Source organism: Ranitomeya imitator, chromosome 2 (genome assembly GCF_032444005.1).
Source record: "Ranitomeya imitator isolate aRanImi1 chromosome 2, aRanImi1.pri, whole genome shotgun sequence".
Classification (NCBI taxonomy): domain Eukaryota; kingdom Metazoa; phylum Chordata; class Amphibia; order Anura; family Dendrobatidae; genus Ranitomeya; species Ranitomeya imitator.
Genome location: NC_091283.1, coordinates 503,434,523 through 503,565,450, shown reverse-complemented (window position 1 = coordinate 503,565,450; position 130,928 = coordinate 503,434,523). Strand labels below are relative to the sequence as shown.

The window sequence follows — 130,928 nt, the reverse complement described above, 5'->3', positions numbered from 1 at the left end:
ATTAACGGAAAAATAAAAAAACCGTTATGGCTCTGGGAAGGAGGGGAGCGAAAAACGAACATGGAAAATCCCAAAGTCATGAAGGAGTTAACGGATCCATCGAGGCAGTTGTTGTCTGAATTTAAGGCTAAGTGCACACGTTGTGTATGAGTCTTTGCCGCGTTTTTTTTTTCGCAGCGAAAATGCATACACAACCCATGTTAAAAAAATAATTTAAAAAAATCGTTATATTCTTACCTTCTGGCGTCCCGTGCAGCCTTCCCGATGCTCCGTTTCCAGTGATGCTTTGCGAGACAATGACCTGTGATGACGTAGCGGTCTCGCTACGGGTTATTGTCGCAATGCATCACTGGGAACGGGAGCATCGGGAAGGCTGCAGGGACGCCAGAAGGTAAGAATATCACGATTTTTTATTTTTATTATTACTTTTTAACATTATATATCTTTTTACTATATTGATGCTGCATAGGCAGCATCAATAGTAAAAAGAGAGCGAGAGAGAATTTCCCCGACTGGAAATTCTTCCGCGCGTGCTCAGTTTCAAAAGACAGAACCCGCAGCTGGATTCCGGCTTTTGACAGTCAGCATCCATAGGCTTCCATTATAGCCAACGACAGACAGCGCAGGATCAGATTTTCTGACGTACACAAAAAAAAATTTCTATGTGTGTTGTCTCCACCCGACGGACAGCGATTTTACAACGGATCCAGCACATGACGGATGAAAAGGAAGGCCATCCGTCACAATCCGTAACTAATACAAGTCTATGAGAAAAAAACGGATCCAGGAGAAACATTTGCTGGATCAGTTTTTTTCTTTCTTTCACAAAACGACGGATTTTGACGGAAACAAAAAGACGGAAGTGTGAAAGAGGCCTTAGAAGGACTCAGCTAGTCAGTTTTTAATCATGTGATTAAAAGAGGAAAATAATTAGCTAGGTAGAAAGTCAAAATGAGCAATTGTAAGTACACAGTGCTATATAATATAATGATTACAATCTATTAAGGAGGGGGTAAAAACTTTAATGGGAGCACTTCTTTAAAGAGACTGCCAGTACATCATAGCGTGCCCAAACATTTAAGTGCACCTTCCCACCTTCTTGGTCTGCATCCATCTTTGCCCCTTTTCTGGCTCTACGGAGCCAAAGAAGAAGAGTTGAGATAGTGGGGGAAAAAAGCAGGTGGGAACATGTATTTAAATGATTGACGTCAACGTGATGCACCAAGCGCTAGTCCTTTGTTTCACCAGTTATTCTGTGCTGAAAGAGTCCATTTAAAACTGCGGTTAGCTAATAAGTGAGTTGGCCAAGAGCTACACTGACCTGTAACTTTTTTCTCATCATCATCATAGTTACTGGAGGTCAACAACTGCCCAAAGATGAGAGCAGGAACATAAACTTTCTCCACTTTGTGCTCCACAACAGGAATACCCTTCCCGTTATTCCATACACTGACTGTGTTATTCTCACTGTAAGCCACAGAAAAAAAAAATTGCAGTAATGAACATTATTGTAATTACAACGTTGTGCAGATAAGAGGCCACAAATTACAAGTTACTTACGGGTCAATTGTGACCTTGATGCATGACATTGTTGCATCCCTTTGTTTGTTATCAGCGGCATTTACTGGAGAGAGAAGGAACAAAAAAAGTTATAGCTACAGAAAATGAACGCATCATTTTAATAAAGAATTAGTGTTGCCATTTTGAACATATTAAGAGGGGTTGTTCCTTTTCAAATATAATTTATCGCTTGTTGCATTCTATTTTAACCCTTTAATGACCACCAATACGCATAAAAACGGCAGTCGTTAAGGGGTCTTTCAAAACGACGATTGGGATTAAGAGAATAACGCCACCCCACATGTGGAATTACTGCCAGTGACAGCTGACACCCCTGCTGTATCGGCCCGGTTGGTTTTGGAGCTGATTAAATCCTTAACCCCTTAATCACCACCAATACGTCTTTTAACTGACCTGAGATATAAGAGAATAGTCTCCCCATACAGATGACAATCCAGCATCTGTTGGTTGTACACTATAGCTGACAACTTGCTGTATCAGCCACGATCAGTATTTGCACCGTCCAAATCTGTTTAACCCCTTAGATGCTGCTGTCAATAGTGACTACATCATTATAAATGGTCAACAGAGTGTGGGGGCTTCTTCTTTATCCCAATTGGTGCCCTTATATCATGATTTTGCGGTCCTGATGTTTGCCATGGCAATTCATGACCAAATAGCGGCCTTAGAGTCTGACGGCTATAGTAATCTGTTTAGAAGTTAGCAACATTTAGGTGGTAAAAATACACATTTTCATTTCTGTCATGCCACTTTGCATTAATTCCTGTAAAGCACCTGAAGGGTTAATAAACTACCTGACAGCAGTTTTCAATATGTTTAGGGGTGCGGTTTTTAAAATGGTATCACGTTTGGGGGTTTCCCAATATATGGGACCCCTAAAGTTACTTCAAACATGGATAAGTCACTAAAAAAATAAATGTGGTAAATTTCTTTGAAAAAATGAAAAATTGCTGCTACATTTTTAAACCTCCTACAATGCTAACAAAATAAAATAACATTTTACAAATGGTGCTGATGTAAAGCAGACATGTGGGAAATGTTATTTATTAATGGTTTGCTGTTGTATGACTATCTGGATTAAAGGGATAATCATTCAAATTTAGAAAATTGCTAATTTTTTAACATTTTCCTCAAATTTTTTATATTTTTTATAAATAAACACAAAAAATGTTGAACTAAATTTACCATTATCATAAAGTATAATGTGTCACGAAAAAACAATCTCAAAATCACTGGGATTTGTTGAAGCGTTGCAGAGTTATTACCACATAAAGTGACACTGGTCAGATTTCAAAAATTTGGCTCGGTCACTAAGGGGTTAAATACCGTTCTAAATCGCAACAGCAGTATCTAAGTGGTTAAAAGACCCCCTATGGCAGGACTGACCACTCACGGGTGTCGATTGTTGCCATGGTACACTTAGGTCATCTGATTACCTCAAGGTACGGTGGGGTCCGAGATTCAGCTATAAGCAGGAACTCACCGGCTGCCAGTGACTCACTGACCAGTCTCCAATAACTGGAGGAAAGACTAATGTACCGTATATACTCGAGTATAAGCCGACCCGAGTATAAGCCGACCCCCCTAATTTTGCCACAAAAAACTGGGAAAACTTATTGACTCCAGTATAAGCCTAGGGTAGAAAATGCAGCATTTACCGGTGAATTTCAAAAATAAAAATAGATGCTCCATACCATTCATTATTGCCCCATAGATGCTCCATATACAACTGTGCTATATAGAATGCTCTGCACCTTTGATTATGGCCCCATAGGTGCTCCTTATAATGCTGTGCCCCATTTATGCTCTGCACCTTTATGGCCCCATAGGTGCTCCTTATAATGCTGTGCCCCATATATGCTCTGCACCTTTATGGCCCCATAGGTGCTCCTTATAATGCTGTGCCCCATATATGCTCTGCACCTTTATGGCCCCATAGGTGCTCCTTATAATGCTGTGCCCCATATATGCTCTGCACCTTTATGGCCCCATAGGTGCTCCTTATAATGCTGTGCCCCTTATATGTTCTGCACCTTTATGGCCCCATAGATGCTCCTTATAATGCTGTGCCCCATATATGCTCTGCACCTTTATGGCCCCATAGGTGCTCCTTATAATGCTGTGCCCCATATATGCTCTGCACCTTTATGGCCCCATAGGTGCTCCTTATAATGCTGTGCCCCATATATGCTCTGCACCTTTATGGCCCCATAGGTGCTCCTTATAATGCTGTGCCCCATATATGCTCTGCACCTTTATGGCCCCATAGGTGCTCCTTATAATGCTGTGCCCCTTATATGCTCTGCACCTTTATGGCCCCATAGGTGCTCCTTATAATGCTGTACCCCATATATGCTCTGCACCTTTATGGCCCCATAGGTGCTCCTTATAATGCTGTGCCCCATATATGCTCTGCACCTTTATGGCCCCATAGGTGCTCCTTATAATGCTGTGCCCCTTATATGCTCTGCACCTTTATGGCCCCATAGGTGCTCCTTATAATGCTGTGCCCCATATATGCTCTGCACCTTTATGGCCCCATAGGTGCTCCTTATAATGCTGTGCCCCTTATATGCTCTGCACCTTTATGGCCCCATAGGTGCTCCTTATAATGCTGTGCCCCATATATGCTCTGCACCTTTATGGCCCCATAGGTGCTCCTTATAATGCTGTGCCCCTTATATGCTCTGCACCTTTATGGCCCCATAGGTGCTCCTTATAATGCTGTGCCCCATATATGCTCTGCACCTTTATGGCCCCATAGGTGCTCCTTATAATGCTGTGCCCCATATATGCTCTGCACCTTTATGGCCCCATAGGTGCTCCTTATAATGCTGTGCCCCATATATGCTCTGCACCTTTATGGCCCCATAGGTGCTCCTTAGAATGCTGCTGGTGTTGCCATAAAAAAAAAAAATGGCCACGGGGCTGCATCCGGGTCCTGCAGGGAGGTGGCTTACCGGCGCCTGCTCTGAGCAGGGAAGCCTCCAGAAGTGCACGTCAGATCGCTGATCTGACAGTGCACATCATGGTAAAACAGTATTTTAGTGAAAAAAATTTATTTTTTCACATCTGAATTATATAAAGTTTTGTGAATCCCCTGTGGGTTAAGTGTGCTCAGCACAACCCTACAATAACTCCTTGAGGGGTTGCATAAATGGGGACACTTGTAGTTTTCTGCTGTTTTGGCATGTTCCAGGAGCTCTGCAAATGCGACATGGCATTCACAATCAAGTCTAGACAAATTTACGCTCCAAAAATCAAATAGCGTTCTTTCCTTTCGAGTCCTGCCATGTGCCCAAAAAGCAGTCCCAGGCTAGGATCGAGTACCGATGTATGCCAGGCACCGACAAAACCCCACGGATTAGCGCAATCGCCGATCGTATCGATCGCAGGGCACAGTGGCAGCATTACTGCGCTGTGACCTGCTGTACCAGCCTGGATCGGTGCTGCAATAGCACCGATCGTAGGCCAGAGCCTAGTGCAGGCCCAGCAGGAGCTGATTGGCGCGATTGATGCTATCAACGATCGTGCCAATCACAGGGCACAGCGGCGGTCACATTGTGACTGCTGTGTGCCCTGCCTAGGATCGGAGGGATCCTAGGCAGTTGCCATGGTCACCAGGGCCTGCAAGGATTGGTGGGATCGATGTTATCATTTCATCCCACCAATGTCACCTCACAGCAGCGGTGTGACCGCTCTGTAACCTGTGTCACCTGCAGGTGACCTGTCTGACCGCTCTGCAGGGGTCCCCACTCTAGCTGAGGACTCCTGCAGAGCGGTCACACAGCCAGATCTACTCTTGCTGGGCCTTGTGGTGCTACTGAAGCCTGTAACACCACAATCCCTGCATCAGTGCATTAGAAAAGAAAGAAGACAGAAGAAAAGGGACTACAAATGTAAGTGTTATCAGCCCCTACCCGATCTCTCTTCACCCCCCCAATCCCCCTTCCCCCTCTTTTTTACCCCCCTCCATCCCTCTTTGCGCCGCCTCCATGTGCACGTTTAGCAGCCGCTGAGTGTTGATTGGTGACGCAGTTCACCGATCAACACTCGTGCTCGCTTTTTTTTCCCCATCAGCCCCCTTTGCCCAATTCCGTACACCCATCCCGCAGCTGCCAAACTTTGATAAGTGACGCAGTTCCCTTATCAGAGCTTGTGCCTGCCGTTTTCCTTTTTTTTTTTCACCACACCTGTGCGCACACCCAGCAGCCGCCGAACTTTGATAAGTGACGCGGTTCACTAAGGCTAGGTTCACATTGCGTTAGGGCAATCCGTTAAGCGCATAGCGCTAGTGGATTGCACTAACGCAAATGTTTATTTTAGGGCTGCGTTCGCCGTCCCCGCTAGCGCAGATCCCCGATCTGAGCTAGCGAGGGACAGACCTCGGACGCAGCAAGCAGCGTCCGAGGTCCGTCACAAAAGAACGGCACATCGCTAGCGCATGCCGAAAATGGCATGCGCTAGAGGCAGAAATCACATTGGTGTCAATGGGTGCGCTAACGGACCCGTTGCACGGCGTTAATTGCGACATTTTCGCCGTGCAACGCAGTCCGTTAGCGTTAACCCATTAACGCAATGTGAACCTAGCCTTAGAGCTCTAATGCCTGCCTTTTTTCAGGTGGAGTTAAAAGCCTTCCTCTAGCACAGTGGTGTTGTAGTCCCTTACTGCCTATGGCTTCAGATAAGGTCCTCACAGTTCTTCTCTCTGTACCCCATATAGGATAGGGCAATACCTGCATGACAGGTAACTCGAGCCTTTTTACAGGGACTCTAGCACGCCCCGGGGTCTATGTGTTACTGTGTCTTCAGGTGTGTGTGGTTTACAGGTAACTTGCAGTTCAGCTGTCCTGCCAGTCTCTGCTGTAAGTCGTAGAGTTCCTTACAACCTCGGTGGTCCAGCTACCGATTATCTGCGCTTCAGAAGGAGGCAGCCTGCTCGTAGCTGGTCTCCCCTGATGTTACTCTCCTGCACGCTCACTGAACGATGTTGTCCTTCTATATGTCTCTTCCTTCAGGTGCTGCAGTACTTCAGACTACAGGCCCCTTCAGACGTTCTGACCCTCTAGGTCCGTCTGCTCTCTTTGGTCCCTCTGACAATCTGAACCCTCTTTCCCTCCAAACCACAATATATATAGGGGAGTCACCTATGAAATAGGATCAAAAGCTCCCCCTTGTGGCCTGGAGTGTGAACATGTGTGCATTGTGATTACCTGATGAGAGTTATCCTTCATCGCTTCCAGGCGTAACATCACTCTCCCAGTGAGGAAAGCAATGCTACTATAACGACCAGGACCCTGGGGCGCCACAAGAGCTCAATGGAAGTCTACGAGAGCCAGAACGAAGCTCTCGTAGAGCTGTATTGAAAAGTGACTTCCATGTCACTTTTCGCAAGATAGTAAGGAGCGACGCTGGAAACAGATAAAGGCGCAGGTAGGCGGGTATACAACAAGGGACTTACATTTGCGGTACCATTCCAGCAATGCAATAATAATTTAGCAAAAAAAAAAAACACGCTAGAATGGTGCTTTAAACATACTGCAGAAACTGACAAATTATATTTGAAATGGAACAGCCCCTTTAAAGGTTGGGCAGACTGAGCATGTTGTGCTCATGTAATCCATAGCTCTTTATACATCTGAGTTGTAGGCTTAGAGGCCTCTGTTCCAGTTAGACACTTCTGACTAGCTCTGCATACAGGATCCTCTTCAAGCAAAATGTCTGACATTATGACAGAACTAAACAGATCCCACTCGGGTCCGTTGGTTCTGGCACACTGTTTCCGTTTTAAACAATAAACATATGAACAAAGACTTCAGGTGAAAAATAAGTGGACTGAGCAACCGACCTGTCTTATAAAGTGTCACCAATAGAGAAATAATTATTGTGCAAATTACAAGGAAACTCACCTAAGATTTCATCAAAGATCTTATACAAGCCAGGGACAAATGTCACATCTCTGCAGTTTAGTCCCTCCTCTTCATCATACACCCACATTTGCTGTAAGACATAAAACAGATTTCAGTACTTTCAGGATCAGGAATCTGGCATAGCAGGGCTAATTCTAACAACAGCCAAACAATTAAGATCATTTGCTTCCATTTACAGCAATATTATCAAAACAATGTTAAGAAAACCATTCTTCTACATTCAGCTTCATAGTTGGCAGAACATCTAGTTAACACGAGGCGACGTGCTACCAACAGAGATCATTTTTAGTGTCTGGATAAAAGATGCTATCAAATGAGTTTACTTCTTTGTTGGAAAGGTTAACATTTCTGGAAAATAAAATGACAGGACCATTGGTTCAACAAATCATCCTGTAACATAGTAATAGTCTTAAGTGGGTTTACCAAGATAAAAAAAAAAAAAAAAAAAAAATTAAAAATCAAGGCTTATGGCTACTTTCACGCATCAGGTTGTTTGCATCAGGCACAATCCGGCGAATGTTGGAAAAACCAGATTCAGCACAGATTGTGAAAAACTGATGCGATGGATCTGGCTAGCATATCTATATTATTGGATAAAAAAAAAAAAATTGGAGCATGCTCAGTTTAAAAAAAACAGAATCCGGCGCCGGAATCTGTCATTTTCCTGATCCGGCACCCATAGGCTTCCACTCAAACAGCCGGAAGCGCTGGATCCGGCGCTTACGGCTTTTTCGCCAGAGATTAAAAAAAAAAAAAAAAACTTACACCCTGAAGCTAAGGGTACCGTCACACTATAACATTTCGATCGCTACGACGGTACGATTCGTGACGTTCCAGCAATATCGTTACGATATCGCTGTGTCTGACACGCAGCAGCGATCAGGGATCCTGCTGAGAATCGTACGTCGTAGCAGATCGTTTAGAACTTTCTTTCATCGCTGGATCTCCCGCTTTCATCGCTAGATCGGTGTGTGTGACACCGATCTAGCGATGCGATCCAGCGATGCGTTCGCTTGTAACCAGGGTAAACATCAGGTAACTAAGCGCAGGACCGCGATGTTACCCGATGTTTACCCTGGTTACAAGCGTTAAACTAAAAAAAAAAAACAGCACATACTTACATTCTGGTGTCCGTCAGGTCCCTTGCCGTCTCTGCTTCCCGCACTGTGACTGCCGGCCGTAAAGTGAAAGCAGAGCACAGCGGCTGTGCTTTCACTTTACGGCCGGCAGTCAGTGAATGCGGGAAGGGACCTGACGGACACCAGAATGTAAGTATGTGCTGTTTTTTTTTTTTTTAGTTTAACGCTTGTAACCAGGGTAAACATCGGGTAACTAAGCGCGGTCCTGCGCTTAGTTACCCGATGTTTACCCTGGTTACCCAGGGACCTCGGCATAGTTGGTCGCTGGAGAGCTGTCTGTGTGACAGCTCCCCAGCGACCACACTACGATTTACCTACGATCACGGCCAGGTCATATCGCTGGTCGTGATCGTAGGTAAATCGTATAGTGTGACGGTACCCTAAAGGTACCGTCACATTAAGCGATGCTGCGGCGATATAGACAACAATGCCGATCGCTGCAGCGTCGCTGTTTAGTCGTTGTGTGGTCGCTGGAGAGCTGTCACACAGACAGCTCTCCAGCGACCAACGATGCCGAAGTCCCCGGGTAACCAGGGTAAACATCAGGTTACTAAGCGCAGGGCCGCGCTTAGTGACCCGATGTTTACCCTGGTTAAAATTGTAAATGTAAAAAAAAAAAAAAAAAAAAAAAACAAACAAACAAACAAAAAACACTACATACTTACATTCCGGTGTCTGTCGCGTCCCCCGGCGTCTGCTTCCCTGCACTGTGTAAGCGCTGGCCGTAAAGCAGAGTGGTGACGTCACCGCTGTGCTCTGCTTAACGGCCAGCCGGCGCTGACACAGTGCAGGGAAGCTGACGCCGGGGGACGCGACAGACACCGGAATGTAGGTATGTGGTGTTTTTTTTTTTACATTTACAATGGTAACCAGGGTAAATATCGGGTTACTAAGCGCGGCCCTGCACTTAGTAACCCGATGTTTACCCTGGTTACAAGTGAACACATCGCTGGATCGGTGTCACACACGCCGATTCAGCGATGTCAGCGGGTGATCCAGCGACGAAATAAAGTTCTGGCCTTCTAGCTCCGACCAGCGATGTCACAGCAGGATCCTGATCGCTGCTGCGTGTCAAACACAACGATATCGTTATCCAGGACGCTGCAACATCACGGATCGCTATCGCTCTAAAGTTGCTCAGTGTGAAGGTACCTCAAGTCCTGTGAAAGACTGGAATCTGTGAGAGCACTGAGCTGTGAATACACATCTTTACAGGTATTTTTTTTCTTTCAAAACTTGGATAAAAATGTTTCTAAAATGTCTATTGACTGACGCTGTGAATACATATCTTTACAACTATTTTCTTTTCCAAACTTAGGTAATTCTAATGAGCACAATGCACCATGACCATGCCGTAAGTGATAGAGAAGACAGAAAGCCTGACATTATTTTGGATTATAATGCCACAAAGGGAGCAGATGATACTTTAGACCAAGCAATATCAACATATACACGCAAACGCAAAACCAATCGGTGGCCAATGATTTTATTTTATAACATACTGGACGTTTCTGCATACAATGCATTTGTCTTATGGAGAGAAATCGACCCCGATTGGAACCGGAATAAGCTGCATAAAAGAAGATTATTTCTTGAGGAATTGGGCAAATCCCTGGTTAGGCCATATATTGAGAGCAGAAAAGTGACCCCCAGAAGTGAAGGAGCAACAGCCATTGTAAAAAGTGTCCAGCATGCTCAAGAAAGACTCCACATCCACGGCCTCCACCAGCACAGCTACCAGCAAAAAAAGGAAGAGATGCAGCTTCTGTCCATCTTCCTGTGACAATAAGACTAATCTGACATGTGCTGGATGTTCAAAATATCTGTGTAAAGCACATGTGTCTTATTATTGTGTTCAGTGTAAAAAAACGCATGAACATGATCAATTTTTCTTTTTTCATTCTAAAAAGTTGAAGTTATTATGATTTTTCATTTGTTGATTTATAAATATTGTTTTCAAAAAGTTAAATTTCATGTTTTAGTAATAGTAATGTAAAGCTTCTTTGTTATTTGTGTGCAGAATGCCAACAATCAAAGATAATTGTAAAAAGCCTGTGTAACCTTTTTATGAAAAAAAAATAAAGTTAACATTTTTCATTTGTTTATGATCAACCATGTTCACATACAGTATAATAATGAAAAAAGTATTCAAATAAAACACTTAGAGTAGCTAAAAATCAAGAATTAATAGGTCGGGTCATATTGACTCGGGAACAGTACAAGTGTATAGCAAATGCGAACAGAACAGCAGGGTTAAGTTTAGCCGGATTGAACCTGACAGCGAAAACCTGATGTGTGAAAGTAGCCTATAAAATACTTTACGCGCCCAGTACAGACTAAGTAGTGCCCCTCCTCCATAGCCTGGATCTCCCCACCAATTAGCTGTTTGCAGTGCTGGATATACACAGTAAGAACCACCACTCCCATCAGACTGCTTAGTGGTTGCTGCCATGTACAACAGCGGCTCCTATCCAATAGGCAATAGGTGTCGATCAACAGTATCAGGCAGCAACCTCATAGTGGTGCAGCAGCAGTGTCCCCCTTTGTACATAGTTCACACCTGGCCTTTTCGAGCAAAGATTTAGTGGAGAGGGTTCTGGGCATCAGACCCCCCACAGATCCGATGTTACAAAGTTATCCCCATACACTACCCGTATTACAATGGTGGAAAACCCACATACAAGGTACTTTCTAGGCGTCAAAATTGCCTTGCCCACTGTTTCATTTAGCATGCAGTTGTGTCTAAAAAAAACAAAAAACAAGTGGTGCTGCCCAACCCCTTTAATATACTGTATGACATTTCTGCAGGGAAATAGTGTAAATACTGATAGTCAATATACTTAAAACCTTGGACCAAACAAATCCTGTTCCTCTGTAGGGTACAATGGACATAGACAAACACCCAGGGCAAAACTTGACCACTTCATGAGAATGAAGACTGGGCTCTTTATTCTCACCTGAGTTAAAGGCTCTACAGAGCCAATGTAGGTGTCAGGACGGAGCAAAATATGCTCCAATTGAGTCTTCTTTTGGTAAATTCTCTCAACAGACAGGCGCTTGTTGTCAGCTTTCTTCACTTTATTCACTGGCTTATTGTCAAAGAGGGGCTGGAAGAGAAAACAGAATCGCCATAAACAAAGGAACAGGTAACATGCAGAGTTTACCTACTGCTGTACATACCAGCAACACACACAAACCCTCCATAAAAGCAGACTAATATTGTCCCTTCTAGCACATGACCGCTATGTGACAGCGCTGAGAGCAGACTGTGCCATCCAGGAGGAAAGTACATATATTTTTGCTGCCCATTGGTGTTCTTAATAAGGAGCTGTCCAGTAGTCAACAAGCCAACTTGCAGTTAAACTTTGGCTACTGTCATTTTTTTTTTTTATTGACACGCTGCCATTTTCTAAATTATGTGAACTAAGGGACTTGCACATTATCATGACCACAAGGATTGTGGAGTCTAGTCAAACCGCAGAATCCTCAATTTCCCTGACTGCGACTTCACAGCACTGGTCACCAGGATTGTGGGGTCTGTAAGCCAAACCTCCGACTCCTCAACTTCCATGACACCGACTCCACAGCCCTGCTGGTCACTACTGAGGATGTACATAAAGTGCAGCACAGATTAATCTCAACTAAAAGCCAAGATCCTTAGATCAGGAATAGAACAGACACATTTATAGGACATTTCATAACTTTCCCAAATTCTTATAAAAATCATTTACGGAACATCCTGCATGGAACTACTGAACCCAATTTATTATATATTTAGATATTTTAGGAGTCAATTCATTTTATACAGACACCAACGCAACCTCAATGGACACCGACTCCACAGTCCTGATGACCACAATATCAAAAAAGTCGTTATCCATGTGACTGTGAGCCCTTCCAGTTGTGTATCAAGTCCTTTTCAGCCATGTAGGTATGATGTGGGCACTAGCTTACACTGTTTTGTGGGTACTCTATTTATTGGTGGTATATGGTTTGGTGTCAAAATAACAGACCAAAATATCACTACTGTATTTAAAGGGAATCAGTCAGTAAGATCAACCCTCCTAAGTAATCTACACGGACTAGTAGGTAATAGGAAGCTGAATAAAATGATATATTGACGTTAGTGATCTGATGTTTTATTCCAAAGAAATACATTTTTCCTACATGTAAATGACCTCTTCCAGGCTATGGGGAGGATGTTGCCTGGAAGACAACTCTGCCTCCAGAGATTATTTTACAAGGGGGAGTTGCCAGTGTGAGACAAGTAACTAACACAGAACAGGAGAAATGGAATGTCTTTTTGCAAACATTTTTTGCAGCTCTCTGAGCTCTGCTGTATTGCAACAATATTACAGCCGTGTCTGTCAGATTAAATCTCAAGCTGAGGGGAACCTGCAGATGTGTCAGGTATAACCACACAATAACTCACGTTAGCCCTGGGAACTTGAGTGCCAACACAGTTTGAATGGCGCAGGCACTTGAGTAATGCTTAGGTGTTCTTATTTAATGCGTCCAAACATAAGGAATGAGAAGGGGGTTGTCCAAGTAGCAGACAATCCTTTAAGGGCTATGTGCACACATAGAATGGTCCACCGCGGATTTTTCCGCAGCGGATTTGATAAACCTGCAGGGCAAAACCGCTGCGTTTTTGCTGCAGATTTATCGCAGATTTACCGCTGTTTTTCTGCGGTTTTCCATAGGAGCAGGTGTAAAACCGCTGCGGAATCCGCAGAAAGAAGTGACATGCTGCGGAATGTAAACCGCTGCATTTCTGTGCTTTTTTTTCCGCAGCATGTGCACAGCGTTTTTTGTTTCCCATAGGTTTACATTGTAATGTAAACTCATAGGAAACTGCTGCGGATCCGCAGCGTTTTCCGAATCGTGTGCACAAGCTGTGGGGGTTTCTTTTTGCCACGCTTTTAGAAAAAACAGAGCGGTTATATGTTGTGCAGATATTCTAATATTGATGACCTATCCTTAGCATAGGTCATTATGTGAGTGGTAGCATGATAGCCAGGACTTGCACTCGTCAGCAGGACTCATAGATTTGCTGCCTTTTTACCACAGTGCCAGATATTTGGTAGTGGCTGTGCTTGGTATTGCATTCACTCTTTTTCACTCGAATATGACTGTACTCCAGAATCTGACAAAGGAGTCAGAAAATGTACAGTGTTGTACCAAGTGTAAGACCATAGGTATTGATATTCATGACCTATCCTAAAGATGTGTTCTGTGACAAGAAACACTATTAACCCCTCTGTGACCTTAGACGTACTATCCCGTCGAGGTGCCCTGGGCTTATCTGACCCTGGACGGGATAGTACGTCATAGCCGATCGGCCGCGCTCACGGGGGGAGCGCGGCCGATCGCGGCCGGGTGTCAGCTGCTTATCGCAGCTGACATCCGGCACTATGTGCCAGGAGCGGTCACGGACCGCCCCCGGCACATTAACCCCCGGCACACCGCGATCAAAGATGATCGCGATGTGCCGGCGGTGCAGGGAAGCACCGCGCAGGGAGGGGGCTCCCTGCGGGCTTCCCTGAGCCCCCCGCAGCAACGCGATGTGATCGCGTTGCTGCGAGGGTCTCACCTCCCTCCCTGCTCCCTCCAGCCCCGGATCCAAGATGGCCGCGGATCCGGGTCCTGCAGGGAGGGAGGTGGCTTCACAGAGCCTGCTTAGAGCAGGCACTGTGAAGCAGCCTGCACTCCTATCAGATCAGTGATCTGACAGAGTGCTGTGCAAACTGTCAGATCACTGATCTGTGATGTCCCCCCCTGGGACAAAGTAAAAAAGTAAAAAAAAAATTTTCCAAATGTGTAAAAAAAAAAAAAAAAAAATATTCCAAAATAATGAAAAAAAAAAAAAAATATTATTCCCATAAATACATTTCTTCATCTAAATAAAAAAAAAAAAAACAATAAAAGTACACATATTTAGTATCGCCGCGTCCGTAACGACCCGACCTATAAAACTGTCCCACTAGTTAACCCCTTCAGTAAACACCGTAAGAAAAAAAAAAAAAAACGAGGCAAAAAACAACGCTTTATTATCATACCGCCGAACAAAAAGTGGAATAACACGCGATCAAAAGGACAGATATAAATAGCCATGGTACCGCTGAAAACGTCATATTGTCCCGCAAAAAAAGAGCCGCCATACAGCATCATCAGCAAAAAAATAAAAAAGTTATAGTCCTGAGAATAAAGCGATGCAAAAATAATTATTTTTTCTGTAAAATAGTTTTTATCGTATAAAAGCACCAAACCATAAAAAAATGATATAAATGAGGTATCGCTGTAATCGTACTGACCCGAAGAATAAAACTGATTTATCAATTTTACCAAACGCGGAACGGTATAAACGCCTCCCCCAATAGAAATTCATGAATAGCTGGCTTTTGGTCATTCTTCCTCACAAAAATCGGAATAAAAAGCGATAAAAAAATGTCACGTGCCCAAAAATGTTTTCAATAAAAACGTCAACTCGTCCCGCAAAAAACAAGACCTCACATGACTCTGTGGACCAAAATATGGAAAAATTATAGCTCTCAAAATGTGGTATTGCAAAAAATATTTTTTGCAATAAAAAGGGTCTTTCAGTGTGTGACGGCTGCCAATCATAAAAATCCGCTAAAAAACTCGCTATAAAAGTAAATCAAACCCCCCTTCATCACCCCCTTAGTTAGGGAAAAATAAAAAAAAATGTATTTATTTCCATTTTCCCATTAGGGCTAGGGTTAGGGCTAGGGTTAGGGCTAGGGCTAGGGTTAGGGCTAGGGTTAGGATTAGGGTTAGGGCTAGGGTTAGGGCTAGGGCTACAGTTTGGGTTGGGGCTAAAGTTAGGGTTAGGGTTTAGATTACATTTACAGTTGGGAATAGGGTTGGGATTAGGGTTAGGGGTGTGTCAGGGTTAGAGGTGTGGTTAGGGTTACCGTTGGAATTAGGGTTAGGGGTGTGTTTAGATTAGGGTTTCAGTTATAATTGGGGGGTTTCCACTGTTTCGGCACATCAGGGGCTCTCCAAACACGACATGGCGTCCGATCTCAATTCCAGCCAATTCTGCGTTGAAAAAGTAAAACAGTGCTCCTTCCCTTCCGAGCTCTCCTGTGTGCCCAAACAGGGGTTTACCCCAACATATGGGGTATCAGCGTACTCAGGACAAATTGGACAACAACTTTTGTGGACCAATTTCTCCTGTTACCCTTGGGAAAATACAAAACTGGGGGCTAAAATATAATTTTAGTGGAAAAAAAAATATTTTTTATTTGCATGGCTCTGCGTTATAAACTGTAGTGAAATACTTGGGGGTTCAAAGCTCTCACAACACATCAAGATGAGTTCCTTAGGGGGTCTATTTTCCAAAATGGTGTCACTTGTGGGGGGTTTCTACTGTTTAGGTACATTAGGGGCTCTGCAAACGCAATGTGACGCCTGCAGACCATTCCATCTAAGTCTGCATTCCAAATGGCGCTCCTTCCCTTCCGAACCCTCCCATGCGCCCAAACGGTGGTTCCCCCCCACATATGGGGTATCAGCGTACTCAGGACAAATTGGACAACAACTTTTGGGGTCCAATTTCTCCTGTTACCCTAGGGAAAATACAAAACTGGGGGCTAAAAAATAATTTTTGTGGGAAAAAAATTTTGTTTTATTTTTATGGCTCTGCATTATAAACTTCTGTGAAGCCCTTGGTGGGTCAAAGTGCTCACCACACATCCAGATAAGTTCCTTAGGGGGTCTACTTTCCAAAATGGTGTCACTTGTGGGGGGTTTCAATGTTTAGGCACATCAGTGGCTCTTCAAACGCAACATGGCGTCCCATCTCAATTCCTGTCACTTTTGCATTGAAAAGTCAAACGGCGCTCCTTCCCTTCCGAGCTCTCCCATGCGCCCAAACAGTGGTTTACTGCCACATATGGGGTATCAGCGTACTCAGGACAAATTGGACAACAACTTTTTGGGTCCAATTTCTCCTGTTACCCTTGGTAAAATAAAACAAATTGGAGCTGAAGTAAATTTTTTGTGTAAAAAAGTTAAATGTTCATTTTTATTTAAACATTCCAAAAATTCCTATTAAACACCTGAAGGGTTAATAAACTTCTTGAATGTGGTTTTGAGCACCTTGAGGGGTGCAGTTTTTAGAATGGTGTCACACTTGGGCATTTTCTATCATATAGACCCCTCAAAATGACTTCAAATGAGACGTGGTCCCTAAAAAAAAATGGTGTTGTAAAAATGAGAAATTGCTGGTCAACTTTTAACCCTTATAACTCCCTAACAAAAAAAAAAATTGGTTCCAAAATTATGCTGATGTAAAGGAGACATGTGGGAAATGTTACTTATTAAGTATTTTGTGTGACATATCTCTGTGATTTAATTGCATAAAAATTCAAAGTTTGAAAATTGCGAAATTTTCAAAATTTTCGCCAAATTTCCGTTTTTTTCACAAATAAACGCAGGTACTATCAAAGAAATTTTACCACTATCATGAAGTACAATATGTCACGAGAAAACAATGTCAGAATCACCAGGATCCGTTGAAGCGTTTCGGAGTTATAACCTCATAAAGGGACAGTGGTCAGAATTGTAATAATTGGCCTGGTCATTAACGTGCAAACCACCCTTGGGGGTAAAGGGGTTAAAGAAGTTGTCCTCTACTTGGACAATCCCTTCTCAATCTAATTATTTGGCCCTGATGAAATAGAAAAAAAAAAAGCTTATTTGCCCATCCGTGCCTGCACCCTTCCTGCAGCGTTGGCATTTGTTCTCCTGTGCTGTAGTTCTGACACCGGCACCCAATCAGCGCTGGCGTCACTGTCCCCGCCTCCTGTTGAATTGAACATGAAGAGGAAGTCCAAGATCAGTTGCAGTCCAGGCTTCTTCTGCATGCTCAATCCATACAGAGATGACAGCGATGATTGGGCACCGGCATCACAAGTCACAACAGCAGCACGGGAGCCCCAGGAAGAGAGTGCCAGCACCACAGGAAGGGCGCCAGCACGGGAGGAGAGTATAAGCTTTTTTTATTTATCGGGGCCAAACATTTAGATCAAGGGGTTTCCAAGTAGTGGACAACCCATTTAAAGCCTTGTTTTCTGTGCACATTTGTCACAAAGCCTGGGCTTCCTAACTCCAGTAAAGTGAATGAGAAGCCTGAAGGGTCATGCGCACACAGCTTATTTTTGGTTTGCAGATTTAAATGTGCAGCAAGTCAACTCTTCCAGCAATTTTGCTGAAAATTGCACTTATACTCGAGTGCAGGAAAATTTGCACCAAAAACAGAGAAAAAAAAAAGTGCCTGCGATGCAACATGATCACATGTATAAATGTGAATTACTGTATTTGATGTTATAAAATGTGTCTCAAAATGGCACTGGCAGCTACATCTTCCTAGAGAGAAAAAATGTTTTTGTCTCCCCCAAGATGGTGCCATGGCATCCAGTGGATCGCCGACAGATGCTACTGCGCAGGGAGGCCAGCGCCATGGAGTGAAGACAATTGTTTACTTCTCTAGCAAAATTGCTCACTTTTTAATGAATTTATAGCATCAAATAAAAGAATTAAATGCAAATTACACATTTGTTCATGCTGCAGTGCAGGCATTTTTTTTTTACTATATATAATATTCATTATGTAAACTAGGGGGCAGGTCAGTGAGAGATCAGTGATCTGTCAGAAGTCATACTGATGTAAATAGCTAATGGGAGCACCACTATCATTAACTCAAAACTGAAAATGAAGATCACACAACAACAAGACGGATTTCATCAACCCAGGTATCATTGTGATCAGTATAACAGCGCCGACCTGACAATGTCTGTAGGTTACTGGGCACAATCCTGCTGACAGGTTCCATTAAAGTACAATGGTTCAGTCTCTCAGTGTAAGTACAGCTTCACTGCAGAACTACAACTCTTCCCACAAGTTCAGCTAATACCACAGCAATGCTGCAGAGGAGTCACTCAGGAGAGCAGGACCCCAGAAACAAGCCCATGACCACACATGAGAATACACTTTTAGGCACCACACCTGACCGGTACTGAGCATTCTGGGAGCTCTAGTTCCACATCTACCCCCATCTGGCCGGTACTGAGCATTCTGGGAGCTGTAGTTCCACATCTATCCCCATCTGACCGGTACTGAGCATTCTGGGAGCTGTAGTTCCACATATACCCCCATCTGACCGGTACTGAGCATTCTGGGAGCTGTAGTTCCACATCTACCCCCATCTGACCGGTACTGAGCATTCTGGGAGCTGTAGTTCCACATATACCCCCATCTGGCCGGTACTGAGCATTCTGGGAGCTGTAGTTCCACATATACCCCCATCTGACCGGTACTGAGCATTCTGGGAGCTGTAGTTCCACATCTATCCCCATCTGGCCGGTACTGAGCATTCTGGGAGCTGTAGTTCCACATCTATCCCCATCTGGCCGGTACTGAGCATTCTGGGAGCTGTAGTTCCACATCTACCCCCATCTGACAGGTACTGAGCATTCTGGGAGCTGTAGTTCCACATCTACCCCCATCTGACCGGTACCGAGCATTCTGGGAGCTGTAGTTCCACATCTATCCCCATCTGACCGGTACTGAGCATTCTGGGAGCTGTAGTTCCACATCTATCCCCATCTGACCGGTACCGAGCATTCTGGGAGCTGTAGTTCCACATCTATCCCCATCTGACCGGTACCGAGCATTCTGGGAGCTCTAGTTCCACATCTATCCCCATCTGACCGGTACTGAGCATTCTGGGAGCTGTAGTTCCACATCTATCCCCATCTGGCCGGTACTGAGCATTCTGGGAGCTGTAGTTCCACATCTACCCCCATCTGACAGGTACTGAGCATTCTGGGAGCTGTAGTTCCACATCTACCCCCATCTGACCGGTACCGAGCATTCTGGGAGCTGTAGTTCCACATCTATCCCCATCTGACCGGTACTGAGCATTCTGGGAGCTGTAGTTCCACATCTACCTCCATCTGACCGGTACTGAGCATTCTGGAAGCTGTAGTTCCACATCTACCCCCATCTGACAGGTACTGAGCATTCTGGGAGCTGTAGTTCCACACCTGCTGAGTACTATTACTCCTATGTGACGCAGTTCCATGACTGACTGTCAGTGTATGCTGGAACACATCATGCAGCGTTCCCACACTGAAATGATTTCCTCAGCTGTGAGCATGCTGGTACATGTAGTCCCACACCGGCGAAGTCTCTCATGGCTGTGCACATAGTGACAGGCGTGTACGGGCTCCAGTGTAATAAAACAGAAATTCGTGTAGTTTCTCGGTCACAGAGCGGAGGGCATACTCACTTTAAGTGGTTCAGACTCCATCTTTTAACGTTAACCGACACAGACGATGGCGACAAGACTCCGGCTCTTCGCCCACAGCGCGCTCCTTTCGTTCCTCGCAGAGAGATACTGGGATCGGACCGTTGCGAGTAACAACTTCAAACCTGAGAAACCGCCAAAAACCTTCCACCAATCCGCGGCCAGGCCGGGATTGAATTCTCCAATCATATGACATGAGGGCGGAGCTCGTATGAATGCACCAATCATGATAAGAGCGGGCCTCCGTAGTCTGACGTAATCTTCCTTATTTTTAGGAAATAAAAAAAAAATCGCTTAAGAATTAGGTAGCCAATCAGAGGACAAATTGGGTGATGGGCGGAACTTTTGATTGAAGGAGGACCGGGCCAATATAAAGCGGGGAATAGAACTGTTTTGCATTAGTTCTGCAGCCGCAGTGGCTTCTGGGTAATACGCGAAAGCTCGTGCTCGCGCACGCGCACTACAATGGCTGGCTTATTCAGGACAGGTGTATGCACTGAGGTCACGTGGCTAAAATAAGCGTGTATGGTCCGAGTAATTTCGCACACTGAGCTCATATTCATCTGCGAGGAAAACAGACGACGAGTGCGCTGTGATAAATAATCGGATTGCACTCTGGCTGACTGAGGCTCTCTGCGCATGTGCAATTACTTTCATTCTCAGCTGAAGTCGGACGGAGAAACTGCTGTGATTGTACGAGGCTGAAGTTGGTTTCTTATTCGTTAGTTTCTTATTCGGCATTTTTTTCTTTTCTGTTTTTTATAGGTTTAACAACAAAAAATAATCATCACAATAATAAAAGACGATGCAGCGAGGAGCCCTGATGTGAATACGCTTAAAAACGGCAACAAAAACAATAAAACTGGCACAAAAATGGGCATCAAAGTGGGCACCAAAGAGCGCTGAAGAAAGGGTTAAATGCCTTTGGGCCACTGATCTCACACTGCAGACATATGGAACAGGGCGCCCCACATCCAAACCAGTTATTTCCAGCCTGGCCCAAATGGGTTCTGGGCATCAGAACTGGCATCAGAGGGCAGACAGTAAATTTTGGGCATTTGAATAAGTAACTGATGTTTTTAAGGGGTTAAATGCCTTTGGGCCACAGATCTGACATTTAAAATACACAGAAAGTGATGCCCTGCATCAAACCAAGGTTCTTCCAGCCTGGCCCAAATGCGTTCTGGGCACCAGAATTGGCATCAAACTGGGCAAACAGCCAATTTTCGCAAATTTGAATAAGTAACTGATGTTTTGAAGGGGTTAAATGCCTTTGGGCCACTGATCAGACACTTAAAATACACAGATATTGATGCCCTGCATCAAACCCAGGTCCCTTCAGCCTGGCCTAAATGGGTACTGGGCACCAGAACTGGCATCAAAGTGGGCAAAGAGCCCATTTTCACAGATTTGAATAAGTAACTGATGCTTTTAAGGGGTTAAATGCATTTGAGCCACTGATATGACACTTAAAATTCTCAGACAGTGATGCCCTGCACCAAACCCAGGTCCCTCCAGCCTGACCCAAATGGGTTCTGGGCACCAGAACTGGCATCAAAGTGGGCAAAGAGCCCATTTTCACAGATTTGAATAAGTAACTGATGTTTTTAAGGGGTTAAATGCCTTTGGGTCACTGATCTGACACTTCAAATACACAGAAAGTGATGCCCTGCATCAAACCCAGGTCCCTCCAGCATGGCCCAAATGGGTTCTGGGCACCAGAACTGGCATCAAAGTGGGCAAACAGCCCATTTTCACAGATTTGAATAAGTAACTGTTATTTTTAAGGGGTTAAATGCCTTTGGGCCACTGATACGACACTTAAAATACACAGAAAGTGATGCCCTGCATCAAACCAAGGTTCTTCCAGCCTGGCCCAAATGCGTTCTGGGCACCAGAATTGGCATCAAACTGGGCAAACAGCCCATTTTCGCAGATTTGAATAAGTAACTGATGTTTTTAAGGGGGTTAAATGCCTTTGGGCCACTGATCTGACACTTAAAATACAGAGATATTGATGCCCTGCATCAAACCCATGTCCCTACAGCCTGGCCTAAATGCGTTCTGGGCACCAGAACTGGCATCAAAGTGGGCAAACAGCCCATTTTCACAGATTTGAATAAGTAACTGATGTTTTTAAGGGGTTAAATGCCTTTGGGCCACTGATCTGACACTTAAAATTCACAGACAGTGATGCCCTGCATCAAACCCACGTCCCTTTAGCCTGGCCCACATGGGTTCTGGGCACCAGATCTAGCATCAAAGTGGGCAAACTGCCCTTTTTCACAGATTTGAATAACTGATGTTTTGAAGGGGTTAAATGCCTTTGAGCCACTTATACCACAATGCATATGTCAGGAAATAGGAAGAAGTCCTGATTACTTCAATTACGCATACAGCGCTCTGAGCTGCAAATTCCTCTGCCTGCCAGCACAAGGCTGGAATTCTAAGCCACTCTTTCTCCCTCCTCCCACCATACAGCCGTAATGTAAGACGAGCCTGCCAGCTTCATTGAAGAATTTATATGGCTCTGTGCTGCTGTCACGATAATGCCAAAATATGTCATATTGTGAATGTAGTTTCAGAAGGACATGGTGAACTACACACACACACTCACAATTCAGCTGCAACCCCTTGCTCTCCCGCCCCTCCTCTTCCCCCCTCAGCTTCACTCCTACCCGAAACAAAGCCTATGATAGAGACTGGGCAACCTGATACTAATGGTGGGCAGGGTGTGGCTTTAAATTGCAGGTGACCAATCCTGCAAAGCCACCCGCTGTCCCTCCCCTCTCATTCAGGAATGCCTTTGTCTGAGACCTTGGAATAATGCATATCATTAACCAGCCCTTTAGTGATGTCACAAGCTCAGAAGTATAAGTCACTATACTCTTAGACCAGCCTTCAGTCTTGTCCGGGAAGCGATCTAACACAGCTTGGCAAAGCTGTTCCATGCATCTGGATGTATTTATCCTCCTAAGCCACAGGCCAGCCAAGATGATACCATGACATAACCTGTAAGTTCTCTTTTCAAGACTGAAGGCTGGTCTAAGAGTATAGTGACTTATACTTCTGAGCTTGTGACATCACTAAAGGACTGGTTAATGATATGCACTGATCGGATAGTTCTTTACTTTATTCCAAGGTCTCAGACAAAGGCATTCCTGAATGAGAGGGGAGGGACAACGGGTGGCTTTGCAGGATTGGTCACCTGCAGTTTAAAGCCACACCCTGCCCACCATTAGTATCAGGTTGCCCAGTCTCTATCATAGGCTTTGTTTCGGGTAGGAGTGAAGCTGAGGGGGGGGGGGAGTCAGGAGAGCAAGGGGTCGCAGCTGAATTGTGAGTGTGTGTGTGTAGTTTGCCATGTCCTTCTGAAACTACATTCACAGTATGACATTTTTTGGCATTACCGTGACAGCAGCACAGGGCCATATAAATTCTTCAATGAAGCTGGCAGTCTCATCTTACATTACGGCTGTATAGTGGGAGGAGGGAGAAAGAGTGGCTTAGAATTCCAGCCTTGTGCTGGCAAGCAGAGGAAATTGCAGCTCAGAGCGCTGTATGTGTAATTGAAGTAATCAGGACTTCTTCCTATTTTCTGACATATGCACTGTGGTATCAGTGGCTCAAAGACATTTAACCCCTTAAAAACATAAGTTACTTATTCAAATCAGTGAAAATGGGCTGTTTGCCCATTTTGATGCCAGTTCTGGTGCCCAGAACCCATTTGGGCCAAGCTGGCGGGACCTGGGTTTGATGCAGGGCATCACTGTTTGTGTATTTTAAGTGTCAGATCTGTGGCCCAAAGGCATTTAACTCCTTAAAACATCAGTTACTTATTCAAATATGCGAAAATGGTCTGTTTGCCCAGTTTGATGGCAATTTTGGTGCCCAGAACGTATTTGGGCCAGGCTGGAAGTACCTTGTTTTGATGCAGGGCATCACTTTCTGTGTATTTTAAGTGTCGTATCAGTGGCCCAAAGGCATTTAACCCCTTCAAAACATCAGTTACTTATTCAAATCTGCGAAAAAGGGCTGTTTGCCCACTTTGATGCGAGTGCTGATGCCCAGAACCCATTTGGGCCAGGCTGGAAGAACCTTGGTTTGATGCAGGGCATCACTTTCTATGTATTTTAAGTGTCGTATCAGTGGCCCAAAGGCATTTAACCCCTTAAAAACATCAGTTACTTATTCAAATCAGTGAAAATGGGCTGTTTGCCCACTTTGATGCCAGTTCTGATGCTCAGAACTCATTTGGGTCAGGCTGAAGAGAACTGTTTTTCATGTGGGGCTCCCTGTTCTATATGTATGCACTGTGGTATCAGTGGCCCAATGGCATTTAACCCCTTAAAAACATCAGTTACTTATTCAAATCTGCGAAAATGGGCTGTTTTCCCACTTTGATGCCAGTGCTGATGCCCAGAACCCATTTGGGTCAGGATGAAAGAACCTTGGTTTGATGCAGGGCATCACTTTCTATGTATTTTAAGTGTCGTATCAGTGGCCCAAAGGCATTTAACCCCTTAAAAACATCAGTTACTTATTCAAATCTGTGAAAATGGGCTGTTTGCCCACTTTGATGCCAGTTCTGGTGCCCAGAACCCAGTTGGGCCAGGCTGATGGGACCTGGGTTTGATGCAGGGCATTACTATCTGTGTATTTTAAGTGTCGTTTCAGTGGCCCAAATGCATTTAACCCCTTAAAAACATCAGTTACTTATTCAAATCTGTGAAAATGGGCTGTTTGCCCACTTTGATGCCAGTTCTGGTGCCCAGAACCCATTTGGGCCAGGCTGAAGGGATGTGGGTTTGATGCAGGGCATCACTTTCTGTGTATTTGAAGTGTCAGATCAGTGGCCCAAAGGCATTTAGCCCCTTAAAAACATCAGTTACTTATTCAAATTGCCAAAATTGACTGTCTGCCCTCTTTGATGCCAGTTCTGATGCCCAGAACCCATTTGGGCCAGGCTGGAAATAACTGGTTTGGATGTGGGGCGCCCTGTTCTATATGTCTGCAGTGTGAGATCAGTGGCCCAAAGGCATTTAACCCTTTCTTCAGCGCTCTTTGGTGCCCACTTTGATGCCCATTTTTGTGCCAGTTTTATTGTTTTTGTAGCCGTTTTTAAGCGTATTCACAACAGGGCTCCTCGCTGCATTGTCTTTTATTATTGTGATGATTATTTTTTGTTGTTAAACCTATAAAAAACAGAAAAGTAAAAAATGCCGAATAAGAAACTGACGAATAAGAAACCAACTTCAGGTCTGAATAAGAAACTGAACGAATAAGAAACCAACTTCAGCCTCGTTGTGATTGTCCTCTATTAAAACTCAGCAATGGGTGACGGCCACATGCACACATTGAGTATTTGGTGAGTTTTTTACCTCAGTATTTGTAAGCCAAAGCCAGGAGTGGAACAATCAGAGGAAAAGTATAAGGCCGGCGTCACACACAGCGTAAAACAATACGGTCCGTATATTACGGCCGTAATACGCTGAAAAGTCCCGAAAATAGTGGTCCGTAGCTCCTCCGTAGGCAGGGTGTGTCAGTGTTTTTTGCGCATGGCATCCTCCGTATGTAATCCGTATGGCATCCGTACTGCGTGGTTTTCTCGCAGGCTTGCAAAACCAACATACCGCTATAGAAGTGATCCATGTGTCCCCAAAAAAAAAATATATATATATACTGTCTATATATATATCAGTAGACACTTATATGTATATATATTAATATTTATTCCAGCACTATACAGCTTGAAAGCCGGTAATTCAATTACCGGCTTTTTCTTTCTCCTTCCTAAACCCGACATGATTTGAGACATGGTTTACATACAGTAAACCATGTCTTCTCTCCATTTTTTTTGCAGATTCCACACTACTAATGTCAGTAGTCAAAACCAAAAACGAAAACAGAAGCAGCAACCAGTCCAAAATAATGCAAAAATTACAACAAACTTTATTGATCATAAGAACAGGTAAAAAATAACGGAGAGATAAAACAATCCCCGTACTACACGTAGCATGCACACATACTATGGGCAGGTGATAGGTGCCAGTAATATTGTACAAACTACCCTGTGGATACAGTACACTAAACGTTATAAGCTATGCACAAGTCACCGCATATGATTACATGTATAGCGACCCATAAGGTACAGGAAATGGCGACAATGCATAGTATCATGTATACATACCGGGCAGAGTACACAGATAACACGTGTCCAAAGGCACCGCACACCTGACCCCCTCGACGCGCGTTTCGGCTACTGCCTTTCTCAAGGGGTAATGTCAGTAGTGTGTATCTGCAAAATTTGGCCGTTCTATCTACTAAATTAAAGGGTTAAATGGCGGAAAAAATTGGCGTGGGCTCCCGCACAATTTTCTCCGCCAGAGTAGTAAAGCCAGTGACTGAGGGCAGATATTAATAGCCTGGAGAGGGTCCATGGTTATTGGCCCCCCCCCTGGCTAAAAACACCTGCCCCTAGCCACCCCAGAAAAGGCACATCTGGAAGATGCGCCCATTCTGGCACTTGGCCACTCTCTTCCCATTCCCGTGTAGCGGTGGGATATGGGGTAATGAAGGGTTAATGCCACCTTGCTATTGTAAGGTGACATTAAGCCAAATTAATAATGGAGAGGCGTCAATTATGACACCTATCCATTATTAATCCAATTGTAGTAAAGGGTTAAATAAAACACAAACACATTATTTAAAATTATTTTAATGAAATAAAAACAATGGTTGTTGGAGTATTTTATTCTACGCCCAATCCAGTCACTGAAGACCATCGTTCTGTAACAAAAAAAACATAATAAACCAACAATATCCTTACCCTCCGCAGATCTGTAACGTCCAACGATGTAAATCCATCTGAAGGGGTTAAAATAATTTGCATCCACGAGCTTTGCTAATGCAATGATGCTCATGGCTGCAAAAACCCCGGAAAATGAAGGTAAAGTAGGTCAATGACCTATATTTACCTTCATTTGCGGTGAGGCGCCCTCTGCTGGCTGTTCCTAGATCGTGGGAACTTTCCTAGAAAGCTCCCAGGCTCGAGTTCATATGAGGACAACCAGCATAGGGCGCCTCTTATGAACTCGAGCCTGGGAGCTTTCTAGGAAAGTTCCCACGATCTAGAAACATCCAGCAGAGGGCGCCTCACCGCAAATGAAGGTAAATATAGGTCATTGACCTACTTTACCTTCTTTTTCCGGGGTTTTTGCAGCCATGAGCATCATTGCATTAGCAAAGCTCGTGGATGCAAATTATTTTAACCCCTTCAGATGGATTTACATCTTTGGACGTTACAGATCTGCGGAGGGTAAGGATATTGTTGGTTTATTATGTTTTTTTTGTTACAGAACGAGGGTCTTCAGTGACTGGATTGGGCGTAGAATAAAATACTCCAACAACCATTGTTTTTATTTCATTAAAATAATTTTAAATAATGTGTTTGTGTTTTATTTAACCCTTTACTACAATTGGATTAATAATGGATAGGTGTCATAATTGATGCCTCTCCATTATTAATTTGGCTTAATGTCACCTTACAATAGCAAGGTGGCATTAACCCTTCATTACCCCATATCCCACCGCTACACGGGAATGGGAAGAGAGTGGCCAAGTGCCAGAATAGGCGCATCTTCCAGATGTGCCTTTTTCTGGGGTGGCTGGGGGCAGGTGTTTTTAGCCAGGGGGGGGCCAATAACCATGGACCCTCTCCAGGCTATTAATATCTGCCCTCAGTCACTGGCTTTACTACTCTGGCGGAGAAAATTGTGCGGGAACCCACGCCAATTTTTTCCGCCATTTAACCCTTTAATTTAGTAGATAGAACGGCCAAATTTTGCAGATACACACTACTAACATTAGTAGTGTGGAATCTGCAAAAAAAATGGGGATATGAGATGGTTTACTGTATGTAAACCAGGTCTCATATCATGTCGGGTTTAGGAAGGAGAAAGAAAAAGCCGGTAATTGAATTACCGGCTTTCAAGCTGTCTAGCGCTGGAATAAATATTAATATATATACATATATGTGTCTCACTGACATATATATATATATATACCTATTCTATGTGTACACATTTATTCTACCTATTGGACTGTAAGCTGTCAGTGTGATTTTACTGTACACCGCACTGAATTACCGGCTTTTCTCTCTAACACCGCTGCGTATTTCTCGCAAGTCACACTGCTTGTCCGTGTGTAATCCGTATTTTTCACGCTTCCATAGACTTTCATTGGCGTATTTCTTGCGCAGTACGGTGACAAACGCAGCATGCTGCGATTTTGTACGGCCGTAGAAAGCCGTATAATACTGATCAGTTTAATACGGCAGATAGGAGCAGGGGCATAGAGAATAATTGTGCCGTATGTTTTGCGAGTTTTACGGACGTAGTTTCTGCGCTCTTACGTCCGTAAAACTCGCAAGTGTGACGCTGGCCTAATAGAAACATATGCACCACTTCTGTATTTATCTCCCACTCCTGGTTTTGGCTTACAGGTACTAAGGTAAAAAACTGAATGTGGCCTGATAAAAAAAAAATAAAATCACACGGCACTGGGACCATACGTGTGCAATCCAATATAAAAAACACACCAATGTCCTTTGATAACCCGGCAATTCCCTGCCATGTTCTGTCAAATCACTGCAGGAGCGGACAGGATAGAAGAGATGGATTACATACAGTAAATACATATAGAATAGGTAGATATATAGATGTCTATGACAAATACAATTAGTACAGTGTGTGTGCAAATTACTAGACATGTATTTAATTAACGACCGGAGGTAGTTTCATTTTTGCGTTTTCGTTTTTCGCTCCCCTCCTTCCCAGAGCCATAACTTTTTTTATTTTTCCTTCAACATGGCCATTTGAGGGCTTGTTTTTTTGCGGGACGAGTTGTACTTTTGAACGACACCATTGGTTTTACCATGTTGTGTACTCGAAAGCGGGGAAAAAAATTCCAAGTGCGGTGAAATTGCAAAAAAGTGCAATATAGTAACATAGTAACATAGTTAGTAAGGCCGAAAAAAGACATTTGTCCATCCAGTTCAGCCTATATTCCATCATAATAAATATCCAGATCTACGTCCTTCTACAGAACCTAATAATTGTATGATACAATATTGTTCTGCTCCAGGAAGACATCCAGGCCTCTCTTGAACCCCTCGACTGAGTTCGCCATCACCACCTCCTCAGGCAAGCAATTCCAGATTCTCACTGCCCTAACAGTAAAGAATCCTCTTCTATGTTGGTGGAAAAACCTTCTCTCCTCCAGACGCAAAGAATGCCCCCTTGTGCCCGTCACCTTCCTTGGTATAAACAGATCCTCAGCGAGATATTTGTATTGTCCCCTTATATACTTATACATGGTTATTAGATCGCCCCTCAGTCGTCTTTTTTCTAGACTAAATAATCCTAATTTCGCTAATCTATCTGGGTATTGTAGTTCTCCCATCCCCTTTATTAATTTTGTTGCCCTCCTTTGTACTCTCTCTAGTTCCATTATATCCTTCCTGAGCACTGGTGCCCAAAACTGGACACAGTACTCCATGTGCGGTCTAACTAGGGATTTGTACAGAGGCAGTATAATGCTCTCATCATGTGTATCCAGACCTCTTTTAATGCACCCCATGATCTTGTTTGCCTTGGCAGCTGCTGCCTGGCACTGGCTGCTCCAGGTAAGTTTATCATTAACTAGGATCCCCAAGTCCTTCTCCCTGTCAGATTTACCCAGTGGTTTCCCGTTCAGTGTGTAATGGTGATATTGATTCCCTCTTCCCATGTGTATAACCTTACATTTATCATTGTTAAACCTCATCTGCCACCTTTCAGCCCAAGTTTCCACACTTGTTTCTTGTTTTGCCTTTTTACTAGGTTCAGCAAATGCTAAAACTGACCTGCCATTATGATTCTACAGGTCATCACGATTTCATAGACACCAAACATGTTTAGGTTTTTTTTTTATCTAAGTGGTGAAAAATAAATTCCAAACTTTGCTTAAAAAAATAAAATTGTGCCATTTTCCAATACCCGTAGCGTCTCCATTTTTCATGATCTGGGGTTGTATGACGCCTTTTGTTTTGCGTGCCAAGCTGATGTTTTTAATGATACCACTTTTGTGCAGATACGTTCTTTTGATCGCCCATTATTGCATTTTAATGCAATGTTGCGGCGAACAAAAAAACGTAATTCTGGCATTTTTACTGTTTTTGTCGCTACGCCATTTAGCGATCAGGTTAATCCTTTTTTTTAATTGATAGATCAGGCAATTCTAAACTCGACGATACCAAATATGTGTATATTTGATTTTTTTTTATTGTTTTATTTTGAATGGGGCAAAAGGGGGTGATTTGAACTTTAATATTTTTCTTATTTTTTTATATTTTTTAAAACATTTTTTTTTAACTTTTGGCATGCTTCAATAGTCTAAGCCGAAGGCTGGGGCAGATGTTTAACTCCTTTACCCCCGAAGGTGGTTTGCACGTTAATCACCGGGCCAATTTTTGCAATTTTGACCAGTGTCACTTTATGAGGTTATAACTCTGGAACGCTTCAACGGATCCCGCTGATTCTAAGTTTGTTTTTTTTCAGGACATATTGTACTTCATGATGGTGGTAAAATTTCTTTGGTATGACTTCCATTATTTGTGAAAAAAAAAATGGAAATTTGCAAACTTTGGAAAATTTCGTAATTTTCCAACTTTGAATTTTCATACCCTTAAATCACAGAGATATGTCGCACAAAATAGTTAATAAATAACATTTCCCACATGTGTACTTTACATCAGCACAATTTTGGAACCCAATTTTTTTTCGTTAGGAAGTTAGAAGAGTTAAAAGTTGACCAGCGATTTTTCATTTTTCCAGCAAAATTTACAAAACCATTTTTTCTAGAGACCATATAACACATTTGAAGTCACTTTGAGGGGTCTATGTGATAGAAGATACCCGAAAGTGACACCATTCTAAAAACTGCACCCCTCAAGGTGCTCAAAACCACATTCAAGAAGTTTATTAACCCTTCAGGTGCTTCACAGGATTTTTTTGAAAAAAAAAATAACATTTAACTTTCTTTCACAAAAAATTCAGATCCATTTTTTTATTTTTCAAGGGAAACAGGAAAAAATGGACCCCAAAATTTGTTGTGTAATTTTTCCTGAGCATACCAATACCCTATATGAGGGGGGAAAAAAATACTGTTTTTGTGCACGGCAGAGCTCGGAATAGAAGGAGTGCTATTTGACTTTTTGAATGCAAAATATGCTGGAACAATTGGTGGACGCCATATCGCGTTTTGAGAGCCTCTGATGTGCCTAAACAGTGAAAATCTCCTACAAGTGACACCATTTTGGAAACTAGATCCCTCAGGGAACTGACCTAGATGTGTGGTGAGCACATTGAACCCTCAGGTGCTTCACAGAAGTTTATAACGTTGAGCTGTGAAAATTAAAAATAACAAATTTTATCCACAAATATGTTTTCAGCACAAAATATTGCATTTTAATAAGGGTAACAGGAGACATAGCATCATACAATTTGTTGGGCAATTTCTCCTGAGTATGCCGATACCCCATATGAGCATATGAGGGAGAAAAACACTGTTTTTGGAGAGCCTCTGAAATGCCTCAACAGTGAAAATCCCCCACAAGTGACAAAATTTTGAAAACTAGACCCCTCAGGGAATTTATATAGATGTGTGGTGAGCACATTGAACCCTCAGGTGCTTTGCAGACGTTTATAACGTTAAGCCGCAAAATAAAAAAAATAAAAAATAAATTTTTTTCCCACAAATATGTTTTTAGCGCAAAATTTTGCATTTTAATAAAGATAACAGGAGAAACTGCACCATACAATTTGTTGTACAATTTCTCATGAGGTTGTCCATACCTCATATGTGGGGAAATACTTCTTTTGAGGCACAGTGCAAATCTCAGAAGGGAAGAGGTGCCATATTGGAGTTCAGATTTTGCAGAATGGTTTGAGGGTGCCATGTCACATTGGCAGAGCCCCTGAGGTGCCAGAACAACAGAAACCCCCTATATGTGGCCTCATTTTACAAACTACACTCACCAATGAATTCATCTAGGGGTGCAGTGATCATACTTACATCGCATGTGCCTCACAAAGTTTTATACCACTGAAGAAAGAATAAATTGGATTTTTACCACTAAAATGTTATTTTAGATCCAAGCTTTTAATTTTTCTAAAGGCTAATAGGAAATTTTTCTTAAAGCAAACTGAGGTCCATTTTTCCTGAGTGCGCCAATACCCTACATGTAATCGGGAAATATTTTTCAGGCACAGTGTAAAGCTCAGAAGGCAAGGAGTGCCAGATGTTACGGTTTGCAAGTGCTATGACCCACTGGGAGAGCCCATGAGGTGCCAGAACAGCAGAACCCCCCATAAGTTACCCCATTTTACAAACTACACTTCTCAATGAATTCGACTATGTGTGCATGATCATGTTGACACCATTGGTGTGTCACAGAATTTTATACCATTGGGCAGTGAAGACAAAATAACTACATTTTTGCCACCAAAATTTAGTTTTAGCCAAAGATTTTACATTTTCACACTAGTGGGTAAAAATGGCGCAGTAATTTGTCCCACAATTTCTACTGAACGTGACAATACCCCATATGTGGCTGTACAGTACTACTTAGCCATACGGAGAGACTCAAGAGGAACGGAGCGCTATTTGCCTCCTAGAGTGCAGATTTTCCTAGAACAGTTTGCGGACTCCATATACAGAGCACCTAATTGATAGGAAAGCAGAATCACCCCTCAAGTGACCCCATTTGGGAAACTATACCACATGGTGAATTTATCTACAGGTGTAGTGACGATTTTGACTCCATGGGTATTTTCCAGAAACAAGAAGCAATGAATGTTGCCGAGTGAAAATTGCAAACTGTTGTTGTAATGACTGTATGCTGTAGTAACCAGTACGTTGCAATCACCAGTACGTTATGCCCAACTTGGTTATGCCCAACCTGTACTTCTGGAGGTTTGCACATGTAAGTTAGGTGGGCTCTCATTGCTTCAGAAATCCCAAACGTGGGGCTCAGAAGGGAAGGGTTTCATTTGGATTTGGGAGCAGAGAATTTGCTGAATTTCTTTTGGGGGGGGCGAGGGCCATTTTGCTTTTCCAGAACCTTTGTACTACCAGTAACGTGGAAGCCCCCTATATTTCCATTGACAAATGACGGACCTGAGTGAAGGCTTGCTTTCTTGTGGATTTAGTTGAAGATTTTATTGGAAACATTTTACATAACGTTTGTGATCACATTTATCCAGCGCTCTATGCTGAGCACTTACTTTGGAGTTTCTATCTAAATCTCTGATTGACGTGATTCGGATGAAACCCCCGAGGGATCCGTTCACAATAATGAGGCAGCAGAGTTACTCTGGACTCTGTCTGGGCTCTGTTGAGTGGTGCCCTTTTTTTCAGAGGTGCACAAAACTGTGGCCGATAGCACTTTTATGCACTCTTAATAAATAGACTGAAACAGCTGGATCACAGGTCAGACAGCGTCTACAGTGCCTCCATCTGCCTCATTATAGGGAATCTGCCGCGAGGGGTTCCGTGTGAATCACATATTTCAGAGATTTGCACAGAAACCCTGGTATAAATGCTCAGCGCAGAGCGCAGGGTAATTGTGCACCGAGCCTTACTGCGATCTTTGGGAGGTAGAATGAACAACTCAACAGTAGGTGAAAAATTTATTTTATTTTTTTTACGCCGTTCCTCTTGTGGTAAAAGTAATTAGACGCTTTTATTCTTCGGATTGGTGCGATTGCAACTATACCAGATTTATATTGCTTTTTTACGTTTGGCTGCTGTCGCACACTAAAACACGCTTTTTTTTCAAAGACTAATTTTTGTACCGCCTTATTTTTAAAGCTATAATTTTTCCATATTTCAGCCGACTGAGTTATGTCACAGCTTGTTTTTTTGCAGGACAAGTTTACGTTATTATTGGTACCATTTTCAGGCTCATGACATTTTTTGATCGCTTTCTATTCTGATTTTTGGTAGGCAGAATATCATTTTTTATGTTTTGGCACTTTTACACAATAAAAACTATTTTATAGAAAAAATTATTGTCTTTACATTGCTTTATTCTGAAAGCTATAACTTTTTATTTTTTGGCTGATGGAGCTGTGTGGCAGCTTGTGTTTTGCGGGACAAGATGAAGCTGTCAGCAATACCATTTTTACTTACGTTTGGCTTTTTGATCGCATTTTATTGGACTTTTTGTTTGGCGGTAGATGATGAAGCATAGTTTTTTGTCTCGTTTTTATGCACTGAGCATGATCTAACTAACTTCCTAGTGCCTGGTAACCCGAATGTTGTCATGAGGACATCGGGCCACCATGGCAATAATCAGAACCCCATTATAACGTTGTTGGGTCTCCAATTCAAGGGCAGAGGGGCTTTCTTCTCTCTGCCTGCCTGCTAAATGCTGAGATAGCAGCAACAGCAGCATTTAGGGGGTTAAAGTGCTGGAATCAACTGACACCTGGTGGCGATCACGAGCACAGCCTCTGTGCAACAAAATCGCCTACATGTATCCGTATGTCCCAGGTTGCTAAGTACCAGGCAACCTCAAAGTATGGATACGCCTAAGGTCGTAAAGGGGTTAATGACCATTCGCAGTTTCGCTGTATCATCCATGTTGTACACAGTAGTCGTGGTAGAGGGCCTTATTTTCCAATCTTTCTCCAATTCAATTCTTTTTTTTAACCCCTTAATCCCATATGACGTACTATCCCGTCAAGGTGACCTGGGACTTAATCCCCAGTGACAGGATAGTACGTCATATGCGATCGGCCGCACTCACGGGGGGAGCGCGGCCGATTGCGGCCGGGTGTCAGCTAACTATCGCAGCTGACATCCAGCACTATGTGCCAGGAGCGGTCACGGACTGCCCCTGGCACATTAACCCCCAGCACACTGCGATCAAACATGATCGCGGTGTTCTGGCGGCATAGGGAAGCATCGCGCAGGGAGGGGGCTCCCTGCATGCTTCCCTGAGAACCTCGGAGCAACGCGATGTGATCACTTTGCTCTGAGGGTCTCCTACCTCCTTCTCCCTGCAGGCCCCGGATCCCTGCGGCTACATCCGGGTCCTGCAGGAAGGTGGCTTACCAGCGCCTGCTCAGAGCAAACGCTGGTAAGCCTGCAGCCCTGCATGTCAGGTCGCTGATCTGACACAGTGCTGTGCAAAGTGTCAGATCAGCAATCTGTCACTATAACATGATGCCCCCCTGGTGCAATGTTATAAAGTAAAAAAAAAAAATACTCACATTTGTAAAAAAAAAAAAAACCTAAATAAAGAAAAAAAAATATATATAGTTCCCATAAATTTCTTTATCTAAATAATAAAAAAAACAATAAAAGTACACATATTTAGTATCGCCGCGTCCGTAACGACCCCACCTATAAAACTGTCCTACTAGTTAACCCCTTCAGTGAACGCGGTAAAAAACAAATAAAAAACGAGGCAAAAAACAACGCTGTATTCTCATACCGCCGAACAAAAAGTGGAATAACACGCGATCAAAAAGACGGATATAAATAACCATGGTACCTCTGAAAACGTCATCTTGTCCCGCAAAAAACGAGCTGCCATACAGCATCATCAGCGAAAAAATAAGTGCTCAGAATAAAGCGATACAAAAATAATCATTTTTTCTATAAAATAGTTTTTATCGTATAAAAGCGGCAAAACATAAAAAAATGATATAAATGAGGTATCGCTGTAATCGTACTGACCCGAAGAATAAAACTGCTTTATCAATTTTACCAAATGTTGAACGGTATAAACGCCCCCCAAAAAAGAAATGAATGAATAGCTGGTTTTTCGTCATTCGGCCTCACAAAAATCGGAATAAAAAGCGATCAAAAAGTCACGTGCCTGAAAATCTTACCAATAAAACGTCAACTCGTCCCACAAAAAACAAGACCTCACATGACTCTGTGGACCAAAATATGGAAAAATTATAGCTCTCAAAATGTGGAGACGCAAAAACTATTTATTGCAATAAAAAGCGTCTTTTAGTCTGTGACGGCTGGCAATCATAAAAATCCGCTAAAAAACCCGCTATAAATAGTAAATGAAACCCCCCTTCATCACCCCCTTAGTTAGGGAATAATAAAAAAATTAAAAAAATGTATTTATTTCCATTTTCCCATTAGGGTTAGTGCTAGGGTTGGGGCTAGGGTTAGGATTAGGGTTAGGATTAGGGCTAGGTTTATGGTTAGAGGTAGGGTTAGGGGTAGGGTTAGAGCTAGGGTTGGGGCTAGGGTTTCAGTTAGAATTGGGGGTTTCCACTGTTTAGGCACATCAGGGGCTCTCCAAATGTGACATGGCGTCCCATCTCAATTCCCTTCCGAGCTCTTCCATGCGCCCAAACAGGGGTTTAACCAAACATATGGGGTATCAGCGTACTCAAGACAAATTGGACAACAACTTTTGGGGTCCAATATCTCTTGTTACCCTTGGGAAATTAAAATTTTGGGGGGCTAAAAAAAAACATTTTTTGTGGGAAAAAAAGATTTTTTATTTTCACGGCTTTGCGTTATAAACTGTAGTGAAACACTTGGGGGTTCAAAGTTCTCACAACACATCTAGATAAGTTCCATAGGGGGTCTAGTTTCCAATATGGAGTCACTTGTGGGGGTTTTCTACTGTTTGCAAACGCAATGTGACGCCTGCAGACCAATCCATCTAAGTCTGCATTCCATTCCGAGCTCTGCCATGCACCCAAATGGTGGTCCTTCCCCCCCACATATGGGGTATCAGTGTACTCAGGACAAATTGGACAACAACTTTTGGGGTCCAATATCTCCTGTTACCCTTGGGAAAATACAAAACTTGGGGATAAAAATAATTTTGTGGGAAAAAAAATGATTTTTTATTTTCACTGCTCTGCGTTATAAACTGTAGTGAAACGCTTGGGGGTTCAAAGTTCTCACAACACCTCTAGATAAGTTCCTTGAGGGGTCTAGTTTCTAATATGGGGTCACTTGTGGGGGGTTTCTACTGTTTAGGTACATTAGGGGCTCTGCAAATGCAACATGGCATCCCATCTCAATTCCAGTCAATTTTGCATTGAAAAGTCAAATAGCGATCCTTCCCTTCCGAGCTCTGCCATGCGCTCAAACAGTGGTTTACCCCCACATATGGGGTATCGGCATACTCAGGACAAATTCTACAACAGCTTAGGGGGTCTACTTTCCAAAATTGTGTCACTTTTGGGGGGTTTCAATGTTTAGACACATCAGTGGCTCTCCAAACGCAACATGGCGTCCCATCTCAATTCCTGTCAATTTTGCATTAAAAAGTCAAACGGCGCTCCTTCCCTTCCGAGCTCTGCCATGCACCCAAACAGTGGTTTACCCCCCCCTCATATATGGGGTATCAGTGTACTCAGGACAAATTGCACAACAACTTTTGGGGTCCAATTTCTTCTCTTACCCTTGGGAAAATAAAAAATTGGGGGCGAAAAGATCATTTTTGTGAAAAAATATTATTTTTTATTTTTACGGCTCTGCATTATAAACTTCTGTGAAGCACTTGGTGGGTCAAAGTGCTCACCACACATCTAGATAAGTTCCTTAGGGGGTCTACTTTCCAAAATGGTGTCACTTGTGGGGAGTTTCAATGTTTAGGCACATCAGGGGCTCTCCAAACGCAACATGGAGTCCCATCTCAATTCCAGTCAATTTTGCATTGAAAAGTCAAATAGCACTCCTTCCCTTCCGAGCTCTGCCATGCGCCCAAACAGTGGTTTACCCCCACATATGGGGTATCGGCGTACTCAGGACAAATTGTACAACAGCTTTTGGGGTCCATTTTCTCCTGTTACCCTTGGTAAAATAAATCAAATTGGAGCTCAAGTAAATTTTGTGTGAAAAAAAGTTAAATGTTCATTTTTATTTAAACATTCCCAAAATTCCTGTGAAACACCTGAAGGGTTAATAAACTTCTTGAATGCGGTTTTGAGCACCTTGAGGGGTACAGTTTTTAGAATGGTGTCACACTTGGTTATTTTCTATTATATAGACCCCTCAAAATGACTTAAAATGAGATGTGGTCCCTAAAAATAAATGGTGTTGTAAAAATGAGAAATTGCTGGTCAACTTTTAACCCTTATAACTCCCTAAAAAAAAAATTGGTTCAAAAATTGTGCTGATGTAAAGTAGACCTGTGGGAAATGTTACTTATCAAGTATTTTGTGTGACATATCTCTGTGATTTAATGGCATACAAATTTAAAGTTGGAAAATTGCGAAATTTTCACCAAATTTCCATTTTTTTTCACAAATAAACGCAAGTTTTATCGAAGAAATTTTACCACTATCATGAAGTACAATATATCATGAGAAACATTGTCAGAATCATCAGGATCCGTGGTCAGAATTGTAAAAATTGGCCCGGGCATTAACGTGCAAACCACCCTTGGGATTTAAGGGGTTTAATCGTCCAAATTTTTTTCACAGGGCAAGTCAAGTTCTTGCTTTGTCCCATCTTGTTGTATTTCTCTCTGTCAAATGTCAGTAACATCTGATGGAAATGAGGGCTCCTTCTGTGCACATACATCTCTTCTACAGTCCACAACATGATAGCTTCTATGCATGGATTCATTGACAGATTCTCTCTCTTTGTACAATGTTTTAAAAAATGTAAAAGTCCCAATCTTATACAATTTAAACTCACAATCTTTTAACAATTGTCAAATCATTTATTCTGAGGCCCTTAATTTTTGGCAGTTCAATGCAAGAACTGCCAAAAATTAGTAAGATGTAAGATTTAGGCTATGTGCACACGTTCAGGATTTCTCGCAGAAAATTCCTGAGAATTCCGGACATTTTCTGCAAGAAATCCGCAAGAAAACCGCATGCGTTTTTGCTGCGATTTTGCAGCGGTTTTGACACGTGTTTTGACGCGTTTTTGCCGCGGTTTTTTCCAGACACTTCCCAATGCATTTTGGAGTGGGAAATCCGCAAAAAAACGGAAAATTAATGAACATGCTGCGGTTTTTACGGCGATGCGTTTTTTTCGCGGACAAAAACGCATCATGTGCACAAAACATGCAGAATTCATGCTAAATGATGGGATGCTTATTGTATGCGTTTTTTTGCGGTTTTATAGCGTTTTTATCGGGAAAAACCGCGAAAAAACCGCAATGTGTGCACACAGCCTTAGTGTGCCTCCTTCATAAATTAAGCAAGATGTGTCTAACCATGTTACATTCACCACATGCTCAGATAAGTACCAAAGCAAAATGTTAAAATTACATTTACCGGTGGACATTTTTTTCAGCATTGAAAGCAATGAGAAAGTGCAAAAACACTATGTCTTATCATAGCCTCAGGGGTGGAGGAGGCATTTTTTTTCTGTCTTTTTTAATTTGCCTTATATAGTGGGTATGGAAAGTATTCAGACCTTTTTAACTTTTTCACTCTTTGTTTCATTACATCCATTTGGTAAATTCAAAAAAGTTCATTTTTTTTCTCATTAATGTACACTCTGCACCCCATCTTGACTGGAAAAAAACAGAAATGTAGTAATTTTTGCAAATTTCTTAAAAATAAGAACTGAAATTCAGACCGTTTGCTCAGTATTGAGTAGAAACTGTTATGACCTGGTGGTCAGGACAATAATGGACCTGGTGGTTAAGAGCACACGGAATGACCTGATAGTTACTGATAATAAAGGACGAGCTCTGGGACGTGGGAACTCTGCTGACCGCAATCCCTAATCCTATCAAACACACTAGAAATAGCCGTGGATTGCGCCTAACGCTCCCTATGCAACTCGGCACAGCCTAAGGAACTAGCTAGCCCTGAAGATAGAAAAATAAAGCCTACCTTTAGCAAAGTGAGGCCCGACTTACTGAACAGACCGAGGATAGGAAAGGTTACTTTGCGGTCATCACAAAAACCTACAAAAAGACCACGCAGAGTGCGCAAAAAAGACCCTCCACACCGACTCACGGTGCGGAGGCGCTCCCTCTGCGTCCCAGAGCTTCCAGCGAGCAAGACAACAATAAAAAATAGCAAGCTGGACAGAAAAATAGCAAACCAAAGAAATACAAGCTGGAACTTAGCTTCTGCTGGGAAGACAGGTCACAAGAACGATCCAGGAGTGCACTAGACCAGTACTGGAACATTGACAGGTGGCATGGAGCAAAGATCTAAGTGGAGTTAAATAGAGCAGCCAGCTAACGAATTAACCTCGTCACCTGTGGAAGGAAACTCAGAAACACCCACCAGAGGAAGTCCATGGACAGAACCAGCCGAAGTACCATTCATGACCACAGGAGGGAGCCCGACAACAGAATTCACAACAGTACCCCCCTTGAGGAGGGGTCACCGAACCCTCACCAGAGCCCCCAGGCCGACCAGGATGAGCCAAATGAAAGGCACGAACCAGATCGGCAGCATGAACATCAGAGGCAAAAACCCAGGAATTATCTTCCTGACCATAACCCTTCCACTTGACCAGGTACTGGAGTTTCCGTCTCGAAACACGAGAATCCAAAATCTTCTCCACCACATACTCCAACTCCCCCACAACCAACACCGGGGCAGGAGGATCAACGGATGGAACCACAGGCGCCACGTATCTCCGCAATAACGACCTATGGAACACATTATGGATGGCAAAAGAAGCAGGAAGGGCCAAACGAAATGACACAGGATTGATAACCTCAGAAATCTTATACGGACCAATGAAATGAGGCTTAAACTTAGGAGAGGAAACCTTCATAGGAACATAACGAGACGACAACCAAACCAAATCCCCAACACGAAGTCGGGGACCCACACAGCGCCGGCGGTTAGCGAAACGTTGAGCCTTCTCCTGGGACAATGTCAAATTGTCCACCACATGAGTCCAAATCTGCTGCAACCTATCCACCACAGTATCTACACCAGGACAGTCCGAAGACTCAACCTGCCCTGAAGAGAAACGAGGATGGAAACCAGAATTGCAGAAAAACGGCGAAACCAAAGTAGCCGAGCTGGCCCGATTATTAAGGGCGAACTCAGCCAACGGCAAAAAGGACACCCGATCATCCTGATCAGCAGAAACAAAGCATCTCAGATATGTTTCCAAAGTTTGATTAGTTCGTTCGGTTTGGCCATTTGTCTGAGGATGGAAAGCCGAGGAAAAAGACAAATCAATGCCCATCCTAGCACAAAAGGATCGCCAAAACCTCAAAACAAACTGGGAACCTCTGTCAGAAACGATGTTCTCCGGGATACCATGTAAACGAACCACATGCTGGAAAAATAATGGCACCAAATCAGAGGAGGAAGGCAATTTAGACAAAGGTACCAAATGGACCATGTTAGAAAAGCGATCACAAACCACCCAAATGACCGACATCTTTTGAGAGACGGGGAGATCCGAAATAAAATCCATAGAAATATGCGTCCAGGGCCTCTTCGGGACCGGCAAGGGCAAAAGCAACCCACTGGCACGAGAACAGCAGGGCTTAGCCCGAGCACAAGTCCCACAGAACTGCACAAAAGAACGCACATCCCATGACAAAGACGGCCACCAGAAGGATCTAGCCACCAAATCTCTGGTACCAAAGATTCCATGATTCCCTAGCCAACACTGAACAATGAATCTCAGAGATAACTCTACTAGTCCATCTATCAGGGACAAACAGTTTCTCCGCTGGGCAACGGTCAGGTCTATCAGCCTGAAATTTTTGCAGCACCCGCCGCAAATCAGGGGAGATGGCAGACAAAATTACCCCCTCTTTGAGAATACCCGCCGGCTCAGGAACACCCGGAGAGTCAGGCACAAAACTCCTTGACAGGGCATCAGCCTTCACATTCTTAGAGCCCGGAAGGTACGAAACCACAAAATCAAAACGGGAGAAAAATAACGACCATCGAGCCTGTCTCGGATTCAACCGTTTGGCAGACTCAAGATAAGTCAAATTCTTGTGATCTGTCAAGACCACCACGCGATGCTTGGCTCCTTCCAGCCAATGACGCCACTCCTCGAATGCCCACTTCATGGCCAACAACTCACAATTACCAACATCATAGTTACGCTCAGCAGGTGAAAACTTTCTAGAAAAGAAAGCACATGGCTTCATCACCGAGCCATCAGAACTTCTTTGTGACAAAACAGCCCCTGCTCCAATCTCAGAAGCATCAACCTCGACCTGAAACGGGAGCGAAACATCTGGCTGGCACAACACAGGGGCAGAAGAAAAACGACGCTTCAACTCCTGAAAAGCCTCTACAGCCGCAGAAGACCAATTGACCACATCAGCACCCTTCTTGGTCAAATCAGTCAACGGTTTAGCAACAGTAGAAAAATTAGCGATGAAGCGCCGATAAAAATTAGCAAAGCCCAGGAACTTTTGCAGGCTCTTCACAGATGTCGGCTGAGTCCAATCGTAAATGGCCTGGACTTTAACGGGGTCCATCTCGATAGTAGAAGGGGAAAAAATTAACCCCCAAAAATGAAACCTTCTGAACTCCAAAGAGACACTTTGACCCCTTCACAAACAAGGAATTCGCATGAAGGACCTGGAACACCATTCTGACCTGCTTGACATGAGACTCCCAATCATCCGAAAAGACCAAAATATCATCCAAATACACAATCAGGAATTTATCCAGGTACTCTCAGAAGATGTCATGCATAAAGGACTGAAATACTGATGGAGCATTGGAAAGCCAGAATGGCATAACCAGGTACTCAAAATGGCCCTCGGGCGTATTAAATGCTGTTTTCCATTCATCGCCTTGTATAATACGCACAAGATTATACGCCCCTCGAAGATCTATCTTGGTGAACCAACTAGCCCCTTTAATACGAGCAAACAAATCAGACAGCAACGGCAAAGGATACTGAAATTTGACTGTAATTTTATTAAGAAGGCGGTAATCAATACAAGGTCTCAAAGAACCATCCTTCTTGGCCACAAAAAAGAACCCTTATCCTAACGGTGATGATGACGGGCAAATATGGCCTTTCTCCAAGGATTCCTTTATATAACTCCGCATAGCGGCGTGTTCTGGAACAGATAAATTGAACAATCGGCCCTTAGGAAACTTATTACCAGGAATCAAATTAATTGCACAATCGCAATCCCTATGAGGAGGTAGGGCACTGGCTTTGGGCTCATCAAATACATCCCGATAATCCGACAAAAACTCTGGAACTTCAGAAGGAGTTGAAGTCGAAATAGACAAAAATGGAACATCACCATGTACCCCCTGGCAACCCCAGCTGGACACAGACATAGATTTCCAGTCCAATACTGGATTATGAACCTGTAGCCATGGCAACCCCCAAAATTACCACATCATGCAGATTATGCAACACCAGAGAGCGGATATCCTCCTGATGTGCAGGAGCGATGCACATGGTCAATTGGGTCCAGTACTGAGGCTTATTCTTGGCCAAAAGCGTAGCATCAATTCCTCTCAATGGAATAGGATACTGCAAGGGCTCCAAGAAAAAACCACAGCGCCTAGCATACTCCAAGTCCATCAAATTCAGGGCAGCGCCTGAATCCACAAATGCCATAACAGAATAGGATGACAAAGAGCAAATCAGAGTAACAGACAATAGAAATTTAGACTGTACCGTACCAATGGTGGCAGACCTAGCGAACCGCTTAGTGCGCTTAGAACAATCGGAGATAGCATGAGTGGAATCACCACAGTAAAAACATAGCCCATTCCGACGTCTGTGTTCTTGCCGTTCAGCTCTGGTCAAAGTCCTATCACATTGCATAGGCTCAGGCCCATGCTCAGATAGTACCGCCAAATGGTGCACAACTTTACGCTCACGCAAGCGTCGATCGATCTGAATGGCCAAGGACATAGACTCATTCAGACCAGCAGGCATGGGAAACCCCACCATGACATCCTTAAGGGCTTCAGAGAGACCCTTTCTGAAGATTGCTGCCAGGGCACATTCATTCCACTGAATGAGCACAGACCACTTTCTAAACTTCTGACAATATATCTCCGCTTCATCCTGACCCTGACACAGAGCCAGCAAGATTTTCTCTGCCTGATCCACTGAATTAGGTTCGTCATAAAGCAATCCAAGCGCCAGGAAAAACGCATCAACATCACGCAATGCCGGATCTCCTGGCGCAAGGGAAAATGCCCAGTCTTGAGGGTCACCACGTAACAAAGAAATAATGATCTTTACTTGTTGAACAGGGTCACCTGAGGAGCGAGGTTTCAAGGCAAGAAACAATTTACAATTATTTTTGAAATTCAAGAACTTAGATCTATCACCAAAAAACAAATCAGGAATTGGAATCCTAGGCTCTGACATCGGATTCTGAACCACAAAATCTTGAATGTTTTGTATCCTTGTAGTGAGATTATCCATCCAAAATGACAGACCTTGAATGTCCATGTTTACACCAGTGTCCTGAACCACCCAGAGCTAAAGGGGAAAAGAGAGACAAAACACACTGCAAAGAAAAAAAAATGGTCTCAGAACTTCTCTTATCCCTCTATTGAGATGCATCAGTACTTTGGGCCACCTGTACTGTTATGACCTGGTGGTCTGTTGTGAATTCTGTGGCAGAGCTCCCTCCTGTGGTCACAAGTGGTACTTCGGCTGATTCTCTCTGTGAGCTTCCGTTGGTGGAGGAAAGTGGTACTGCGGCTTCTGAGTTTCCTTCCTCAGGTGATGTGGTGAAGTCGTTAGGTGCTGCTCTATTTAACTCCACCTAGTGCTTTGATCCTGGCCTCCAGTCAATGTTCTAGTATTGGACCGGTTTCCTCCTGGATCGTTCCTGTGGCCTGCTGCTCTGCATAGCTAAGTTCCGCTTTGCTATTTTGTTTGCTGTGTTTTCTGTCCAGCTTGTCTATTTGTTTTTTCCTGCTTGCTGGAAGCTCTGGGACGCAGAGGGTGTACCTCCGTGCCGTTAGTTCGGTACGGAGGGTCTTTTTGCCCCCTTTGCGTGGTTTTTGTAGGGTTTTGTGTCGACCGCAAAGTTACCTTTCCTATTCTCGCTCTGTTCAGAAAGTCGGGCATCACTTTGCTAAATCTATTTCATCTCTACGTTTGTCTTTTCATCTTAACTCACAGTCATTATATGTGGGGGCTGCCTTTTCCTTTGGGGTATTTCTCTGAGGCAAGGTAGGCTTATTTTTCTATCTTCAGGTTAGCTAGTTTCTCAGGCTGTGCCGAGTTGCATAGGGAGCGTTAGGCGCAATCCACGGCTGCCTCTAGTGTGGTTGGAGAGGATTAGGGATTGCGGTCAGCAGAGTTCCCACGTCTCAGAGTTCGTTCTATGTTTTTGGGTTATTGTCAGGTCACTGTATGTGTTCTGACCTCTATGTCCATTGTGGTACTGAATTACCTTTCATAACAGTGGTCAGGACAATAATGGACCTGGTGGTTAAGAGCACACGGAATGACCTGATAGTTACTGATAATAAAGGACGAGCTCTGGGACGTGGGAACTCTGCTGACCGCAATCCCTAATCCTATCAAACACACTAGAAATAGCCGTGGATTGCGCCTAACGCTCCCTATGCAACTCGGCACAGCCTAAGGAACTAGCTAGCCCTGAAGATAGAAAAATAAAGCCTACCTTGCCTCAGAGAAATTCCCCAAAGGAAAAGGCAGCCCCCCACATATAATGACTGTGAGTAAAGATGAAAATACAAACACAGAGATTAAATAGATTTAGCAAAGTGAGGCCCGACTTACTGAACAGACCGAGGATAGGAAAGGTTACTTTGCGGTCAGCACAAAAACCTACAAAAAGACCACGCAGAGTGCGCAAAAAAGACCCTCCGCACCGACTCACGGTGCGGAGGCGCTCCCTCTGCGTCCCAGAGCTTCCAGCGAGCAAGACAACAATAAAAAATAGCAAGCTGGACAGAAAAATAGCAAACCAAAGAAATACAAGCTGGAACTTAGCTTCTGCTGGGAAGACAGGTTACAAGAACGATCCAGGAGTGCACTAGACCAGTACTGGAACATTGACAGGTGGCATGGAGCAAAGATCTAAGTGGAGTTAAATAGAGCAGCCAGCTAACGAATTAACCTCGTCACCTGTGGAAGGAAACTCAGAAACACCCACCAGAGGAAGTCCATGGACAGAACCAGCCGAAGTACCATTCATGACCACAGGAGGGAGCCCGACAACAGAATTCACAACAAGAAACACCCTTTTGAGCTAGTACAGCAATGAGTCTTCTTGGGAATGATGCAACAAGTTTTTCACACCTGGATTTGGGGATCCTCTGCCATTCTTCCTTGCAGATCCTCTCCAGCTTCATCAGGTTGGATGGTGAACGTTGGAGGACAGCCATTTTCAAGTCTCTCCAGAGATGCTCAATTGGGTTTAGGTCAGGGTTCTGGCTGGGCCAGTCAAGAATGGTCACAGAGTTGTTCTGAAGCCACTCCTTTGTTATTTTAGCTGTGTGCTTAGGGTCATTGTCTTGTTGGAAGGTGAACCTTCGGCCAAGTCTGAGGTCCAGAGCATTCTGGAAGAGGTTTTCATAAAGGATATCTCTGTACTTTCCGCACTCATGTTTCCTTCAATGGCAACCAGTCGCCCTGTCCCTGAATCTGAAAAACACCCCCATCGCATGATGCTGCCATCACCATGTTTCACTGTTGGGATTGTATTGGGCAGGTGATGAGCAGTGCTTGGTTTTCTCCACACATACCGCTTAGAATTTGATTGTGAGCCCTCGCGGGCAGGGTCCTCTCTCCTACTGTACCATTCGTGACTTGTGTTGTTTAAGATTATTGTACTTGTTTTTATTATGTATACCACTCCTCACATGTAAAGCGCCATGAAATAAATGGTGATATAATAATAAATAGTAATAATAATAATAATTATCACCAAAAAGGTCTATCTTCATCTCATCAGAACAGAGAATCTTATTTCTCATAGTCTGGGAGTCATTTATGTGTTTTTTAGCAAACTCTATACGGGCTTTCATATGTCTTGCACAGAGGAGAGGTTTCCTTTGGGCCACTCTGCCATAAAGGCCTGACTGGTGGAGGGCTGCAGTGACAGTTGACTTTGTGGAACTTTCTCCCATCTCCCTACTGCATCTTTGGAGCTCAGCCACAGTGATTTTGGGATTCTTCTTTACCTCTCTCACCAAGGCTCTTCTCCCACGATTGCTTAGTTTGGCTGGACGGCCAGGTCTAGGAAGACTTCTGGTGGTCCCAAACTTCTTCCAGTTAAGGATTATAGAGGCCACTGTGCTCTTATGAACCTTGAGTAGTGCCGAAATTCTGTTGTAACCTTGGCCACATCTGTGCCTTGCCACAATTCTGTCTCTGAGCTCCTTGGCCAGTTCCTTTGACCTCATGATTCTCTTTTGGTCTGACATGCAGTGTGAGTTGTGAGGTCTTAAGGTACCGTCACACTAGACGATATCGCTAGCGATCCGTGACGTTGCAGCGTCCTCGCTAGCGATATCGTCCAGTGTGACAGGCAGCAGCGATCAGGCCCCTGCTGTGCTGTCGCTGGTCGGGGAAGAAAGTCCAGAACTTTATTTGGTCACTGGACTCCCCGCAGACACCGCTGAATCGGCGTGTGTGACACCGATTCAGCGATGTCTTCACTGGTAACCAGGGTAAACATCGGGTAACTAAGCGCAGGGCCGCGCTTAGTAACCCGATGTTTACCCTGGTTACCATCCTAAAAGTAAAAAAAACAAACACTACATACTTACCTACAGCTGTCTGTCCCCGGCGCTGTGCTCTGCACTCCTCCTGTACTGGCTGTGAGCGTCGGTCAGCCGGAAAGCAGAGCGGTGACGTCACCGCTCTGCTTTCCGGCCGCTGTGCTCACACAGACAGTACAGGAGGAGTGCAGAGCACAGCGCTGGAGGACAGACGGCTGTAGGTAAGTATGTAGTGTTTGTTTTTTTACTTTTAGGATGGTAACCAGGGTAAACATCGGGTTACTAAGCGCGGCCCTGCGCTTAGTTACCCGATGTTTACCCTGGTTACCGGCATCGTTGGTCGCTAGAGAGCTGTCTGTGTGACAGCTCTCCAGCGACCAAACAGCGACGCTGCAGCGATCCGGATCGTTGTCGGTATCGCTGCAGCGTCGCTAAGTGTGACGGTACCTTTATATAGACAGGTGTGTGCCTTTCCAAATCAAGTCTTATCAGTTTAATTAAACACAGCTGGACTCCAATGAAGGAGTAGAACTATCTCAAGGAGGATCACAAGGAAATGGACAGCATGTGACTTAAATATGAGTGTTTGAGCAAAGGGTCTGAATACTTAGGACCATGTGATATTTCAGTTTTTCTTTTTATTAAATTTGCAAAAATTTCTACATTTCTGGGGGGTTTTTCAGTCAGGATGGGGTGCAGAGTGTACATTAATGTGAAAAAAATGAACTTTTTTGACTTTACCAAATGGCTGCAATGAAACAAAGAGTGAAAAATTTAAAGGGGTCAGAATACTTTCTGTACCCACTGTATATGACTTCTCACATTTCCAGCACAGTCCCCATTTATCCCCAACCTGCACAAATTTCTTATCCTGCCGATACTCCAATGCAGAGCTGCTGCCGTATGTGTCCTTATTGGTTTTCTTACTGTGTGGTATCGCGTGCCCTCTAGATGGTAAAATAACCCTCTAGAATATATGAATGCCCTGTGCAAGTGCCCACAATTTGCCCCCTAGAAAATAATAATGTCCTCTGTGTGCCCCTTTGACAGTCACAGTAACCTGAGTTCCCCTATAACAATAAGTGCCCACTTAACATTTAGTAATGTCCCGAGTCTCCCCTCTGTACAGCTCCCCTGTACACAGTACGATGCTCTTGTATACACAGTATAATGACCCTTGCACTGTATAGTACCCCCACACACAGTATACTGACCTCTTAGTAGTCTGCAAACTGTTTGATAGTCCTAACACTGTATAATGGCCCCCACACTTTACAAAGTCCCCACATTAGCTCCCAACTGTATAATGGCCTCCTCACTGTAATCCCCACACTGAATGATGCTCTCTAAATAGCCTCCATATAGTATATAGTATAATGCATACCATAGTCCTTCATATAGTATAATCCACTCCTCATAGTCCTCCATACAGTATAATGCACTCCCCATAGGCCTCCAAACAGTTTAATGCACTCCCCATAGGCCTCCATACAGTATAATGCACTCCTCATAGACCTCCATACAGTATATTGTACTTCCATAGTCCTCCATACAGTATAATTCACTACCCATAGGCCTCCATACAATATAATACACTCCCGATAGGCCTCCATACAATATAATGCACTTCCCATGGTCCTCTATATACTATAATGCACTCCCCATAGTCCTCCAGACAGTATAATGCACAACCCATAGGCCTCTATACAGTATAATGTACTCCCCATAAAAAATACAATACTCACCTCTCCTCCTCTTTCCCCCACTGCTCCACTCTCTGCAGCGAGCATTCTGAACGCCTGCACATCTCAGCACAGTGGGCGTCATGTAGTGACATCATTGCACCTGCTGTGCTGAGACGTCAGATGCAGAGGGAAAATGATGGGAGAGGGAGCATCAGCTGACGCTCCCTCTCTTATTATTGCATTCAATTGTATCGGCATCCAGAATGCCAGTACAGTTGAACATACGAAGACGGACGGGGCTCTGGTGCCAGCACTGGCTCATAATCCCCATATTGTCCACGTGGCAGTGCAGGGAGATCATGTCACACATTGAGTATCTGAATTTTTTTACCTCAGTATTTGTAAATCAAAACCAGGAGTGGAACAAACAGAGGAATAGTATAATAGAAACATATGCACCACTTCTGTATTTATCACCCACTCCTTGTCTTGGCTTACAAATACTAAGGTAAAATACTGACCAAATACTGAACACGTGAACGTGGCCTTACGTTGATGAAAATTGGTAATTTTTTTTTATATTTTTTATTTCAATATCATTTATTGAACTTTAAATAAACTTTTACAAAAAGTGATAATTACGAATTTTCACAATTTAATCACAGAATAAACCAAAATATTCAAACTGGTTGGTTAAAAAGGGACTTATCAGTATAATTTTCCTATAATATCAATAAAGGAATACAGGTCCTTCTCAAAAAATTAGCATATAGTGTTAAATTTCATTATTTACCATAATGTAATGATTACAATTAAACTTTCATATATTATAGATTCATTATCCACCAACTGAAATTTGTCACGTTTTTTATTGTTTTAATACTGATGATTTTGGCATACAACTCCTGATAACCCAAAAAACCTGTCTCAATAAATTAGCATATTTCACCCATCCAATCAAATAAAAGTGTTTTTTAATAACAAACAAAAAAACCAACAAATAATAATGTTCAGTTATGCACTCAATACTTGGTCGGGAATCCTTTGGCAGAAATGACTGCTTCAATGCGGCGTGGCATGGAGGCAATCAGCCTGTGACACTGCTGAGATGTTATGGAGGCCCAGGATGCTTCAATAGCGGCCTTAAGCTCATCCAGAGTGTTGGGTCTTGCGTCTCTCAACTTTCTCTTCACAATATCCCACAGATTCTCTATGGGGTTCAGGTCAGGAGAGTTGGCAGGCCAATTGAGCACAGTAATACCATGGTCAGTAAACCATTTACCAGTGGTTTTGGCACTATGAGCAGGTGCCAGGTCGTGCTGAAAAATGAAATCTTCATCTCCATAAAGCATTTCAGCCGATGGAAGCATGAAGTGCTCCAAAATCTCCTGATAGCTAGCTGCATTGACCCTGCCCTTGATGAAACACAGTGGACCAACACCAGCAGCTGACATGGCACCCCACACCATCACTGACTGTGGGTACTTGACACTGGACTTCAGGCATTTTGGCATTTCCTTCTCCCCAGTCTTCCTCCAGACTCTGGCACCTTGATTTCCGAATGACATGCAAAATTTGCTTTCATCAGAAAAAAGTACTTGGGACCACTTAGCAACAGTCCAGTGCTGCTTCTCTGTAGCCCAGGTCAGGCGCCTCTGCCGCTGTTTATGGTTCAAAAGTGGCTTTACCTGGGGAATGCGGCACCTGTAGCCCATTTCCTGCACACGCCTGTGCACGGTGGCTCTGGATGTTTCCACACCAGACTCAGTCCACTGCTTCCTCAGGTTCCCCAAGGTCTGGAATCGGTCCTTCTCCACAATCTTCCTCAGGGTCCAGTCTCCTCTTCTCGTTGTACAGCGTTTTCTGCCACATTGTTTTCTTCCAACAGACTTACCATTGAGGTGCCTTGATACAGCACTCTGGGAACAGCCTATTTGTTGAGAAATTTCTTTCTGGGTCTTACCCTCTTGCTTGAGGGTGTCAATGATGGCCTTCTTGACATCTGTCAGGTCGCTAGTCTTACCCATGATGGGGGTTTTGAGTAATGAACCAGGCAGGGAGTTTATAAAAGCCTCAGGTATCTTTTGCATGTGTTTAGAGTTAATTAGTTGATTCAGAAGATTAGGGTAATAGGTCGTTTAGAGAACCTTTTCTTGATATGCTAATTTATTGAGACAGGTTTTTTGGGTTATCAGGAGTTGTATGCCAAAATCATCAGTATTAAAACAATAAAAGACCTGACAAATTTCAGTTGGTGGATAATGAATCTATAATATATGAAAGTTTAATTGTAATCATTACATTATGGTAAATAATGAAATTTAACACTATATGCTAATTTTTTGAGAAGGACCTGTATAAGCCTATCGGTTTGCCTATAGATGGCAGACTACTGACTTCGATAAAACCATTTACCGGTTAGTAATCTGCAAGGAAACCTGGTGCTGATTCTGGTCATTTCTGCTAAGGAAAGCATAAAGAACTGCAGATTATGCAATTATTACGGTGGGGGGTATCTTATGCAAGTACTTTGTGCCCCCATGTCCAGTGTTACTGGTTTTATATTTACATTCTTGTGTAAATATACATTCTTGTGCTGGTATGCTGACAAAATTCTCGGTGACAATAGTGTGAGCGTTTCTGTGCAAATATTGGTATTTTGTTGCTGCTGCTATTTAAAGGCAATCTGCCAGCAGGTTTTTGCTATGTAATCTGAGGACTTTATGAGATAGGGGTTAAAACACAGATTTAAACGATACATCACATGTCAGGCTGTGTGCTGTTGTTTACTTACACTGAAGGTTTTATCACCTGATTATTACCATTGCCTGGACTACAGCAGCACACGCCTGCTAGTCCAACTCCGCCCCCTCCCCTGATAAGCAGCTCACTGACAATAGACAGTGTGCATACAGAGCCTGGTATGGGCAACTTTCTCAACTCTGCTGCATTGTTAAAGCTCAAAAGTCTGATTGTTTCACAACTGCTGCACCAAGTAAACTAAGTGATACATTGTTGGATTCAGGGTCACTTTGCCTAGATTATGCTCTCTCAGATGAGGTAGCAAAAAGCTGGTGACAGATTCCCTTTAATAGACACTACATAGGCAGAGTAGTAGTTAACTGTCACAACTCGAGTACATCAAAATTCACGGTTGTACGTGTGATGTCCAGCATCTGTGAAATAGGAGACGCAGGTGCAAAGACTATTGCTAGTTACATATACAATATAAATATGGGAATATAAATATGCCGCCTGCAAGGTTTATTGCTGCTGATCTGCGATCACCACATGTAGTGATATGGGAAGGCTATTTCAATGCATAGAATGGCTAATGTCTTGGCACAACTAAAGGAATCATTTTCTTGGATCCAGTGACTTGTAAATGGTGATGCAAGGCCTTCTGCATTGACTTGATTTCTCCATTCTTTGCAGTTTCTGCCACGGACAGAAGACCCTCTTTGGCTAGCGCCATGCCAGAAAGCCTTATGTGGCCTGAAAGTGAGAAAATACAGTTAATTATTTGTGAATACTTATTAATTCCACCATTGCTTTTAACATATCATGTACTGGAAAACAGGAAAAAAATTAAATGTGCAGTGAAATTGCAAAAAAAAGTGCAATTCCACAACTGTTTTTTGTTTTGCTTTTCTACCACGTTTACTAAATGCTAAAACTGACCTACTATTATGATTCTCCAGGTCATTACGAGTTCATAGACACCAAACATGTGTAGGTTCTTTTTTATCTAAGTAGTGAAAAAAAATCCAAAGTTTGACTGAAAAAAAAAAAATTTGCGCCATTTTCCAATCTGATACCCAGTGTCTCCATTTTTCGTGATCTCGGGTTGCGTGAGCACATTATATTTTGCACGTCGAGCTGATGTTTTTAAAGATACCATTTTGGTGCAGATATGATCTTTTGATCTTCCATTGCATTTTATTATTATTATTATTATTTATTATTATAGCGCCCTTTATTCCATGGCGCTTTACGTGTGAGGAGGGGCATACATAACTAGATTGTGGCCCGATTCTAACGCATCGGGTATTCTAGAATATGCATGTCCCCGTAGTATATGGACAATGATGATTCCAGAATTCGTGGCAGACTGTGCCCGTCGCTGATTGGTCGAGGCAACCTTTATGAGTGACATCTACGTCGATACTGTGCCCGTAGCTGAATCAGAAACGCAGGATTTCTATGTCCTTTATGACATCATCGTCACTGTGCCCATCGCTGATTGGTCGAGGCAACTTTTATGACATCATCGTCGCCATGGCAACCATTATGACATCTACGTCGATACTGTGCCGTCGCTGATTGGTCGAGGCCTGGCGGCCTCGACCAATCAGAGACGCGGGATGTCTACGTCCTTTATGACATCATCGTCGCTGTGCCTGTCGCTGATTGGTCGAGGCCTGGCGGCCTCGACCAATCAGAGCCGCGGGATTTCTACGTCGATGCCGTGCCCGTCTCTGATTGGTCGAGGCCTGGCGGCCTCGACCAATCAGAGACGCGGGATGTCTACGTCCTTTATGACATCATCGTCGCTGTGCCTGTCGCTGATTGGTCGAGGCCTGGCGGCCTCGACCAATCAGAGCCGCGGGATTTCTACGTCGATGCCGTGCCCGTCTCTGATTGGTCGAGGCCTGGCGGCCTCGACCAATCAGAGACGCGGGATTTCCAGGACAGACAGACAGACAGACAGACAGAAAGACAGACAGACAGACAGACAGACAGAAAGACGGAAAAACCCTTAGACAATTACCGTATTTTCCGCTTTGTAAGACGCACTTTATTTCCCCCAAATTTGGGGGGGAAATGTGGGTGCGTCTAACAAAGCGGATATACCGCTTACCATTACAGGCTGGGAGGAGGGGGTGTCCGCCGCCGCTACCGCCTGCCGCCGCTGTCGTCCGCCGCCACTGCCGGGGTTGTCCGCTGCTGCCCCGGGTGATGCTGAAGGCTCCGATGCTGCGGGGGGCTCTGGCGACATTTTGTGAAAGACCAGAGCCCCCCGGCAGTTCTTCCATGCGTTCCAGTATGACTAATTAAGGGAAAATGGCCGCCGGAATCTCGGGAGATGAGATTTCAGCGCTGAGATCTCATCTCTCGAGATTCCGGCGGCCATTTTCCCGGAGTTAGTTCCAGTATGACTGACTCCGGGAAAATGGCCGCCGGAATCTCGGGAGATGAGATTTCAGCGCTGAGATCTCATCTCTCGAGATTCCGGCGGCCATTTTCCCGGAATTAGTCATACTGGAACGCATGGAAGAACTGCCGGGGGGCTCTGGTCTTTCACAAAATGTCGCCAGAGCCCCCCGCAGCACCGGAGACAGCCCTACAGCACAGGAGCCCCCTGCAGACCCCTCATCCCAGCCTGCAGCAAAGGAGCCCCCTGCAGACCCCTCATCCCAGGCTGCAGCACAGGAGCCCCCCTGCAGCACAGGAGCCCCCTGCAGACCCCCTCATCCCAGCCTGCAGCAATGCTCCACTCCTGCCTCCGGCAACGAGCCTGGGACCCTGATCCACCACAACCACAACCCCTGGTAAGTAATAACACGCATGGATTATAAGACGCCCCACCAATTTATTAAAAAATAGTTTTTTCCTATTTTTCTCCTCAAAATTTGGGGTGCGTCTTATAATCCGGAGCGTCTTACAAAGCGAAAAATACGGTATATATATAGATAAAAACAGGTACAATAATCTTGAACAATACAAGTCACAACTGGTACAGGAGGAGAGGACCCTGCCCGCGAAGGCTCACAATCTACAAGGGATGGGTGGGAATACAGTAGGTGAGGATAGAGCTGGTCATGCAGTGGTTTGGTTGATCGGTGGTTACTGCAGGTTGTAGGCATTGCATTTTAATGCAATGTTGCGGCGACCAAAAAAACGTAATTCTGGCTTTTTTTTATCGCTACGCGTTTAGCGACTAGGTTAATTCTTTTTTTATATTGATAGATCAGGTGATTCTGAACGCGGTGATACCAAATATGTGTATGCTGTTGTTTTTTTTTACTTTTTTGAATGGGGCAAAAGGGGGGTGATTTGAACTTTTATATTGTTTTATATTTTTAAAAACTTTTTTTTAACTTTTGGCATGATGCAATAGTCTCCATTGGAGACTAGAAGCTGCCATAACCTGATCGGCTCTGCTACATACAGGCGATGGATGATCTGATTGCTTGTATGTAGCAGAATTGCTGACTTGCTATCAGCGCCGACCACCGGGCAGCACTCATAGCAATCCGGCAGTGACAACCATAGAGGTCTTCTGGAGACCTCCCCATGTCATGCCAACCCATCGACTTGCACTTGTGAAGACCATAAGTTTTGCATATGGAGTACACACAACCAGTATTTCTCCTAAGAAGATGACTTTTTTTGTTTGTTTGATTTTTCTTTAAACTTTTTAAGTTTTTGCAATTATTATTCGACTGGAGATAGATAGAAAATAATTTTCTTACCATAAAGGGTCACTGAGTATGTTTCTTCCATTGAAAGAATAAATTGGAACACCAGACTTATGGATGGACAATTTACTATCAAAAAGAGAGTGCCAGTTTCTCATGAGCATTTCTCCCTATCGACAAGAAGAAATAGTATTTAGCTGCATCTTAACATTCTCTGAAGGTTAATAATGATCACACTGTAGCGTTTGCTTACCTTGAAGTTCACTATGGGAAGTCCCCTGTCAGTCTTCTTCACTATAGAGGACAGGGATTGACTGGAGGAGGAGAGAAGTGCTCTGAATGTCCCAAAAAGAGACATCTCCTGAGCCTGACGATAGCACTGTAAGTCGGCTCCACGGATCCCCGTCATGTCCCCAGACAGAGGAATGTTTAGTGCTATGAGACGTAGCTGTAGATTTCATAGAAAGAAGAACATCTGGTATTTATAATCAAAATTTGTCTCAGTCGGTAACTCCTCACCTATTCCTAAAGGGAACTGTCATGGCAGCCCAAGATGTGCTTTACAGTATTCTGCTCTGACATCCCCTAATGGCTGTTCACATGGTTGACTATATGTCTCAGAATTATCTGATCCTTCACAGTCGGCGTAGTGTTCAGGCACTTTTACATGCCGTACTGCTTATTGGGTGTGGTAGCATTGATGACCGATTCTAAAGTAGACAAAACTTATCCTGTGACATATACTCTAAGGTACATGTAAAGGGTTGTATGCTTTCTGCCCAAATTTTGTTAACTCATAAAAAGTAACACAAGCGCTTTATGGCTTACTCTGGCCAACCTCGTTAAACCCTTATGTGCCCATGCGTTGCACATGTAAGCAAATGGCTGCCACCATAGCTTGCCGAAATGGCTGTTGTGTGCTCTACTGCACAGATGAGAGCAAATACAGGACGTCCTCCTGCTTCTATCTGCACCAGCACTGGATGGTTTCAGAACCTGTGTAGTAGAGGATGCAACTACAATCCTATACGCTATGGACACAGCAATTTGTTTCCAAGTGTTACTTATGGACAACGAGAGCTTCACTGTGTGAGCTAAGGTAAGCCCCAAAGCATTTTAGTTTTTCTTATGTTATTACATGTCAATGTATGGTAATTCTTTGAGCAGAAAGCTTACAACCCCTTTATAAACAGTAATATTTGTAATGTATATTTCCATTCACCTGCAATGGGATTACCTGCAATGCTAAACACAATCCATAGCCGTATATTACTGTTTCTTGAAACAAAGCCTCAGAATGTCCATGTTGAGCCTTTCTCCTCAACATGGATGTCCTTTTTACGAGCACTAAACTTTGCGGACAAGTCACATCTACAGTAGTCCCTATAGAAAACGGGTGCAGGAGCTGTCTATTCACATGCACTAGAATAATCGATGAATCGGAACAAACTAGGGAGTTTCGTCATTTTTTATCCACGTGGACTGGAGGTCTGTGTAAGCATGTGTACAATGGTCTATGTGTTGACATGCGGACATCATACTTTCCAAAAGAACATTAATCTTAGGATTATTATAAAATTAGGATTATTTAGTCTAGAAAAAAGACGACTGAGGGGCGATCTAATAACCATGTATAAGTATATAAGGGGACAATACAAATATCTCGCTGAGGATCTGTTTATACCAAGGAAGGTGACGGGCACAAGGGGGCATTCTTTGCGTCTGGAGGAGAGAAGGTTTTTCCACCAACATAGAAGAGGATTCTTTACTGTTAGGGCAGTGAGAATCTGGAATTGCTTGCCTGAGGAGGTGGTGATGGCGAACTCAGTCGAGGGGTTCAAGAGAGGCCTGGATGTCTTCCTGGAGCAGAACAATATTGTATCATACAATTATTAGGTTCTGTAGAAGGACGTAGATCTGGGGATTTATTATGATGGAATATAGGCTGAACTGGATGGACGAATGTCTTTTTTCGGCCTTACTAACTATGTTACTATGTTACTATGTAATCTGAACTTAAGGTTAGACCAAACGTGTGGTTTTGTTTCCTCGTTTGACAGGCATTCGGCCGCTTTGGGTAGATGGAGTTTTGGTCACTTGGCCAGCCTCTCACGGGTTTCCAACTTGGGGTTCTGTTATGACTTTCCACTATTGTGAGTGTGTCACAGACAATAAATGAAAGCTGCTATTGCCAAGAAGACCACCTGGTAACTGCTCACTGTTGGGGAAATCAAGTACTTTAAAATATTGTCTGGAGAGCAGGACAAGCAGCATGCATCATCCACCTCCATGAGGATAACAGACAATGTTTAGTCAGTGAGCACAGTTGACTGTTTCCAGGTTGCCATACATCTTTATGGAAGGAGATATTCTACTAAGAAATGTGCCCATTCAACTTCCATCTGCATTTATCGGACTATATATGTACAGTGTATAGCCTGCAGAAATATGCACACAAGCAGAGATGACAAATAATGATGGAAGCATATTACCCAGCAGACATCTTATAGTCAGCCCTAGCAAATGGTGTATGCCTGTAGTCGAACCTCCACCTTTCAAGGCTTTTAACATGCCATGTCAGATGTTTTACGAAATTATAGCCGCTCGGAAGAAAATTTGATCATATGAAGAAATCTTACTGAGGGAATTCTGGGGCTGATGCTCGGCAGCACTGCTACAATATCATCATGGTTATCAGAGTCTTCCTCCTGACAATAGAAAGTACTGTTAATAATAATAAAGGGCTATAAATGTGATCTTTGACAAGCAAATATAGCACTCATTGTAGGTCTCCGTCGATTACTCACTATTACTTCCTCTGACAATAAGGGGTCATCAGCTGAGAAAATGGGCTCAGACTCTTCCAACTAAAAGAAGTTAACACATATACAGCCATTTGCAACTGGCACTATAAACATGAGGCACACATGCAAAAATATTAGGCAAAGTATACATGTTTAAGACAGTGTCTATATGGAACATACCATGATTTTACTCCATCCCACATTGGTCCGGAAGAAAGCACTACTTGGTACCTTCACGTACACCAGGCTGCCTTCTGCTACTTCCTCCCAAGCCTGAGACATCTCATCTTTGTTTGCAAAAACCCAACTGTGTATCTGTTTCACCATACAAAACAAATTCATTGCCTCTTACCGCTGATAAAACATTGTGTAATACATAATTTTAAAGATATTCATTCAAATAAAATATCCCCCATTACTATATTCAACCAAAGAGTCTACTACACTCACCATAGTAGATGCCAACCATTGATAGGGGCATAGGTTGAGAGGTGTGGGTGTCAATTATGTGCCAAAAAGCAAGTCTACCTTGACCAGGGTACTTAGGAGAGAATAATAGTGTAACAAACTGAATCTTTGCCATAAGCAGATGAACGTCTGGTTATGACTACTGGTATAAACTGAGGATTCAGAAGAGTTTGCAAAGCAGCTCTCTATAAAAGAATAAAGACTATATCTAGTTATTGCCACCTGACTCTAGAATAAAGCTGCAAGGCTGCCAGGGATGGACATTAAAGTTTGAGGTAGCTACCTCCAAGAAGAGGCACTGGTGGGGTTTTCTACTCTCTGTAAGATAATTAATCTGTTTCCTTTGCAGCATCTATATATATTATTGTCTAAGGGTTTTTCCGTCTGTCTGTCCTGGAAATCCCGCATCTCTGGGCGACGGGCACAGCATGGCGACGATGATGTCATAAAGGTTGCCTCGACCAATCAGCGACGGGAACAGTCTGCCGCGAATTCGCCTCGACCAATCAGCGACGGGCACAGTATCGACGTAGATGTCATAATGGTTGCCATGGTGACGATGATGTCATAAAGGTTGCTTCGACCAATCAGCAACGGGCACAGTCTGCCGCGAATTCTGGAATCATCATTGTCCATATACTACGGGGATATGCATATTCTAGAATACCCGATGCGTTAGAATCGGGCCACAATCTAGTTTCCAATAAGACTCCATACACAGATGGTCTTTTGTACAAAAGTTAGGGCCACTTTATCCCCAAAGTGAGAATCTGAGAAAATAAAATCTGTTGCATAGTTTCAGTTTTGAAATCGATATAAATGTATTGGTGGTATATGTGTGAAAGAATGTTTTTTTCCTCCTGGAATAATTGAAATAATGTCCATTCTTACCTTTTGATGATGATGACCCTTTTCAGCTGGCCTAGCGTCTGATGGCAACAGAAAGTTAGATGACAAATGAGTTTTGATAATTATGGATGTGAAGGATGACAGAACAATGAATGAATGCATTTACAAATAATGTGAATGTAGCAATCAAATGAATTATCGATAAGTAGATAACTTTACCTCGGTCTTCAGTCTCTTCATTGGGAACCTGTATAAAATGAATGAGTGATAAGTTTTGGAACTACATGTAGTCTACCATTCTGTGTTTTAAAAAAAAAAAGACATCGCCACACGAGTGATCACAAAGGGCATCTTAAAAAGTTAAACTTATTTATCATAGGTCATATTAAGTCATTAAATCCTGCACTCCATCCTATTAGTCTCTATTTTAATGGTGACAACTCCTATTTATATTGGGTAAGTGTTTTAAATGATCCAAATTCACACTTGCTCTTACCGTCTCCTTGCAATGTGGCCGTGCTGGGACAGGGAAGACTCTCTGCAGAAAGAAAGGGTTTCCAAGTAACACTTTATATGTTAAACATTATTTGTTCCTAAACATAGGAATAAACCCTGGCACAATGTAATTGGTAGGAAAGTGTCACTTCTTACTTGTGCTTCTACTTTTGATGGACAAAGGGATATATGAGAAGACAGATTTTGAAATCAACCACATTAATCTTTGCTGTGCAAGTGATCTGGGATTGCTTTTCAATACCCATAACAATAAAAAAGGGTAGAACTAACCAAACCGAACACTACATGATGGGTGTTATTGGCCTCAAGGTCAAGGAGAAGTAATCTTCTTTTGGAGATGACATTTTAGGTAATGACTTTTTCACCAGAGTCTACTTCATATAGAATGTTTTCCAAAAAATCTATTAGATGTTATTAATGACATTGTTAACCAAAGAGTTGACAGTTCAGTAAAAGTGGAGGTGCACATGTTCTGTATAGATGGAGGACAGGTACTTGTAATTAAGGACATAAGTACCACAGAGGTAGACCATTTGGCTGTCACAGTGTCCTCAGTCCTTTTCCCTTTACTATTAGGTGGGGAGAACCTGAATTGCACTTTTAAGAAACAGAGAGTGAGGGATAGGCATGGGTGGCAAAACTTGTACAATAGTAAGATTTTATGGTGTTCATAATTGCTTATTTTTGGTTACTCCAGAGGGCACAGACCCCAGTGCAGTATAACAGAAAGCTGTTATTTCACTCATGAAAATCAAACTTACATTTAGATAAACAACTCCAGGTGGTCCGGGAGGTCCTGGAGGGCCGGGGATTCCAGGGATTCCAGGAGGGCCCTGTGCAAAGAGTCAGCATTTACTATTTCAATTTAGCACTACAGAAGATAGTTACTAATTTTGTATTGCAACATGTCTGTGTTTTATTTTATTGGAGTTTTTTACGAGAATTTGTCCGGTGATTCATGCGATTTCAAATCGCTTACAGCATGATGTAAACACTCTAGCTGGGAAACATATCTGGACATGGGACTAGTCCGGCTCCGCCTCCGCCGGCTTCTCCCAGTGCCACAGCTGGTAACTTACAGGTCTCCCAGTGTTAGTTTCACCCTGGATTGTTGCTCCGTATTGCTCTGTTCTAGGTGGGGCCAGGATATATAAGTGCACCTTATGGTTGGTCTGCTCTAGTTAGAGAGTGTGTACTGGGCAACGTGTAGCAAGTCAATGTGAACCTGCATTAGCACAGTTAGGAAGGATCTGTGGTTGCAGTTGGAGTTAGGCTTGCCATGTAGATAATCTGAACTCCAATGGGTTGGTTTCAGACTGCTACCTATGCCTGTTCCTACTCTGGACTGTTGTTGGCACTTAGACCTGAGTAACTGCTCCTGGATTAAAAGTGGTCATGAATACTAGAAGTAGTTGCAGACCGCTTCTAGCATTAAAACTGATAACGGGTGAGTACAAGCCAAAATGACCCAATTTAAGAGAGTGATTTGCAACTGTATATACTTCAAGCTGCCAACTTATAACTGCCTGCTGTAAGTTATTCATAAAATCATAGAATTTTAGAGTTGGAAGGGACCTCCAGGGTCATTGTGTCCAACTCCCAAGGTCATAGATCCTTGGGCAAGCAAAAATGAGAGATGAGGGAGACACACAGCAGGTCCAACAGAGGCAAGGGAACACTATCAAAGGTCTGGGACAGTCTCATTAGACCCTCCCAGCACCCAGCCTCTGATGCACAGGGTAGTCTGACAAGGAGTGAAAATTTTTGAATATGGTGAATGAGTATCTAGCCTACTGTGGAATATGGACTGTGGTAAGTAAGGATACTTTCACACTAGCGTCGTACTCGGCCCATCACAGTGCGTCAGGCTGACGTACCGACGCTAGCAATAAATGCGCCGCACAACAGGGGCAGCGGATGCATTTTTCCAGCGCATCCGCTGCCCCATTGTGAGGTGCAGGGAGGTGGGGGCGGAGTTCCGGCCACGCATGCACGGTCGGAAATGGCGGACCGTCGGCAGCAAAAAACGTTACATGTAACGTTTTTTGCAGCCGACGGTCCGCCACAACACGGCGCAACCGTCACACGACGGTTGCGACGTGTGGCAATGCGTCGCAATGCGACGCTAATGCAAGTCAATGGAGAAAAAACGCATCCTGCAAGCACTTTTGCAGGATGCGTTTTTTCTACAAAATGACGCATAGTGACATGCAGTGCACGACGCTAGTGTGAAAGTAGCCTAACTGTTCCTGTCACTGCTGCCACCCCCTGCTACATTGTGAGTTGAGTGCCCAGAGGCTGTTTCTGCAATGTAACCACAAAGCCTTATTCCTAAAGTGTATCTGCTGGAAAACTGTACCTCAAAACTTAAGTGTAACTTCCAAGCTTACTTGTCACTGCACTATTGCAGGATATCCCAAGGCTAGGGGCTCCTTCCCTATCCCTAAAGCTAGGAACGCTCTAGCTATCCCTGATCCCCAGAATACTTCTGATGGTGAAGACGTGGAGCCACGTGCCTTGCTGAGCTCCTAAATCAGCCATTATCTGTCCCCTCCCCCACCAAGCGAAGTGGGGAGTCGTAGTGTTGCAGAATACAGAAAACAGACTAACAAGGGAAGACGTACAGGGATTAATGAAAATACCAATCATAAAAATATACACTCACAAACAACAGAGTGGAACACCGGGAAGTAAAGGAAGGAAAAACCAAGTAGGCAAAGATGAGGATATTCGCACATACAAATCACCAAGCAATAATCTTCTAAACAACGCTCCAAATGCCACCTCAAACAACCAACACCTCCAACTCTACACCAGGCAGTATGAAACTAATACTGGAATCCCTGATTGCCAGTGGCCAGTATACATAGCAAAGGAGAGTGGCCAACACTGAAGAGCTGAGACCATCAATGCAAGAAAGCTCCAGCAGCTCTCAAGTAAACAGATTAACCCAACCACTGCAAGCAGAAACCTGCACTGTTTGATATGATGATGAAGTGCTTCTAATCAGTGCAGGAGTACAATAAATCCAACACCGTGGTCTTCTGGCCCCTCTCTGTCACAGTAAACCCGTGACACTAGTGCCTCAAAAATAACTTTCAAGCTATAAGATGAGCTCATCTTTCTCCAGCGCACACCGCTTTATGCAAAAAAAATTCTGAATTGGCCTCATAACAATCAGCTTGTATGTAAATTCAATGTTATCTGAGATCCTATATCAATCACAATATGCTAGAAGTTGTAAAGAACCTGAAATTTAGGACAAACACTGAAGTCAAATAAGATTTTTTTTACTTACTTTTGAAAGGTAGCTATATTTTTGCATATTTTTAGGTACTAACCATAATGCTGCCACTCTTTGTATTTACTGTCTATAAATGTATATACAGTCAAAATTCATGAATTTATACTGTATAAAAACAAAAAAAAAGCAGCGAGAACTCACAGAATACAGTACTGATCCATACACCTCTGATCTGCCATTCTGCAAAAAAAAAATGTTAAAATGGTTGTACTTTTTGGCCAATCCCTTTTTGTTCATTTTCCTTGAAATCGCCACCACAGGAGAAAGTCAGCATTACACAGTTCCCTTTGAAATAAGTGGTCATTCTGTGTAGTGGATGCTTTCCTGAAACGGAAAGTACTTGCAAGCAGCATAATACAAAGAATAGCAGGTTTACCCAGAATCCTTTGCAGTAGGCGGAGCTATGCAAATCATCTCTTTCCACCCCAGTCTAATCCACAGCGCTTGGAACCGCCAAGCGTGCAATGCTGCGGATTAGTTTCTAAATTTACACAGCCAACCAATTCCTACCTGTGGACACGTGTTTCGGGCTTTAGGCCCTCATCAGCACAGGGCTGGAATTGGTTGGCTGTATGGAGTGGGGCTCGGTGAGCAAGCGATACACACATGCTCAGGAAAGCATCCACTATGTATTTCCTTTAAGTAGAGGGCTTTTCGGTCTCTTTCGTACCGCTACATTTAGCCCAACTTGGGTCTCTCCCTAAGGTGGCTAGCATGTGGTCATTCTGTGGAATTCAGAACAAGGGATGGAGAACATTTTCTGATAGACACTAAAAAAAATCCTATTATATTCTGCTTTAGAGAGCATCCAGCTGAGAAACTAGCATAAAAAGTTCATAGAAATATGCAGTATATGATAAAACTTACCTGATGGTAGATTGTAGGGCTTATGACCCCAGGAGAGCCAGGAGGACCTGGTGGACCTGGAGGCCCAACAGGACCTGGAGGGCCAATAGTTTCGATGTTGTCACTGCACAAATTACACCCCTTCCAGTATAAGAAGAAATTATACAGTAAGTAGGGTAAATACCTAGTTAATGAGACATTAATTGTGCTGCCATCACAATGCCACGTATCTGTATACAAACCTCTCCCGGGTCTCCCTTTTCACCCTACAAGCAAAACACACAATATATTATATGCTACAACAATTATTCTTTGTTAGCTGAGGACTTAAACTAATGGTAAATTAGGCAGCCGTTATCAGGTAAGCATAAATGTAGTTACTGGAATAGTACTTTTTCATTCTATTTTATCTATGTAAGCCTTAAAGGGAATCTGTCAGCAGGTTTTTGATATGTAATCCAAATTATGATGATGTAGTGGAAGAGATCCTGATTGCAGAGAGGTGTCTTTTACTGGACTGTGTTTTGCTGTTTCAATACAATCAGTGTTTTATCTGCAGGAGATTATCACTACAGGACAAGCGGCCTCATGCATCCCAGTCCAACCATGGCTCCAGTACTGATTAGCAGCTTTCTGTCACCAAAGAATGTACACAAAAATATGTCAATCAGTGGTCGGGCAGGATAACACATCGCTAAACATTCCGATCTCTGATAAATCTGCAACAGAGAAAACTGTGATTCTATCATAACTGCTGCACCCAGTAAACAAAGTGAAGCAGCGCTGGAATCAGGGTCGCTGTCCCTACCTCATTCTGCTGTCCAATTACCTAGCAAAAATGTGCTGACAGATTCCCTTTAAAGCCAAATTTAATTTAATAGCACTGATGCTGAATCCTTTTTCAGTGTCAATGATATGAGTGGCCCAGTAGGACAAAATATTACAAGAGGATTGGCCTTACCTGTAGAATTTTATAATAATTTTTTATTACAATTGGAATAGCCTTATCTGTAGCATTGTATAATAATTATCATTACAAGGGGATTGGTGTTTCCTGTAGAATTGTATAGTAATTGCATATTTTAATTTCAAGTTCTCACCTTGGGTCCTGGTGGTCCAAGAACCTCTACATATTGCGCAGGAGATACAGAAGACACATCACCCTGTGTAGAATAAGATTATTAATTTATATTTTTAAATTAATAATACTACTTAGCTAGAGTAAATAGATAGAGTTAATAGACTTCCAAACTTCAATCTTTAAAGGGTATGGTGGATCAACTCACTCGGCTGCTTAAAGAGGTAGTCACAGGAACACTTCCCGTTTAAGCTTTCAACTGGTTTATAAAAACCATACTCCAGGCCAAAATGAGGTAAAAAATTGAAGTTTGGCACCTTCAGTCACTAAACAGGGAAGTCTAGACAGTGCATCTGCATTAGGCCGGCGTCACACTCAGCGTGTGAAAATACGGTCCATTTTTTACGGCCGTAATACGCAGTAAGGCTGCCTTCACACTAGCAGTATTTCGTCAGTATTTTACATCAGTATTTGTAAGCCGAAACCAGGAGTGGAACAAATAGAGGAAAAGTATAACAGAAACATGTGCACCACTTCTGTATTTATCACCCACTCCTGGTTTTGGCTTACAAATACTGATGTAAAATCAGGGCCGGCGTCAGCACCCGGCGTACCCGGGCAAGTGCCGGGGCCCTGGCGAGACAGGGGGGCCCATTCAAAGCCGGCGTTAAGGGCAGGCAGCTGCCAGTGACTAGGACCACCGCTCCCCCAGGGGCCCTCAGATAGCGGCACATCACGGAGCTGACTCGGCAGGGGAGGGGGAGCGGCAGGGGGCTGTCTAATTATACTCACCTACTCCTGGCGGCTGGCGTGGTCCCTGCATGTCCCCGGCTCCCCAGCTTCTTCCTGTACTGAGCGGTCACATGGTACCGCTCATTACAGTAATGAATATGTGGCTCCACCTCCCATAAGGGTGGAGCCGCATATTCATTACTGTAATGAGCGGTAACAGTGACCGCTCAGTACAGGAAGAAGCTGCCGGCGCCGGGAACCAGGGACTGCACAGCGCCAGGAGCAGGTGAGTATAACGGGGAGGGGAGCGCAGCGCTGCACGATATTCACCTGCTCCACGTTCAAGCGTTAGCTCCCTCTTCAGCGTCTTCTGCAGTGACGCTGAGGTCAGAGGGCGTGGTGACGTGGTTAGTGCGCGCCCTCTGCCTGAGCATCAGTGCAGAAGACGCTGAAGAAGATGGAGCGGTGGCTGGAATGAGGACAGGTGAATATTGAAAGTGCCAGGGGCTTGAGCGACGGAGAGGTGAGTATCTGATTTTTTTTTATTGCAGCAACAGCAAATGGGGCAAGTGTCTGTATGGAGCATCTTATGGGGCAATAACGTTTGTGCAGCACTATATGGGGCAAGTGTCTGTATGGGGCCATAACATTTCTGCAGCACTATATGGGGCAAGTGTCTGTATGGGGCCATAACGTTTCTGCAGCACTATATGGGGCAAGTGTCTGTATGGAGCATCTATGGGGCCATAACATTTGTGCAGCACTATATGGGGCAAGTGTCTCTATATACTACATGGCTGTTCTATATACTACGTGGGCCGTGTTATATACTACGTGGGCTGTTATATACGATACGATACGATACACTTTATTGATCCCGTGGGAAATTATGGTGTCACAGCAGCACGACATAAATCGTAAAAATCATAAAGGAATTACATAGTTGACATGACAGTGGAGTTGAGAGAAGAACATTATACATTAGAATAGGACATACACAACGAGTGAACTGAAATGTAGAGAAATAAGTAGACATTCACCTTGGTGGTTTAACCCTAATGTTATTATTGTACATTCCCATGGCAGTTGGCACAAACGATTTCCTATATTTATGCTACATGGGCTGCGCTATATACTAGATGGCTGTTCTATAAACTATGTGGGCCGTGTTATATACTATGTGGCTGTGCTATATACTATGTGGGCTGTGCTATATACTACGTGGCTGTGTTATATGCTACGTGGGCTGTTATATACTACATGGCTGTGTTATATGCTACGTGGCTGTGCTATATACTACGTGGGCTGTGTTATATACTACATGGCTGCGTTTATATGCGATCATGAAACGTGGTATGTGTTAAAGGGGGGACCCACTGAGACTCTTTCGCCCAGGGCCCTCAAAAAAATCAGTGAGACACATATATATTTATATTTAATTTTGGATCACCTCTACTTTCTTCCCTTGCGACTTTATTTTATGCCTCCTGACAATATAGCCTACGTATTTAGGTTCTTCCTTCCCCATTGCACACTTCTTTGGGTTTATGGTAAACCCCGCCTTTATCAGCGCATCCATTACTGCCTGGCCCTTCTGCAGATGACTTCCCCAATCCGGGCTGAAGATCACAATATCATCCAAGTAAGCTGTGGTGTACTTCTAGGATCCTGTCCATGTATATAGAAAAATAAGGCTAAAAGCCACAGCCAGCTCACCGACAGACCAAAGGAGCACGGAGATCTCGTCCCGACCAAGACGTGCAGCAATGGAAGATGAGGAAAAAGGTGTGTACTCCGGCTCCATAAAATCTTGAAATTCTTTATATAAATATAGCGTGATTAGAATCCTTGCTCAAAGGTGGATGCAGTCATGAGGATAGACAACGCGTTTCGATCTATGCGATCTTATGGAGCTGGAGTACATACCTTTTTCCTCATCTTCCAATCCTGTCCATGTCCCTGTGGAGATTGGCGGGTGCTCCCTGCAGCCCGAAAGGCATTCTGGTGTATTGGAAGCAACCGTCAGGTGTAGAGAAGGCTGTCATCTCCTTGGCACTTTGGGACCGGAGAATTTGCCAGTACCCTTTCATTGGGTCAAGGGTGATGATGTATCTGGCTGACCATAACTTCTCAATGATAGTATAGATGGTTAGCACTCGACCACGTAGAGAAAAGGTGCCAATGAAAAGGAACCCAATGTTCCGTAAAGTCCAAATCAAATATAGAATCACTGCACTCAGTAGAAAGGTATGCTTTCAAGTGAATAAATTTTATTTACGGTGATGGGTGAAGCGACAGTTGACGTTTCGGCCAGACCCCGGCCTTTATCATATAGTCGCCTTTGCGGTCACCGAGAGAATATTAGCACCGTTTTTGGAATTTTTCAAATTGCTGACATATATCCAGTTTAATGGATGGTCCAGAAGGGGTTTGTAGCAAGCCAGGGGAGCGCTATCCTGACCGTAACAACTGGGAAGAATTGGTGGCGCAGTAGTCCTGCACCAGCACGCCTGTGCTCCCGCATCTCCTGGCCAAGAGAGGAAGCAAAAAAGTATGCAGTCATTACAGCAGAGGATCACAGCTGATTGTTTCTTTGACATAAACTATTGCTTAAAAACATGCAGGGAAATGTTTTGCCTCACAAAAAGAATCAGCTGCGATCCTATGCTGTAATGTATTTTGCTTCCCCTGCCCAGGAGAGGTGACGACCACTGAAACCAACAAGCACAGCCGAATCCTAACAGAGTGTACCTTGCACTCCAATTGAATTCGGCAAGCTTCACAACTTTCTGAAGAGATCAATGGGGAGGACAACCACTTTGTTATGCTAGAGTAGAAACTCACTCGGGATAATAGGTAGAGCTAAAAAAAATGCAATTGACTCTGCCAGTTCTTGTACAGACTAGAGATCCTGACCCTAGTGTTCCTGTGTAACCACAAACTAGAAGATGGCCACTTGGACCTATGCTGCCGGAAAGACAGTCAATTGCTTCATATTCCTCCTAAAGAATCGGAGGGCAAAGCAGAGTGTCAATTACCTACAATAGGGAGAATGGGCTGAAAAAGCAAAGGTCCTGTAATGCTGCCGTCACGCAGTATAGCTCAACCTTCACAAGGGGGTGCTGGAAAGTAAGAAAGGTTGCACTCACAGCGTAGCACTGCAGTGTGGTGGCGCTGGTGCCACCAAGTGGCGAGAAAGTGGTCAGACGAGCCGGGTCAGGAACGGTCAGGAAATGCAGTACCAGAGGAAACAGCTACACACATGGTCAAATACAAGCCAGAGAAGTCGAAGCCAGACAGAAGCAGAGATGCTGGAGAAGTCAGACAGTAAAACAAGTCTGATTTCAAGCCGTATCAGATACCAAGGGGTCACAGAACGGGGAACAAAACACTCAGACAAGCGGGGTAGCAGGAATGGGAAGACAAGGGAATTGAGCAAACGGTCAGAGGACAAATCAGGGAGTAACGGGGTCAGCCGCTCGAGCCTGGGCAGGGACTATAACTGATGCTGCCTGCAGACAGCAGCGGGCTGAAATAGCCAAACAGATACCAAAACGAGACAAAGAAGATTAACCCCTGCATGACCAGACCGGGGAGAGAATAACAAGAAACAAACCCTGGCCTGGATCATGACATCTCTCAATGGGGGGGCCACCAGACCTCCAGGTTTCCCTGGGTAATGAGTGTGAAAGGCCCGGACCAACAAATCCACAATGACCGAATGCGCCGGCACCCAAGACGCAATCGGTCCTCAAGACCGTAACCTTTCCAATGGACCAAATACTGAAATGAACGGCGGAGCATATGATAATCTATCACCCGTTCCACCTCATACTTGGTCTGACCATCCACCATCACCGGGGTGGATGCAAGGGAGACTCACCTGAGGGAGGCACCAAAAGCTTCAAATGAGCCTTATGGAAAACATTGGGGATCCGCAACGACGGAGGTAAACGCAAACAAAAGGCAACAGGATTAACCACCTCCAAAATTTCACAAGGACCAATAAACTTGGGACCAAATTTAGCAGAAGGGATCCTCAACCTTATGTTCTTGGTGGATAACCATACCTTATCCCCCACCTGGAATGCCGGCCCCACCGACCGTCGCTTATCCGCAAAAAATTTATACTTGCCCTGAGCCTCCCCAATGTTCCTCTCGACCTCCCTCCAGACCTCCCCCAACTGCTGAATGGCCGAATCAGTCCCTGTACACCCTGAATCCAGCTGGGAAAACTCACCAAAATGAGGGTGAAAACCATAATTGCAAAAGAACGGGGAAGTACTAGTGGACTGATTTACACGATTATTAAACGTGAACTCTGCCATGGGAAATGAAGAGCACCAATCATCCTGTCTAGACGTGGCAAGACACCGTAAAATCTGCTCCAAAGATTGATTGGTGCTTTCAGTCTGACCGTTGGTCTCAGGATGATAGGCTGATGAAAAGATCAGACTGATACCCAACATCTTCCAAAAAGCCCTCCAGAATTTTGACACAAATTGCACCCTTCTATGAGGCACCACACTCATAGGCACACCATGTAATCGCATAACATGCTCAATGAATAGTTTAGAAAGAGTCACAACATTAGGCAGTCCCGCCAACATGACAAAATGCGCCTGTTTACTGAACCTATCCACTACTACCCAAACAACAGATTTGCCATTAGAAGGTGGAAGATTGGTAATAAAATCCATGGACAGATGAGTCCAAGGTCTATCTGGAATTGGTAGAGGCACCAATTCCCCGGCCGGCTGGTTGCGGGAGGTTTTTGCGTGGGCACGTTTTACAAGAGGACACAAATACAGCGAGATCAGAAGTCAACGAGGACCACCAAAACAGTTTAGAGATGGCTTTACGCGTGGCCGCCATACCAGGATACCCACCCATAGCCAAGTCATGGAACTCAAACAGTACCTTTAACCAATACTGGACCGGCACAAAGAACTTATTATCCGGCACAGACGTAGGAGCAAGAGACTGGACCTCACAAATCTCTCACTCCAAGGCTGAGGAAACCCCAGCCACCACCACTCAGTGCTGAAGAATGGGGGAAGGAGGTTCAGGAGGCGATATTGGATCAAAGCATCAGCCTTCACATTCTTGGACCCAGGCCTGAAGGTGATAGAAAAAAACAAGTGATCACCTCGCATGTCTTGGGGTCAAACGTTTGGTGGACTCAATGTAAGACAGGTTCTTGTGGTCCGTAATGACTGTGATACGATGGGCAACCCCCTCCAAAAAATGCCTCCATTCTTCAAAAGCCATTTAAATGGCCAATAACTCTCAGTTACCCAAAAACGCTGAAGACCTTTGAGATCTCTGGATTGCACCCAATCCACAATAGCCTGTACCTTTCTAGGGTCCATACGAAACCCCTCAGCGGACAAAATGAACCCCAGAAAGGACAATTCTTGAGCAAAAAATAAACACCTCCAGTTTAGCAAAGAGTGAGTTCTCCCTAAGCCTCCAGACGACTGCACGGAGGTGACCCATGTGGCTCTGTTTATCAGCAGAATATATGGGGATATCATCCAGATAAACTGCCATGAAGCACCCAATGAAATCGGAAAACATGTTTAATAAAGTTCTGAAATACTGCTGGTGTGTTAGCCAGACCAAAGGGCATAACTAAGTTCTCAAACAAACCCTCACAGGTAAGAAATGCCTTTTACCACTCATCCCACTCCCGCATACGGATGAGATTATAATCTCCTCTAAGGTCCAGCTTAGAAAACTACCTGGCCCCAGACAATTGATTGTACAAATCAGGAATGAGTGGGACTGGGTAAGTATTCCTTACAGTGATTTTATTTAATTCTTGAAATCGAGTCATGGGCGTAAGCCACCATCATTTTTCTTAACAAAACAGAAAGCCGAATGTGCTCTTGACGAAGGCTGTCAGAGACATACTCCTTCATAGCAGCCAGCTCAGGGCTGGAGAGATTGTACAAATGGGCCTTGGGCAATTTAGCACTAGGAACGAAATCAACAGCACAATCGAATGGGCAGTGTGGTGGAAGAACCTCAGCCTCCTTTTTGGAGAACACATCCTCAAAATCCATCAGGTACTCCGGAATACCCTCCAGATGACACAGATACATTAATAAAGCACCCCTTAGAACAATTTGGGCCCAAATTAACAATGTCCTGAGCTTCCCAGTCAATGACCGGGTTATGTACTCGTAATCAGGGAAACCCCAACAGCACTCCTGCAGGAAGATTGTCCAAAACAAAACATGTAATATGTTTTTGATGACAGGACCTCACCTTGAGTATTAACTCTTCAGAGACAAATTTAACAACATTTTTAGCAAGGGGAGGTTTATCAATGGCCATGATATTATTATTATTATTTATATAGCACCATTAATTCCATTGTGCTGTACATTAGAAGGGGTAACATCAAAATACAAATATCACTTACAGTTAACAAAACTAACAATGACAGACTGATACAGAGGGAAGAGGACCCTGCCCTTGCGGGCTTACATTCTACAGGATTTTGGGGAAGGAAACAGTAGGTTGAGGGTTGCAGTAGCTCCGATGGTGTTGAGGTGGCCGTGTGGTCATTACAGGCTGTAAGCTTCTATGAAGAGGTAGCTTTTCAGGTTTCTTTTGAAAGATCCAAATGTGGTGGATAACTGGATGTGTTGGAGCACAGAATTCCAGAAGATGGGGGATATTCGGGAGAAGTCTTGGAGGCAATTGGGTGAGAAGCTAATAAGCGTTGAAGAGAGAAGGAGGTCTTGGGAGGACCGGAGATTACATGAGGGAAGATATTGATAGATTAGTTTGGAAATATACAGAAGAGAAAGGTTATGGATGGCTTTGTAGGTCAGTGTTAGTAGTTTAAACTGGATATGTTGGGAAATTGGGAGCCAGTGAAGGGATTTGCAAAGAGGGGAAGCATAAGTGTAGCGAGGAGAGAGATTAATTAGTCGGGCAGCAGAGTTAAGAATGGATTGGAGGGGTGCGAGAGTGTTAGAAGGTAGGCCACAGAGGAGGATCTTGCAGTAGTCGAGGCGGGAGATGATTAGGGCATGCACAAGCATTTTAGTAGAGTGAGGGTTGAGGAAAGGACGGATTCTGGAAATATTTTTGAGCTGGAGGCAACAGGAGGTGGCAAGAGCTTGGATGTGCGGTTTGAAGGACAGGGCAGAATCCAGGGTTAGGGTACCTTCACACATAACGATATCGTTAACGATATCGTTGCTTTTTGTGATGTAGCAACGATATTGTTAAGGAAATCGTTGTGTGTTACAGCGACCAACGATCAGGCCCCTGCTGGGAGATCGTTGGTCACTGAACAAAGTCCAGAACTTTATTTCGTCGCTGGATCTCCCGTGGACATCGCTGGATCGGCGTGTGTGACACCGATCCAGCGATGTCTTCACTGGTAACCAGGGTAAACATCGGGTAACTAAGCGCAGGGCCGCGCTTAGTAACCCGATGTTTACCCTGGTTACCAGCGTAAAAGTAAAAAAAAACAAACTACATACTTACCTACCGCTGTCTGTCCCCGGCGCTGTGCTCTGCACTCCTCCTGTACTGGCTGTGAGCGTCGGTCAGCCGGAAAGCAGAGCGGTGACGTCACCGCTCTGCTTTCCGGCCGCTGTGCTCAGTCAGTGCAGGAGGCGTGCAGGAAAGCAGAGCGCCGGGGACAGACAGCGGTAGGTAAGTATGTAGTGTTTGTTTATTTTTACTTTTACGCTGGTAACCAGGGTAAACATCGGGTTACTAAGCGCGGCCCTGCTCTTAGTAACCCGATGTTTACCCTGGTTACCCGGGGACCTTGGGATCGTTGGTCGCTGGAGAGCTGTCTGTGTGACAGCTCTCCAGCGACCAAACAGCGACGCTGCAGCGATCTGGATCGTTGTCGGTATCGCTGCAGCGTCGCTTAATGTGAAGTGGCCATTAGTCCGAGGCAGCGGATTTTGGGGACAGGGGAAAGTGATTTCATTTATTTTGATAGGTAGATTAGGTAGGGAAGATATACGAGATGGAGGAAAGATAATTAGTTCAGATTTGTCCACACTGAGCTTGGGGATGCGAGAGAAGAAGGAGGATATCTGGGCCAGAGAGGTAGATCTGAGTGTCATCAGCATATGGCTGCCGTCACACTAGCAGTATTTGGTCAGTATTTTCAATGAGTATTTGTAAGCCAAAACCAGGAGTGGAACAATGAGAGGAATAGTATAATAGAAAAATATGCACCACTTCTGCATTGTTCACCCACTCCTGGTTTTGGCTTGCAAATACTGATGTAAAATGCTGACCAAATACTGCTAGTGTGACGGCAGCCTATAGATGGTACTGGAAGCCATATGACCTTATGAGTTGTCCCAGGCCGAGTGTATAGATTGAGAAGAGTAAGGGCCCAAGAACAGAGCCTTGAGGGACACCAACAGACAGGGAGCGAGATGAAGAGGTAGTATGGGAGTAGGAAATACTAAATGTGTGGTTGGAAAGGTATGAGGAGATCCAAGATAGGGCGAGGTCTTTGACCCCAAAGGAAGAGAGGATCTGTAGTAGGAGGCAGTGGTCAACTGTGTCAAAGGCAGTGGACAGGTCTAGAAGGAGGAGTATAGAGAACTGTCTGTTAGCTTTGGCTGTAAGTAAGTCGGTAGTAATTTTGGTCAGGGCAGTCTCAGTGGAATGGTGGGGACGGAAGCCAGATTGTAGGTTTTCGAAGAGAGAGTTAGATGCAAAATGAGAGGAAAGTACAGCATGGACATGCTGCTCAAGGAGTTTGGATGCAAATGGGAGCAAAGATATGGGGCGATAGCTGGACATAGCGCTTGGGTCAAGGATGGCTTTTTGAGGATAGGTGTGATTGTGACATGTTTGAAAGCAGTGGGGAAGGTGCCATAAGTTAGTGATAGGTTCAAGAGATGGGTTAGGGATGGGATTAGTGTGGTGGTGAGGTTGGGGAGGAGGTGGGATGGGATGGGGTCAAGTGCACGAGTGGTGAGGTGTAACATAGTAACATAGTAACATAGTTAGTAAGGCCGAAAAAAGACATTTGTCCATCCAGTTCAGCCTATATTCCATCATAATAAATCCCCAGATCTACGTCCTTCTGCAGAACCTAATAATTGTATGATACAATATTGTTCTGCTCCAGGAAGACATCCAGGCCTCTCTTGAACCCCTCGACTGAGTTCGCCATCACCACCTCCTCAGGCAAGCAATTCCAGATTCTCAATGCCCTAACAGTAAAGAATCCTCTTCTATGTTGGTGGAAAAACCTTCTCTCCTCCAGACGCAAAGAATGCCCCCTTGTGCCCGTCACCTTCCTTGGTATAAACAGATCCTCAGCGAGATATTTGTATTGTCCCCTTATATACTTATACATGGTTATTAGATCGCCCCTCAGTCGTCTTTTTTCTAGACTAAATAATCCTAATTTCGCTAGTCTATCTGGGTATTGTAGTTCTCCCATCCCCTTTATTAATTTTGTTGCCCTCCTTTGTACTTTCTCTAGTTCCATTATATCCTTCCTGAGCACCGGTGCCCAAAACTGGACACAGTACTCCATGTGCGGTCTAACTAGGGATTTGTACAGAGGCAGTATAATGCTCTCATCATGTGTATCCAGACCTCTTTTAATGCACCCCATGATCCTGTTTGCCTTGGCAGCTGCTGCCTGGCACTGGCTGCTCCAGGTAAGTTTATCATTAACTAGGATCCCCAAGTCCTTCTCCCTGTCAGATTTACCCAGTGGTTTCCCATTCCGTGTGTAATGGTGATATTGATTCCTTCTTCCCATGTGTATAACCTTACATTTATCATTGTTAAACCTCATCTGCCACCTTTCAGCCCAAGTTTCCAACTTATCCAGATCCTTCTGTAGCAGAATACTATCTTCTCTTGTATTAACTGCTTTACATAGTTTTGTATCATCTGCAAATATCGATATTTTACTGTGTAAACCTTCTACCAGATCATTAATGAATATGTTGAAGAGAACAGGTCCCAATACTGACCCCTGCGGTACCCCACTGGTCACAGCGACCCAGTTAGAGACTATACCATTTATAACCACCCTCTGCTTTCTATCACTAAGCCAGTTACTAACCCATTTACACACATTTTCCCCCAGACCAAGCATTCTCATTTTGTGTACCAACCTCTTGTGCGGCACGGTATCAAATGCTTTGGAAAAATCGAGATATACCACGTCCAATGACTCACCGTGGTCCAGCCTATAGCTTACCTCTTCATAAAAACTGATTAGATTGGTTTGACAGGAGCGATTTCTCATAAACCCATGCTGATATGGAGTTAAACAGTTATTCTCATTGAGATAATCCAGAATAACATCCCTCAGAAACCCTTCAAATATTTTACCAACAATAGAGGTTAGACTTACTGGCCTATAATTTCCAGGTTCACTTTTAGAGCCCTTTTTGAATATTGGCACCACATTTGCTATGCGCCAGTCCTGTGGAACAGACCCTGTCGCTATAGAGTCCCTAAAAATAAGAAATAATGGTTTATCTATTACATTACTTAGTTCTCTTAGTACTCGTGGGTGTATGCCATCCGGACCCGGAGATTTATCTATTTTAATCTTATTTAGCCGGTTTCGCACCTCTTCTTGGGTTAGATTTGTGACCCTTAATATAGGGTTTTCATTGTTTCTTGGGATTTCACCTAGCATTTCATTTTCCACCGTGAATACCGTGGAGAAGAAGGTGTTTAATATGTTAGCTTTTTCCTCGTCATCTACAACCATTCTTTCCTCATTATTTTTTAAGGGGCCTACATTTTCAGTTTTTATTCTTTTACTATTGATATAGTTGAAGAACAGTTTGGGATTAGTTTTACTCTCCTTAGCAATGTGCTTCTCTGTTTCCTTTTTGGCAGCTTTAATTAGTTTTTTAGATAAAGTATTTTTCTCCCTATAGTTTTTTAGAGCTTCAATGGTGCCATCCTGCTTTAGTAGTGCAAATGCTTTCTTTTTACTGTTAATTGCCTGTCTTACTTCTTTGTTTAGCCACATTGGGTTTTTCCTATTTCTAGTCCTTTTATTCCCACAAGGTATAAACCGCTTACACTGCCTATTTAGGATGTTCTTAAACATTTCCCATTTATTATCTGTATTTTTATTTCTGAGTATATTGTCCCAGTCTACCAGATTAAGGGCATCTCTAAGCTGGTCAAACTTTGCCTTCCTAAAGTTCAGTGTTTTTGTGACTCCCTGACAAGTCCCCCTAGTGAAAGACAGGTGAAACTGCACAATATTGTGGTCGCTATTTCCTAGATGCCCAACCACCTGCAGATTTGTTATTCTGTCAGGTCTATTAGATAGTATTAGGTCTAAAAGTGCTGCTCCTCTGGTTGGATTCTGCACCAATTGTGAAAGATAATTTTTCTTGGTTATTAGCAGAAACCTGTTGCCTTTATGGGTTTCACAGGTTTCTGTTTCCCAGTTAATATCCGGGTAGTTAAAGTCCCCCATAACCAGGACCTCATTATGGGTTGCAGCTTCATCTATCTGCTTTAGAAGTAGACTTTCCATGGTTTCTGTTATATTTGGGGGTTTGTAACAGACCCCAATAAGAATTTTGCTACCATTTTTCCCTCCATGAATTTCGACCCATATGGACTCGACATCCTCATTTCCTTCGCTAATATCCTCCCTTAAAGTGGACTTTAGACAAGACTTTACATAGAGACAAACCCCTCCTCCTCTCCGATTTTTACGATCCTTTCTAAACAGACTGTAACCCTGTAAGTTAACTGCCCAGTCATAGCTTTCATCTAACCATGTCTCGGTTATTCCCACTATGTCAAAGTTACCTGTAGATATTTCTGCTTCTAGTTCTTCCATCTTGTTTGTCAGGCTTCTGGCGTTTGCGAGCATGCAGTTTAGAGGATTTTGTTTTGTTCCAATCTCCTCACTGTGGATTGTTTTAGAAATGTTCTTACCTCCCATCTGAGTATGTTTTCCTGGGTCTTCTTTGTTCAGGTGTGATTTGGAGAGAAGATGAGCAAGCTCCCCTTAAGTGATTTTGGAGACGGAAGTTATGGGGTTTGGGCATTGGTCTGGTATACAAAGGGGTTGTGGTGGTTTGACGACAAAGATTTGCCTTGTTTGGTCGATCTTATTTTTGAAGTGCGTGGCAAAGTCCTCGGCAATGACTAGGGAACTCAGAGGGGGCAGTGCGGGGCGGAGGAGGGAGTTAAAAGTGTTGAACAATTGTTTGGGGTTCTTGGATAAGGAAGATACGAGGGTTGTGAAGTAGGCCTGTTTAGCAGAGGTGAGAGCTGATTAGCAGAGGTGAGAGCTGATTTGAATGCGAGTGTTGCTTGTTTGAGTGCAGTGAAATCGTCTTGCGAATGTGTTTTCTTCCAACGCTGTTCTGCAATTCTGGATACTTGCCGAAGCTTTTGATGGGACTTCACAACCTAACTGTCCCTAACTTATATTTGGGCACCAAGTCAGAGTCAATCAAGTTCAGAGATGACCCACAATCCACAAAAGGTGAAATGGGAGTACAACAGCTCCCAACATAAAGTTCCACTTCCAGCTGTAACTTAAGCAATGAGGAAAAAATTACCTGAGAGTCTGAGCAACCTCCTCGATAGTTACACAAACTTAGGCATTTCCTGACACCTTGTGAATTGGAGGATAGGAGGGACAGTCCTTTTTCCAATGTCCCGGACTACCGCAGTAGAAGCAGAGTCTCCCTTCTCGTCGTCGTCTTCTCTCCTTTTCTTTGACGGTGGTGGCCCCCACCTCCATGGGCTCGGAATGTGGTATAACGTCAGGTTTATTCAGAAGAAAAGGAACTTCTCACTGCATAACACCTCTCTCCCACAGCCTACAATCCATCCGGATAGCCTGAGTCATAGCCTCCTCCAGGGAACTGGGTGGTGGATGGAGAGCCGGAGCGTCCTTCAAATGATCAGACAGTCCGCTCTGGAACTGGCACCTGAGCGCGGAGTCTTTCTAGGACACCTCCGGGGACCATCGTCTAAAATCTGAGCAATTCCACTCGGCTGAGAGATTCCCCTGAAGAAGACCCATGATAGTGTCCTCTGCCAACCTGCCACGGTCCGGTTCGTCATAGGTAAGTCCTAAGGCCTCAAAAAACCTATCTACCGATATCCGTTCAGGGGCGGTAGGGGACAGCGAGAAAGTCCAAGATTGGGGACCCTCCCTAAGTAAGGAGATTATCCCCACCCGCTAATTCTCATAGCTCGATGATCGAGGTCTAAGCGATAATAATAATTTACAACTTTTTCTAAATGTCTGAAACTTATCCTTCTCACCAGAAAAGGTGTCAGGAAGCTTAACCGAGGGTTACAAGGCAACATCAACAAAATCACCAGGCTTAGTAGCAACATGAGAGGGGGTACCCTGCACAGTCTAAGCAGTCTCCGTCAACTCTTTCTGAAATTGAGTATGGGACGTGGCCAGGGCTCTCTATGTTCTACAGACAATTCCCGCATCATCTGCGTCAAACTGGTCACCTGGTCCACCAGGCTATGAAGCGGAATCATGACCAGGGAAAAAAAATGAAACCCCCCTTTAAATGTATTGGTCAGTTATAATGTAATGCTGCCGTCATGCAGTATAGCGCAACCTTCACCAGGAGGTGCTGTAGAGTAAGAAAGGTGCACTCACAGCGCAGCTCTGCAGTGCGTACTGTTAAACAATATGCAGCTTACTTCCTAAAAAGAAACAGAAGATAGGTGCAAAGTAAAGAACAGAAACAGCAAAGAGATAAACCCTAGCAGGAATTTCACTAACTGGTTTTAATCTTTCACGACCTATGACCTATAGGTACATCATAGGTCGTGTCCTTCCGTTTCATGCAGGCTCTAGCGTCGAGACTGCATCTTTTCCGACACATGACAGCTGATTTGCTCAGATTTTATGTGTCCCTAACAAAAGAGACATGTTAAATGCCACTGTCAATCACTGATAGCGGCATTTAACTCGCACAAACTGGATGCGGATTACAAACCCTGCCCATCAGCACCCCTATCACATGATCGCAGGGCGCCTATGCATTGGCATGACAGTCGGGGGTTTTCAGAAGACCCCCGTGCTTGCCATTGCAGATCTTGCTGTGGCTGGCGTTCATAGGAGATTATGATTTCTGCTACAGTGAAGCGATCTGATGATACACAACTTCCTCATCAGGACAAACCACGGTGAGCACCGTAGTTTGTCCTGATGAAGATGTTGTATAATTCGAAACCAGGTGACTAATACAACAATTGTCTATGAAATCCGATCTTTTCATCGTCATCTAACAGCAGCGTAGGTTAACCCATTTCTTTCCAGTTTCTCTTGATTTCTTCTTGTTGGTCTGCAGTAACCTAAGCTTTATCAGTGGTTGTGTGCACACAAACCCAACTGAGTGAGCACAATTGTGCATGTCTGTTATGACCTGGTGGTCAGGACAATAATGGACCTGGTGGTTAAGAGCACACGGAATGACCTGATAGTTACTGATAATAAAGGACGAGCTCTGGGACGTGGGAACTCTGCTGACCGCAATCCCTAATCCTATCAAACACACTAGAAATAGCCGTGGATTGCGCCTAACGCTCCCTATGCAACTCGGCACAGCCTAAGGAACTAGCTAGCCCTGAAGATAGAAAAATAAAGCCTACCTTGCCTCAGAGAAATTCCCCAAAGGAAAAGGCAGCCCCCCACATATAATGACTGTGAGTAAAGATGAAAATACAAACACAGAGATGAAATAGATTTAGCAAAGTGAGGCCCGACTAACTGAACAGACCGAGGATAGGAAAGGTTACTTTGCGGTCAGCACAAAAACCTACAAAAAGACCACGCAGAGGGCGCAAAAAGACCCTCCGCACCGACTCACGGTGCGGAGGCGCTCCCTCTGCGTCCCAGAGCTTCCAGCAAGCAAGACAACAATAAAATAGCAAGCTGGACAGAAAAATAGTAAACCAAAGAAATACAAGCTGGAACTTAGCTTCTGCTGGGAAGACAGGTCACAAGAACGATCCAGGAGTGAACTAGACCAATACTGGAACATTGACAGGTGGCCTGGAGCAAAGATCTAAGTTGAGTTAAATAGAGCAGCCAGCTAACGAATTAACCTCGTCACCTGAGGAAGGAAACTCAGAAACACCCACCAGAGGAAGTCCATGGACAGAACCAGCCGAAGTACCATTCATGACCACAGGAGGGAGCCCGACAACAGAATTCACAACACATGTCTATCCCAGTTTTTACCCATGTAAGACCCCATTGCTCTTTTTGTCATTTACTCACTATTTAGGGTATGTGAGTCCAAAACGCTGCATTCTATGATACAAGCACAGTGGATGGGACTTATAGAAATCCCATGCCCACTATGCTTCTATTTGACACTGCGTAAGCTCACCCGTGGAATTACGAGCCATAGGATGTCAATTTCTGTTGCAGGGACGCTAGTCTCCGCAACAGAAATTTCCACAATAGAATGAACTGGATGCGGTAAATCCACATTGTTCAGTGAACACATATGGATTTACCTGCGTGAAGAGAATGCAGCGTTTTGGATGCAGCAAAAATACGATCTGTCCAAAACTATGCTATTTCCTGATTGTGGGCACATATTCTTACTGATCACCATATCATTTTTAAGTAGCAGTCCAGCATATGGCACTTGAGGTCAGGATTGGTCAAAATGTGGGGTAATATGATAATTGTAAAAGAGATATTTACTTTACAGCATGAACCTCCAGAAGGCCCTGGCAGGCCTGGATCTCCCTTTTCACCTTGCGGTCCTCTAACTCCTGGAAGACCAAGGGCCCCGATGTCTCCTTTATCACCCTGTTGTATTAATGAGAAAAATAATTTTCATGAAGAAGTACATTTATAACAGAAGAAATTAGGCTAAATAAATGATCAAGATACTTCTTTTTTTCACGAATGGCACAATTTCAGCTCCCAAGTGCAAAGAATTTAGACAAATTTAAAACATCTGACTTGAAATTATTCAGTTGCTCAGTGAAAAATGAATGTAAACTTTCATTTTACACAATAAGACTGTACTACCTTTGACCCAGGTGGTCCTTGAAGTCCAGGGATACCATCTTTACCTGGAAGTCCTGGCAAACCTTGAGGGCCATCTACACCTGGCATTCCTACTGGCCCTGGTAGACCAGGACTGCCTTCTGTTCCTGATAGTCCTTGTAGACCTTGAGTTCCCTGGGGGCCTTGTGGACCCTGGGGTCCTTCTGGTCCTCGTAATCCTACTGGTCCTTGTTGGCCTTCAAAACCTTGAGGACCTGGCTGGCCTGGAAATCCTCTTGACCCAGGGATACCCTCAGGTCCTTGGTCTCCTGTTAACCCTGGTGATCCTGGTAGACCTGGAGATCCTGGAAGCCCAGGTATGCCAGGTGGACCTTCAGGCCCTTGTGGTCCAGAGAATCCCTGGGGACCTGGAAGTCCAGGAAAGCCCTGGGTTCCTGGAGGACCTCTGAGTGTAGGAGTCTGCAATAATAAAAATATGAACATTAGAAGGCAATTGTGTTCTATTATAGTATAGTATTGACATACATTCACCAAACATTTACCTCTTCTTCAGGGACATCACTAAAGATTCTTTCCGCACCAGGGTGCCCTGGAATTCCTGGGGGACCTTGTGGTCCTGGTAGTCCGACTGGACCAATGCGTCCTGGGCTACCTGGAAGTCCTGGGAGTCCGGGATCTCCCCTGTCACCCTAATAAATGCAAATCCTTAGTTTTAGAAAATTCTGTTACAATCTGTTTTTAAGTAATTTAAAGTAATACCATAAAGTAAGTATACTGTCCATAGATTATTGTAGTAATATATGAATATAGTTCACTTTTAGTTAGGCAGTAACCCAAATGTTGGCCTTTATGTTCTAAATTTGTTTCTTCCTTAAATAGCACCCAATACATTACTGACCTTTGGTCCCTGGGGTCCTGGTAATATAGGACAAACACACTGAGAAATGTTGCCCTAAAGAAAGAAAGAAAACATTTTAAAATAATATCGTCTAATAGATAATATGGCATGTACCAGGGGATAGACAAGCCCTTTTGGTGCCCAATGCAGCATTTTTTTTTTTTTCAAGAATAGGCCCCTCTACTTTCAGTCCCCAAAGTTAAACATGACTGTCCAATGTACTATCCTATCAGTCTTGTTCTCCTAGTGTAATGCATGTCATTTTTACACATCTATATTCATATTTGTTTGTATAGTTGTTAATCATCAGCCACTCCGTTACGGCATCCAACTTGCTGTACAAGTATTCAAATTGTGCCCAAAAATCACATTAGTACGCGAGGTGGCCACTTCCTATTTCTCTAATGCTGGCTCCGTTATGTACAATATAACAGCATCAATTTTGTAGAAACATTCAGACACATTATATTACCTTTTGTGGACTTGTGTGAGACTCAGGTTTTCCCAGCATTCCCTCAGTCAGTGTGGGGTCTTCGTGCTCATTAAAATGCAGTGAACCTGGATAGATATTAAAGAACAGATCCTGTAGACAGTGCAGTTTTACTGATATTAGGAATATAAAAGAACATAAAAGACAAAGACAAAATAAAAAAATGGGAAGCAGGTAAGAAACAGAAAAGAGCCGTACAAATAGAATTCCACTGGCATGAAAAAGCACTCAACGCACTATGACAAAAAGTCATATTCCAATATCCCCAAACCTAAAGAAAACCATTATATGACATTTTTGTTAGATTTGAGTTGTATGATTTATTTTTCTCTTACCCATGTCCCTTCTGTCTGTCCTGAATACTTCTGTGTTAGATGGTAGCAGTAGTGTTTTTATTTCTTCAATGTTAACCTGCATAAAATAGGATATTATATTATTTCAGTTCATTAGTTGCTTCTTATTATTAATTTTTTATATACATGGACCTCCTGTCTCCCATCCAAACTTCTAAAATTCTGTGTGCCTGCAGCTACCACTAGGCAGATCTTATGGTTCCTCTATGGCACTGTAAAGGGAATCAGGAGTTTTGAAATTATGTATGAGATAGAAAAAACAGCGCACATGACTCCCTTTAAAATATATAGTACAGTTTCTTGTCCCATAAGTGCTGTATCCTAGCCTTACCACAATAACTAGGGTAAAGAGACAGTAGAGGATATTTACTTCGTATTAAGCTTCCCTGGGTTAACTCAACCAACTTTTATAAAATTAAAAAAGGAGTGAAAATTTGCAAATTTATGCACAAATTTAGAGAACTCCAAACTGACCTTTTTACACCATAAAAACAGAGTTAACCCCTACAGGACTCGGCCAATTTCCTTTTTTGCCTTTTCATTTTTTTCCTCTCCTACTTCCCAGAGCCATAACCTTTTTTTTTCTGTCCATATAAACGTATGTGAGCTTGTTTTTTTGGGGACTAGTTGTACTTCTGAATGGCACCATTCACTTTACCTCATAGTATACTGGAAAATGGCAAACAACTTCCAAGTGGGGAGAAATTGTGAAAAAAAAACACAATTTTGACATTGTTTTTTGGGAATTATTTTTACGGTGAACATTTTAAGGTAAAAATGACCTTGCAATATCATTCTGCTCATCAGTATGATTACGGCGACACCCAACATGTCCAGTTTTTTAAATTATTTTAGTGGTGAAAAAAATCAGAAGTTTTTAAAAATAAATTTTTGGTTGTGCTGGAATTTTCTGAGACTTTTACCATTTTAATTTCTTTGTCAATGGAGCTGGCTGATTGCCTATTTTTTGCAGGGCATGCCGACGTTTGTATTGATGCCATTTTGGGAGTGATGTAATGTTTTGATCGCTTGTTATAGCATTTTTTGCGATATTGCAGAGAACAAAAAAAAAAAACAATTTTGGCATTCTTGAATTTTTTATTCATTTATGATGTTTACCAAGCAGGTGAATAACTTCTATTTTTTGATAGATCAAACTTTTCTGAAAGTGGCGATACCACATACCGGTGTGTGTATTTCTTTTTAATTCCTTTATTTAATTAAGGAAAAAGTGGGTGAATTGAACTTTTAAGTTTTTTTTAAATGTTTTCAGATTTTTTTTAACCTTTTTTTCTTTTCTGTGTTCTTTTTAGTCCCTTTAGGGGACCTGAAGCTGTGATTGTCTGATCGCTTGTTCTATATACAGCAATGCCACAGCATTGCAGTATACAGTGAAAACCATAGTCTCCTTTGAAGCCAGGCCACATGCTGCATTTCATGGGAGTGCCATAGTGACAAGAATGGAGGTCTTCAACGGACCCCCTGCTGTCATAGCAACTCATTGGTGACCTGCGATCACGTCACAGGTGCAGTGATGGGCGCATGGAATGACGTGTCCCCATGATGGCGCATATTAAATGCCGCTGTCAGAGTTTGACAGTGGCATTTAAAAGGTTAACAAACTCATGTACAGCACCATGGAATCAATGGTGCTATATAAATAAATAATAATAATAACAATAGTGGGCAGCGAAAATCACCACCTGCAATTGTTAAAGTAACACACAGCCATTACCTGCTAAGTATGGGGAGGCCATACACCCGCTTCTGACTTGCTGAAATTCGGGTTCGTCTGGTTCAACCAAAACTTAGTTCAAAGTTTAGTTCTGGTACCAGAACTCTACCCGAACTTTAACCAGAACCCGAACCCCATAGAAGTCAATTATGGCCGGACTTTGATGTTGTAAATTGGTTGTAGAAAGAGCCAGGGGGTTGCCAAACAAACACTAAAATGAATTTCTGGGAGAAGTCTGTGTTCGAAGTTCAGCACCAGGCACTAGGTGATCGGTGCGAACCCCAAACTTTACTGTTCAGGGTCGCTCATCCCTATTCTCAATCTTATCCAGTAGCTATAAATGTGACATAATGAAATTTCGACTATAAAGATGTAACACGTGATGTGACATAACTATATAGGCGTTACTTTTAAACTTCAAAACAAGGTAGGTTAGAGGCAAAGGACCAGTGAGGAATTTTGAGAGGAAGCATCAGATTGGAAGGATATTTATAACTAGACTAGCTGAAGAGCCCGGCGTTGCCTGGGCATAGTAAATATCTGTGGTTAGTTATAGCACCTCACTTCTCTTATTTTCCCATCACGCCTCTCATTTTCCCCATCACATCTTTCATTTTCCCCCTCACATCTCTCATTTTCTCCCTCACACCTCTTATTTTCCCCCTCACTCCTCTTATTTTCCCCCTCACTCCTTTCATTCCCCCCTAACACTTGTCATTTCGACCTCACATCTGTCATTTTCCGATCACTCCACTATTTTCCCTCACTCCTCTCATTTTGCACTCACACTTTTTCATTTTCACCTCACACCTCTCATTCTTACCTCAGTATATACATATTTGTCATCTCCCTTATATATAGTATACACCTGTATGTCATCTCCTGTATATAGTATATACCTGTATGTCGTCTCCCCTGTATAAAGTATATACCTGCTGTATGTCATCTCCTTCTGTATATTGTATATACCTATGTGTCATCTCCTCCTGTATATAGTATATACCAGTATGTCATCTCTTCTGTATATAGTATATACCTGTACGTCATTTCCTCCTATATACATAGTATACCTGTATGTCATCTCCCCTGTATATAGTATATACCTGCTGTATGTCATCTCCTCCTGTATATACCTATGTGTCATCTCCTCTTTTATATAGCATATACCTGTATGTCATTTCCTTCTGTTTGAAGTATATACCTGTGTGTCATCTCCTGTATATAGTATATACCTGTAAGTCATCTCCTCCTGTATATAGTATATACCTGCTGTATGTCATCTCCTCTGGTATATACCTATGTGTCATCTCCTCTTTTATATAGCATATACCTGTATGTCATTTCCTTCTGTTTGAAGTATATACCTGTGTGTCATCTCCTGTATATAGTATATACCTGTAAGTCATCTCCTCCTGTATATAGTATATACCTGTATGTCATCTCCTCCTGTATATAGTATATACCCATGTGTCATCTCCTCCTGTATATAGTATATACCTGTGTGTCATCTGCTCCTGTATATACCTTCAGACGGAACCTGAAAACCCATCTCTTCAGGAACGCCTACAGCCTGCAAAAACCATTCTGCCGCCTCACCAACCGCCCGAGCTGCCGCCACGTCACCGACCACCCGAGCTGCCACCACATCACCGACCACCCGAGCTGCCGCCACGTCACCGACCACCCGAGCTGCCACCATGTCACCGACCAGCCGAGCTGCCACCACGACTCCCCGAGCTGCTGCCACGGCCACCCGAGCTGCCACCTCACCACCACCAGTGCTGCAGCACACCAACCTCCTGTCTCTTCCCCACTATCCTGAAGAATGTAAGTCCGCAAGATCAGGGTCCTCTCCCCTCTGTACCAGTCACTGTAAATTTGTTTACTGTTAACGATATCTATAACCCTGTATGTAACCTCTTTTCACATATACAGCACCATGGAATTAATGGTGCTATATAAATAAATAATAATAATAATTCCTGTGTGTCATCTCCCCTGTATATAGTATATACCTGTATGTCATCTCCTCCTGTTTATTGTATATATCTGTGTTTCATCTGCTCCTGTATATAGTATATACCTGTGTGTCATCTCCCCTGTATATAGTATATACCTGTATGTCATCTCCTCCTGTATATAATATATATCTGTGTGTCATCTCCTCCTGTATATAGTATATATCGGTGTGTTATCTCCTCCTGTATAAAAGGAGCAAGTTTTGTGCATGGCGAGTTTTGTGCATGGCGAGTTTTATGTGTGGTGCATTTTGAGTATGTGCAAGTTTTGTGTGAGGCAACTTTTGCATGTGTTGCAACTTTTGTGCATGTGGCAATTTTTCCGCGTGTGCAAGTTGCGTGTGGTGAGTTTTTCCTGAGGTGAGTTTTGCACATGTGGTGAGTTTTGCATGTGGCAAATTTTGTGCATGGCGAGTTTTGAGTGGCGACTTTTGTGTTTCGACTTTTATGTAGCGAGGTTGTTGTATGTGTGGTGAAATGTGTGCTGAGGGTGGTATATGTGTTCAAGCACGTGGTAGTGTGTGGCGTATTTTGTGTGTGTGTTCATATCCCTGTGTGGTGAGTATCCCATGTCGGGGTCCCACCGTAGCAACTGTACGGTATATACTCTTTGGCGCCATCGCTCTCATTCTTTAAGTCCCCCTTGTTCACATCTGGCAGCTGTCAATTTGCCTCCAACACTTTTCCTTTCACTTTTTCACCATTATGTAGATAGGGGCAAAATTGTTTGGTGAATTGGAACACGCAGGGTTAAAATTTCGCCTCACAACATAGTCTATGACGCTCTCTGGGTCCAGACGTGTGACTGTGCAAAATTTTGTGTCTGTAGCTGCGACGGTGCAGATGCCAATCCCGGACATACACACATACACACACACATTCAGCTTTATATATTAGATGGTGGCCCGATTCTAACGCATCGGGTATTGTAGAATATGTATGTACAGTAGTTTATTTATGAAGTAAGCGTGAGTGAACTATGTGGCACTGTGACTGACAGAACTTGTTCAGTAAACGTGATTGAACTACGTGGCACTGTGACTGACAGAACTTGTTCAGTAAACGTGAATGAACTACGTGGCACTATGACTGACAGAACTTGTTCAGTAAATGTGACTGAAATACGTGGCACTGTGACTGACAGAACTTGTTCAGTAAACGTGACTGAACTACGTGGCACTGTGACTGACAGAACTTGTTCAGTAAACGTGAGTGAACTACGTTGCGCTGTGAGTGGGGGTTAAATTCCGCGCCAACATTGCTGATTGGTCGCGGCCGGCTGGCGCGACCAATCAGCGACTTGGGATTTCCATTCCAGACAAACAGACAGAATTAAACGATTATATAGTAGATGTTGGTCAAAATACTTTTAAATTAAATCAAAGCACATAGAAAAAGAAAATAATAAATGTAAGCGTACTTGTCATTTTGACAGGGTAATAAGATGGTCTTGCTGCCTATTCCCACACAAGGGCTTTAAATTTCTTTTAGATCATATATGAGTCTGATATGTCCAGTCTAATAATTAAGTACGATAGTTCTTCTTAATTGGTATTCCGACAGCACAATAGGTGCTAAAACTTCCTTCCCCTCACTTCTAAGCATGCATTGCTCGTGCCATTGTCTAGTTACTTGCCTGCCCTGAACTGAAGGCTTATCTCTCTTTCATGCTTCTGTTTAGTTTTGCAGACAGGAGAGCAGGAGCAAAAACCACAGCTTCCTGCAATCTATGCAATGTCTTTGCAATGCAAGATACTTTGGGTAATAACATACTTTGACATTACATTTAGATGAGACAACACACTGATTAAAGCAACAGTGACCATTTAAAATAAAATATTGACATTAATGGCCGGTCTTTAGAATCATCTTAGAATTTATCAACAAAATGCAAATAAGATTGTGTTCTCCATCTTTGAAACCAGTTTTGTAAAAAATGTAGCACAAATGACATTGCAGGAAGGTTCAGTGTCCTGCTATGACATGCACAGGATTGTGCTACTATAACTGTATAACAAAGGAATGTGAAACTAAAGTGGTATACGAGTGGGTTGTTGCCTTATCTTTAAGACTTTGCTCCTTGTTCATTCTGGTAATAATGTCTGAGATTAGCATGACTGCAAAAATGTCTCCATTAAGGCTGGGTTTATTTATTAGACATGTAGAGTCATATAGTTCCTCAGAAAATAAATCCATTATAAATGTATCTTTTAAGTAAAAAACTTTCACAAGTTGTTTGTTATTTAACATTGTACAAATCAGTAAAAAGTGTCTGAAGCAATGGTTTAAAAACAATTTCTCCACTGCTTTGCTGAGATATGGAATTTGGAATGAAAATAGTGTCATAAAAAGGAATGTAAAGCAAACGTCCACAGAGAAGATCAAAAACAGGTATTTTCAGAGTAATCTGGTGAGACTTGATGTGTCTCACTCCCATAACTTTCTGTAATTTCGGTGCCATGAGAGATGGAGAGCTGCAGGATGGGAGCACAAGAGCAGTGAAGATCATAGAGTCATATCTTCATTCTTTTTACTCTGCAATACCTATAGTAGGTGTAGAGTGCTGTATGGGAAAAATGCTGCTCACACGATGATCTTCACTGCTTACAAACCGCGGCTCTACTCCTATCCCGACACTGTAATGACAAGAATTGACGAAAATAAGGGTTTCTCAGTGTGGTCAGGTGAGACACATCATGTTTCACCAGATCATGCTGAAAATGTCTGTTTTGGACCTTTTCTGTGGCATTTCCTTTTTTTATCCTCTATGTGGCTGCCTTCTTATGATTGGGGAGTCATAGAGGTGAAAAAAACAAATAACCCCAGAGAAGAATCTCTGTTACCACCCCGTTGGTTGAAGGAAAATTTGCATACTGGGCGCCCTAAAGTTCAAAAGCCCATATCTCAGCAAAACAATGGGAAAAGAAACGTGTTTCAATAAACACTTATTTTATGTCACTTTCTTTTGCTTTGGGAAATAAAGCGTGTTACCTTCGTCATTGATTTGCTATCAACATTATCTGTAGTAGATGGTATAGGAGGTGTTGTTTCTTTCTTAGTGGTGAGATGAGTAGTCTGCTCCTCAGCCTCAAGTTCTCGTGGGCTTTTAGTGGTGGGATGTGTAGTCTGCTCCTCAGCCTCTAGTTCTTGTGGGCTTATAGGGGTGAGATGTGTAGCCTGATTCTCAGTCTCCATTTCTGGTGGGTTTCCAGTTTGAGCATGGTGCTCTTGCTGCACTCTTCCATTCATATCAGATATATTTATGGAAAAAGATGGAGGCTCTGGTTTATCGTCTTCATCTATGATTGGAGATCTAGTTGAAAGATTGAAGCTTTTTGTGTCATCATCTTCCTCTATTGTATTTACAGAATTTTTGATGTCCTGTATTGTCTCCTTAAAAACTTTGAGGTCATCGTGCCCATCTTCATTCTCCTGCTTGCTTGTACATATCTGTGATTCTTCAGTTGTTCTTTTCAAAGCTGAAGTTTGTTTAATCATTGTAGTCTTTCTGACTTCTTCATGAGGTTCTTCACCATTAAAGTTCTCTAATTGAGAAGTCATTTCCATGTCATCCTCCCAGTCATCCTCGTCTTCTGGGTCTGTGTCTAGAAAAATTATATAAAAACATAACAGTTAAAGGAACAAGATCTGCCACTTAAATTTAAATGCCAAAGTCAGTAGGTCCACAACATATAAGATTGAAAAACTGCCACATACACATGAACATTAGCTTCAGCCACAAATGCATGTTTTTACAGTGGGTATATGCATGCTCTGTGTATTTTTACACAGTGCCTTATTTTTGCGGGAACAAACAAATTGGATGTTGTGACTGAACATAACCATTCTTCTCCCTCCCAGTTCATGTATCAGTGAAGCGTTTCACATTGAAAATATAATTTGAAAATGGTTTAACGAAGTTGTTCATTCACTGTATTCTAAAGATCAGAGCACGAGTTTCGCAGCAAGCATCACCGTTCCAATATGGAAATAAACATGGAGAGCGCAACAGATCTACCCTGTTTCCCCGAAAGTAGGACCCCCCCGAAAGTAAGACAGGGTGGGGGTTTCGGGGGGGTCCTCCAATGTAAGGCCTCCCCCGAATGTAAGGCAGGGTTGGGGGGGCCGCTGTGAAATGTAAGGCCCTTACCTTTGGGCCGCCGCTGTCCCCCATTGGGTCCCCAGGCTCCAGAGGTGTCCTCAGGTGCAGCTGGGCAGGTCCAGCGCTCATGGGGTTAACTCGCCGTGTTAACCCCCCAATCCGCCCAGCTCAACAGCTCATTGGCCGCCCCTGCTCCCCACGTCACCGCCGGCCCCCGGCTCGAGCGCTGATTGGCCAATCAGCTCGAGTGCTGATTGGCCCAGCAGCTTGGGCTGTAATTGGCCGCCCCAGCCCCACGTCACCGCTGTTTCCCTGCTGATTGGCACAGCATTCCCTGCAGCACAGGCCTTCCGCACCCACAGCCGCACCGCAGAGGAAAACGTCCAGCATTTAAAAACCAAGTAGGGAAACATGTACTGTATAGGGTATGGGGCTGTGTGCAGTGGGATACGGCACTGTTATGGGGTATGGGGCTGTGTGCATTGGGATACGGCACTGTTATGGTATGCAGGCAGAGGGTATACGGCAATTACCGTACAGTACCGTACCGTAGTGTGTTACTGTTACCGTACTTTGATTTGTTGTCTGCTTTCCAGTTGAACGGTGTAACGTTAAGTACTGTACTGAATTTGAAAATAGTCATTTTTTTTTTCGGCTAATGTAAGACCTCCCCCGAAAGTAAGACAGGGTGGGACTTTTTGGGGTAAAATTAATGTAAGACAGGGTCTTACTTTCGGGGAAACACGGTAACTGAGGATCGAGAGGCTCCAAGTGCATTATTAGCAGGCAGAGAGGGAGCGGTCGAGTTTTTTACAGAGTGTAACTACAAGGATGAACTAGAATTAATCAGCACAAAAATGCTGGAATCCAAGATATACTCTTTGGCAGAAAGAGAAATTAGTTTATATTGGACAATAAAATCTTTAAAATCATATACTGAATGTAATCGAGTCCCACGAGGACTCAGAGTCTATAAAGACATCTCACAATTTAAAGATGACCCCACATTCTTAAAAGCTTGGGAAGAAATTCATCTAGAGTGCTCACAAAAATTACTGTTGCTGGTGGTGGAACAAAATGAAAAGGACTATGATTTGATATGCGAACAATTGAAAAAATCGAAACAGGAATTATCCTCCCGTATTAGTAAGGAAAATTTTAAAAACTTTGAGAAAAAATTGGAAAAAAAGCTAACTGTGATTCAAATGGAAACCAAAGAAAAGAAAAAAGAAAAATTCCTCCGGGATAAGAGGGACTTCGAAATGGGGCAGATTTTCTCATGGAATAGAAATGGTACTAAAAAACTGTTCAATAAAAATCGCTCCAGAAAATTCACCACAAAAAAATCGAAAATAGTGAAAGATGGCTGGATCACTGACTCTGATTCCAGTACAGCTGAGGACTTTAATGAAGAGTTACCATCTACCTCAAAGCCCACCCTGAATCCTATCATCCCTTTAGAAAGAAAAAAATCAGACGGGGAGGGAGAAAAAAGCACGGTAAAAAAACGCAAACAAGTTTCGATGAATGAACAAAGCGCCACAAAGGACAACGAAGAAGCCCTACAAATTATAAATCTAACAAAAAAATCACTGACAATACATCAGGAGAAAGTACTGTCAAGAGGCTTGAACTTCTGCCTTCCAGAACCCTTCGATTTATGCGACTTCAAAGTGGACTTATTTAAAAGCATAAGAAAGTTACATTTATATACGGTAAATACTTTTGCAAAAACAGCTTCGAGAGAGCTTCTATCTTGGTCGCCACAGACAGTCCAGCAGAGATTAGTTCCCTAGGTTTCATGGCTTATTCTACCATGGATCCGACGGACGTAGAAATGACACATTTATTAATAAATTTAAGTGGGAACGGTCAGGATTCAGATGAAAGAGCGCCAATACCCCCGACTAGTACAGAATTTGATCCATTCAAGGGAGGAGTTAGATCAAAATGGATGCCGCCAATCTCACCAGGGAATACAATAGATCTATTCCAAGACCTGGTAATCAAAGATATAGAGGCAATGTTATATAAAAAACCACTAAAAAATTTAAAAACACAGGAAGAAAAAGCCCTAAAAGAGATACAAATGTGGAATGATACCATCATTAGGAGGGCGGATTAAGGCGGAAACATTGTTCTATTAGAAAGATCTTAGAAGAAGCACTATCCCAACTAGATGACACAGAAACCTACATTAAATTAGACGGCAACCCCACAAATAGATTTAAAGAAAAATTGAGGAGCCTAATAAGAAAATATGTGGAAAAGGGGACTTTAACAAGAAGGAGAGCGGAAAAATTAATGCCAGAGCTTCCTAAATTCGCACAGTGGTACAGCATCCCCAAAATTCACAAAAATGCGGAAAAACCGCCAGGACGCCCAATAATCTCGGGCAAAGAATCAGTGACCGAACCTTTATCACAGTTTTTAGATTGGCTACTAAAACCTCTGCTGTTAAAAATTCCCTCTTTCGTAAAGGATTCAGGAGATTTTCTCCTGGCCCTTAAAGACTTTCAATGGCAACCTACATTTGCTCTGGCATCAATAGATATTGTAAACCTTTACACTAGAATCCCACAACAAAAAGGCTTGGAGGCAGTCCATCACATTCTAATGAATACAAATAAAGACGCCAATTTTATTTATTTTGTGCTGGATAGTCTGGAGTTCGTTTTATCACACAATGCTTTCAAGTTCATGGAGAGATGGTATCTTCAAAAAGTTGGTACCGCGATGGGTACTCCGGTGGCGTGCGTCTTCGCAAATCTGTTTCTAGCAGCTTTTGAGAGGTACGTCACCGGACCCCAGAACCCATACCTTCGGCAAGATTGCCTTGTGCAGGCATGTACTACGGAGGACAGAGAATGAACTTCAATCCAATATTGCAGCCAGCATGCAGCCAGCGGGTAAGGAAAGGGTGAATCAAACACCCCAAAAACCCCGCCTCCATGGCTGAAGATTGTTCCCTCCAAATTCAGGTGACAGTGTCCCTTTAAATGCCTCTGTCAGCGGCATTTAACTAGTTAATAGCAGCGGGTGAATCGCGATTCCACCCACCGCTATTGCGGACACATGTCAGCTGTTCAAAACAGCTGACATGTCCGGGCTTTGATGCGGGCTCACCGCCGGAGCCCACATCAAAGCGAGAGTTCTGACCTCGGATGTACTATCCTGTCCGAGGTCAGAAAGGGGTTAAAGGGTACTTGCCCACGATCCGGAATAGCAGCATTTTGGATGCAACTCACCTGTGCTGCTTCCAAAACGCTGCGTTCTACAAGCACAGTGGATGGGACATATAGAAATCCCATGCCCACTATGCTTCTATTTGATGCTGCGTAAACTCACCTGCAGATCGGGTTTACGAGCCGTGGCGTGTCAATTGCTGTTTTAGAGACTATCGTCTTCGCAACATAAATTTCCACAATAGAATGTATTGGATGAGGTAAATCCACATTACACTGCGTCAAAAGTGCTGCTATTTCCTGATCCTGGGCACATATATGCAAAGTAGTGGAAACCCCCTATTAATGAGCCCAGGGAGGTGAAATGGTCTGGTCTCTAGCCAGACCATTAACTTTAATGAGCACTATGGAATGCTCTAGTTCAATGTGGGCTACAAAGGAATCAGTCATTTACTGTTCTGTTACCCAACAGATTACAGCTGTATGAGGCGAGTTTCAACACCAGCCTATCGTCAAAGTAGACAACCCCTTTTATAATTTTACTTATGTTTTGTGTCAACTCAAGTTCTGTCTTCTAAAGAATTACAGATGAAAATGTTTGGATGATAGTAGAACTTGTTGCAACAGGTTTATCCAGAACAAAAATGGTTAACTCAACATAATCTGGACCTCATAATTAATAATGAGAAAGTCATACTTCTCATCTTCTATCACATCTATGGAGATCCCACGGAAGTCAGTAATACATACAGCTGTCATGTTCCCATTCCGTACCTGTTTCTTCTGGAATGTTACGTACAGTTGTGGTTGCTTCCTTGGCTCTGTTGCCACCAAATAGTATCCACTGTGCCTGTGCTGGTACTACTGGTCCTTCCAGTATAAAAATCAGTAGCAGAACAGTCCTGTAGCCAGGTCCTGCCATTGCAGGAAAGGCTGATTTTCAAACAGTCCTATGGTTGATAGACTTCTTTCTCGTGTCAGTGCAACATGACTGTCTCAATAACCTTTGGCACTTGGTGCTCTTATCTTTTTCTAGACTATAGGAGCACACACCCTGAGCTCACCCTCCATCAGATAAGGTCATAGGATGCAAAAGAAGCCCTTTCCCCAGTTACACTTACCTGTACAAACAGATAGATGCCGCGCTAGCAAATGTGGAAAACAATATCACTTATGGGTTATAGCACACGATAACCGACTAAAAGCAATAAACAAAGACAGAAAGCAAACAGACAAAACTCCCCGTGGATTCACGTCAGTGGAACCCCCTGACCCAGAAACAGATACTCCCCCCACCACTATAGTACCGCACCAGCAGCACAGTCTATCCTGCAATGAGTTAAGTGCCAATATCTCTAACTTACCAATGGTATGACTGACACAGCTAAGTGCGGGTCCGCGTTGCGTGAGGGTAGATGTGCCTCTGTCCAATGTAAACCGCCAAGGGTTCCGGCGTGGTGCGCGTCAGATGACGCTATGCAGCATACCTCAGGGATGCCCCGGCCGGTAGCATTCCCCGGATACCGCACACAAAAACAACAATGGCCGATAGGCTCCTCCTACCTAGTGACGTCACCTGCAGTAAGGAGCGCTGGATCGCTCAAAAAAGGGAGGGGAGAGGGTTTAAACCAACGCGTTTCAAAGACCCTGAGGAAGAAGAGCGCTGCTCTTTGAAACGCGTTGGTTTAAACCCTCTCCCCTCCCTTTTTTGAGCGATCCAGCGCTCCTTACTGCAGGTGACGTCACTAGGTAGGAGGAGCCTATCGGCCATTGTTGTTTTTGTGTGCGGTATACGGGGAATGCTACCGGCCGGGGCATCCCTGAGGTACGCTGCATAGCGTCATCTGACGCGCACCACGCCGGAACCCTTGGCGGTTTACATTGGACAGAGGCACATCTACCCTCACGCAACGCGGACCCGCACTTAGCTGTGTCAGTCATACCATTGGTAAGTTAGAGATATTGGCACTTAACTCATTGCAGGATAGACTGTGCTGCTGGTGCGGTACTATAGTGGTGGGGGGAGTATCTGTTTCTGGGTCAGGGGGTTCCACTGACGTGAATCCACGGGGAGTTTTGTCTGTTTGCTTTCTGTCTTTGTTTATTGCTTTTAGTCGGTTATCGTGTGCTATAACCCATAAGTGATATTGTTTTCCACATTTGCTAGCGCGGCATCTATCTGTTTGTTTTTTGGTTTATATTGTTACACAGGGGGGCCCTACCCTGACTGATGCCAGCAGCTGCAATATCACTAGGCAGTTTCTCTGGGTGAGCGCCAGTGTTTATAATATAGTACACTTACCTGTATTTAGTTATTGCAGATTTGCACGTGGAGCTCCCCCATGGGGCCTTGGGGTACTCGGTACCGGGTCCTTCGGTTCACAGGGGGGTTGTCACGGTGGCTGACCCGGTCCGTGGTCCTGGGACATCCGTGTAAAAGGGAAAGGCCTTTAATGGGGAAATGTTCATGACGCCACCTATGGTATTCGGTCAGGGTGACCGACGCTGCTTTAAGGGGTCCGCTGGGGTGATGTTATGGCAGCTAGATGGTATACCTTCCCACAGGTGAAGAAGGTCCCCAGGACTTCCCAGTAAGTAGATGGTGGATGGTGAATGGTGAGAGGCACAGAGAAGAACGAGGACACAAGGTTGCAGTCTCTTTACCTTTACTGAAGACTTCAGCATCCACAGTCCAGGGCACCAGATCACAGGGCAGGCAGAGTCCGGCCGGTTTGGAGGCAAGTCCAGAGTCCCCTTGTCCAGGTGGAAATCAGTAGCCTTCCCTTGCGCTGCAGTGTTGTAGTTCCTTGCTGCCTAAGGCTTCACATAAGGTCCTCACAGATGTAATATCTTTCTCTCTGTCCCCCATATAGGATAGGACATACCCGTATGACTGGTGGCTAGAGGCTGTTTATAGGGACTCTAGCACGCCTCCAAAGGTTGCCACCGTGCCTCCTGGGTGTATGGGCGCACTCCCCCCGTTAAATCCAGTACTCCTGGACTGGGAAAAGAAAACAACAGTTTACAGGTTAGCAAAAGACATACAAATTTTGAAATGCTATAAAAAAAATTAATATAACTGATTCTTCCCTTTATGGGAGGTGAGGACTCTTGAACGTTGCATAACAAAACATATTTACATTGTGGATCCACCTCTAGGAACAATCTAACTATGTAAAGCGACGACCCTTACGGGTATACTATCTATTAAGGCTTCAAAGTGCAAATCAACATCTTATTACTTTTATTCTTCCTCAAGTGCAAAGTTTTCTGTCCAACCCCCGCGGGTTACTTTATTTTCTCTATTTTATTCAAGAGTGTATCAGGATATCAGTACTCACTATCAGCTATATAGAAACATCATTCTAACTAGATTCAAGTTTCAGCTTTCAAGACTATATACTATATTAACTCTTTAAGATATTTTAGCACAGTGCAACTAGCAAACATTCCCTTTAAGGATTTAAACAATATTCAAGTCTCTTTTACTGAGGTAGTGCAAAGTATCAATACTCAAGTCAGACAATAACGCTGTAACAGCAGGAACGAAGTGAGGGATCCGTTATTAACCTCCAACGTTGGGTTTTGGTGGGCTATAAGGCGTGTATTGAGACCCAAAATCCTGCCGTGCCAAACGGGTTTTTCTTCAGGTCTCTGTAAAACAGAGCAGTTCTCACAACAAGATTAGAAACAGTCTCTTTTAGAAGCAGTCTCTATAAAAGCTTCCTTTGTAAAACCAGTAGGATGCACCTTTAAGAAGGTGCAAACTATTTACAAGCAAGTCCAGCCCTACCCACGCCGGCAAGTGGGCAGAACCAAGGTGCACCTTGTGGGTGCCAACTATGTGCAATGGAAAGTGTGTGGACCATTCACTGTCTATGATCCAAATGTCCTTTAAATAGAAGATAACTGTGCAAAACACAGGATCCCTTTAACATGGGACCCCTTTAAAGAATATCCCAGGTTGGGTTTAAGTAGTAAAAAGAGTTGAATAACTATATATAGTCGTTTTCAGGTTTTCTGTGGTTTATTATAGCAGTTGGCAGGACACCAGCCAGTATCGAACACTTCCTGGCCTGGGAAGGTGGGTATCTGGATCTTCTTCTGGTTCCAAGTAACCGTCATGGGTTTGTCTCTCATGTATGGTCAAGTCATTAGCTGCTATCAATGTTCGTGTAGCTTGAGTACGGATGTCAGCTATTGCATTTGCTACAGCAGTTGACTCAGTGGTGGTGATTATGCACACAGTAGTTGTAGTGTTGGTTTGAGGGGTTGCTGGCTCTGTAACTGGAGGAATAATGGTGGTATCAGCTTTGACACTAGGTGGCGCTGTGGTGAGTGCGCGTTTCCTAACATTTTGAGCGCACCAGCCCTTTTCATCCTTGTGTCAGGTGTAGGTCACATGATCCCCTCTGCATAGATCCCGTTTAAGATCTCCATCAATGACACAGTGTACCTTTCCGTGGGATCGTTTTCAAGTCTACCATATGTATCTTTATCATCAAGGATTAATTTACACATTCCCACATATTTCTGATGGTCAAGGATGACCAAATTGCCTCCTTTATCGGATGGCATCACTATGATTTTATCATTCTTTTCCAATTTCTCTAAGGCCTCCCATTCCTCACTGCTCAAATTTGGCGGTAGGTCAACGTTCCCTCGGCCAATCTTTTTCAAGTCATCCTCGACCACCTTGACAAAGATATCAATGTTAGTGTAATCACCTGGAGGAGGCATTTTATTACTTTTCAGTTTGAGGTCAGTATGTGGACCCAACCCCCTACTTCTTTCATTATCCTCCAATAGGTCTAACAAGACATTAACCCCCTCCAAATCATCTTCAGATATCCCAAGTTCCAAACACTGCTGTCTATTGTGTAAAGAAAAAAATTTCTTCCACCTTAGCTTACGGCAGAAAAGATTTATGTCTTTGACCCATGAAAAGGTGTTAAACCATGTCGTAGGAACAAACGTTAATCCCTTCTTTAAAACACTGATCTCTCCAGATGACAAAACATGACTGCTAAGGTTTATGATCTGATTATCATCATATGCGACTCTTAAACTCGTTTCCTCAGATCGTACCCCATGGGGGCCCTCTGCTCTTAAAAAAAAGAAGAAGAGGAAGAGGAGGAAAAGGATGAAGATGCTGGGGCTGAAGATCTGGTAGAGGCTCCGAAACCATTGGCTCCATTCATTTGGTTTGGAAAGCCCTGGTGTTGTGAATTCTGCTTTTGGGTTCCCTCCAGTGGTTGTAGGTGGGAATGCAGTTGTCCCTGAGTCGCAGTCCTGGCCAGGTGTATCTGCTGATTGCAGTTCTGACTGGGATATTTAGGTGTGCAGGATTCATTAGTCCTTGCCAGTTGTCCATGGTTCTGGGAGGTTTTGGATCTTTGTCTGGTTCCTCCAGCCTTGCTGCCATTTCAGCAAAGATAAGTGTCTGGTTTTTGTTTCTGTGGCACACATGCTGTGTGCTTAATAATTCTGTGCTATTCATTTGTTTTCTCTTGTCCAGCTTAGATTGAGTCAGTGTTTTTCTCTGTCTTGCTGGATTCTCTGGAGTTGCAGATATACGCTCCACATCTTTAGTTAGATGGTGGAGTTTTTTGTATTTTCTGCTGTGGATATTTTTGGACGGGTTTTAATACTGACTGCTTAGTATTCTATCCTATCCTTTCCTATTTTAGCTAGAGTGGCCTCTTTTGCTAAATCCTGTTTCCTGCCTGTGTGTGTCTTTTTCCTCTACTACTCACAGTCAATATTTGTGGGGGGCTGCCTATCCTTTGGGGTTCTGCTCTGAGGTAAGGTAGTATTCCTATTTTCATCTATAGGGGTATTTAGTCCTCCGGCTGTGTCGAGGTGTCTAGGATTTGTTAGGCACACCCCACGGCTACTTCTAGTTGCAGTGATAAGTTCAGGATTTGCGGTCAGTATAGTTTCCACCAACTCCAGAGAAAGTTCCATGCGGCTCCAATGTCACCGAATCATAACAGTACAACTGGCCGATAATGAGTTAAATGCAGCTCAGAAGAAGGGAAGAAAGGTGTTGAGCCATTTTTTTTTTCTGTCTCTTCTCTTCCCTCTTTTTCTCTGGGTGGCTGAGGAGTCTTGTGCTAGCATGGATATTCAGGAATTAGCTTCTCGTGTGGACCAGCTTGCTGCTAGGGTACAGGGTATTTCTGATTATATTGTTCAGACTCCTGTTTTAGAGCCGAAGATTCCTACTCCTGATTTGTTTTTTGGTGACAGGCCCAAATTTTTGAGTTTTAAAAACAACTGTAAACTGTTTTTTGCTCTGAGACCTCGATCCTCTGGTGATTCCATTCAGCAGGTTAAAATCATCATCTCCCTGCTGCGTGGCGATCCACAGGATTGGGAATTTTCCCTGGAATCAGGGAATCCGGCTTTGCTTAATGTAGACTCCTTTTTTCAGGCTTTGGGATTATTATATGATGAACCTAATTCTGTGGATCAAGCGGAGAAGACCTTGTTGGCCCTGTCTCAGGGTCAAGAGGCGGCAGCATTGTATTGTCAGAAATTTAGGAAATGGTCTGTGTTGACTAAATGGAATGATGATGCTTTGGCGGCAATTTTCAGAAAGGGTCTTTCTGAATCCGTTAAAGATGTTATGGTGGGGTTTCCCACACCTTTTGGTCTGAGTGATTCTATGTCTCTGGCAATTCAGATTGACCGGCGCTTGCGGGAGCGCAGAACTGTGCGCGCTGTGGCGTTGTCCTCAGAGCAGATTCCTGAGCCAATGCAGTGTGATAGGATTCTGTCTAGAATGGAACGACAAGGTTTCAGATGTCAGAATAGGTTGTGTTATTATTGTGACGATGCTTCTCATGTCATTTCAGTCTGCCCTAAGCGGACAAAGAGGATCGCTAGTTCATTTACCATCAGTACTGTACAACCTAAATTTCTGTTATCTGTGTCCTTGATCTGCTCATTGTCATCATTTTCTGTCATGGCGTTTGTGGATTCAGGCGCCGCCTTGAACTTAATGGACTTTGAATTTGCCAGGCGTTGTGGTTTTTCCTTGCAGCCTTTGCAGAACCCTATTCCATTAAGGGGTATTGATGCTACACCTTTGGCTAAAAATAAGCCCCAGTTTTGGACACAGGTGACCATGCGCATGGCGCCAGCCCATCAGGAAGATTGTCGATTTCTGGTGTTGCATAATTTGCATGATGCTATCGTGCTGGGTTTTCCGTGGTTGCAGGTACATAATCCTGTGTTGGACTGGAAGTCTATGTCTGTGACTAGTTGGGGTTGTCAGGGGATTCATAATGATGTTCCTTTGATGTCAATCTCCTCTTCTTCCTCTTCTGAAATTCCTAAGTTTTTGTCTGATTTTCAGGATGTATTCGATGAGCCCAAATCCAGTTCCCTTCCACCGCACAGGGACTGTGATTGTGCTATTGACTTGATTCCAGGCTATAAGTTTCCTAAAGGCCGACTTTTCAACCTGTCGGTGCCTGAACATACCGCCATGCGGAATTATATTAAGGAGTCTTTGGCGAAAGGGCATATTCGGCCATCTTCTTCACCGTTGGGAGCGGGATTTTTTTTTGTTGCTAAGAAGGATGGCTCCTTGAGACCCTGTATTGATTATCGCCTCTTGAATAAGATCACGGTCAAGTTTCAATACCCTTTACCTTTGCTTTCTGATTTGTTTGCTAGGATTAAGGGGGCTAGTTGGTATACTAAGATTGACCTTCGGGGGGCATATAATCTTGTTCGTATTAAGCAGGGTGATGAATGGAAAACTGCGTTTAATACGCCCGAAGGTCATTTTGAATATCTTGTGATGCCATTCGGGCTCACTAATGCTCCATCTGTTTTTCAGTCCTTCATGCATGATATCTTCCGGACTTATCTTGATAAATTCTTGATTGTATATTTGGACGATATTTTGATTTTTTCCGATGATTGGGAGTCTCATGTGCAACAGGTCAGGATGGTGTTTCAGATCCTTCGTGGCAATGCTTTGTTTGTGAAGGGGTCTAAGTGTCTCTTTGGGGCGCAGAAGGTTTCTTTTTTGGGCTTCATTTTTTCTCCCTCATCTATGGAGATGGATCCGGCTAAGGTTCAGGCCATTCATGATTGGATTCAACCCTCATCCGTGAAGAGCCTTCAGAAATTTTTGGGTTTTGCTAATTTTTATCGCCGTTTCATTGCTAATTTCTCTAGCGTGGTTAAACCCTTGACTGATTTGATGAAGAAAGGCGCTGATGTGGCGAATTGGTCCTCTGCGGCTGTCTCTGCCTTTCAGGAGCTTAAACGTCGATTTACTTCTGCTCCGGTGTTGCGTCAACCGGATGTTTCTCTTCCGTTTCAGGTTGAGATTGACGCTTCTGAGATTCGGGCAGGGGCCGTTTTGTCTCAGAGGGATCCTGTTGGTTCCTTGATGAAACCGTGTGCCTTCTTTTCTCATAAGTTTTCTCCTGCTGAACGCAATTATGATGTCGGCAATCGGGAGTTGTTGGCTATGAAGTGGGCGTTTGAGGAGTGGCGATTGAGGGAGCTAAGCACCGTATTGTGGTCTTGACCGATCATAAGAATCTGATTTACCTCGAGTCTGCCAAGCGGCTGAATCCTAGACAGGTTCGATAGTCCTTGTTTTTTTCCCGTTTTGATTTCGTAGTTTCGTATCTTCCGGGTTCTAAGAATATTAAGGCTGATGCCCTCTCTAGGAGTTTTTTGCCTGATTCTCCTGAGGTCCTTGAACCGGTCGGCATTCTGAAAGAAGGGGTGGTCCTTTCTGCCATTTCCCCTGATTTACGAAGGGTTCTTCAGGAATTTCAGGCTGACAGACCTGACCGCTGTCCAGTGGGGAAACTGTTTGTTCCTGACAGATGGACTAGTAGAGTGATTTCTGAGGTTCACTGTTCTGTGTTGGCTGGTCATCCTGGTATTTTTGGTACAAGAGATTTGGTTGGTAGGTCCTTTTGGTGGCCTTCTTTGTCACGTGATGTGCGTTCTTTTGTGCAGTCCTGTGGGACTTGTGCGCGGGCCAAGCCTTGTTGTTCCCGTGCTAGTGGGTTGCTTTTGCCATTGCCAGTTCCTGAGAGGCCATGGACGCATATTTCGATGGATTTTATTTCTGATCTTCCGGTTTCCCAGAAGATGTCTGTTATCTGGGTTGTTTGTGACCGGTTCTCTAAGATGGTTCATTTGGTGCCTTTGCCTAAATTGCCTTCCTCTTCTGATTTGGTTCCGTTGTTTTTTCAGCATGTGGTTCGTTTGCATGGTATTCCGGAGAATATTGTGTCCGACAGAGGTTCCCAGTTTGTTTCAAGGTTTTGGCGGGCCTTTTGTGCTAGGCTGGGCATTGATTTGTCTTTTTCTTCTGCATTTCATCCTCAGACAAATGGCCAGACCGAGCGAACTAATCAGACTTTGGAGACTTATTTGAGATGCTTTGTGTCTGCTGATCAGGATGATTGGGTGGCCTTCTTGCCATTGGCCGAGTTTGCCCTTAATAATCGGGCTAGTTCGGCTACTTTGGTTTCGCCTTTCTTTTGTAATTTTGGTTTTCATCCTCGTTTTTCTTCTGGGCAGGTTGAGCCTTCTGACTGTCCTGGTGTGGATTCTGTGGTTGACAGGTTGCAGCAGATTTGGACTCATGTGGTGGACAATTTGGTGTTGTCTCAGGAGGAGGCTCAACGTTTTGCTAACCGTCGTCGGTGTGTTGGTTCCCGGCTTCGGGTTGGGGATCTGGTCTGGTTGTCTTCCCGTCATGTTCCTATGAAGGTTTCTTCCCCTAAGTTTAAGCCTCGGTTTATTGGTCCTTATAAGATTTCTGAGATTATTAATCCGGTGTCTTTTTGTTTGGCGCTTCCTGCCTCCTTTGCTATCCATAATGTCTTCCATAGATCTTTATTGCGGAAATATGTGGTGCCCGTTGTTCCCTCTGTTGATCCTCCGGCCCCTGTGTTGGTTGATGGAGAGTTGGAGTATGTGGTTGAGAAGATTTTGGATTCTCGTTTTTCGAGGTGGAGGCTTCAGTACCTTGTCAAGTGGAAGGGTTATGGCCAGGAGGATAATTCTTGGGTTTTTGCCTCTGATGTCCATGCTGCTGATTTGGTCCGTGCCTTTCATCTGGCTCATTCTGATCGTCCTGGGGCCCTGGTGAGGGTTCGGTGACCCCTCCTCAAGGGAGGGGTACTGTTGTGAATTCTGCTTTTGGGTTCCCTCCAGTGGTTGTAGGTGGGAATGCAGTTGTCCCTGAGTCGCAGTCCTGGCCAGGTGTATCTGCTGATTGCAGGATTCATTAGTGCTTGCCAATTGTCCATGGTTCTGGGAGGTTTTGGATCTTTGTCTGGTTCCTCCAGCCTTGCTGCCATTTCAGCAAAGATAAGTGTCTGGTTTTTGTTTCTGTGGCACACATGCTGTGTGCTTAATAATTCTGTGCTATTCATTTGTTTTCTCTTGTCCAGCTTAGATTGAGTCAGTGTTTTTCTCTGTCTTGCTGGATTCTCTGGAGTTGCAGATATACGCTCCACATCTTTAGTTAGATGGTGGAGTTTTTTGTATTTTCTGCTGTGGATATTTTTGGAAGGGTTTTAATACTGACCGCTTAGTATTCTATCCTATCCTTTCCTATTTTAGCTAGAGTGGCCTCTTTTGCTAAATCCTGTTTCCTGCCTGTGTGTGTCTTTTTCCTCTACTACTCACAGTCAATATTTGTGGGGGGCTGCCTGTCCTTTGGGGTTCTGCTCTGAGGTAAGGTAGTATTCCTATTTTCATCTATAGGGGTATTTAGTCCTCCGGCTGTGTCGAGGTGTCTAGGATTTGTTAGGCACACCCCACGGCTACTTCTAGTTGCGGTGATAAGTTCAGGATTTGCAGTCAGTATAGTTTCCACCAACTCCAGAGAAAGTTCCATGCGGCTCCAAGGTCATCGAATCATAACACCCTGGTCCCGATCCCTGCCCCCTTGATACCTACCCATATAACCTCTCTGTTTCTGCCATCTCCCCTTATGTGACGAGGGACCCCCTCTCCCTCTTTGTCTCCAATGTGTTCCTGTCCTCTCTGTATCAGAACTGTTGTGAATTCTGTTGTCAAGCTCCCTCCTGTGGTCATGAATGGTACTTTGGCTGGTTCTGTCCATGGGTTTCCTCTGGTGGTCGTGAGTGGGGCTGCGGCTTCTGAGGTTCCTTCCACAGGTGACGAGGTTAATTCGTTAGCTGGCTGCTCTATTTAACTCCACCTAGATAATTGCTCCATGCCACCTGTCAATGTTCCAGTATTGGTCTAGTTCACTCCTGGATCGTTCTTGTGACCTGTCTTCCCAACAGAAGCTTAGTTCCTGCTTGTTTTTCTCTGGTTTGCTATTTTTCTGTCCAGCTTGCTATTTTGATTGTTGTCTTGCTTGCTGGAAGCTCTGGGACCCAGAGGGACCTCTGCGTGGTCTTTTTGTAGTTTTTTGTGCTGACCGCAAAGCTACCTTTCCTATCCTCTGTCTGTTCAGTAAGTCGGGCCTCACTTTGCTAAATCTATTTCATCTCTGTGTTTGTAATTTTCATCTTTACTCACAGTCATTATATGTGGGGGGCTGCCTTTTCCTTTGGGGAATTTCTCTGAGGCAAGGTAGGCTTTATTTTTCTATCTTTAGGGCTAGCTAGTTCCTTAGGCTGTGTCGAGTTGCATAGGGAGCGTTAGGAGCAATCCACGGCTATTTCTAGTGTGTTTGATAGGATTAGGGATTGCGATCAGCAGAGTTCCCACGTCTCAGAGTTCGTCCTTTATTATCCGTAACTATCAGGTCATTCCGTGTGCTCTTAACCACCAGGTCCATTATTGTCCTGACCACCAGGTCATAACAGTACAGGTGGTCCAAAGTACTAATGCATCTCAATAGAGGGATAAGAGAAGTTCTGAGACCATTTTTTTTTCTTTGCAGTGTGTTTTGCCCCTCTTTTCCCCTTTACCTCTGGGTGGTTCAGGATACAGGTGTAGATATGGACATTCAAGGTCTGTCCTCTTGTATGGATAATCTCACTGCAAGGGTACAAAACATTCAAGATTTTGTGGTTCAGAATCCAATGTTAGAGCCTAGGATTCCAATTACTGATTTGTTTTTTGGGGATAGATCTAAGTTTCTGAATTTCAAAAATAATTGTAAATTGTTTCTTGCTTTGAAACCTCGCTCCTCAGGTGACCCTGTTCAACAAGTGAAAATCATTATTTCTTTGTTATGTGGCGACCCTCAAGACTGGGCATTTTCCCTTGCGCCAGGAGATCCGGCATTGCGTGATGTTGATGCATTTTTTCTGGCGCTCGGATTGCTTTATGATGAACCTAATTCAGTGGATCAGGCAGAGAAAATCTTGCTGGCTCTGTGTCAGGGTCAGGATGAGGTAGAGATATATTGTCAGAAGTTTAGGAAGTGGTCTGTACTCACTCAGTGGAATGAATGTGCCCTGGCAGCAATTTTCAGAAAGGGTCTCTCTGAAGCCCTTAAGGATGTCATGGTGGGATTTCCCATGCCTGCTGGTCTGAATGAGTCTATGTCTTTGGCCATTCAGATCGATCGACGCTTACGTGAGCCTAAAGCTGTGCACCATTTGGCGGTATTATCTGAGCATAGACCAGAGCCTATGCAATGTGATAGGACTTTGACCAGAGCTGAACTGCAAGAACTGTTGTGAATTCTGTGGCAGAGCTCCCTCCTGTGGTCACAAGTGGTACTTCAGCTGATTCTCTCTGTGAGCTTCCGTTGGTGGAGGAAAGTGGTACTGCGGCTTCTGAGTTTCCTTCCTCAGGTGATGTGGTGAAGTCGTTAGGTGCTGCTCTATTTAACTCCACCTAGTGCTTTGATCCTGGCCTCCAGTCAATGTTCTAGTATTGGACCTGTTTCCTCCTGGATCGTTCCTGTGGCCTGCTGCTCTGCATAGCTAAGTTCCTCTTTGCTATTTGTTTGCTGTTTTTTTCTGTCCAGCTTGTCAATTTGTTTTTTTCTGCTTGCTGGAAGCTCTGGGACGCAGAGGGTGTACCTCCGTGCCGTTAGTTCGGTGCGGAGGGTCTTTTTGCCCCCTTTGCGTGGTTTTTGTAGGGTTTTGTGTTGACCGCAAAGTTACCTTTCCTATCCTCGCTCTGTTCAGAAAGTTGGGCCTCACTTTGCTAAATCTATTTCATCTCTACGTTTGTCTTTTCATCTTAACTCACAGTCATTATATGTGGGGGCTGCCTTTTCCTTTGGGGTATTTCTCTGAAGCAAGGTAGGCTTATTTTCTATCTTCAGGCTAGCTAGTTTCTCAGGCTGTGCCGAGTTGCATAGGGAGCGTTAGGCGCAATCCACGGCTGCCTTTAGTGTGGTTGGAGAGGATTAGTGATTGCGGTCAACAGAGTTCCAACGTCTCAGAGCTCATTCTTGTTTTTTGGGTTATTGCCAGGTCACTGTATGTGCGCTGACCTCTATGTCCATTGTGGTACTGAATTACCGTTCATAACAGTACTGGAGGCCCAAAGTACTAATGATTCTCAATAGAGGGAAAAAAGAAGTTCTGAGACCATTTTTTTTCTCTGCACTGTGTTTTGCCTTTTTTTTCCCCTAGACATTTGGGTGGTTCAGGACACAGGTGTAGCAATGGACATTAAAGGTCTGTCTTCATGTGTGGATCAGCTCACGGCAAGAGTACAAAGTATTCAAGACTTTGTGATTCAGAATTCTATGTTAGAACCGAGAATTCCTATTCCTGATTTGTTTTTTGGAGATAGAACTAAATTTCTGAGTTTCAAAAATAATTGTAAACTATTTCTGGCTTTGAAACCTCGCTCCTCTGGTGACCCAGTTCAACAAGTTAGGATCGTTATTTCTTTTTTGCGTGGCGACCCTCAGGACTGGGCATTTTCTCTTGCGTCAGGAGATCCTGCATTAAGTAATGTCGATGCGTTTTTCCTGGCGCTCGGATTGCTGTACGATGAGCCTAATTCTGTGGATCAGGCAGAGAAAAATTTGCTGGCTCTGTGTCAGGGTCAGGATGAAATAGAGATTTATTGTCAGAAATTTAGAAAGTGGTCCGTACTCACTCAGTGGAATGAAGGTGCGCTCGCAGCTATTTTCAGAAAAGGTCTCTCTGAAGCCCTTAAGGATGTCATGGTGGGATTTCCTATGCCTGCTGGTCTGAATGAGTCTATGTCTTTGGCCATTCAGATCGGTCGACGCTTGCGCGAGCGTAAATCTGTGCACCATTTGGCGGTATTACCTGAGCTTAAACCTGAGCCTATGCAGTGCGATAGGACTTTGACCAGAGTTGAACGGCAAGAACACAGACGTCTGAATGGGCTGTGTTTCTACTGTGGTGAGTCCACTCATGCTATCTCTGATTGTCCTAAGCGCACTAAGCGGTTCGCTAGGTCTGCCACCATTGGTACGGTACAGTCAAAATTTCTTCTGTCCGTTACCTTGATCTGCTCTTTGTCATCGTATTCTGTCATGGCATTTGGGGACTCAGGCGCTGCTCTGAATTTGATGGACTTGGAGTATGCTAGGCGTGGGTTTTTCTTGGAGCCCTTGCAGTGTCCTATTCCATTGAGAGGAATTGATGCTACGCCTTTGGCCAAGAATAAGCCTCAGTACTGGACCCAGCTGACCATGTGCATGGCTCCTGCACATCAGGAGGTTATTCACTTTCTGGTGTTGCATAATCTGCATGATGTGGTCGTGTTGGGGTTGCCATGGCTACAAGTCCATAATCCAGTATTAGATTGGAAATCCATGTCTGTGTCCAGCTGGGGTTGTCAGGGGGTACATGGTGATGTCCCATTTCTGACTATTTCGTCCTCCACCCCTTCTGAGGTTCCTGAGTTCTTGTCTGATTACCGGGATTTATTTGATGAGCCCAAGTCCGATACCCTACCTCCGCATAGGGATTGTGATTGTGCTATCGATTTGATTCCTGGTAGTAAATTTCCAAAAGGTCGACTGTTTAATTTGTCTGTGCCTGAGCACGCCGCTATGCGGAGTTATGTGAAGGAGTCTTTGGAGAAGGGGCATATTCGCCCGTCATCGTCGCCATTAGGAGCAGGGTTCTTTTTTGTAGCCAAGAAGGATGGTTCACTGAGACCTTGTATAGATTACCGCCTTCTAAATAAGATCACGGTTAAATTCAGTACCCCTTGCCATTGTTATCTGATTTGTTTGCTCGGATTAAGGGGGCTAGTTGGTTCACCAAGATAGATCTTCGTGGTGCGTATAGTCTTGTGCGTATTAAGCGAGGTGATGAGTGGAAAACTGCATTTAATATGCCCGAGGGCCATTTTGAGTATCTAGTAATGCCATTCGGACTTGCCAATGCTCCATCAGTGTTTCAGTCCTTTATGCATGACATCTTCCGAGAGTACCTGGATAAATTCCTGATTGTGTACTTAGATGACATTTTGATCTTCTCGGATGATTGGGAGTCTCATGTGAAGCAGGTCAGAACGGTGTTTCAGGTCCTGCGTGCTAATTCTTTGTTTGTGAAGGGATCAAAGTGTCTCTTTGGTGTTCAGAAGGTTTCATTTTTGGGGTTCATCTTTTCCCCTTCTACTATCGAGATGGACCCTGTTAAGGTCCAAGCCATCCATAATTGGACTCAGCCGACATCTCTGAAAAGTCTGCAAAAGTTCCTGGGCTTTGCTAATTTTTATCGTCGCTTCATCTGCAATTTTTCTAGTATTGCTAAACCATTGACCGATTTGACCAAGAAAGGTGCTGATGTGGTCAATTGGTCTACTGCTGCTGTGGAAGCTTTTCAAGAGTTGAAGCGTCGTTTTTCTTCTGCCCCTGTGTTGTGTCAACCAGATGTTTCGCTTCCGTTCCAGGTCGAGGTTGATGCTTCTGAGATTGGAGCGGGGGCTGTTTTGTCGCAGAGAAGTTCTGATTGCTCGGTGATGAAACCATGTGCCTTCTTTTCCAGGAAGTTTTCGCCTGCTGAGCGAAATTATGATGTGGGCTATCGAGAGTTGCTGGCCATGAAGTGGGCATTTGAGGAGTGGCGTCATTGGCTTGAAGGAGCTAAGCATCGCGTGGTGGTCTTGACTGATCATAAGAACTTGACTTATCTCGAGTCCGCCAAGCGGTTGAATCCTAGACAAGCTCGTTGGTCATTGTTTTTTGCCCGTTTTGACTTTGTGATTTCATACCTTCCGGGCTCTAAAAATGTGAAGGCGGATGCTCTGTCTAGGAGTTTTGTGCCCGACTCTCCGGGTGTATCTGAGCCGGCGGGTATCCTCAAAGAGGGAGTAACTGTGTCTGCCATCTCCCCTGATTTGCGGCGGGTGCTGCAAAAATTTCAGGCTAATAAACCTGATCGTTGCCCAGCGGAGAAACTGTTTGTCCCTGATAGGTGGACGAATAAAGTTATCTCTGAGGTTCATTGTTCGGTGTTGGCTGGTCATCCTGGAATCTTTGGTACCAGAGAGTTAGTGGCTAGATCCTTTTGGTGGCCATCTCTGTCGCGGGATGTGCGTACTTTTGTGCAGTCCTGTGGGATTTGTGCTCGGGCTAAGCCCTGCTGTTCTCGTGCCAGTGGGTTGCTTTTGCCCTTGCCGGTCCCGAAGAGGCCTTGGACACATATCTCTATAGATTTTATTTCAGATCTTCCCGTCTCTCAAAAGATGTCAGTCATTTGGGTGGTCTGTGATCGCTTCTCTAAGATGGTCCATTTGGTACCCTTGTCTAAATTGCCTTCCTCCTCTGATTTGGTGCCATTGTTTTTCCAGCATGTGGTTCGTTTACATGGCATTCCAGAGAATATCGTTTCTGACAGAGGTTCCCAGTTTGTTTCGAGGTTTTGGCGAGCCTTTTGTGGTAGGATGGGCATTGACTTGTCTTTTTCCTCGGCTTTCCATCCTCAGACTAATGGCCAGACCGAACGAACCAATCAGACCTTGGAAACATATCTGAGATGCTTTGTTTCTGCTGATCAGGATGACTGGGTGTCCTTTTTGCCTTTGGCTGAGTTCACCCTTAATAATCGGGCCAGCTCGGCTACCTTGGTTTCACCGTTTTTCTGCAACTCTGGGTTCCATCCTCGTTTCTCTTCAGGGCAGGTTGAGTCTTCGGACTGTCCTGGTGTGGATACTGTGGTGGACAGGTTGCAGCAGATTTGGACTCATGTAGTGGACAATTTGACTTTGTCCCAGGAGAAGGCTCAACGTTTCGCTAATCGCAGACGTTGTGTGGGTCCCCGACTTCGGGTTGGGGACTTGGTTTGGTTATCTTCTCGTCATATTCCTATGAAGGTTTCCTCTCCTAAGTTTAAACCTCGTTTTATTGGTCCGTATAGGATTTCTGAGATTCTTAATCCTGTGTCTTTTCGTCTGACCCTTCCAGATTCTTTTTCCATACATAACGTATTCCATAGGTCATTGTTGCGGAGATACATGGCACCTATGGTTCCATCTGTTGATCCTCCTGCCCCGGTTTTGGTGGAGGGGGAGTTGGAGTATATTGTGGAGAAGATTTTGGATTCTCGTGTTTCAAGGCGGAAACTCCAGTATCTGGTTAAGTGGAAGGGTTATGCTCAGGAAGATAATTCCTGGGTCTTTGCCTCTGATGTCCATGCTCCCGATCTTGTTCGTGCCTTTCATATGGCTCATCCTGGTCGTCCTGGGAGCTCTGGTGAGGGTTCGGTGACCCCTCCTCAAGGGGGGGTACTGTTGTGAATTCTGTGGCAGAGCTCCCTCCTGTGGTCCCAAGTGGTACTTCAGCTGATTCTCTCTGTGAGCTTCCGTTGGTGGAGGAAAGTGGTACTGCGGCTTCTGAGTTTCCTTCCTCAGGTGATGTGGTGAAGTCGTTAGGTGCTGCTCTATTTAACTCCACCTAGTGCTTTGATCCTGGCCTCCAGTCAATGTTCTAGTATTGGACCTGTTTCCTCCTGGATCGTTCCTGTGGCCTGCTGCTCTGCATAGCTAAGTTCCTCTTTGCTATTTGTTTGCTGTTTTTTTCTGTCCAGCTTGTCAATTTGTTTTTTTCTGCTTGCTGGAAGCTCTGGGACGCAGAGGGTGTACCTCCGTGCCGTTAGTTCGGTGCGGAGGGTCTTTCTGCCCCCTTTGCGTGGTTTTTGTAGGGTTTTGTGTTGACCGCAAAGTTACCTTTCCTATCCTCGCTCTGTTCAGAAAGTTGGGCCTCACTTTGCTAAATCTATTTCATCTCTACGTTTGTCTTTTCATCTTAACTCACAGTCATTATATGTGGGGGCTGCCTTTTCCTTTGGGGTATTTCTCTGAGGCAAGGTAGGCTTATTTTCTATCTTCAGGCTAGCTAGTTTCTCAGGCCGTGCCGAGTTGCATAGGGAGCGTTAGGCGCAATCCACGGCTGCCTTTAGTGTGGTTGGAAAGGATTAGGGATTGCGGTCAACAGAGTTCCCACGTCTGAGAGCTCGTTCTTGTTTTTTGGGTTATTTCCAGGTCACTGTATGTGCGCTGACCTCTATGTCCATTGTGGTACTGAATTACCTTTCATAACAAAGAACACAAACGTCGGAATGGGCTGTGTTTTTACTGTGGTGATTCCACTCATGCTATCTCCGATTGTCCTAAGCGCATTAAGCATTTCGCTAGGTCTGCCACCATTGGTACGGTACAGTCAAAATTTCTTTTGTCTGTTACTCTGATCTGCTCTTTGTCATCTTATTCTGTTATGGCATTTGTGAATTCAGGCGCTGCCCTGAATTTGATGGACTTGGAGTTTGCTAGGCGCTGTGGTTTTTTCTTGGAGCCCTTGCAGTATCCTATTCCATTGAGAGGAATTGATGCTACGCCTTTGGCCAAGAATAAGCCTCAGTACTGGACCCAATTGACCATGTGCATGGCTCCTGCACATCAGGAGGATATTCGCTTTTTGGTGTTGCATAATCTGCATGATGTGGTCGTTTTAGGGTTTCCATGGCTACAGGTCCATAATCCAGTATTGGATTGGAATTCTATGTCTGTGTCCAGCTGGGGCTGTCAGGGAGTACATGGTGATGTTCCATTTTTGTCTATTTCGTCATCCACCCCTTCTGAAGTCCCAGAGTTTTTGTCGGATTACTGGGATGTATTTGATGAGCCCAAATCCAGTGCCCTACCTCCTCATAGGGATTGCGATTGTGCTATCAATTTGATTCCTGGTAGTAAGTTTCCTAAGGGCCGACTGTTCAATTTATCTGTGCCAGAGCACGCCGCTATGCGGAGTTATGTAAAGGAATCCTTGGAGAAGGGTCATATTCGCCCGTCGTCGTCACCATTGGGAGCAGGGTTCTTTTTTGTGGCCAAGAAGGATGGTTCTTTGAGACCTTGTATTGATTACCGCCTTCTTTATAAGATCACAGTCAAATTTAAGTACCCTTTGCCGCTGCTGTCTGATTTATTTGCTCGGATTAAGGGGGCTAGTTGGTTTACCAAGATAGATCTTCGTGGTGCGTATAATCTTGTGCGTATTAAACAGGGCGATGAATGGAAAACAGCATTTATTACGCCCGAGAGCCATTTTGAGTACCTGGTTATGCCATTCGGGCTTTCCAATGCTCCATCAGTATTTCAGTCCTTTATGCATGACATCTTCCGAGACTACCTGGATAAATTCCTGATTGTATATTTGGATGATATTTTGGTCTTCTCGGATGATTGGGAGTCTCCCGTGAAGCAGGTCAGAATGGTGTTCCAGGTCCTTCGTGCGAATTCTTTGTTTGTGAAGGGGTCAAAGTGTCTCTTTGGAGTTCAGAAGGTTTCATTTTTGGGTTTCATTTTTTCCCCTTCTACTATCGAGATGGACCCTTTTAAAGTCCAGGCCATTTATGATTGGACTCAGCCGACATCTGTGAAGAGTCTGCAAAAGTTCCTGGGCTTTGCTAATTTTTATCGTCGCTTCATCAGTAATTTTTCTAGTGTTGCTAAACCGTTGACTGATTTGACCAAGAAGGGTGCTGATGTGGTCAATTGGTCTTCTGCGGCTGTGGAAGCTTTTCAGGAGTTGAAGCATTGTTTTTCTTCTGCCCCTGTGTTGTGCCAGCCAGATGTTTCGCTTCCGTTTCAGGTCGAGGTTGATGCTTCTGAGATTGGAGCAGGGGCTGTTTTGTCGCAGAGAAGTTCTGATGGCTCGGTGATGAAACCATGTGCCTTCTTTTCTGGAAAGTTTTCGCCTGCTGAGCGCAATTATGATGTTGGCAATCGAGAGTTGTTGGCCATGAAGTGGGCATTCGAGGAGTGGCGTCATTGGCTTGAAGGAGCCAAGCATCGCGTGGTGGTCTTGACGGATCACAAGAATTTGACTTATCTCAAGTCTGCCAAACGGTTGAATCCTAGACAGGCTCGTTGGTCGCTATTTTTCTCATGTTTTGATTTTGTGGTTTCGTAGCTTCCAGGCTCTAAGAATGTGAAGGCTGATGCCCTGTCAAGGAGTTTTGTGCCCGACTCTCCGGGTGTTCCTGAGCCGGCGGGTATTCTCAAAGAGGGGGTAATTTTGTCTGCCATCTCCCCTGAATAGCGGCGGGTGCTGCAAAAATTTCAGGCTGATAGACCTGACCGTTGCCCAGCAGAGAAACTGTTTGTCCCTGATAAATGGACTAGTAGCGTTATCTCTGAGGTTCATTGTTCGGTGTTGGCTGGTCATCCGGGAATCTTTGGTACCAGAGATTTGGTGGCTAGATCCTTTTGGTGTCCGTCTTTGTCGCGGGATGTGCGTTCTTTTGTGCAGTCCTGTGGGACTTGTGCTCTTGCTAAGCCCTGCTGTTCTCGTGCCAGTGGGTTGCTTTTGCCCTTGCCGGTCCCGAAGAGGCCCTGGACGCATATCTCTATGGATTTTATTTCGGATCTCCCTGTCTCTCAAAAGATGTTGGTCATTTGGGTGGTTTGTGATCGCTTCTCTAAGATGGTCCATTTGGTACCCTTGTCTAAATTGCCTTCCTCCTCTGATTTGGTGCCATTGTTTTTCCAGCATGTGGTTCGTTTACATGGCATTCCGGAGAACATCGTTTCGGACAGAGGTTCCCAGTTTGTTTCGAGGTTTTGGCTAGCCTTTTGTGCTAGGATGGGCATTGATTTGTCTTTTTCCTCGGCTTTCCATCCTCAGACAAATGGCCAAACCGAACGAACTAATCAGACTTTGGAAACATATCTGAGATGCTTTGTTTCTGCTGATCAGGATGATTGGGTGTCCTTTTTGCCTTTGGCTGAGTTCGCCCTTAATAATCGGGCCAGCTCTGCTACTTTGGTTTCGCCGTTTTTCTGCAATTCTGGTTTCCATCCTCGTTTCTCTTCAGGACAGGTTGAGTCTTCGGACTGTCCTGGTGTAGATACTGTGGTGGATAGGTTGCAGCAGATTTGGACTCATGTGGTGGACAATTTGACATTGTCCCAGGAGAAGGCTCAACGTTTTACTAACCGCCGGCGCTGTGTGGGTCCCCGACTTCGTGTTGGGGATTTGGTTTGGTTGTCGTCTCGTTATGTTCCTATGAAGGTTTCCTCTCCTAAGTTTAAGCCTCGTTTCATTGGTCCGTATAAGATTTCTGATGTTCTCAATCCTGTGTCGTTTCATTTGACCCTTCCAGCTTTTTTTGCCATCCATAATGTATTCCATAGGTCATTGTTGCGGAGATACGTGGCGCCTGTGGTTCCGTTGATCCTCCTGCCCCGGTGTTGGTTGAGGGGGAATTGGAGTATGTGGTGGAGAAGATTTTGGATTCTCGTATTTCGAGACGGAAACTCCAGTACCTGGTCAAATGGAAGGGTTATGGTCAGGAAGATAATTCCTGGGTCTTTGCCTCCGATGTTCATGCTGCCGATCTGGTTCGTGCCTTTCATTTGGCTCGTCCTGGTCGTCCTGGGGGCTCTGGTGAGGTTTCGGTGACCGCTCATCAAGGGGGGGGGGGTACTGTTGTGAATTCTGTTGTCAAGCTCCCTCCTGTGGTTATGAATGGTACTTCGGCTGGTTCTGTCCATGGGTTTCCTCTGGTGGTCGTGAGTGGGGCTGCGGCTTCTGAGGTTCCTTCCACAGGTGACGAGGTTAATTCGTTAGCTGGCTGCTCTATTTAACTCCACCTAGATCATTGCTCCATGCCACCTGTCAATGTTCCAGTATTGGTCTAGTTCACTCCTGGATCGTTCTTGTGACCTGTCTTCCCAGCAGAAGCTAAGTTCCAGCTTGTATTTCTTTGGTTTACTATTTTTCTGTCCAGCTTGCTATTTTATTGTTGTCTTGCTTGCTGGAAGCTCTGGGACGCAGAGGGAGCGCCTCCGCACCGTGAGTCGGTGCGGAGGGTCTTTTTGCGCCCTCTGCCTGGTCTTTTTGTAGTTTTTTGTGCTGACCGCAAAGCTACCTTTCCTATCCTCTGTCTGTTCAGTAAGTCGGGCCTCACTTTGCTAAATCTATTTCATCTCTGTGTTTGTAATTTTCATCTTTATTCACAGTCATTATATGTGGGGGGCTGCCTTTTCCTTTGGGGAATTTCTCTGAGGCAAGGTAGGCTTTATTTTTCTATCTTTAGGGCTAGCTAGTTCCTTAGGCTGTGTCGAGTTGCTTAGGGAGCGTTAGGAGCAATCCACGGCTATTTCTAGTGTGTGTGATAGGATTAGGGATTGCGGTCAGCAGAGTTCCCACGTCTCAGAGCTCGTCCTATATTATCAGTAACTATCAGGTCATTCCGTGTGCTCTTAACCACCAGGTCCATTATTGTCCTGACCACCAGGTCATAACACAGAACCCTCGGCCTCAGAAGAAGAGATCTCTGAAACAGTCTCTATTACTCCCGAAAAATTAAAGGCTATATTAGTTTTAAACTCCTCAGAATCCTGCATAAACTCTGTATGTTTACGATTTTTTAATTGGGTTTGATATCTCTCTACCGAGACCTGTAGAGTACTCTCCTTTCTATTAATTCGGGATCAGATTTAAACTGTAGAGTTTTCTCTATTAATTCGTTCAGTTGCTTAGATGTGATCTCCAGAATTTTTTTCTCTTCCTCTAACAACAACTTCATAAACCTGACAGACGAATCTATAGACTCCTCCCGCCAAGCTTTTAATAAAGAGGGGTTACTCACTCGTGGTGACGGAGAAATGTTCACACGCAAACCCTTAGGTACAATATTATTCTTTATATAGTTCTCTAATGCTTTCGTCTCCCACCAGGATTTCAAATATTTTTTATAACAACCAGTTAATTCTTTGAATGTGGAATATATAGATGGACTAGAGTCGGTGCCTGTGTAGCCTGAGTCAATTGGAAACACCCGATTTGCTTCACTCACCCACGATTCAGAACAGATAGGCCCTGATAAAAAAAACAGCCATATTCTATACAAATTCTATCAAAAAAGTATACTATCAGATAGTTGGAATTAGTATCAAACGCAAAAATTAGCAAAAACTAATACCTTAACAATACAATTTTATTTCGTAAAAAATACACAAAACAGGACTTATAAAAGCATACACAACACCCAACAACTTTCAAAAAGAGTGGGTCAATAAAAACCTGGCCCGATCAGTAGATGAAGGCAGGTGGGGACATATATGAACATGTTATTACTCTACCTGTCCCTAATTGATCCCTGCCTGTCTGCGGAGGTTGGCACCCTCTTGGACGCAATATGACGCCCCCGCTCCTTGACGGCTCACCCTGCCAACCCTATAGGTCCCTCACCATAAATAGGAATCCTAAACTCCAATGATATAATTTTAAGCCTTAAATTGCCCAAAATGCAGGGCCCAAAAAAACCAAACCAAATCAGTGCCAAGTAACAATTCACCAAAGTGTTACACAAAGGGTCCATAGAGAATAATGGCCGGTTGTGGTAGGAAACACAGCACTTGCGCATCTGCGCTCACCTTCAGGCACCATTTTTACTGGGGCAGACGCAGCGCGCTTGCGCGGTAGATCTATTGGGCCGGTTGTGGTAGGACACATGGCGCTTGCGCATCTGCGCTCACCTTCAGGCACCATTTTTACTGTGGCAGACGCACCGCGCCTGCGCGTTGGATCTATTGGGCCTGTTGGTCAGTGAAACCACGCCTGCGCAATATGAAGAGATAGCATGTCCATGACAAAATGGAGACCGCAAGCGCGTGCGCTGTAATGTGTATGAAGAAACTATACCTCTAGGGTCAGTAAACAGCGCGTGCGCAGTGGGGGGACGCCATCAAGGGTCCATAGGTAATGGCGATTTGGCGCTTTCTTCAAAACCTCAGTTTAATGTCCGGAAATGAGGACAATGTAACAGTGAGTAAACACATGTACTCTTTGGCCCCTTGAACCTTATCTTAGACATCACAGTTATTTAAAGGTATCCTGGCCAGTGTAATCCCTACACCTGCAACCAGGCGCAGCATGCATCTCTGATGTGATTTACACACACAAAATCTTTTCCCATATGTCTCCTGAGGAAACACATCATGGGGGGGAAACGCGTTGAGGCGAGATCTGAACACAGATAAGTTTATCAGTGTCTTTAATTTTACTTTTGTTCTTTTTCACCATTTGTGGGTTCGCAATTTTTTGTCTAGGTATGGTGCTTTAAGTGACATCTGGACACATTAAGAATATGCTGTAACAATCGAAACAATACAGGTCCTTCTCAAAAAATTAGCATATAGTGTTAAATTTCATTATTTACCATAATGTAATGATTACAATTAAACTTTCATATATTATAGATTCATTATCCACCAATTGAAATTTGTCAGGTTTTTTATTGTTTTAATACTGATGATTTTGGCATACAACTCCTGATAACCCAAAAAACCTGTCTCAATAAATTAGCATATCAAGAAAAGGTTCTCTAAACGACCTATTACCCTAATCTTCTGAATCAACTAATTAACTCTAAACACATGCAAAAGATACCTGAGGCTTTTATAAACTCCCTGCCTGGTTCATTACTCAAAACCCCCATCATGGGTAAGACTAGTGACCTGACAGATGTCAAGAAGGCCATCATTGATACCCTCAAGCAAGAGGGTAAGACCCAGAAAGAAATTTCTCAACAAATAGGCTGTTCCCAGAGTGCTGTATCAAGGCACCTCAATGGTAAGTCTGTTGGAAGGAAACAATGTGGCAGAAAACGCTGTACAACGAGAAGAGGAGACCGGACCCTGAGGAAGATTGTGGAGAAGGACCGATTCAAGACCTTGGGGAACCTGAGGAAGCAGTGGACTGAGTCTGGTGTGGAAACATCCAGAGCCACCGTGCACAGGCGTGTGCAGGAAATGGGCTACAGGTGCCGCATTCCCCAGGTAAAGCCACTTTTGAACCATAAACAGCGGCAGAGGCACCTGACCTGGGCTACAGAGAAGCAGCACTGGACTGTTGCTAAGTGGTCCCAAGTACTTTTTTCTGATGAAAGCAAATTTTGCATGTCATTCGGAAATCAAGGTGCCAGAGTCTGGAGGAAGACTGGGGAGAAGGAAATGCCAAAATGCCTGAAGTCCAGTGTCAAGTACCCACAGTCAGTGATGGTGTGGGGTGCCATGTCAGCTGCTGGTGTTGGTCCACTGTGTTTCATCAAGGGCAGGGTCAATGCAGCTAGCTATCAGGAGATTTTGGAGCACTTCATGCTTCCATCGGCTGAAATGCTTTATGGAGATGAAGATTTCATTTTTCAGCACGACCTGGCACCTGCTCACAGTGCCAAAACCACTGGTAAATGGTTTACTGACCATGGTATTACTGTGCTCAATTGGCCTGCCAACTCTCCTGACCTGAACCCCATAGAGAATCTGTGGGATATTGTGAAGAGAAAGTTGAGAGACGCAAGACCCAACACTCTGGATGAGCTTAAGGCCGCTATTGAAGCATCCTGGGCCTCCATAACATCTCAGCAGTGTCACAGGCTGATTGCCTCCATGCCACGCCGCATTGAAGCAGTCATTTCTGCCAAAGGATTCCCGACCAAGTATTGAGTGTATAACTGAACATTATTATTTGATGTTTTTTTTGTTTGTTATTAAAAAACACTTTTATTTGATTGGATGGGTGAAATATGCTAATTTATTGAGACAGGTTTTTTGGGTTATCAGGAGTTGTATGCCAAAATCATCAGTATTAAAACAATTAAAGACCTGACAAATTTCAGTTGGTGGATAATGAATCTATAATATATGAAAGTTTAATTGTAATCATTACATTATGGTAAATAATGAAATTTAACACTATATGCTAATTTTTTGAGAAGGACCTGTATATATCTTATACAGTGGGGCAAAAAAGTATTTAGTCAGTCAGCAATAGTGCAAGTTCCACCACTTAAAATGATGAGAGGCGTCTGTAATTTACATCATAGGTAGACCTCAGCTATGGGAGACAAACTGAGAAAAAAAAATCCAGAAAATCACATTGTCTGTTTTTTTAACATTTTATTTGCATATTATGGTGGAAAATAAGTATTTGGTCAGAAACAAAATTTCATCTCAATACTTTGTAATATATCCTTTGTTGGCAATGACAGAGGTCAAACGTTTTCTGTAAGTCTTCACAAGGTTGCCACACACTGTTGTTGGTATGTTGACCCATTCCTCCATGCAGATCTCCTCTAGAGCAGTGATGTTTTTGGCTTTTCACTTGGCAACACGGACTTTCAACTCCCTCCAAAGGTTTTCTATAGGGTTGAGATCTGGAGACTGGCTAGGCCACTCCACGACCTTGAAATGCTTCTTACGAAGCCACTCCTTCGTTGCCGTGGCAGTGTGCTTTGGATTATTGTCATGTTGAAAGACCCAGCCACGTTTCATCTTCAATGCCCTTGCTGATGGAAGGAGGTTTGCACTCAAAATCTCACGATACATGGCCCCATTCATTCTTTCATGTACCCGGATCAGTCGTCCTGGCCCCTTTGCAGAGAAACAGCCCCAAAGCATGATGTTTCCACCACCATGCTTTACAGTAGGTATGGTGTTTGATGGATGCAACTCAGTATTCTTTTTCCTCCAAACACGACAAGTTGTGTTTCTACCAAACAGTTCCAGTTTGGTTTCATCAGACCATAGGACATTCTCCCAAAACTCCCCTGGATCATCCAAATGCTCTCTAGCAAACTTCAGATGGGCCCGGACATGTACTGGCTTAAGCAGTGGGACACGTCTGGCAATGCAGGATCTGAGTCCATGGTGGCGTAGTGTGTTACTTATGGTAGGCCTTGTTACATTGGTCCCAGCTCTCTGCAGTTCATTCACTAGGTCCCCCCGCGTGGTTCTGGGATTTTTGCTCACCGTTCTTGTGACCATTCTGACCCCACGGGGTGGGATTTTGCGTGGAGCCCCAGATCGAGGAAGATTATCAGTGGTCTTGTATGTCTTCCATTTTCTAATTATTGCTCCCACTGTTGATTTCTTCACTCCAAACTGGTTGGCTATTGCAGATTCAGTCTTCCCAGCCTGGTGCAGGGCTACAATTTTGTTTCTGGTGTCCTTTGACAGCTCTTTGGTCTTCACCATAGTGGAGTTTGGAGTCAGACTGTTTGAGGGTGTGCACAGGTGTCTTTTTATACTGATAACAAGTTTAAACAGGTGCCATTACTACAGGTAATGAGTGGAGGAAAGAGGAGACTCTTAAAGAAGAAGTTACAGGTCTGTGAGAGCCAGAAATCTTGATTGTTTGTTTCTGACCAAATACTTATTTTCCACCATAATATGCAAATAAAATGTTAAAAAAACAGACAATGTGATTTTCTGGATTTTTTTTCTGTTTGTCTCCCATAGTTGAGGTCTACCTATGATGTAAATTACAGACGCCTCTCATCTTTTTAAGTGGTGGAACTTTCACTATTGCTGACTGACTAAATACTTTTTTGCCCCACTGTATATGTGTATTGGGGAGAATACGCTGTAATAATCAAAATAATATATATCTTATATATGTGTATCGGGGAGTTCTGTTATCAAACCCCTATTGACTGACTGATTTGAGGAGTTGCAGCAAGTGCCCCGGGTTTATCTTTTTGAATGCATTCCACCATCCTGGGTTTTGCTTTTCTTAATGGTCTGACTGTTAAATGTGGTCCGTGGGCATGGTTCACTAGTGTTAGCCCCTAAGGCACCCATCCCTGTAGTGTCCCGGTATATAAAGGGATTCAGTAGGGCCACCAGGGTAAGCCACCGAGGAGCGGGGGCGCCATTTTGCGTTCAAGAGGGTGTCAACCTCCGCTGGCAGGTAGGGTTGCCTGGATAGGGACTCTTGAGGGTGTAACAGCCATTAGAGCAGGACGGCTATATAGGGAACGGTCAGACCATATAAGGTTTGTGTAACACTTTGGTGAATTGTTACTTGGCACTGATTTGGTTTGTTTTTTTCGGGCCCTGCATTTTGGGCAATTTTAGGCTTAAAATGATATCATTGGAGTTTAGGATTCCTATTTATGGTGAGGGACCTATAGGGTTGGCAGGGTGAGCCGTCAAGGAGCGGGGGCGCCATATTGCGTCCAAGAGGGTGCCAACCTCCGCAGACAGGCAGGGATCAATTAGGGACAGGTAGAGTAATAACATGTTCATATATGTCCCCACCTGCCTTCATCTACTGATTGGGCCAGGTTTTTATTGACCCACTCTTTTTGAAAGTTGTTGGATGTTGTGTATGCTTTTATAAGTCCTGTTTTGTGTATTTTTTGACTAAATAAAATTGTATTGTTAAGGTATTAGTTTTTGTTAATTTTAATGTTAAAGATAGGAATATCTGTATATAGTGTCAGTATAAAGGTACTACAGTAATCACTGGTGCCATTGTACAAAGGACCTCTGTATATAGTGCCAGTGTACAGGTAATACAGTGATCACCAGTGCCATTATACACAGGAGATCTGTATATAGTGCCAGTGTACAGGTAATACAGTGATCACTGGTGACATTGTACACAGGAACTCTGTATATAGTGTATATGTAACACACTGACTCACCAGTGACATCTCTAGCTGAAGTCCTTCACCTTCGCTTTTCATCTCTTAATCCAGCACAGACCGCCATCACATCTTCCAGCCAGGACTCATCTCTGCAGGAAATAACAGGTATCTAGAGCTCCGCTTGCAGAACACATTACTTAATTTTTTCGCAACTTCTACACTACACCAGATAAAGAAAAAAAGGCGACATAGTGTCGCTCTGTACAGTACTAGGACCGCCCCCCCCATTTAAAACAGTATCCTCAAAAAAATAAAATAAATTCGTCACTGCAGTAATAATATCCCTTAATTATCCCCTATGGTAATAATATCCTCCATCCTGGCCCCGTGTATCTCATTCTTGGCTCCAACCATATGTTTTCCCCATCTGCTGCACGGCGCACACTAGGACTTGGACACAGCGCTGTTCCCTTGCAATTATATTGCCCTTACCTTATGCGCTTCATTGGCTCATGTTCTCCAGCTGGTATACAGCATACACCGGTTTGCAGCAGGTTAACTTAATTCGGACGCATATTTCTGTTTACAGAGTATCCCTCCACATCCAGCTCATGCTAAAGAGTGTTCTGATGAAGGTCCTTTGATGGACCGAAAACATTCATAACCATGGTGTCTGGATGTATAAATAAAATGAAGCTCTATATTTAAAAGCAATTGAATCCGCGCTGAAAGGGCAAAACAGATGGAACAATCAGACCTGTGAAGAGTAAGTGTGACACAAGAACACGCAAGGCACACTATACAAGCCCACACACTCCCACCTATAGCAGAACAATCCCACCTCGAATAAACCTAGACCGGAGCCTGAACAAATAGCCGCACCAGCGCTGCCGAACACACGGAGGGACTCACCAGCAGGAGATGAGCCGACGTGTATCACGGTGGGTGCAGTCCAGTCAGGAGAAAGGGATCCGGCGTGTAATGACGCTTGCGGGAAGGTTGGCACGCAGAGGTGATGAGCCACAATGCAATAGAGTAGTACGGAGGCTGCGTAGAGCCAGGGAAAGCCCCGGCCGGCCGGAAAGCCCCGGCCGGTGGCGTCCCTGGATACGAGCGGGGAAGGGGAAAGTAGCTGGCACGAGGCTCAGCGTGTGACGTCACAAAGTTAGTACGGGGCAGCGCAGAGACCAAAAACCGAAGCGTTTCGAAAAAGTGGCGTCCTTCTTCATCAGGGTAGCTCTATATTTGCATATACCGAGTGCCAAGTTCATTACTATATTTCAACAGGTTGGACGCCTGACTTGAGCACCAACAGCACCATTTCTAGCGAGTGCCGTGTTCTTCTATACCCATGGTATCTGTGATTGTCTGCAGCGCTGACTTCACATCGACAGCGCTGCAGACAATTAGTGAGTTCAGCAGCTTATGATCAACTCAAGCAGAGTCACTGAGCTAAGTTACTGACTGCAGCGCTGTCATCGATATAATGATGAAGTCAGTAAGGATTTACAGCACTTTTACATTGGTGATATTTTGCATCAGTATTTGTAAACAGACTCCAGGAGTGGATCCAAAACACAGAAGAGGTGAAAGTCATTCAGTTATTATTTTTCTCAGTGTCTGCTCCTGTCTTTTTTTAGTTGACAAATACTGATGTAAAATACTGGTCAAAATACTCACTGTGTGAATGAGGCGAGGAAGCTGCTTGTAATCCTGCTATAAGTCCTTATTCCAATGATGAGTGCACACTTGCTTGTCTTCTCTGCTCCATGATATTCAACAGAGCAGGAGAAACACCTGGGGGAAAACTGTGGCCGGCAGATGTCCGGCCTTATGACACAGTGACATGTGATGGACCCCGACTCCAAAACAAAATTAATCACACAGACGCACACAAAATAAATACACAAGGCATTATAATTAGGTGTCAAATGTTTTCAGTTTTATTTACATTCTTATGACAGCAAAAATGGCACAGCCCCCGACTCACGAAGAGTCACTCTCCAGCACTCAGGAGAGGAAAAAACCCCTGTGGTGGAAACCTCTAGGAAACCATGGCTGAAGGATCGTCCTTCCCTTGGGCTTAGAGAGTTAGTGTCGATATATATCACAGATGTAATAAGTTTTAACATTTGTACATTTTACCAGATTAACAGAGAATGACATAACAAATATAGACTATAAATGTGATAAACCGGATGTGGGAGAGATCTGGCTGCGATATCGGTCACCACATTGGTTGTTAGACCCAATTTAGCTGATCTGATTGCCCAGATGGATGAACCATTTCTTCCTTACAGATCCAGGTCCACCTCTCATAAATTTAGACCTTTGGTTACAGGGATTGTTCATAATGGATAACCGCTAATTGGAGAAATACCCCCACCTCCTTCTCCCATCCCAATTTATCACCCATTAAAGTCATAGGTGCTTCCATGAACTCCCAAAGGAGAGCAGCTCTTTGTAGAGGGTAACAGAAGGGGATCCTGTGCTGGGGACCCCCCTCGGTTACTTTCCCATGCCCTGGGGGTGTCTAAAGCAGACAAACCCTTTCCCCGCTAGAACCTTCAAATTTCACCAAGGTCGGCACATTACGTCAGGTGGTCAAGCTCAACTTCCTCGGGCGCATCAGTAATATCGCTGATTGTGGCAGCACGACCTTCTATTATGGAATCTTCTTTATCACACTTGTTTATGACCTCATAACAGTTGTCATGGTTACTGCAGGGGCTATTACTGATGCAGGACTCAAGTATTAACCCTTTCATCATTGGTAATTCCCTTCAATATAGAGGCAAATAACTGCACTTGTTACCAAGCAGGCTCCTATCATTATGGCTTCCCTTAGGCACCATAAGAAATACAGATCAAACATGCAAGTGTTTCAGGAGTGTTTTGCACTTTTTAAATCCAGAGATTGGATTATAGCTAGCACTTTACACACATGTATATCCCCTATCCTGTTATACAGTATATGTCCTCCATCTTGGTATATATATATCCACGAACCTGGTATATATCTCTCCCTTTCTGGGCAGAAGATGCCGATAATGTTGAAATTGCCGTTGAATTTTGCGGGATGCCACTGTTTGTAGCCCATTGGTTTGTGTATATGGTATGCTTACTGGTGGCCAAATACGGCTTACTGTAGGCTCCAAAGTGGCTTAAAATGGTTAGGTAATGGCAGGTTATTTTATGCCTTGAGTGTAATAGAAAAGGGGGCTGCCGCGCTAATACCCGTGTGCCGATGCACAAACTCTGGCTGTAAGCCTGTAGTCACTGCGCGTTCTGGGATTAAATAGAGCGGCACTTACTTGTTTGTGCCTGGAGTCTTTGGCGATGTGGTTGGCTGAAATGAGAACACCGTTGGGGAGCGTCCTCCCTTTGCACCGAAATGGCTCCTGAATCCCCGTCTGCAAGAACCAGTGGTTTGCCTCAGCCGAAGGCGCAGCCGTGTAGTAGCGTGGTAAGTGGGGGGCATGGATAGTGGTGACGTCACCTGTCCATAGGAGACGGACATTACAAGGGCTAATACCGATGCGTTTTGAGGGAACCGTCCCTCTTTCTCAAGGTATAGCCACTGAGTTTGTGCATCGGCACACGGGCAGCCCCCTTTTCTAAAACACTCAAGACATTTTTCTGGGCAGACTTGCACATCCCATCTGCCACGGTCCCAGCGGCTTATACACTACAGAGAAATAGGACAGCGCCAGTGTAATTTTGATTCATATAGGTTATTTTATGCTTTGCTTATCTGGCTGCTTCTCTGAGGTTTCAAGGTGGACCAAAGGGACAGGACCATTTTGGGGGAAATATTGGGTTGCTACTAGTGATGAGCGAGTATATATTCGTTGCTCAGGTTTTCCCGAGCATGCTCGGGTGACCTCCGAGTATTTGTTAGTGCTCGGGGATTTAGTTTTTGTTGACACAGCTGCATGATTTGTGGCTGCTGGACAGCCTGAATATATGCAGGGATTGCCTGTTTGTTAGGGAATCCCCACATGTATTTAGACTGTCCAGCAGCTGCAAATCATGCAGCTGTGTCGATAAAAACTAAATCTCCGAGTATGCCAAAATACTCGAAGGACACCTGAGCATGCTTGGGAAAACCTGAGCAACGAGTATACTCGCTCATCACTAGTTGCCACTTAACCCCTTAACGACCGCCGATACGCCTTTTAACGGCGGCAGTTAAGGGTACTTAAACCACAGCGCCGTTAATTAACGGCGCTGTGGAAAAAGTGAATAGCGCCCCCCAGAGAGGATTTTCTCTGGGGTCTCGGTTGCCGGGGGTAGCCGAGACCCCAGAGAACATGCTTCGGGGTTTTTTTACCGACCTCCGGGTTGCGATCGCCGGTAATTAACCGTTTACCGGCGGTCGCAAAAAAAAAAACGATTTCCCATTTAATTTTTCTGTCCTCCAATGTGATCGAACATCAGAGGACAGAGAAATGGGGTCCCGATAGCCCCCCGATACTCACCTGTCTCCCCCGGTGCTCTTAGTGGCTCCCAATTGGTGCCGCCATCTTGTTCCAGCCAAAAAATGGAGGGCGCATGCGCAGTGCCCCCGCCGGCCGGCACTCGGAAGATCTTTGGGGTCTCAGCTGCCTTGGGTAGCTGAGACCCCAAAGAACATGATCGGGGTCGGTTTTTACCGACCCCTGTTTTGCGATCGCCGGTAATTAACTGTTTACCGGCGGCCGCAAAAAAAAAAAAAGCGATGTGTCATTCTCTGTCCTCTGATGTGATCGCACATCAGAGGACAGAGAAATAGGGGGATTCGGGGACCCTGTTATACTTAGCGATGTCCCTGCATCCTCCTGCGTCCCCTCCTGCCCACCGGCTTATTCATCCGGTAAGAAAATGGCGGGCGCTTGCGCAGTGCGCCCGCCATGATCTGCTGGCCGGGAGCTAGAGGAGTTGGGGCTAAATTTAGGGTTAGGGTTCGGGTTGGGGCTAAATTTAGGGTTAGGGTTGGGGCTAAATTTAGGGTTAGGGCTAAATTTAGGGTTAAGGTTAGGGTTGGGGCTAAATTTAGGGTTAGGGTTAGGGTTGGGGCTAAATTTAGGGTTAGGGTTGGGGCTAAATTTAGGGTTAGGGCTAGGGTTAGGCTTCTTTCACACTTGCGTCGGTACGGGGCCGTCGCAATGCGTTGGCCCGACGTACCGACGCACGTTGAGAAAATTGTGCACAACGTGGGCAGCGGATGCAGTTTTTCAACGCATCTGCTGCCCAGTCTATGTCCTAGGGAGGAGGGGCAGAGTTTCGGCCATGCACGGTCGGAAATGGCGGACGCGACGTTCAAAAAACTGTTACATTGAACTTTTTTTGTGACGACTGTCCACCAAAACACAACGGATCCAGTGCATGACGGACGGGACCATCCGTCGCGATCTGTCGGCAATACAAGTCTATGGGCAAAAAATGGATCCTGCGGGCACATTTGCAGGATCCATTTTTTGTCCAAAACGACGGATTATGACGGATGCCACACGACGGAAGTGTGAAGGTAGCCTTAGGGCTAAGGTTAGGGTTGGGGCTAAAGTTAGGGCTAGGGTTAGGGTTGGGCTAGGGTTAGGGTTAGGGTTGGGGCTAAAGTTAGGGCTAGGGTTAGGGTTGGGTCTAAATTTAGGGTTAGGGCTAGGGTTAGGATTGGGGCTAAAATTAGGGTTGGGTATAAAGTTAGGGCTAGGGTTGCGGCTAAAGTTAGGGTTAGAGTTGGGATTACAGTTACGGTTTGGATTAGGGTTGGTATTAGGGTTGGGGTTGGCATTAGGGTTACGTTTTGGATTAGGGTTAGGTTTTGGATTAGGGTTAAGGTTAGGGTTGGAATTAGGGTTAGGGGTGTATTGGGATTAGGGTTAGGTTTGAGGTTAGGGTTGAGATTAGGATTAGGGGTGTGTTGGATTTAGGGTTTTGATTAGAGTTATGGTTAGGGTTGAGATTAGGGTTGTTTTGGAGTTAGGGTTGTGATTATCGTTAGGGTTGTGATTAGGATTATAGATCGGGTTGGGATTAGGGAACGCCCGCAGATCATTCTATCAAAGTCTGCATTCCAAAAGGCGCTCCTTCCCTTCCGAGCACTGCCGTGCGCCCAAACAGTGGTCCCCCCCACACATGGGGTACCAGCATACTCAGGACAAATTGGACAACAACTTTTGGGGTCCAATTTCTCTTGTACCCTTGTGAAAATAATAACTTGGGGGCTAAAAAAAATTTTTTGTGGAAAAAAAAATATTTTTTATTTTCAAGACTCTGCATTATAAACTTCTGTGAAGCACTTGGGCATTCAAAGTTCTCACCACACATCTAGATAAGTTCCTTGGGGGGTCTAGTTTCCAAAATGGGGTCACTAGTTGGGGGTTTCTACTGTTTAGGTACATCAGGGGCTCTGCAAACGCAACATAACGCCTGCAGACCATTCTATCAAAGTCTGTGTTAGGACTGGCGGAACGCACCAAGAGAGATGATATAGATGCGTTCGCAGTCCGGGGTCCACCGTGCAGGTGAAACCTGCTACTAGGAAATGACAGACAATATGGCGGTATTCAAAAGTATACACGCGTGGGTTAAACCTCACCCAGCGTGAAGAAAGCGATCCTGTTGCGTCACAGGACCGCGGTACCGCACATAGAGCGCGAGCAAGTGGTCAGCGAACTAAACCCCAACAGGGATTGTAGTCCGATTAGACCCTTGCTGGCACTACACCGCAACTGGGTGTGAAAGGAATTATATAATTAAGGCACCGAAGTGCGAACTGTGCCGTGCTGGCAGGCACCACTAAGCACCCAGACGTGGGTCAGGAAGCGCACACTGGTGCGTGGCACCGCACTGGCGGTCACAGCAGTAGACGCTGACACGTGTGTGACACGTTGAGTGATAAGTCGGGCGCTAGATAGCAGCCATACTCCATACGCGAACAATCATACAATAGGGTAGGGGTATTTAAAGAACG

At 44.1% G+C, this 130,928-nt stretch overlaps 2 protein-coding genes across 3 annotated transcripts in view; both read right to left on the bottom strand.

The window, feature by feature from the left end:
• TOP2A (DNA topoisomerase II alpha) overlaps window positions 1-20,104 on the bottom strand; it is a 58,155-nt gene extending 38,051 nt beyond the window's left edge. Inside the window, exons 1-5 of the mRNA XM_069751617.1 lie at window positions 19,968-20,104; window positions 11,608-11,757; window positions 7,491-7,581; window positions 1,561-1,624; window positions 1,322-1,467 (exon numbers count right to left, since the gene is read on the bottom strand). Of these exons, the coding sequence (XP_069607718.1) occupies window positions 1,322-1,467; window positions 1,561-1,624; window positions 7,491-7,581; window positions 11,608-11,757; window positions 19,968-19,988 (472 nt within the window). The 5' untranslated portion in view covers window positions 19,989-20,104. The remainder of the gene's footprint in view (window positions 1-1,321; window positions 1,468-1,560; window positions 1,625-7,490; window positions 7,582-11,607; window positions 11,758-19,967) is intronic.
• Window positions 20,105-49,922: 29,818 nt separating this feature from the next.
• Window positions 49,923-97,589, bottom strand: LOC138664695 (collagen alpha-1(XV) chain-like). 2 transcript variants are annotated; one of them, XM_069751614.1, is made up of 22 exons: window positions 95,946-96,165; window positions 90,876-91,489; window positions 84,114-84,189; window positions 83,761-83,846; window positions 83,289-83,342; window positions 82,933-83,079; window positions 82,412-82,849; window positions 82,079-82,186; window positions 65,663-65,725; window positions 64,805-64,828; window positions 64,584-64,703; window positions 63,858-63,896; window positions 61,174-61,245; window positions 60,393-60,434; window positions 60,116-60,143; window positions 59,939-59,976; window positions 58,760-58,894; window positions 58,583-58,642; window positions 58,415-58,483; window positions 56,029-56,223; window positions 55,830-55,945; window positions 49,923-52,848 (listed from the first exon to the last, which is right to left on the bottom strand). In XM_069751614.1, exons 1-22 carry the CDS (start codon window positions 96,091-96,093, stop codon window positions 52,638-52,640), a joined length of 2,883 nt encoding a protein of 960 aa, XP_069607715.1. In that variant the 5' UTR covers window positions 96,094-96,165; the 3' UTR covers window positions 49,923-52,637. The 2 variants fall into 2 exon arrangements, with proteins under 2 accessions (XP_069607715.1, XP_069607717.1); XM_069751616.1 differs by lacking the exon at window positions 95,946-96,165 and adding an exon at window positions 97,474-97,589 and having other exon boundaries at window positions 52,499-52,848.
• Window positions 97,590-130,928: the final 33,339 nt, after the last annotated feature.

Bases quoted from the DNA above. Each gene is read 5' to 3' on its own strand.
- LOC138664695 (XM_069751614.1), bottom strand. From the start codon at position 96,093: ATGGCAGGACCTGGCTACAGGACTGTTCTGCTACTGATTTTTATACTG. The intron at 61,246-63,857 runs GTGAGTTCTCGC...CTCTTTGCACAG, and splicing joins ATGGATCAGTACTGTATTCT to GGCCCTCCTGGAATCCCTGG. The intron at 56,224-58,414 runs GTAAGATTTCTT...TGAAATCTACAG, and splicing joins TCAGCCCCAGAATTCCCTCA to CTACGTCTCATAGCACTAAA.